A 144,179-nucleotide genomic window follows, 5' to 3' on the forward strand; every position below is an offset into this window, starting at 1 on the left:
GTGTGGCATTGCTAATCATGCCCTAAGAGCTGTCATAGATTCCAAGATTTCACATTGTTAACACTCCTTGTTATAGAGAAATGTCTTTAATGCTTTTCATGCCTTAGCACATGCACTTTTCTATAATAAAAGTTAGAATGGATTGTTACAGATGCCATCACAGTACTAACTGTTAAGATAGCAAACATATTTATATACTTGTACATACTTTTATTGAGAAAATAATATGTTAAACTATAAATTTTATAATTAAAAATCATATTGAAGAGCAGGAGCATTGCAATTCAGCATATACAACATTTTGTTCACTTGCAACAAACAGCTGAGGATAACCTTCATTGAACTTCATCCTAAAAGGATCTTTGAGCTTGTTTTTGGAGTGATAGGATTTTCGGGATGAGTAAGGTCGGTGATAGGGGCCGCTTCTGCCAATGTAATTAAGAGTAATAAGAGTTTTCAGTCATGTCAACTTTTTCTGTTCCTCTTAGAACAAGAAGCTAAGAAATTGTACTAGTCCTGAAAGGACCTATTCTCTGCTTCCAGAGCTACAGGTTATTCTGGATAGGTAAGGTTTCCTAGACGTACTAACACTATTACTTGACATATCGGTTTTTGTCATGAACTCATTGTGGCTTCTACTAGAGGGTTTAAGCCAGCAAAAATGCGCTTCTTAGGGAAGAATATAATATTAAAAGAAACAGGATTTTTCCGGACATTTGCCATCGTTCAGTGAAACAAGAAAACAGTAACACTACGTTGCGAGATCTGCAATCTGATCTCTTCTTCAGGTAAAGAAACTAACCTAATACATAATTACAAACTAGGTTAAAATAAAAAAATCTTACTAAAGCGTTGTGGCACGCCTAAGTCAGGAATCACAACCTACATGTTGTTTGTCAACTTCACTAACTCTATAGACATGCACTTAATACAAAACACTAATCATTAAAACTAAACTACGGAATACAGGTCACAATAAGTCTTCACTCGTCTACTAACCACCTACGACTGACCACAGGGACTAGCCAATGGTAGTCGTGACGGCTGGCTAAAACAAGATGGCGGAAATACAAGGGAAGGGGGACAGGAATGGGCCCTTTCGTTATTATTGGTTCATGCGAGATGAACTTCTTAAAACCATATTGTGACTCCGCATTGGTTTATTACAAATAGATATCTACATATTAGTGAAAATAAATAGTATAAATGATTTTTTTAAATAATAGAAAGAGAGATAAAGTAACTAAAATGACAAAATTATTGCATTAATAGGCACACACACATGCATACATATACATCCACATATATACTTACGCATACACACACACATATACTCACACATACATATTATTTTTATATTGTGAAAATGAACACTATATTTAAACTAATACATTGTTTAAAGTATTCTACATCCCGCTGAGAAGAAAGCCAAGTGATTGTTTGCTTACAAAAAAGATTGAGGTTTTTCGTACTCTTGACTTGTAATGGTAGTTTATTAAAGTATTTGGGTCCCAAATATTGAAAGGAATGTCGGAAAATAGCTTTATTAATTTTGGGCAGTTTGAAACAATTATTTACATAACTTTTTGTACTATGTGGGTGGTTAGGCATAATATTTTCTCTATTTCCGCTTCTAATAAAAAACAGGCTCAAGACTTTAAAAATGAATAGGTGCTGAATGGGTAGAATTTTAAATGTTGGTATAACGGAAAGGAATGTGTTATTTTAGATTGTTTTTAAGATTATACGTAAGAAATAATTTTGAGTCATTCTTAACTTGCCAATTAAAGTTTTGTATGTTCCACCCCAACATGGCAAGGCGTATTGTAATCTTGAATTAATAAGGGCAAAATATAGTGTTCTTAATAATTGTTCGTTACAAAAATTTCTCAAAAAGTAAAATTTTCTTATTTGTGATCGTAATTTGGAGTGTAAATCCAGAATGTGTGGTTCAAACGTAAGTTTTTCATCAAATAGAATTCCCAAGTATTTAATATAGTTTTTTACTTGCTCTAATGATTGACATGTACATAGTTGGAAGTTGCAGCTTGAGGAATGAAATATCAACGGGTAGGGTATTTCAAAACCGAAAAAATCAAAAGTAACAAATTTAGTCTTATTCACATTAAATTGCATTCTATTAGTGAGACACCATTTCCTGAGTAGTAAAAGATCCAAATTTATTAAATCACTCAATACAATAAGGTTTTTTTCTGCATAAAAAAGAGCTATATCATCTGCAAAAAGCGTTAATGTGTCCATGGAAGTTAAGGTTTAATAAATCATTAATAAAAATTAGAAATAGGGTGGCTGATATCACTGATCCTTGAGGTACTCCATTTTCGACAATTACTTGATTGCTAAAGGTGGTATTTATTTTTACTTGTTGTTTCCTTCCTATGATAAAGCTTTTAAACCAGTTTAGAGCCACTCCTCTGATCCCAGCTGACTCTAATTTGCTGAGAAGAATCTCATGATTTACCATGTCAAACGCTTTTTTAAAATCTATAAAAAGTCCTGTTGTTTTGAGTTTTGAATTTAATCCGGTAAAAATGTAATCTGTAACTGTAATCAATGCATCTTCAGTAGATCTTCCTTTAGTAAAACCGAATTGTTTACTGCTAAAAAAGTTGATTTTTTTTCAGAAATTCATTTAATCTTACTATCATTATCTTTTCAAATAATTTGGAAAAAAAAAAAAAACTGAAAGTAGGCTAATGAGTCTTAGATTATCTAATTTATATAAATTGGATTTTTTCAAAATAGGAACAACTGAAATTAATTTAAGATTTTCGGGGAAAACACCTTTGTTGAAACTGTTATTGATGATGTAGACTAACACAGGGGCAATTTCCTCAATTACATGTTTTATTAAATTAACATTAAAATTATCGAAGCCAGTAGATTTTTTATTTTTTTAAATTAAAAAACAACAGTTTTGACTTCTTCTACTGAGGTTGGAGCTATAAAGAAAGAGTTTTGGTGTGCACGGATAGGAGGCAGTGTTAAGGCTGGGACTGTACTCGGCTGACCAGACTGTACCGAGATAAGATGGTTGTTGATTTCTTGAGCAATGTCACAAGGCTCTGTTATCACCGTCCCATTATCAAGCTCAATCCGGTCAATACAATTATCTTTACTGCTGCCAGTTTAATTTATTAATAATTTTCCATTGCTTGAGAAATATCACCTTTGCAATTTTCCAACTGATTAGAATAAAAGGAATTTTTTGTAATATCAATTTCTAGTTTTAAGTTGTTCGAAAATCGTGTAAAATAATTAATAAAAGCGGTATCATACGGTCTTCTCTTGTAAAAGTTTATAAAGCTTGTTTCGTTTGTCTATTTTTTTCAGAATATTTTTATTAATCCAGGGACTCAAAAACTTAGCTTTCCTTAATTTACAATCGACCGAAAATATCTTATTGCTAGTGTTAACTATATCGCTTAAAATTCCTTGAAACTTATTATAACATATATTTACATCTTCCTCAGCATAAAACCTCATACCAGTCAATGTTTTTTAGCTTAGTTTTAACCAAATTCATATCAACTACAGATTTATCAGGCGAAGAGCCCGTTTTATTGTTTTGAAAATTAATTTGCTTATTTTGGAAGGCCTTTAAACTCAAAGTCCTACAATACAATGGCCAGTGATACCGACATCAAATACAACACTGGAAAAGAGATCTATAGATCTATTCTGATAAAAATATGATCAATAAGTGTTTTTGAGTTAATCGTTAATCTAGTAGGAGTATTTAGTAAAGCCATGAAACCATTATTATTCAATAGACTGTTATAGTTGTTAGTTTATTGCGTTCGTCTCCAATAAATTAATATTTATATCTCCAATGTAAATAACGTTTTTTTGTGAGTGCTGGAATAAGTTGTGCTAGTTCAGCTATAAATGAGTTTTCAGATATATTATGTAATCTATACAAGCATACAAGTTTAAAGTAAGTTTGGTTTAATTTAATATCCAGCAATAGACAGTCAGCTGATGTCATGTTAAAAGGTACGTTTATCTGTTTACAATCTACATTCTTATCTACAAAACACATAACACCACCTACTCTATAAGTGTTGTTGCAATTCGCAAATATTTTATAACTGGTATATTATAACAACTTATTTCACTGGTATCAATCCAAATTTCACTAAGAACAATAAAATGAATTTTGTGTTTTATTTTACTTAATTCTGCAATCAAGCTATTGAAGTTTTTTCTCATACTTTCTTATGCACAATTAAGTATGCCCTTTATTTAACACTCTAATTAAACTATAACTTGATAAATTACAAATTAATAAAGCTTTTTAGGAATAATTTAGAATTGATGACAAAGTATTAAATCATCAAATTATCCTTATAGATTTACAGATAAAACGTTAAATATGACGCTTTGGCAATTAAAAGATCTGTATTGATAGAGGAAATACTTTAATTGCGATAAAATTACCGTTACAGTCCAATTACTAGAAAAACAATTCATCAAATCTAATGAAGCTGCGGCTTGGAAAAACAATTGTGTATACTATGAAAAACTGGTTCACTAAAAGAGCGGAAATATAATAAACACATAAGTAATTAACTTGCGCCTGATTATTCATTGGTGTGATAATATTTATGAAAGTAAACTCAATATTAAATATCTATTGATGTTTCATGTAAATCAATGTTTAACTAAATAAACAATAGTTTTAAATATCAACATTATAACTGTCAATGTATTGATTTATCAGTTTATCTCATTACCAATCAAAGTTGAATATAACTTCAGGACTTTAAAGCTTCAGCAAAATTCAGACTACTACATGAAAAATGATTTAAAGGCAATTACAAATTTTATTCCAATCAAATTTGAGCTGTCACACTGGTAAAATGTATGTTATATACAATAATTGTTGATCTTGGGTTTACATATTTGACATCCTTCTTTTTTGTTATTTGATGTTTTATTCTAATCGTATTGTGGCTGCAGCATATTTAACAACTGGTAATGACGTCCACTAGTCAAAATAAAGAAAGTTATCAACGATTAATTATGAATATCTATATGTGAAATGTCGTATTCGATAGTATCGATATTTAAAATTGATAATCATAATCCGATTGTATTGGTGGCCGTTTATTATATTGATAATGATTAATTATGAGTATCTATATGTCAAATGTCGTATTCGATAGTGTCGATATTTTAAATCTATAATCCAATTGTGTTGGTGGCAGCTTATTATACTGTAGCACGCATTGTTAAAGTGTGAGTTACGACACTAAAAAAAACTAAACATCATTTTAGGAGTTTGTAATTCTAACCCCACTAATTTGTAACCTTTTAATTAATCACTGAGTCAGATTTCCGCTGCGGAAGTCCAATGTTCCATGTGTCGGCGTCATTATAAAACAAACCACAAGTTTTCCCTTTGAGACTCGTTATATGAAAACCATATCATTAAAAAACTGCAATGTAATATTAATTTTATAACATTGTTATAATGATTTGTTATACAATAATAATGAAATTTCACTTTCATATTATTACATAAAACCAACTGTATTGTTACAAACTTTAAACAGCCTATCTCTCAATAGTTTCGTTATTTTATATCGTTAATCTTATTTTGATACGTACTTTTCAAATATTTGATAACATTTCGGATATTATGATTCAGGTAATAAAATTCAATTCAATTCAATTCAATTCAACTTTATTCAAGACTCATACAATGTACACATACAGTATAAATACAGAATAGCGTCAACCATTACATTACAATATCCATTTATTGGTTAAATAAATCATTAAATAAAGCAGTTTGCCTCAAAATGTCATTGAAATGATTTTTACAATTCTGCTACTATTTACAATATGTCATATCAACTACTAAATTGTTGGATGAACTAAGTTACCTCAAAATATTCTTTAAATGAGTATACTGATTTTTCAATTAAAAATGATTTTAACTTTGTTTTAAATATGCTAATTTGTGAAATTTTTAGAAATGTTTTTTGGAAGAAATAACAAGAATTTGGATCCTATAGCAGTGGGTTTTTTATTAAAAAGTTCTAAGTTATGTTTTGGGATTGATGGATAATTTCTATGGCGAGTGTTATAATCATGATTTGCTCCTAATTTAGGTATACTATCTTCATTTGATTTCACAAGCATTATAGTTTGAAAAATATATAGACCATATACAGTAAGGATTCTTAATTTAGAAAAATGCTGTTTGACAGATTCATTTCGTTCCAAATTTAACATTATTCTAATAGCTTTTTTTTGTTGGTGAAGAATTCGGTCTAGATTTTTTGTTGTTGTAGCTCCATACATGCTTATACCATAAGACATGTGTGAATTGATTAGTGCAAAATAAATAGTTTTCAAGGTTTCAATATTACATACCCTTGACATTTGTCGTAGAGCGTATAGACCAGAGGACATTTTATTTACTACATGGTCAACATGTTTATCCCAACTTAAGTGTTGGTCCAATATTAGTCCAAGAAATTTTGAATTTTCTACTTGATTCAGTTTTGAATTTTCTAGATAAATATTTGGCTTTAATTTTGATCTAGTTTGTTTTGTACAGAATGAAATAAAATTCGATTTATTTATATTTATTAGGAGATTTTTAGTGTCTGAATATTCTTTTACAGTTGTAAGACTTAGAGATGATTTAAGCTCAATTTCTTCTTGACTTTTACCTGAAATTGTGATGTTGGTATCATCAGCGTAGAGACACACTGACCCATCCACCTGTATCACACCCGGCAACCCACTTAAATAGCAAAGAAATAGAAGAGGGCCAAGTATAGATCCCTGTGGGACACCATGTTTTATAGTTTGAAGATTTGAATAAAAATTTTGTGTATATTTATATTTGCTGTTTAAATAACTAAAACTATTTTGAATTTGAATACATTATTGTCGGTTTTTTAAATATGATTTGAACCATTCATGTTCCTTACTCTTAATATTTAAATTGTAAAGTACCTTAAGTAATTCATCGTGGGACACACTGTGAAATGCTTTGGAATAGTCAAGGAAGATTCCAATGACTTTTTCATTCCTGTCAACCAAATCTATTATTATTTCAATGAAATTAACACCTGCAGTTATCGTAGATTTTTGTGGTCGGAAACCATGTTGCTGATCATCCAATATGTGATTACTTTCCAGGTAATCCAAAAGTTGATTATATACTACTTTTTCAAAAATTTTAGAAAACACAGGTAATAAAGATATAGGTCTGTAACTTGTTGGACTATTTAAATCCCCCTTTTTATAGAGTGGAACAACTTTAGCAATTTTTAATTTGGATGGGAAAAAGCCAGATATTAATGATGAATTGATTATGTGGGTTAATGGTTTGGAGATTAGCGGAAAAGACTGTTTAATGATAGTGATTGGTATATCATCAATTCCTGTTGAGAATTTATTTTCAAAAGCCATTACAATCGCTTTTAAAATTCTTTCATCAACCTCTTTAAATTTGAAAAAAAATGAGGCTTGAGGTGGTTTTTCATGACCCGATTGATTAACAAAATCTTTCTGAATATTTGGAAGCACAAATCTATCAACAACATTTATAAAAAAATCATTAAATATATTACCAACAAAAATTGGGTCTGATATGGATGTGCCATCCCGGACTAATTGTATGTTATCAGTGATCTTGGCGCCATTGTTGATTTCAGATTTGATAATTTTCCAAGTTGATTTCGACTTATTTGTAGATTTCTTAATTTTACTGTCAAAAAAACCTTTTTTTGTCGTTGTTTATTTGAATTTTATTTTCAATTTTTAGTTGCTTAATTAATTGTTTTAAATCATTAGTTTTCCAAACCCTATATGTTTTCTCCAATTGCGCAATTTTTTCCTTTTTAATCTTTACATCATCTGAAATCCAACTATTTAGGTTTTTCTCTTTTTCAACAGATAATAATTTAGGAAAGCTAATTTCAAAAACATGAACAAATATTGAGTAAAAAACATCATACTTAGTTTCTACGCTAGCCTGGTAAACTTCTAACCAATTTTCACTAGCCAATAGCCTTAAAAATAAATCTGTGTTAGTTTTTGAAAACTTTCTACAATACCTTTTATTCACACAATGAAGAGTATTTTGTACACCAAAAATTTCAAACAATTGCCCATCATGGTCTGATATACATGTTATAAGGCCAGATGTTTTTAATTTCTTAGTTGTAATATTAGTGAGGAAGTTATCTATGCTGGTTTCTGACTCGGAGGTAACTCTAGTAGGAAAATTTACTTTATAAACTAAGTTATAAGAATTTAAAATACTAACAAAGTTCCTATATGTATTGTCTTTGTTCAACACATTGATGTTAAAATCTCCTGCTATGATAATATTCTTGAATTTATCATTTAATGTATTACATAACAAATCAAGTCTACCTAGAAAAGATTCAAGTAGCCCTTGCTGTGGGGATCTATAAATACATGCTAAAATAAATGAAAATGTATTTACAGTAATTTCTGATAAGCAACATTCAAATTCTTTTTCGGCTGTAAGATCTTGGACTTCAGGAATTAATAATTTTTTACTTTTAATGTTACTTCTAACTAAGATCAATACACCACCACCAAGTGAGATAGACCTTGTAAAAAATGAACATATTTTATAATTTGGAATATTTAGATACAGGATTTCTGCTTCAGTCATTTTATGTTCAGATATTGCTACTACATCTGGTTGGATTTCTTCTAAATTAATTTTTAATATATTAATACGTGATGATAAGTGTTGAACATTTTGATGTAATATTTTTAATGGTTGAAGTTGAATGTTGTCAAAATTTTGTTTATTTTTGGAATTTAGTTTGATATTGGTTTCAGTATATTTTAAATGATGGTAGTTTTTCATCCCTGATAGTGTAAAATGATTACTGTTATTTGAACTTAATAGTGCATTATTATGAGCCAGATCAATAACATTCAAACTATTATATCTATATGCAGAACAGTTTTCATTGTCATAAAAGTTTAGTTTAAACCTGAAAAAGATGAACAAAAATCACTGACACCATATTGCCCATGGTGTTTATCTAGGAGAAGCTAGTAGGTAAGTTATTAAGAAGCAGTTGCGGGCGGCTTAGAAAACAGGAAAATGGCCCGGGCCAGTCGCAAATAGCCGAGGATTATATCGTATAGTCCTGAAGATAATTATAATAAATAATTAAGCGTCACTTTTCAATTAGCACAAATATCTCATACAGCATACAATCCAAAAACTTGGCTTTTAATTAGTAATTTGGTGTTTCGAGTTAATTATAAAGAATTTGAGATTTGTTCCATAACATCAATGTTCAACCTTATACAGTAATTTATTTTAATCTAGAATTTCCAAAATGCATTATTTTATGTTTACAACTAGTAGACACATCTAAATTAATACCTTTTAATAGTTTGAAAATGCGTTTATTTTTATAGTTCAAACCTTTATTGAAATAAAATAAAATAATAGACAAGTCAGTTCTGTTTATTTCTCTTTTGGTCAAAGTTATCGAGTTCGTCTGTTGTATAGTTAAAATATTGTACGGTCGTTAGTAGAGTAGATGACGTATCTGCGTACAACCTTAATCGGCAACTGTTATTTCCGCCTCTGTATGCAATGTAACAACCATTAAATAAATATAATAGTTACCGATGATTTTATCGAAAACCTGGTACATTTCACTTAAATACCAAGATATTAGCGTAACTTTGTACATGAGAGGCAGGCTTGACAAGTTTGGTGGGATCAAGTTCGAACTCTATATAAATGTCATTAGGCTCAATTCCTCTTCCTTCCATCTGCGCTAAAAGCGTCGCAGTGACGTACTGTCATTCAGACTCTCTCTTACCGATATGTTTCTCTTACCGCAGTGCACGCATCGTATACTTTCTTATGTGAAGAGATTTGGGGGAGACTGAAATGACGTATTGGCTTAGCGTTAACGAAGAAACACAACTATTATCTCTTTTCCCACACAAGATCTCGAGAATGCAATGACCTATTTAGGCAACATCGAATTCGTTGATGGTGCACTCGATGGGATTTGGCTGAGCGTTAGTGGACACATTTATACAGGTCTTTTTGGAAACCGTGATGGCAACGGAAAAATCCATGAACAAATAAATTTATAAACACACTGAGCACATTCAGATGCCATTAACATATGTAGCTATAGACTTAAAATTTTGTTTTTAGCTACGCGTACTCCTTAACTGTGTTTATATAGGAACATTTGTACCTGCAAACCCGTCCACAGAGTAGTTTTTTAAAACAATAAAATTGGGTATGTAAGCTATCTAATAGGAATGTACTGCACAAGTTATGTAATAGTTTCAATTACAAGACGAGAGAAAACTGAACAGTACCTACATATATGATCCACATTAAACAAATAAATCAGCAAACAATCACGATAAGTGTCTTACTTTAGTGCCCAGCAGTAGCTATGTGTTGTAGTATACGGTTAGTTTCCTTACAGACATTAAAACTGGATTTTTATAAAAGTAGGAAAGGATTCTAAATGTAAAAAGTTAATAAGTTCTCCTAACGTACTTATGTACGTAAAATGCTACTCGTTTAATCCATACCTCCCGCAATTATTCCCGCACAGGTACATCAGCTGTTTATTTTAATATTTATTCAAAATGTTATAATAAAAGTCAGTGCCATTCTTGCTAGTACTAAAATGTCTTACAATAGTTTTTTTTCTGATATGGATATTTTTGTAAATAAAATTGTATCAATATGAAGTTAGAAAATAGACATTTGCGTGTAGTATTAACTGACATAAAATCCGACTGAATCTGGATTGTAAATTATTGTATTAAAAAAAATTAATTTTACTTTATTTTTGTGCCATGCTTAAATTATACACATAAGTTATTATAACAATAATTTAGTTCAAAAATTTGTAATTACTAGTTAGTATTTAAAGGTAATAAATGTTAGAGTTATTTGTGTAATTCTTACTTGTATTGTTTTTTAATAACTAAAATTCATGTTTGCGGTCAGTTGTAACGTTAGTAAAGTTCAGTTTGAATTTAAAGGTATTAAAGTTACGCAATGTAGTCAGATATAAAATTACTGTTGCGTTACAATTACTCAGTAAGAAACATTTAAACCGGCAACAGTAGCTATAAAAAGGCTTTAATATATCTTCTGTTTGTTCACCTGGTGGCTACTTCACGGTTATTGACAACTTAACTCTTTCAGTAGACACGCAATTAGGTTCTCGGTCAGTCACGTCGAATTCCAGCACACGCCAAGCTGCGTCACATGCTCCCACATCGATTGGTGGCGTATAAAACCACTTCATGACATATCCGTGAAGTGATATAAGAATTAAAAAGGCATCAAAGTGGCCCTTAACGATGTATTTAAAAGGCGGTTAAAAATACTTTTCATGCAGATACATATTTATATGATAGTCTTTTAGGAGAGCTGAGTTATAGAACTGGTGTCTTTGACCGTACAGGTCTATCAAGCGTCGTAACGCTTTTGTAGTATTACAACACTCTTTTCGTTCTTAAACAAATCCAGCTCTTCTATCTATATTGGCTCGTGTTCGTAAGTGATTTGTGCTCGTACTGTATTTAATGTATCAACATAGCTTATTTGTAAATGTGGTGGTGCACCAGGACTGTGCAACATAAATACAAGATTCTAGTATGCGATACGAAATACTAGAGATATTACATTGGGTGGTGTAAACTATTTTGAGTTTGGAAAAACAATTTTCTCCTTAACATCTGAGCTTTTTATGATAATACCCTTAAATACAGAAATATGTGTTGTTATTTTAATTCCACTTGAAGCTATAGTAATGTAAAGTGTGAATTTCAAGCATTTATGTAAAGGGCCGAAATAATAAATCAAACTAATAATGTATCGGGCCTTTTTATACATATATATATTAAGGAAATTATATAAAGTAATTGATACATTTTTAAGAACAATTTTCTTAATTATGTAGAAGCTGTTATATTTTTATCTTTAGTCTGATTACAAAAGTCTATATCTCCTACTTTAAATCCCTGTTATTTGACGTGGAGTAAAAATGAAATGAATTGATGAGAAATTCTTGCAGTGCACTCAATTGTGCACCTCATGAGACAATGAGAATATCTCTTAATCTGTGTTACACTGGACGTAACCAAACTGAACCCCTTTGTAGCATAGGCGTCTATAACGTTGAAATGGTGCAAGGAGTTCGTTTTTGAGCTACAGTGCTTTTGATGGATCTCTTTAGGCAGACGTCGATTCCACATTACAAGGATCAATCTGTACCAGTGTTCAATTCAGACGCTGCACTGAGCGGAAGGTGAAATGGAGCTAAACCAGATATTCGCTTTAAACAAAACCTATCCACCATAGCTATATTGTTTGTTATATGTTACGAGTAGTTCACGTACATTGGTTTGTATTATATGTACAATTTTTGAAATTTATACCCAATTTTAGAGTGATAACTCTGGACTTACTACTCAAATGTCAGAAAGCTACATAAATAGTATTTTCGAAATCCCTTATTCATTTCAATTGTATAATAAAAAAAAACGTTTAACCTTACAATTCTAAAGCAGGAATTAAATATACGATAGCACTGATTTATTCGTAAAACACCACCTGACCCATCTTTTTCATCGTCTGCAAATAAGTTTTTGTTGCTGTGTCCTCTCCGAATGTCCCTCACAGGGCTTTCCACGTAAAAAGTATCAGTGCCACTGGAATTATATTCTAATTAGTTCTATAATATGTTGAATAACATGTAAGGTGAGCATCTAGATAAGGGATTCTATATTAAGCAATGTAGTATAGCCCCTCCCCCCCACTTCCCCTAATGAAGTATGTGGATGTGTTTGTGTAACCCTTAATAAAATACAGAATTTATCAGGATGCAAATAGGGTAACTTTAAAAACCACGATTCCTTCTAATACCTTAAGATTCAAGAAGATTTTACTACACGTAATGCAAAGTTCCGTCACATAAACAGAAGAATACAATCAGCGCAAGGAAATCCTATTTGAACAACCAATGTTACATAAATACACGGAGACTTGGCATACTAACGTCTCTGCTCTTCTGATACCTGACTCTTACCTAGTTTTCTTTATGAACGGTATTTCAAATTAAGTACAATCTTCAGTTATATATTTTAGAAATGTGATACATTATTTTTAATAAAGTTATAATTTTATATACTTGGCACGTATAATTATACAGGGGTGCTGAAGAGCCCCGGGACGGTCTAATAACTTTTGAACTAATTACAATATAAGAACCAAAATTTACATCAAGCTTTTGCTCATATAAAACTATTATTTTATGTATTTCACCATGATATCCTGCTTATGGGGGACGTCCCGCTAGGGGTTGGTGAAAATTCTTAAACAGAAGCATAGGTCGAGTCGTACATCAAATTAAAGCTCTTTTAATTAGAAACATTTTGGCGAAAATCTGACGTAAAACAGTTGACGCATTACAAAATGGTGGACACTCAAAGATTATAAAATACAGAATTTTTCAAATGCAAACATTCTGGTTGTTAGAGAAAACTGAGACACTTAATCTTTTATTTTGCTTCTTTTACTTCAAATCACTTACCAACACAGTTTATAACAAATGTTCAAAGTGTTTGCCTTCAGTTTGCTGACAATATCCCAATCGATTGTAGAACGCTGATATCGCATTGTTTAAAGCTTGGACAGGAACACCCTGAGCTTCTCTTACAATACGGTTTCTCAACTCATCCAAATTTTGAGGTTTTGTTTTAATCACTTTTTCTTTGAGGTAGCCCCAAAAGAAGTAGTCTAAAGGGGACAAATCTGGAGAACGGGCAGGCCATTCTATTGTTCCTCTTCTACCAATCCACTTATGTGGAAAGACATTGTCTAAAAAATGTCTTACATGTACGCCATAATGTGAAGGGGCTCCATCTTGCTGAAACCAGATATTTTCATTAAACAGATGCCTTACCTCATCACATGATCTAATACGGTCACCAAACCCGCGCATCATTAATAAAGTTATTCTTTCTCTCTCGGAAAGCACCATAGCAAAATAAACTAGCACTACTGAAACTACTTGCAAAATTAGGGCTTGAAGACTTCTAAGTGACTGAGTTGATAAAACAACTGTATCTGTCAGCTGGCAATTTCATTGTTGTCTTTTTGGTCTTGTTTGCTCCAGCTGATTACCTTCCAGATAAGGAAGGTAATAACCTTACCTGCTGATAAGGAATTTCCAGATAAACAATGCGATATCAGCGTTCTACAATCGATTGAGATATTGTCAGCAAACTGAAGGCAAACACTTTGAACATTTGTTATAACTGTTTTGGTAAGTGATTTGAAGTAAAAGAAGCAAAATAAAAGATTAAGTGTCTCAGTTTTCTCTAACAACCAGAATGTTTGCATTTGAAAAATTCTGTATTTTATAATCTTTGAGTGTCCGCCATTTTGTAATGCGTCAACTGTTTTACGTCAGATTTTCGCCAAAATGTTTCTAATTAAAAGAGCTTTAATTTGATGTACGACTCGACCTATGCTTCTATTTAAGAATTTTCACCAACCCCTAGCGGGACGTCCCCCATAAGCAGGATATCATGGTGAAATACATAAAATAATAGTTTTATATGAGCAAAAGCTTGATGTAAATTTTGGTTCTTATATTGTAATTAGTTCAAAAGTTATTAGACCGTCCCGGGACTTTTCAGCACCCCTGTATACTACTTACAATAAACGCAAATTTAAATTACTAAGAAATATAAATGCTTAAGGCATAAAAGTTATACCTTATTAGGCAACCACCATAGTAAATGTGGCTAATTATTACCAAAAATAGTTAGATGTTTCTCTTACAGGAAATATATGCTGTTGTTTCACATATAATAATCACTGGGTATTAATTGTTGTGCCTTACAATTCTTTAAATTATTATCAGTATTATCGATCACAGTTTTGGATGATTCTGTTCCATGTTACAACAGAATTATGTAATTTTCATTAAACCAGCCAATAAAAGTCCCATGTCAACTGTATTAGCGGAGTGTCATTACTACTCAAAGCTATGAGTTGAGTCGCGTTCAACAGCCTATAGAGTTCACTGATGTGAGTGTAATCTAGTCAACAACCCAACTCTGGCCTACAGTTGCCGTTTCCCAGTATGATATGGTATCCATGATAAGTTGTATTTTGACCGCATGAACAGTAATAATGACATTCGGCTATTCTTTATACGTTTATAATGCTTTGAAATATAAAAGTATATCCGTTATGTACATAAAGCCTATTTATTTAACATCTAGCATCTTTTCTCAAAATTAAATTAATAATAAAGGCAATACTCCAATCGGTGACAATCTCACTGGCTACATACGGCCTATAATTATTATTTTCAAGTAACTCTCTAACCAATAGTTTTTATATTTCCAGCATTATGAAGAACTTACACTTAACAGAAAGGTATTAGAAAGTTAATTATTGTTACATAAAGTCCAATGATGGCCAAGATAAAGACCACTTATCTTTCTACTGTACATCTAATGTTTACTCAATCAGGAATCCTACGTTGTTTTATATGTTAAAATTGTCATATCCTGTTTTTTTGTGCATAATTTAAAGATCGTATGGCTTTTTAAGACAACTCACAATGTCTTGATTCCTATAAGCAGGAAGATTTCCTCACCTTACTAAGATCTCTGCCTTAAAACTTCACTGACTTGGTTCATATTTCATCGGACTTTGTCGTATGGCAGACAAGGTTGACATATGACAGTTGGGGCTTGATAGTGCGTCGTAATAGTGAAGATTTCGTACAATGTAGGAATGAAATCTAAATCCTGTTTCACTAAGATCACTAACATAGATAATCTTTGCCAGAGACTATCTTGCAGAGTACATACAAGTCATTCTAGTTCTCCATCTTTAGCTCTCGATAAAACAATCAATCATGCACACCATAATGGATGATAAAGAGTGGTATTGGAGAGATCATATAATTTGGTTTAAGACGATACTCTTCAACCACTCGTGGTTAGTATTTCAAACACTTAAATATAAAAATTTTTTTTCTCTGCGTTCACTCAATATTATTGGATTGCTTACTGAACATAAGTGGAATTTAATACAGAGCTAACAAACCACTCAGGGGACGATGTTCATTCCGCATATATCTCATATTAAAGTAATGGATCGTTTAGACTGTTCCCTAATAAAAAAGAAAATTTCAAAAAAGTCCAAATTTTTTCAAATATTAGAAATGTATTTTATCACAGTGTTAAAACCTAAATTAGTTTTTAAACGCAAATCAGGTTTACAGCGTGAGAAATGCAAGTGTAAAAACTACATAGTAGGCTGACATTAGGTGTTTAATAGATGGCTCGGTGTATGTATCACGTGACTTGCCCAGCGTCACGCGATCACGTGACATTACACAGGCAATTTTATGTAAAAGTAACTTGTTTTCCCGCCAACTGGTTGGAGCATGGATCAACCGTCTCAGACAGGTTGATTAGGGTGCAAAGACCTGCCGCTGGTACCGTGAAGGTATATCAATGTCTTAAGAGTGTAAACACAGGAAAACAAATACCAGGATTTCGGACATTTGCTATCGTTATGGTTACAAAAGGAATAACACTACGTTTAGAGGATTGGAATCTATCATCTTCGTCAGGTGGGGGAGGTATTAATACATACTAAAATAAATTAGAGAAATATGGAAAAGAAAAGGGTTCAATCGTACCCAAAAGCCTCTTGGAGCCCAGTCCAGGCGTTGTCACTTCAGAGAATGCAAGTCCCGAGCACAAGTCACAAGTACGAAAAACACAATCACACCGGCACGGACGAAAGTTTTGTATATCAGTATAAAAAATACAAATTATAATAAATATATCAATTTGTAATGGATATTCAACAAAACTAAAAAAAAAAAAAACTAAAAATACATCTATTTGGGTCGTAATAGTTTATTAACAAAGGAAAAGAAAGTTTTATCCCAATTAATAAAAAACTTATTTTGTTGAAGAGAATCTTATTGAAATAAGTTAACAAAAAGGAGTACTTAGAAAAATACTTGTACTTTACTTTTTTATCAGAAAATATAATCAAACATTTACTCAGGAATAAGATGTATTTATTTGGTGGTTCTATATCTACTTCAAAGTCACATAATCGCAAACCTAACACTAGCGTGACTTTTACAGGAAGGGAAATGGTGTTAACAATCACCAGTAACTTTCTTACTCCTGTACTTTTAAACTGACTTACTATAGATTGACTTTCAAGAAGACTTATATTACGAATACTCGTAAAATTAAATATACCAATTTGTTACCATACCATGACGTATGTATTGGTACATTTAAATGTGTTAATATAATTTCAAATTCCGTTAGGGAATTTCAAACCGTTACTTGCAGTTATTGCTGAGTCTTGGCGAAGCTTATAACTCGAAAGGATGGAAAAATTCCATTTTTGACAGTCTTTTCACACGATATCTTGAGAATTACTTGACCTACACTTGAAATTTTCCATGAAGTTTTGTTTCTATACAGGCAACGCCCATGTGGATAATAGTGAATGTCAGTTTGCGGGATTTAGCTGTGTTTATGAACAGTTTTACATTTATCTTACGGGTAACAATGATGAATATGGCAAAATTCCATATATACATTTGTGTCAAACTGGAAAAATCATACGAAATTTTAACATTTTTCATAGCAACACATGTAACCTAACTAAAATGTGGTAGTTTGGCATGCAAACGACACGACATGTAATGTAGCGTACTCCAACCTTGCATTAGTGTTGATTACAGGCATAATTTTAATTTTAAATTTTCAAATATAAATTATTTAATCAATAAAAATACTAATACTCTACAATATTATCTAAAACTTCAGTTTCATTTTAATGAAGTTTTTATTACAGCGTTAAAAAACTGGTGAAGGCTCGTAAACAATATTATTGACCCATTAAGTGAGTTTTGCGGAGTGAAAACATAAAACAGCCCATGCGCAAGACCATGCATAAACGAAGTATTCCATTTATGAGACAGTTTTATTAGTTCTTTAGACTTTAAATTATGGGAAGTAAACATTTGACTTTGTAAGAGTCTATGAGCTGTATTGATTTATCATTTCACTCTTAATTTATAGCTTGTGAAAACTAATAAAAAACATTGTACCTTAGTTACAGCTAATTTCTAATTATAGAATCTAATACTGTTGTAAAATCTTAAAACTTTGTAATAAAGATAGAAGTTGAGTAAAATCATGATATTGTACATAATTTGCTGTAGTATAAATGTAACTATACAAAATAGTGTATAATTTAAAAATCAAAATGTTGCATTCATTATCTCCCACCACCATTCAACGGGTTAGTCAGTCCTCTATAAGTTACTATCTTTTGTAGAACTCTTATTTTGTGCTAATTTATATTATTGTTCTATTATTCAGAACTTGTCAATAATAGAACAATTCGAGCTTATGTAAAGTTTTATATAGAACCATTAATATTAGCAACGTATTATACTACTTTAAATTAAATCAAAATTAGAATTTTTTGACTCTAAGTTAGAAGGTATAAAAATTAGGCGTAGTATTTAATAATGGAATGCTATGACCGTAGTTTTAATCGATAAGAACTACAACTTTAAATCCTTTGGCTTCCTTATTTTTGGAGTAAATGGACTAAATTCCAGAAGAAATGGACCCAGGCATTGTCACTGCAGTCACAAGCACGATAAGTCAAGATCACAAATATGTGTCACACCAGCGCAGCCAAAAGTGAAACACTAACAATAAAAGCACTTCCTGCGGCATCGCGGATTCTCATTGGAAACAATGTGACTGGAAGTTGCGGTTAGTGACCTAAGGTTGGGTCCTAGATGTTCATGTCGTGGTATGTGTACGAATTTAGTTGGTTGAGATTTAGTTTAGGTTTCTTAGATAGTTCTTTTTTATCATTGGTATCCAAAGTGACCTAATCTCAACCGAAAGTTGACTTAGCGATTGGTCTGCAAATTTTATGAATTAAGCCTCGAACAATTTGCGTTTAAAGAAATTCTCCTCGCCGCGAGATAATAACATCACCTTCGTACCATTTGTCGTGATGATTTTCAGACCCTCAGTGTTATACTAGCCTTTTTATGTTATGAAATTTACACATTCATTGGTTTTTTTTGTCCTACCTGTGCATTCCCCATTACAAAAAGATGTTTTACTGTAAACACAGTTTTTAAGTCCTAATTTTGTGGGCTATTCTTTGTGTACAGTATAACGTGTTCTTGTGATATGGAGTACATAGACATACAAGCTAGAGGCGTCTGTCTTTACCAAGCAACCTCCCGACTGTCGCTGTCTCTGTCCATTTGTTTCAGATGACACACCGCGATACCACAGAAAGTGCCAACAACGAATTTCTTGTTAGTCTCCTACTTTCACCAGCGTTGGAGTGACGTGTATTTGTAGTCTTAACAACACTTGGGTTATTTTTCTCTTGTCTAGACTATAGGCAGATTTCAGATATGCTTAACTTTTTTCTTTTTCTTTTTTATTTCTTTTTTAGGTGGAAATCCATTGTCGTACGTTATAACTTTTATGTACAAACTATCATTTCACCTGACGAAGAGAATAAATTTCCATCTTCGAAACGTTATTTTATACATTTTGTAACATATAATGATGGCAAATGTCTGAGATCTTAGTATCCATTCAAACCTTCCATCATCAGTAACAAACTTTAAACAATGAATCTTAAAAGTGCCTTAATTGTTTCATTCTTTCCCCTATAGGAATTGTTAACATGCAGGTTCTCATTTTGTACTGATTTGTGACAGAACAGGCAAAATATTACTATACAATGTTTTTTTTAAATTAAAAATGCTATTACCTCCATCTTGGAAATGCTATTTTCAACAGTCCTTTATCGGGGTTTTAAGATTTTATAGAGGCCATCCTATGGCAATTACTATCATTACGGAACTTCCGGGAGTACTTTTTGTATTTTCTCCTATCATGGCCCTTAGTACACAAAGCCACCATAATCCAACATTTGTCGTTAAGGATTGTGTAATATAACGTGGAATTGTGAACTAGGTAGTTACCTTAACTACAAATTGAAACGAAACTTTATACACAGATGGTATGTTTACTCACCTTGCAATTAATTGTTGTTCATATACCAACCTAACGTTCGAAGATGGCGCTGTTTGTGCATAACTTTATATCTTGACTATATAATACAATTTCAACATAAAATAGTTTTAAGCAGCTCTTTCATAACAGATGGATTCCGTTCAAATTTTTGAAAATAAATCATTATATTTCAGTTATTGCATTAACTGTTGTCAAGTTCATTCAATCAAAGAAGAAGACTCGCGCTCGAAGTTGATGAGAGAAAAATAAAGATATTTATAATAACTTTAACAAGAGATAAAACGAATGATATAGTTTGATATTAAGAGTACTATAAGAATTTTTAATTAATTTAATAACATTTTTTGAACAATATTCTGGTTAATATTCAGAATCAATCAATATCATAAACAATATTGATATACATTAATGAAGATGAAGAATCAAAGGAAACAATCATTAAATTATTTCTGAAATATTCATTTCTAGGGAACAACGAAGAATAAATTTAATATGACCGTTTCTTAACAGAGGGAATACGAGACTAAAACTACAAAACCATTATCTTTGGTTCTAAGTAAAATATTAGATAATCTTGATTTCCGATTCCCTAAAGTTCATACACTTTATTGTAGTTTAGCATGTTTTATACGCGTTATCAAAAAGAAAGATCTGAATGTGATTGGTTGATAATACTTGGATCAAAGAGTAAAATACCTTTTTAAAACATCATTGAAAATAACAGAAAATGCATTTTTATTTTGCAGGCGAACAAAAAAAGTGTAGTGTGAACTTAAATCGATTAATTATGTTAGTTGAACATTGCTCCAAAAAGATCTGACTTGCCATCGGAAAATATTGAAAGTAGGAAAGTAGAAGAGGTGGAAAAACAAGAATTTACCAAGTAATAGATAACTATTTGCATACAAAGTCATCCACTTGAGATATAATTTATAATTTTATAACTATTACAATCTAAGATTTCAGTAAGACAAAATCCCTTAGTTTTTAAAAGTACTAACACGCCAGTTTAAAAAAAGCCACATTATAAAATATCAAAGCATTTTAAATACTTTGAAAAGATATCAGCACATGATTTTAGGTTTATATGGCTGTTTATGAAGGGTTATTTTTTATTTCGGGTTGAATGGCAGCTAAATCCATTAGGATACAAACAACATCGTAACCTAGACATTCAAGAGTTCTCACGCAATCAGGAAATCGTGAACTAATGTGTAGACGGAAAATTTGTATGCAGTACTTTTCAATATTTGTATTTTTCCACATTATGGAAGGTATAATGTTAACTCGAAGTAGAATGTGTGGACAAGATGTAAAGAACTCGTTTAGGAAATCCCTTATTGTTTATGAATGCAGCAAATTTGTTTGGAATATCGAATTGTCAAAATAAGCCAATCACAACTCATCCGCCACCAGGCCAACTTGCAACACAATTTGCGGTGATCGGCTCTGATGTTTGGCCAGGCTTATACAGAGGCATTGCTATCACATGTCACTGATCTTTTCATTAGATTCTGTTTGGCGTTTGATCCTCAACGTCCAAGATACATTCTAAACAGTCTGGCCCATTCAAAGCGGTATTATTGTCAATACGCTTCTTTTAATACAACGAAAAAGTTAAATATGAAGCATTCGATTTTTTATTGTGAAAATATTATTTTGTTTTAAATTCATAGCCCTTTAAGATAAATTCGCTGAAGATATAAGACGTAGAATTTTTTTACTCCATGAGGATTTACAGGAATTCGAAAAGGAACAGTTAGGCAATTTTTTAATCAAACCAAATAAAACAGATTGATTACGACGATATTAAATTTTCACAATATGGATTTTAATTTCATAAATCGAAAAGTTTTCATTTAATATGCGGTAATAAACCGCTATGTTTTAATTTAATATAAAGTTTAAAAAATAAATATTTTAAAATTTTTCATAAGAAAATTAACTTTGGTATACATAAAAAGCAGTCCAGGAGAAATAGCAGTTAAAAATGGTCAAATAAATAAATGTTTTCTTACAGCAAAACTAATGGCACAATTTAGTCAAATACATCATAAATAAATAAAAAAAACCATTCCGAACCAAAATCGTCTATTAGGAGGGGTGGTTTTTAGGGGTGAAAAATGTTTTATGCAATTTGTGACTAAACAATGCATCCTATTAAAAACAGTCAAATGTAAAAGTTGTTGGAAATAAAAAAACTCTACAATTTATGTAGTAATCATTTTTGCTCTAACCTCAAAAATTTCCCAAAAAATCCAAAAAATCGTGTTTTTGGTTTTTAATTTTGTTCTTATACAAAAATGGTTCGATTCAGCTGAAAGTTTTGATCAAATGTACTTTGTGCTATTCTAAAATTACTGTATTTTTGTCATTAAGAAATATTCGGCCGTTATAATAAAATTCTACTTTAAAAACAATTTTTGATCATTTTCAATCACCATTTTGAAACATTTTTTTTAATCAAAAAACGTTCTCTGACGGCTCATTATTTTCGTTTTTTTGTCTATTTTGAAGAAATTAAATAAAAAATATGTAGTTTAATTGAAAAAACTGCAGAAAAATTGAAAATAAACAAAATATTGACATTTTTCATTATATATTGTATTATTTACGTGGAAAAATTGTTATTATTTATTTAAATTATAATTTTTTTTAATGTTGAAAAATTTTAGAATATTTTGAAAAGTTATAAATGAATATATATATATATATATATATATATATATATATATATATATATTTTGAAGTTAAATGTGAAAGTTGGATTACAGGTATATATAGTACAGGTATATAATAGTGTTCTTGAAGCAAAAGGGCGGGGTCAATCCTATTCTTCTATTATACGGGTATCAGTATGTTTCTAAGCATTCAATAAGCAGCTGCTTTGTCGTCAGTCAAGTTATATTGGAGTAGTGTCGTGAAATAAGCCTCGTGATTAGCAATTTACAAGATTTTTGTCCATATAAAATACAAATCGTAAGTAAAATTTTATACAAATTATTAGATAAAAATTATTAAAAATAATACAGATCATAAAACTTTGTCTCTGTACATACAATTTTACGCATGCTATTTATCTAGTATTTTTTACGTATTTTCAGTATACTAATTTTATCGTGCTTTCTGCATTTTATAGATTCATGTAAATGGTGGAAAAGGTACCTTCTTGTATCATTTGTAAAAGCCGCGATGGAGATTTAGTGAAAATAAAAAGTCGAGGGATAGATACTCTTATTTCGTCAAGTAAACAAAGCAATGATCAGCGGTACAAAACATTTCAGAAATTGACTGAAGCACACATTCATGGTGGTTGTCGATCGCCATACAATAGACCTGGATCAATTGTTACAGCTTCCAAAGAACAATCTAGAAAAAAAATCTCTTGGGAAGAAGATTATGAAAGAAGCATGTGATTTTGATTTTGAGCATCATTGTGTTTTTTGTGAAGAACCTTGTAACCGAAATAGAGCATTTCGCGGCATGCAGAAGGTTGAGACTAAAGAAAAATTTTTTCAACTTTAAAGGGAAGAGATGTTTCAGAATCATTTAATAAAAGTCTGTTAGTTAGACTGAATTTTCTCAAAGAATCAGTTGAAGTTCAAGCTTATTATCATAATAGGTGCATGTCATATTTTTATGATGGGACAAGCTTAACATCTTGTAGACATACATCGAGTGTAGATTCTAAAGATTTCATAAGTTACTGCGTGTATTACTTAAAAAAAAAATTATCCGAGTGCCAATTTTCCCTTAACGAAATTAAAGAAGATTTTGATGGTGATATCCCAACATTAAATACATTTAAAAAAAATTGAGTGATAGTTTTGATAACGATCTTGTGTTTCCTTCAATGAAAGGAGATACAATCATTACATTTAAAAAAAGCAGAGAAAAAATTGAGTAGAATATGGTATGAATCACGATCAGATGACGTAGAATATGAAAAAAAAAAGATATTTATATTTTTAAGTTCACTGAAAAAAACATAAATATTAAAAAAAACTTTTGGAAAGAAATAATGGTTTCTTGATTCAATTTCAATAAGAATTGTAAAAAATATTGTAAAGAAATAAAAAAATATATGATGAAAAATACAAATTAAAAAAAATTTCTAAGACTCGAATTCTGTTTTTTGATTTATTTAAACTTTCCACGTAAATGTTAAATATGCATGATTCATTATTATTTTGCTTAATGCTTACAAATAACACTGGTATAAAAAAATTATAATTTAAATAAATAATAACAATTTTTCCACGTAAATAATACAATGTATAATGAAAAATGTCAATATTTTGTTTATTTTCAATTTTTCTGCAGTTTTTTCAATTAAACTACATATTTTTTTATTTAATTTCTTCAAAATAGACAAAAAAACTAAAATAATGAGCCGTCAGAGAACCTTTTTTGATGTAAAAAATGTTTCAAAATGGTGATTGAAAATTATCAAAATATTTTTTTAAAGTGAAATTTTATTATAACGGCTGAATATTTCTTAATGAAAAAATACAGTATTTTTATAATAGCACAAAGTATATTTGATCAAACTTTCAGCTGAATCGAACCATTTTTGTAAAAGAAAACAAAAATTGTTAAAAAAACTGTTTTTGAATTTTTTTTTCGGGAAATTTTTGAGGTAAGGGCAAAAATGATTACTACATAAGTTGTAGATTTTTTATTTCCAACAACTTTTACATTTTACTGTTTTCAATAGGATGCATTGTTTACTCAAAAATTGCAAAAAACCATTTTCACCCCTAAAAACCACCCCTCCTATACCCCCTAATAGACGATTCGGAACGGTTTTTTTTTATTTATTTATGATGTATTTGACTAAATTGTGCCATTAGTTTGCTGTAAGAAAACATTTATTTTTTCAATCAGGTAATACGACTGGACTAATTCATATTGTTACGGATTTGATTAATTGACACACTCGGTCAATATTGAATCCACTAAATATGTATTTATTTTATAAATAAGTCTAATAATAATATCTATAAACGTTAAACTAGGCTGACTTTACATAAACTACTTCTTTACAAAACCAACAACCAACTAACCGTTACTATTTCATATTGTCACAATTCACTACAAACTAAAGTCACTATCTAATCACACGCGAGCCTATATAACAATGACACAGTCTATGATTATGGACACAAATCCATCTGTCACGATCACGAGTATTACCATTAATTCTATCATTTCACAAATTCATATCTATAACTCCAATAGCTCTCTGCGTCGCCACAGCTCCTTTTAAAATTGATGGAGCTTCCAGAACCTAAGAGGGAAGTGGAGAAGGGTCACCGTACCCACCCACCGCTCATGTATGGAGGGGTGGTGACAGTCGGATCAAAGAAACTGACCCAACCTACTGAGCTCTCTCTCTCCAACTGCGCTATTCACCTATTATCCTTTTTGATGCTGTATGGAATCTCGACTGATCGGTTAAATTACCTGTGTATCTTAGGTTGGCCCGTATATTTGAAACATTATCTCACATTCTTGTAACACTAACCCCCTTAAGATTGTTGTACCCTAGAACAGTACCCTCAGGGTTCAAGAGGGACAGCACGTTACCTTCCTCTGGATCATATGGAAAATGCAAAACGTGATGTCGATTCCCGAGTCCTCGAAGACCTCCTCCAACATTGATCCGACAATCTTCCAGTTTAGACATCGTAGCCACAACGAGCTTCTTTACACATAAGTACGGCAGGTGGGTACGCACTTCTCTATAAGGCCTGATAAGTAGATTCCTGACACGGTTCCTTCTTGGTCAAAGCAGGTGCCGATCCCGACGTCGAAGGATCTCTGGAGCTCGACCTCCATTCTCCCCAATTTTTACTTTCGGGGATCTCGCGTGTTCGGTCACATTTCCTTTGTATCGGAGGTTGTCTCTTCTATCTGGACTGGAACATTATCCCACATTCTCATAACAATATCATTATCTTCAACAATTTTTCTAGTTCAAAGAATTCTTAAACACCAGCTTCAAATTCCTAATATTTCTCGTGAAATAATTAAATATTGTTTTGTATTTTACATGATTTTAGAAATTGTATAGTTAAATTACTGTGACCGAAAGTTTCTTTAAAAACTAAAACAGAACATCCCTACTAAAAACTTTATTGTACCACATTAACTGTTAGTTTCTTGTACGTTAATACACTGTAGAAATCTACCTGATTGATAAACTGAGCATACCAACAAAATTGTACACTTTCAAACAAATTCGAAACAAAACCGTTTGGATGCATAATTCTCGTACAACTATATATATTTTTTTAAGTCTACGAGCACTCGTATAATTCTAATAAAAAATAACCTCGAAGGTGTTTGAGATTTAATATTGTCCTCATGGAGCAATATAATACGAATAACAAAAACTTCTCAATCACGGGGCAGTAACTTTCACGTACAGTAATTGATATATCGAAAGGTATTTTTCCTCTGAGGTATTTCCAAAGAAATGCTTGAAACATCTATCGTAACATTACAAGACCTGTTCCCTGACATTCTTGAGCTGATCGTCCATGAAACAAGAGGTAAAATATCGATGTCAGTGACAAAAGAGAAACATTGTACACCTGAACTGCCTTTATAGCCGAATCAACGACTCCTTTATTATTATATTTGAAATGATATTTTGCGAAAATAATAGTGTTCACTCCAACCACGAATTATTCGAGAAATATAATCCTATAACAAATTTTATAACATGTTAAAGTATAATGAATGTTCTGCATGTGACTTATATTTAATGTTCTCATAGTGGTGAAAGAACAAAGCTAAAACTAAGGTAAATGCTTTTACATGCTCTACAGTAAAAACGACCATCTCCTACTATCTCGGAGCTATACTTTCGATGAATTTGCTTAAAAAGGTTTTGTTCAAATATGATAGTGGTAAACAATGTTGTAAGTGAACATTAACAAAACTATACTCAACATATTTTATTCACTTAATTGATAAAAAAACGTGTTACGATAACAGTAAAAATAGATCTTGAGGATTAGAGAGATGAAGGAAACAGGATTTTCTGGACATTTGCCATCGTTTAGTGATACAAAACAACAGTAACAATACGCTTCGAGATCTGCAATCTAATCTGTTCCCCGGGTAGATAACTGACCTATCAAATAAACTACAATATAGGTTAAAATAAACCTAATCATACCATAGCGTGGTTCATGCATACGTCAGGGACCACAACAGCCATGTTGTGTGTATTATCAATGCACTTATAACATACACTTAATATTGGAACTAAAGAATACAGATCTGCACTGATCGACCAACCATGAAAACTTATCAGAGAGCAATAGGCAATGACAACCATCATGGCAGGAATAAGATAGCGGAAAGTCAGGAAACGGCCCATTTTATTATTTTTCTTATTGGTTTATTCTGGATGAACATCTCAATCATCTCAGAATCTGGGATTCAGCATTGTTTTTTTATAAATCTATAATCTGATTGTAAAATGGCTAGGAACTTTCGGTAGTTTAGCCTCTGTCAATATTCCTTGCATTTGATAAGGCAGACTAAATGCTTAAGATCTATTATTATTGCTTTGATTATTTTTTTATAAGCTTAAGCTCTTTGGAGCCAAAGGGTTCAGTAATCAGTATGGTAATTAATAGCAATCAACAAGTTTTTTGTTAACACTCTAATACTATGGTTCAAATTATTTTCAGGTCTATTGCAACACGTAATGAAAACATGTACCTTTTGATGTATAAGTAAAAAAAAACACGACAAATATTTAAATATTTGAAGGATTTTTGTTTTTTTTCGTCAGGAAGCCGATCTCCTACAGGCAGCTCGACATTTGGAATCAGCATCCCAAAAAAATAAAACTATAGACAAGTATATCAGTATATTTATCTTAAGGAAAACGCCTTTTCATTTGAGTAGATTATAATTATCCTCCCGTGAGCGTCATTAAATGTTATGACGTTCGACGTCTCCTTCACCTGTGGCAATAGAAACTCTTCCATCACCATATATAATTATGTTGAATAACATAACATAACAACATTGATTATGTTGTTGTTTTTGTTCTTGTTGTTGTTGTTATGTTGTTATTGTTGTTGTCAATAATGTGATACCTGCCACGTACGATCCTGAATCGACAACAATGCTATGTGTAGGACTGTTTTAGCATTTCTAACCTCAATTTATAACGTGTGTGAAATGTGTGCCTCTTTAACCATGAAACGTGATAAAAGGAATGAAACACAAATGAGTGCCAGTAGCATCACATTACAGAGCCTCAGACCGGTTTATTGCTAATTACTAAGCGTAAACATTCACATTCAACACGATGATGTGGTATTGCGATATTGTCCTCGCGCTGTCATTAACTCGAGTGTGATATTTACTGTTGTTCAGAGTGGCGTGTTACGGTTTCACGAGGGGGAAGAATAGTGATATGGGAGTAAAGTTGATTTCTCCTGTCTAAACATATAATTATTGGCTGAGCGTTAATGAAGCTTATAAAATAAAATATACGTCACTCCATGTAAATAAACTGAGCGTTAGCGAATGGTTTTATGGGTAATTATGATTGCAACGAGAAAATAGTAGACTAAATTAATCCGTAAGCAAGTTCAAGTTCAATCATATGAGACTTGAACATGTGGATGTTTTATTCATAGAGTAAAAGAAAAAATAGTTGAGTGTAACGTAAACATTGATGTTTACATTCGGTGACAAGATTTAATTTAACGCACTCTTTAGTTGTAGTACCTTCTATAGCTCACCGGACATTTTATTTTTTTAACACTGCTACTAACTAACGTAATGAATAATAATGTGAACGAATTATGTGGAAATATATCCTGAGAAAGATTGTATTAGTAGACTTTGAATTTTGCACAATACTTCACTTCTACATATATAATAATGTGTTCTATAATGGTGCATTTCAAACCATGGAATTTGGCTGAGCGTAATTTTTGTCAATTTTTTTTTTTTGTATAATTGTCTGTCTTTACCTGTCACGCCACATGACATTTCGAGAATGAAATAAGTAAATAAAATACATTTCATTCTTAGTCTCATATGACGGTCATTTTGTTTAGTAATCAAGACGGAAGTTTTTAACAACTGCTGCTACCTAAAAATTGGTTTGTTGGTAGGTTCTGGCAAACGAACTTATACATGTAAATATTTTCTTAATATTATGAAAATACAAATATTGTACGAATTCAAATTTTGTCTGTTGGCTGTTGTCTATTTAGTTGATATTGATTAACTTACTGAAAGCATTTGTAAATGCTATCTGTACCAAATGTAGTTTTATTCAGTTAAAAATTTACAGCAGTGATTGTGTTCACTCATATTGCAATTGTGTTACGGTATAGTTGAACACTTTTTAGGATTGCCACGCTATCAAAATCTTAAGCGATATCTAAAGAAAATGTTTTGACTTGGTTCAAAAACGTTTTTTAAATTTGTTCTGCGGTTTATCATAACTTTGAAAGCCATCCTCATCGAAAAATGTACTTTTACTAAAGTTAACAGGAATTGCTCAAAGTTTCTTAAAAGCATTTGGTGAAAATTTACTTTGAGTGCCTCAGTCTTAATATATTTCATACTACTGTATCTTTTTAATCAATAATAAGATTTTATGAGCAATACTACAGTCTGGAGAGCTGTAAGTACAAAGAAACCTCTGTTATTTTTGGCAGAGGTCAGTGTCCAAACTGGTAGCTCTTTGTTTAAAGTTTGTTTTGGACAATATAAGCATTTTTTTCGGATAATTCCCACTGTTCACTCAATCATTAACACTACGTTTCGAGATCTATAATCTGATCTCTTCCTCAGGTGAATAACTAACCTGACACAAAAGAACAATCTAGTAGCCTATTTATTCCTTGGGTTATGATTGTGTATTTCAGTAATTATGTACTTAGATGGATAAAATATACAGAAAGTAACACGAGAACACAAAGTGTTGCTTATAATGATCATTAAAGGATAAATTCTGTTTTAAGTGATACAGGAACAATAAAGCAAGGTGTACCTCAGGGATCTGTCTTGGGCGCAATATTATTTATCATATATACATATATATATATATATATATATATATATATATATATATATATATTAATGATATATGTAATGGCAGGTTTCAAGGAAATATAACTTCTTTTGCTGATGACATGGCACTATGTTACACTGATTCGAATTGGAACAATATTAAGTCAGATATGGAACATGACCTGGAGGCACTTCAGTGGTGGTTTAGTATGAACTACATGCTGCTAAGTGCAGAAAACACTAAATATATCAATTTTAGTCTAAGGAAAGATGTCTATTTTGATGCCCAAATATATTATAAATGTTCAGATTGTCTTGGTGTTCAAACAGTATGTAAGACAAATAAGTGTGCTGTAGTGGAAAGAACATTAAGTATTTAGGAATTCATGTTGATAGGGAAATAAATACGAAAGTTTATGTCAGTAATCTGAAAAATAAAATCAATAATGCCTTAAGATGTTCTTATTTCCTGAAAACTTTATGTATGTTATATTTTTCTTTAATACAGAGCCAAATTGAATATGGAATCACCTTTTGGGGCAGCACTGGGAACACTTACTTAAACATAATATATTATCAACAAAAACGTGTAATCAGATTAATTTGTAATAAAAAAATATATTACGTTCTCATCCACTTTTTGTTAAACTAATCGTTTTTCCAGTTAGGTATATTTTTGTTTATAGATTTTAAAAAATATTTTTTTGTAAAAGTGGTAACATGCCACAGAATTCATTAGAATATAATCAAAAATTAAGATCAGCGAATCACTTTTCAATAACAAAACCAAATAACACTTATTTTACCAAAACTTTGAGTTTTATAGCACCAAGAATATTTAATAAACTACGTAATGATATCAAGCATGCTAATTGTGGCAGGATTTTCTTGAAAAGACTTAGAGAATTGTTGTTGACTCTGGATAATCTTGATTCATTGATTAAAATAAAACATTTGTAATTTGATCATTAGTTAGTAGTATTTGCCAATTATATCTAATCTTTGATATAATATTAATTACAATATTATCATAAATTCACTGCTTGTGCGTAAGAGAATTATTTCTTGCAAATTACAACTGTTAATTTGAAAGCAATCATAAAAACAAATTTAAGCATTGGCCGATGAAAAAAATATAAAGAATCAAATTTTATTATCTGATCGCTGTTTAACTAAGTAAAATGTAAGTGAAAGGAACCTCCTATTAGGCAAAATGTCTAGGAGGCCCTAAATTTTTCTTATTTTGCTTTTTTATTTAAGAATGTAATTGAACAATTTCATTGACTTGTATGTGAGAATATGTGTATGTGTATATGCAAATGCATATATGCGTATGTATGTGTATATATATATGTACATACTTTGTTCAATAATAAAAGCATTAATTTTTTGTTATTCTGTGTATTTAAGATTAATTTTTAGTTTGTATGTATTTCAAGTTTTGTTTTTACTTTTTGGTCAGATTTGGCAAGAACATTTTATTTATCTAAGTTTTTTATGTAAAAGAGTCTTATTTATTTATACATTGATGATTGTATTTAAGAAATTCCTAAAGTATTTTGCAAATTGAGAAAATAAAGAGTTTATTTATTATATTACAAATGTACGGATTATTCTTATAGCCAGTTTTTTGTTTTTTAAGTCTTTTGGCGGATGAAGAGTTCCCCATACAGAAATCCTATAGTTTAAATGATAAAATATATGAGTTAATAATGCACTCAATTAAACTCATGGATTTAATTAAAAGCTTCATTAACAACTGAGAAACCCCTAAATATATTAACACATGATCTTCAAAAGTATTACTATTAAATATGGAATCAGATGAAAATAGTAAGTTTGTTGTTGATAGTAAATCAGTGTAAAAACAACAATAACCATATTTTCTAAATTAAACATGCTCAGAATCAAATTTTAGTCTAAAATAACTTGGTGAGCATTTAGTTTTTAAATAAATTTTGAAATTTATCCCCCTAAGTTAAAGAAATGGATCAGAAATCCTCAACTTTGCAAAAAGAAAAGAGATCACCTCACCAACAACGACCTGGGCAGTACGAGATATATGATGAAATTGTGAGCCAACAGAGAAATTTGGCAAAGAAGAAAGTGCATTACAAAAAAGTGTATCCAACGAACAAACAATTTCTTCCTGAAGCACATTTCCAAATACCAGAGAGTGACAGAAACAAATACTTAGCTCCTTATCCTAGTGATGATTATCATAGACTACCCAAAGAGCATGAGAAGCAGCCCGTTAGCCAATTTCAAGACACTGCAGATCCAAACTACTTCCCTAACAACCTTTCTCACTACAAGGATAAAGCACCATCAAGAAATAGAAGACCAGAAAGCCCAAAAACTGAACCAGTGAAAAGTTTTGAGAGAGAGACCAAAGATGTATGTTACGATCCTTCCCTCCCTGCAGTTCAATATCGGGACCCCAACCTTGCATCATCATCTGAAAACCCGGATGGAGACCTCGGTAAGCATTCCTCCCTGATCTGCAGAGCAATTAATTACGATGGAGAACCAGTGACAGTGAATGATCAGGTCATTAGAAACAAACTCATTTTAAGCTGCCGTCCAAGAAGATACTATGGGACTGAAAGCTTCTCAAAAAAACCAGTGCCAGTTCAAAATGACAGATCTGGTTATGGATATCCTCCAACAAATACCTCTGGATATGAAGATGTAACTTTCCATAGGTCAACCGATATTGAATATCAGCAGAAGATTTCAGGCCAGCCTTACCCCGACACACGGCCATACACAGAGAAGAGAACATACACGGGCTCAGGAAAACCCATACTGGCAAGGGCAGATGCTTACGATTTAGGCAGCTTGGGATTGGGTGAGCATGGAATTCAGGGAGAAAAGAGACCTGAGGATCAAATCAAGGACAATGACAAAGAGGGGGAGAAGTATGAAGAACAGTACAGAGTGATTCAGTGTAAAAGGTACACAAGGAACTTTAAAACGCTTCTGTGGGCACTATTCATCATAAATACCCTACTGGTGGTGAGTTAAAGTTGATAACATATAATATTCTATTGATTATTAGTCATGAGTTTCTTCTTGGCCCTATAAGGGACCAGGCATGGAAGTTATTATTCTTTTTTATAATTCTTATTGTGTACTTTGCAGCAATTCAAAGCAATGGAAATGAAAGAGTGAAGGTTATTTCATTGCAACTGTAAAAAAAGTATGTCGGTAATTAATCTTACTTATTAATGATTGCTGTTAAACTCACCTGTTACTCACATTATATAAATTTGAATTGGGATCCATGCAACAGGTGAATTTATAGAAAGCATTTTGATTTATGGTAATTTATGCTTGGGTCCCCCTTACCTGCCCTGTATTATTTTAATCTTGCCATGGTATTTTCTCGATAAAATTATAGCAGGGCATTTGTGGCACATTTTTAAATAACCTGACCCCAGAACCTCTTGGAGGTCATGAATTCTTTAGTTCTTTGTTTGGGATAATGTTGTCCTATGAGGTTGATTTGTTTCTTTCCCTCTAGAGCCACTCTCTTAGGAAGTAACATGATATGATGGTAGACCTCTTAAATTTATCAGAAATATGTGACTCCTCTAACTTCTCTTTTTCTGCAATTCCATCCACAGCCCTTGTCCAAATTCGCTTTTTATGTGGTACAAGAGCAGATAAGAGAGTTGTGTATAGTTCAGATCGGTAATGACAGATATATAATGTTATTTAATACTGCCTAATACTGACAGTTCCAAAGTGATGTAAAACACTATCCAACTGGGAAAAAATTCTGTACAAGATTATATCACTTGAAATTCTTAATCAAATATTTTCTTGGCTTCTTGATTTCATGATTACACAATTTTACAATTTCTGATTACACTATTTAGATTTTAGTCCAGCGGCTTTAAAATTTAGTTAACATAAATTATTCAAGTTGCTTCTATGATTGTTTTTATGCTTGATTACAGCTGGTTGGTCTAGCTCTTTTGCTACTAACCATGATACATTTCCTGTTCCGTAACCACATCAACATTGTGATCGGCCAAACAGGTTTTGTCAACTGGGTTTGGGGAGCGATGGCGCTTTCTCTATGCATCATCATTGTGGGGGTGTATGGCATCATCACCTCCATCACCAGAGCTAAACCTATGCTTGTGGCGGTAAGTGAATTTAGTTATCAAATAAGAAGATGATTTGAAGTATTAACTTGTACATGTCTTAATTAATATTTAGTAGGATTCATTGATTTACTTCTCATCAAGTAGACAATTAATTGTGCCTGAATTTAAATTCTTAATTTAATTATTAAATGTCTTGTTATTTCTATTTTATTTAGTTATTCTTAATACCATAAATGATTTATTTTATTTGGTTTATTGTTAAGTTTTAGGGTTATATAAAATATTCCCTCATATATATTATACTATATAAAATATATCCCTTATTATTTATTCAAGGAACAATCCATAGTGAATTTGCTTTCAATCGTATCTGTTTTTGACATTATTATTTTTATTACTATTACTATTATCTTGTATATTAATCCCATTGTTATTGTTGCTATATAATTATATTTCTGATTGCAATATTTCTTGTTTCTTTTCTCGTTTTTTTTTCTACTACTTACTGTATTTTTGTACTTTTTTACTCCACTATTTACAATCTTGTAATTATTTATGCTTATAAGCAATTGCTTTCTTAAATATTGTATTTTTTATAAAAAAAATGTGTGAATGTTGTTGGAATAAACAAATAAATAAAATAAAAAACCTTAAGAAGGTAACAGTAAGATAACATTCATAATATTAATACATACTGCAATGACAAGTTTACACAATAATGCAAGATGAAAATCAAATGTCAGTAACAAAATTACTAAAAAAATGCAAACAGTTTTAAGGTTTTTACTTGTAGAGTTAAAAATCTGTCAACTAATTAATGTACCTGGCTCAGAAAATGTTGTTTAGGGTAAATCATAAAATAGGCCTACTTTAACGATTTATTTTTTAAGTAATAGGATTTACTTTTTTACTCCTAGGATTTTAAAATTTCACTTAAAATCAGGTAGGTTGAAAAATGAATGTGAACGATTATACAAATTAAAATGAAGAAACTTGTGCTCCAATTTGGATTTTTACTATTCATGAACATTGATGGACGGAAATAATTCCTGATATTCCACATATGACCATCTCTAGTGATCATCATTCTACATACACATTTTTATGACATATGAACGTCAGAAAGCTTTCTCTTTAACAATCACTTAGAACAAGTGATATGAAAGACCCAAGCTAATTAAAATTAAGGTGAAATTAAAATCCCCATGCATAATGATTATGGAATAAGAAAACATTATTAACTCAACAATATATTTGGAGGAACCTAACCTTAAAGCTTGACATAATCAGCAATGGAATACTAATTTACCACTTTTTCATAGTTCATGGACTTGTGTGACAAACTAATACATCTAGTTCCACAAAATGAGTGCTAGATGGTGACACTGAACAGTGAACCTGATAACTGCATTACCTACATGAATGAAATTTAAAGGCTGTTAATTTTTTTCTCGTGTTTTTATGTACTGCTATATAAAAGCAAGATATTAATTATCTGCGTATGTGGCTATTGACCAAGGCTAATGGTGTGGGATTGAGTTTTCTGTACAAATTCTACAATGCTATGGATCCTTGTGCCAAGGGTAAAGGTACTGAAATTTGAATTTCAACCTCAATTTTAGCCAGGATAGCCTAAACTGGAAACCCTGTGATTAGGACTCCAGGAAAAACTGAAGAACTCTGTCAATTCCCATTAGTTATTGGACTAATAATTGGTTAATGACACTTGCTATGGACCTGTCAATCTTTACTGGTTACACCTCCTTCACCCATGAATCTAATTCCCCAATTATATTCTCCTTAAAACATGTAGACCAATCCACACATCACATGTACCAATTGTTGTTTCTCTTAGCATTTGACAAAAGTAAATTCATAAAAATTGGCTAATACTTTCTGACATTGAAAGTTGCAAATAATATTTAAAATAACTGCAACTATAACTATAATAATAAGTACAGGCTGCAATTTTCAGTTTTGAATTTACATGAATTTATTTATAACTGGATTTTATATCAGCTAATAGATTTATAAATTTAAGATCTAAGTACAAGGCTTCTTTATTATTTTCAGATGCTATTTCTGTTAGTTCACCATTTTATTTAATGGATATTTTACTGTGTTTGAAAGAAACAATAATTGATCAATTGACCAAATTATTTCAGTACTGCATCGCAGCAGCCATTCTGGCTCTGGTCATCTTGATCTATCTGCTGATATTCTGGCTGATGTTCTCGAACCTCAAGGACACAGAGAGATACTCCATGGTATCCACTTTCAACAAGTACAGGTGCCAACGCTGGATACGACAGGGTTGGGATACTGTGCAGGAGAAGGTGAGTTGATTTGTTTTTATTGCTTACCTTAATTGGACCTTAATTGCTGCTGACATCTAAAGAAGATGAAGGTGTTAGATACTGAGCTCAGAGATGTAAGACAAATATTGATGTTAGCTACTTAGTGATTACTGTGAGGGAGAAAGTAAAATTCTTAAAGCAAACAAAAAAGAGGACCCTTTACTACGTATATGACGTCCTTTTTAAAATCATCAATAAAACTCTTAATAGAAAGGTCCCACAGACTTGAAACTTGGTACATAAGTTCCTCTTAGTCGAAGGAAAATTACTGATTTTGGATCAAAAGGCCAAACAGCCGAAAAGTTAGACATAAAGGCAAAACTTTACAGATAGTTTAACAGACTTTCGCGATATCCTGACTAGTCTTTTGATACTCCATTGTATCAGTATAATCTTACTGTAGAATAACAATTTTTTTAATACATATTCCTAAAAATAGTACTGATTCTGACTTAACTTCTGAATCTGAGTCTATGCAACTTGAACTAAAAAAGCAATCTATTCAATATGGAAGCAATAGACCTACAAATCTCATATCTGTGACTCTAGAGTAGTTTACAAAAAAATTTAAAATATTTTTCACACAATAATGGCAAAAAAAGCATGGATATTAATTTTTCATTATAAAACTTGTTTTTTAAAATGAGAGCAATTTGGATTTTTGCACTTTTTACACAATTTGAAATTAGATATCACACAATACTTTTATTAAATTCCAGTATCTTTTACCCATAATGTACATGCCTTTTTTAACATTTAAAGGTTCAAAAAATACATTTAATTAATACATTTAATAAATACAAATAAACTCAGTAATGCTGCTGATGACTTGCTTTGGGTCTAACTGGAACAATTTTTTTATATTCAAAATGTAATTGTGGGAAATTAATTTTTCAGTAGAGAATCCTTAAGCAAGAGCTCTGAATCAATCTGAATTGTATGACAGTGATGAATAAATATTATGTGGTATTGTTATGGTCTTAATAATACTAATAGTGATTTGTAAAATTAAATAGGGTTTAAATAGGGTCTTATACTTGCATTTACTTAAGTTTAATTTATTTACTTTTCACATCAAAACAAATGCTACTTTCTCATTTTATCAATTGTGGACAATAAAGTCAAAACAAAATGCTGATGTGGCTAACTCATACCATCACTATTGCAAATTAAAATTTATTGTGTTAACTTATACCATTACAAAATGTTATAAATTCTATTTATACTGCAGAGATATCTCTGTGGCTTACTGTTATCTGATTATTGGTCAGCTCATTAAGAATTTTTCTGCAACCAGCCAGAGTTAAATTAATCAATATATGTTTAGTAAAGCAAAATTGTTTGGACTAATAATATACAAAATATAACAGACTATAATGTTTTATTAAATAAGTCATATTTAGCATTTTTCAGCATCATTAAATCTGTTTGGCACATTTTACTCTCCCATTTTCTCTTTCATCTTTACAGTCTCCCATCTCCTGTTTTATGTTTTTATCTTCTCTCTTCTACTCCTCTACCCTTCCTTACTACTGAAATGTTCCGGTGATCTCTTGATCTTATTCCCTCAATTTCTTTCTGATGCACCTTTTTTGGAAAATTCTTAAATGATGCAAATATAAATAATAATAGAGAATTTTCTTAGCAAATCTATCAGAAACCCATGGATTAATTAACAATAACAAATAAAACACCAGATAGGTTTGTAAATTAACATTATATTATATTCTAAAAATAAAACAATAGAAAATATCACACATATATTATTATCTCCGTTACTTAAGCTGCCAAGGATGCAGCGACAGTCTCCATGAAAGTGGCCATCTTGATGTCCCGTTGACTCAGCCCCTGAACATCGTGACTCCACAGTGTGACCTTGACTTTGTTGTAGACATTGAACCATTCTGGATGATGATCCATCTTCTCAGCCAGCAGTGCTACACGGGTCATGAAGCTGAATGCCTGCATGACAACATTTACATGAACAATTTCAGCCATTCTGTGCAGAATTCATTCAATTTTACTAACATTATTAATGACTTATGATGGTGAAATATTGTAAACTATACATTGAAAGAAAAGCAAATGGTTAACTAAACGAAAAATCTCCTGTAGGTTGACCTGAGAAGATGTGAGAACAACTACAAGACCAATTTCAGGCATTCTGTAAAGTTTCTTCAATTTTCCTAACATGATTACAGACTTATGATGCTGAAATACTGTATACTATACATTTAAATAAATGCTAATGGTTAACTGAACCAAAAATCTCCTGCAGGTTGGTCAGAGAAGAGAATGTCTGTCTTGATTAACCCTTTTATGTGGTTTGCCATATATGTTACACAAGATGAAATTTCAAGGGAAAAATCACAAGGGAGAGAATCAGGATATAGCAAATCTTAAGTGACCTTTCTACACATCCAAGACAGCTAAGTCACTACTCTTGTACACGGTTGGCATTGGAGGAAGGTTCAATTACCACACCTGACACTATGGGGTTTTGCGGTCTGGTGTACAGTTATATGAGGGTCACTGGTTTGTAACAAAGCTGGCTGGAGGGTCCACCTTAAATTAACGGTGGTTGGCTTGGGTAAAAGTTGACGGGATCATTGTATTTTTGTATAAATGTACCAAACCCAAAACACAGGCTTTGCATTTTTGTCTTTATTATTATAATAAGAAAAATCCGCTTTATTTGTGTTATTTTATGTTTTGCAAAGCATTTATTATTAAATCACGGCCATATAATAACTTTTACAACTTAAAGTCCATTTAAACCATAATAACACCAAAACCATGAGTACCCTTCTGCTAAAACTACCACACCAAACGGTTAAATCACTTCTCTGCAGTAAAAACTTTAACAGATGGATAAAAAATCTGCCACTTTCAAATTTTATACTAAATCATTGCTAACACAAAATAATTAATTACACAATAAAGAACACAACACAAGAACACAAGTTTAATTTGGTAACTTAAGCACCAAAGGAAGTCCCTTTAGGTGCTTCATACTTAGGTGATTTGGTTATGCTTGTACCCTGTAAAGCAACCATCAACTCTACGGTTTTGGATATACAGGTACTAGTGGTGACCTGTGGAGGGTTGTGTTAACATTTTATGGATGATTTCAAAGCATGTGTTTTAGAGTTAGTAAATATCATATTTATACAACTTTCAAGGAGTACGTACATCCATATTCCCTTATCAGAAAGGGATAAAATGTGTTGATTTCTACTTGTGAAAAGGATGCAGGATGAAAGGATGTTGCAGTGGAATATACATGACAGAAAATTAAGAAATAGGCCAAAGGACAGATAACATAAGAGTGATTGTAGAAATGTATTGTGAAGAGTAAAAAAGTACTACAAAATTAAAGAAAAAGATCAAACATGGTGAAGAGATTTGTGTGGCAATTATGCATGCTGGAATACTATAAATTTTACAGACTTTGACTGAAAGAAATAAAAAGTGCATGTGCAGTTTGAAACACTTTAACACAACTAGTGGTATTCTTAAGTACTTTTTCTGAAAGGATATTTTTTAATATTTCCAAGAGGATAAATGTAGAGACTAGATAGATTACTGTAACTAAATTAAACATAACTATATACCATTGTAGTTAAATAGTACCAAAATATGGCATAAACGTTCTTACTCTACATTTCACGCACTGTTCTATTATGTATTTTCACACTTCCAGAGACCTCTAGGTCCGAGTTGTGACATGATTTGGTTTACCCTGACTTACAAAACAAGAAGAAACAAATTTAAACTAAATTGTTTTAGTCATTTTTAGTAATAATAATAAAAAATCTTGTCTTTTGAACTTTTATAAATTATTGACAATGTTAGAAATTACAGGTCACAGCCCGGTAAAACATATCTTAACCTTTTACTGCCGGACACCTTTTTTTTAGTTTGTTGAAAAATGCCGGGCTGAAATTGACTAAAATGTAATGATTTTTTTTAAAAATCATGGATTCATTATTTTTTTATCATAAATTGATAAACTTTATCTTGTTTTTTTTCCTTATAAGTTGTAATTTGCTACAAAAAATAATTTAAAACATTTTCTGTCCTTAAAAAATATATATATTATGTCATGAAACAAAAATTTTAAATAAATAAAAATTATTTTTGAGTTTGCACTTTAACAACTATATTTAAATATTAAACCACCGCCATAATTATAATTTTTTATTGTATAGTAATTATATATAAACATTCCCAAAAAGTTTTAGGAAACATACCTTGAAAAATACTGAAGCTGTGATGAATTTTTGAAATTGGTGCAATATCCTCGAATTTCAAGATAACACGTTTATTGATACATAACTTTACACTATATCGCTTTATAATACATAAATCACTTTATAATACATAAATCACTGTCCATTGATATGAAAATATTAATACATAATAGAAAATTAAAGTTAAAAGACACTTTGATCAATATTTACAAAAATAATATATATATACATTTTTAGGTTCATAGGCCTGCTGATTAGCACTTGTGTTCCCCAAAACTTGTGGGATGAACACCTTTTTTACAGTTTTTGCAGACAGTCCTGGTTCTCTTCCTCTTCCCTCCAGTACTCATTTTATTAATCGTAAAAAATATGTAGATTTACAAATATAAATGTCAAATAAAGTGTAAAACACGAAACAACACAAGTGGAACTCACAACTAATGAGATCGACCATAACCTCATCAAACCAAACTCGAGTTATAACCAAAGAAGTTCAGTAACAAAAATGGCTTCCATAGATTATAAAACCTGTTTTCTGTGTGTTGTCCATATAGTAATGAATAACACAGCTGAATTTCGATGCATTTGGACAACATTGAAAACCAGTATAAAACAAATACGAGACATCTTTTATAGCGCACGTTGGCGATTTTCGCACAAACGGCAGCGTGCGTGCGCAATCGCGCACGTCGGCAGTAAAAGGGTTAATCATTACTCACACTTACAAGCAACAACTGAAAGAAAAACCTGTATGCCACAATGTGAGACAAAAAATGAATATTGATTAAAATTTATATTCCAAAATTTATGTTATCTGTATGAAAAAATTCGTTCATGTTTTTTCTGGCATCAAATTTAAGAAAATCGAGGTTGAATCTTAAACTATCTTAGTGTTTAATGATGTACCGTACATACTAAGATCAAATACATATAGATTAATGGGCTATAAGCTGTGAAAACAATCTTATAATATCACTATATCCCAGAATGAAATATATGTGGATATTTGTTAGTCATGGAAGTCTTTTAAATACACTTGCAAGCCAAATTTGATTAAAATTGTTGTTTATTTGGTCAAGTTCAGTGCTTACATACACAAAATACAAAATTTACAAACAAAAGCTTGATTTTTTTGGCCATCTATGTAAGTATGGAAGAGAAAGTAAAAGGATTAATCATCTTTAAAGTTTAAACCAACTCATGAAGTTAATGAATGTTCATGATTTCTACTGATGAAAACAAATTGTTTCAATTTTAAATTGATAGTTCAGTTTTGTCTTCACATTTTTATATGTAGTTATTTATTCAACATAGTCATTAAGCTTGAATGAGAAATGGGTTATTTTTATTTAAAAAATAGCTTGTTTGTATAAATTTAAAACATGTATGGATGAGTTTACAAAAACGTTTGATATATTGTTTCAATAACAGTGCTTATTTAGGTATTAGGAAAAGTTAGTCACACAATTAATTAACTGATTCAAAATCAAACATCCACAATCAGGCTACATGATTCATGTATGCTCGCTCAGCAACTTTACCTGGTTGAAGTCTTTAAACTGAAAATCTTTGTGAATTGCGTCCTTCCCATCCTCCAGGACCCACTGCTTTTGTAAAAGAGGTTTTAAGTGTGACTCCCTGTCCTCACCTGTAAGTTTGGGTGACAGAGCCTGTAAAATCAGAAAATAACATCCACTAACATTTTTTATTAGGACTAGCCAAAACATTGAAACTATGATAATAAAAATAATAATTTTTAACCATAAGTATTATTTCCGTTTTTAAACTAAGTTCAATTACAATGTTAACATCGTTCCTACAGTGCAGTAACTGCCTGAGTTATTCCGCATCATATCAATACAACAATTACAATTTTTATATGGCAGGGAGGTCGCCTTTATGTAGACCATGAAATACCTACAGTTACCTAAATTTCCTAACTATATAAACCTTTTTTTAATAGAAGGGTTGTTACTTTTCAACCTCTGACAATAATGTGATACAGCCAATATGGTACAACAATGCATAGTAATCGACTTTGTGCCTCTTCCGCTACACATCACGCATTGCTGATCGTCCAAGGCCATTACGATTTTATTTATCGACATGTAATGTGGCCACTATGATTGCCACAAGATTCATCCACCTTGCCTGATTCTAGCCAAATTGGTACAGCTGTTCTCGAGCTTAGTGCTTAGCAACACTTTTAGTGATTCATTTTTATTTATAAGATAAAAGATATTTCTATTTAAAGTTTACTTTGAAAATATTCTCTGAACTTAGAAAAATAGGATGTTGGGATATCATCGGTTGAAAGACCTTTCATAAAAAAACACAAAACAAAATAAGTTATTATTACAAATTAATTTTTACAAAGTCTTTTAAATGTCTCAAAGATGCAAAGGTAAATTAAATTTGAGATATAATTATACTGATAAAACAATAAAAATATATTAAATCTTTAGTTATTTAGAAGTAGGCTATCAATGTAAATTATTATTCTGAGCCAGAAATTGTAGAGTGACAGTCTTTTAGTGGTTTTACAACTTGGTGACTAGCTCATTCATGTAGCTTATCAAAAAGTCCATTATTAAACATCTAGATGTGTTTTATTAAGATAAACAGCCATTAAGATAAAATAGACACTGCTTCTTTCAACTGATGTTTTAATGGCTTAAATTCGACAAACATCAAGCAAGACCTGAAAACACAAGAAGGAAAGAACATGTTTATAATTATAAAAATAAACATTGAAAATCAAAATTAGTGGAACAGTCATAAAGAAAAATCATATATATATTTTGAATCATCGACTGTGGTTTATAAAGAATCCTCATGGACCAAATAAAGAAAAGAAAGTATGTATAACGGTTTTAAAATATGAACATGTTTCTCAAACTTCCTTAAATTTCAGTGACATTTTCTTAACTTTGGTAATAGAAGAAATTCAGTCAAAAATTATGAATTGTAAACCCTATTTTTCCACATAACACTTTTATCATTTATAGTTTGTGGTCTTTACTATTAGTTTAATTTTTTTCTATTTTATATCTGTTTTTTGTTTACATGTCATAACTAATAATGCCCTTGCTAGCAAAAGCGCTTTGGTAATAAAATTTTGTGGAAGTACAAAACATGTCTTCAGTACTAAAACCATAACTACTTTCATCAAGGATACAATGCAGATGATTTGAAGAGATTCAGTAGACGTGAGGCTAACTGGCAGAACTGGAAATCATTACTTCAACATTATAAATGTATTCTACTTGTCCTCCTGTACGCAAATCCCTTTTCCCTTTTAAAGGGTGCTAAACCCAAATTATAATAACTTTTTTATTACGTAAGTGGAACTAATTTTTTTTTTTGTAGAAAGCAATTTATAATTTTATATGGCATCTTGTCTAAAAGCTAGTGTTTAAAAGCCACTTAGAAAAAAATCTGTGGGTAAAGTTAGAACAAAGGCTAACATTGTATCTAGTTGTGCCAACATTGGGAGTTAATGGCCATTTCTGTGTTCTTTAGCTCTGTCTTTGACCTATTCCACAGCTGAATACTGTGCTTCTACATAGCTTAGAAAAGATTATATGCAATTTAACATAATGATATGGCAGTAAGTGCGTCTCCTTTTTCCTTGGCTACTGGTGCTTTAGCTTAGTAACATTACAGTCCTTAATGTAAGTCCCAAATGAAGCCTCACTAAGGAAGAAAATTTCTTCAAACCCTGAATTGCCTATCTTACAGAACCCTCCACACAACAGAGATAGACTGAATTCAAAACATCCACCCATACAAACTGCCAGTTTTTTCTCTCTTAGGACAAGAAGCTTATATAAATTTGGATGGGTAAGGTTGGGGGTAGGGACCGCCTCCTATCGAGATCCATGAGGAAGAATTTAGAGCAATAATCTCATGTCCCTTTGAAAGAAGGGGATGTCAGCTCTGAACCAGCCTCTCCGGTCAAAGCGGGCAGGGGGTGGCACACCCCTATGTAGAGGCTAGCAAGAACCTCTGTGGTAGGGAAAAAACCCCACCGACTCCAAAAGTCATCTCCCATAGTAGACTAGACCTTTTGAATTGCCCTTGCACCACACAATCTCGACATTTACGGTTAGTGATGTGCCGCTCCTGGACATCCATAAAGTTGTCCAGATTTAAGTGACAGATCGGTTTTTGTTGAGCTCAGTGATTTCAACTGGAAGGTATAAACCAGCCAGAAGTGATCCCTGCTGGGTAAAACTGTCAGTTACCTAAAATGAATGAATTTTCATAAAAAAACATATAGATTGCGTATTAGGATGCGTATTAGGATGCATATTGGGATGCAATTTGGGAAAACATAAGTTTTTTATTCCCGATCCAACAAAATAAGTGGTTGATGTGTAACTCTATCCTAAGGAATGGATTATCCTGAATAGAATTCATACTGATGTGGGTAGGAGTGGGTCATAGAAGTTTAGGTTCGGTCAGGCTCCCACTGAATACTATAACTGTGGGGCCAAAACTTAAGCAATGTGTCATATACTTGAATATTGTCCTTTGTGTGTAACTCTATCCTAAGGAATGGATTATCCTGAATAGAATTCATACTGATGTGGGTAGGAGTGGGTCATAGAAGTTTAGGTTCGGTCAGGCTCCCACTGAATACTATAACTGTGGGGCCAAAACTTAAGCAATGTGTCATATACTTGAATATTGTCCTTTGTGTGCATTTCCAGGGGGCTAGCCCATTTACATATCTGAATTTGAATTTATAAAGATAGAAACAGTGTTCCTTAGTTTCTTTTTTATTTATTCTCTGACTCGAACCATTTTAGCTCACGAACCTTCTTACTATTTTGGATTTTAACTGCTACTGGTAACTGAAACAATACAATGCATAATAGCAATATAGTATGTACTACTAATTATACTGATAAGAAATCTGACCAGTCTATGGCCTTCAGTGCTACTTTCATGTAGGCCTATACACGTTCTCAGGCATAGTGCTCTCAGCGCTTATTTCGTGTTAACACATTTTAAACGTAATGCTGGTAATAGATTGGTTTCACCATTTAAAAGGATATTAACTGTTTTATAGTTATCATTGTAATTGTTTGCTATCCCATATAGTCTAGGCTACTAGAGTTTCTTAATCTATATATATATAAAAATGAATGTTTGTGTGTTTGTCCTTTATGGAATTGGAAACTATTTTACCGATCATTATTAAAATTTGTATGTATATGTATTTTACCACGCAGAAGGTTTATATGCTACGCCCATCAATGCAACTCAGCACCAGGCGACACTGCAAAATTTAAAAGTTATCAAAGCGACTGCGCATTATAAACTGCAATCACGTGACAGTTACGTATTTTAATTAACCAAATATTATTTGAAGGCACTAGGTTTTGACATATATTTGACTTTAATCAAACAGATTTTCTTAATCGTGGCAACAGGGTAAACTCTACATTGGTATTTAAAATATAATTCACTTGAACCAGAAGTGCTGATACACAGGCAAAGCTTACGATAAGCGTGTGAAGCCGCGGGAAACAGCTAGTTAATTAATAAGGCGATAGTAGACCGTATCTTGCTGAAAAATACCAAAGGATCTGCTTTTCATACCTTTACATTCTTTTCAATTAACTATTGTTAATCATTAGTAAATTGTACCCATACAGCCTATTATTCACTTCCAAAGCATGTTATTGGTAGTCTACCACTTAATCCCACTGAACGGAATCAATGAAAGACTACTCACTTTTGTAGCAATCAAAAACTTTAATCCATTATCTGACTAAAATTTTAAGAAACCTTTTTTATCAATTACTTTGCAAATATTTTAAATAATAAAGTAGCGCAGGCCCGATACGGAGCGTATAAAGTCATCACATAAGTGGGCATGCTTGATATTAGGTGTGTATGCATATGTTCTTGTTTACATGGATTGTGAAAGTGTAATATATGATTCAGTCACTTTCAAAATTATATAGTTACAAGGAAGAGCTAATTTATTTATCAATACAAATTTTCTTGGGTCAAATTTAATCTGCCTCCTCTGTGTTGGTTGCAAATTACTATTGGTCAGGTCTGTAGGTGGACAGCCATATCGTAAACACAGGTTGGTTATATGGATTTATTTATAATATACTTTTAGTTTTTAATTAATTCCTGATTAGAATAAAAACTTTAAAGTGATATTGGGTTAGTTTGAAAGTACTTCTATTTATTTGTTATTGCATTCTACCTACAAAACATTAAAAAGTTTGTGCTTTTTTGCATAAATCACTGCAATACAATAAGCGGTCACCACAACAAATGATATCCATGATTATCAAATCAATGATATTCATGATTATCAAATCATCGATACTCATGTTATCAAATCATCATATGCAAGAGTATTGAATCATCAATATAAATGAGTAACAAATCCTTGATATAACTACTGATATCAAATTATATTATGGTATTCAAATTACAGTATAGTTAAGCTGTTTTTATACCTTAAAAAAACATAATTTAATGATGAATAAAAAACTATTTAGGCGACGTATATTTATAAAATGTAAGAAACAAAACAGTGTAACATTTAGTTACTCTTTACTATTTTGGCATATATAAATGTGCCAAATGGCACAAATAACACATGTACATAGCCATTATACTTGCAGCCAGCCATTACTCAATTACATTACACATGATTTTACTTTGTTTCAATTAACTTAGAACAATAATGTCAAACCTAATCACATTATAGTCTTTTAAGATTGTATTAAGCAATTTATAGTTATTCTGTAAAATAAAAATAGCTGGCAACTATTAATTATGAAAATCAATAGGTAAAATCCTTTTATATTCGTAGTAAGTGCAGATATTTTTAATTGATAGTTAATTAGATTGTTGTGGTGATCGCTTATTATACTGCACACTCATAAATTTACATAAACGCACTCACTTTTTTATGATTAGATACTGTATCAACTACATTTTTATACAAGATAGTTCTTAAAAATTAAATCTTTTCACAAAGTAAAGTAAAAGTATAGTCAAAAATATAGAATGAAACTAACAAAGTGGTCTTTGTTCCTATATATGATTAGAATTGTGTGATATTGAATGCTTGTGATATTGTACATTATAGACAGATGAACATCTTATCGTTGCATCTATCTGAATTTATCCTCCCGTTTTCTATAAACTACATTTGATTTCTTTACTTTTACATTAGAATCAACACATTTAAATTATTATAAACTTAACATGAGAACAGTATAAAGTCACATAGTTGGAATAATAGTGTAAGCTTGATTAACACAGAATATCATAGGTACTACTTCATTATTTTTTTCGTCTATGCAGTAATTAAAATCATGGTACCAGTAAGATTAAACGCCGGGGCGGCAAATCACGAATTTGACGTTACCAACGTATTCTGCTCACCCTCCTGAACAAAAAATATATATAGTACTATGGGGTGCAAATGACAAATAACATGATTTTAGGGGTATATTGATAAGTGGTAAAGTTTCTAATGTTTTAATGTTCAGTTTGTGTGCTGTGTCTGGATAATCTGTTTACTTGAATATTATCTGCGGCCGGGGACTGATAGCAGCCTGATAGCATACCTGTTATCTGAGTTGTCCGGGGCATAGGTCAGTTCTACACAAGATATCGTGTTCAGTAGGTCGGATTGAGTCAGTGCGTTTAGAATGATGAATCAACCATCCACTAGTTCAAACCAACCCTAGTGAATTGTGTGTGTCGGAGTGAGTGTTTGGTAGGGCACGTAAAGAGCTTACGTTTTAACCGAAACGAAATTATCTCTTTTTTAATTGAACATGGTATTTTTAAAAATGAGTGTATTTGTTCGTCGTGCGGTCGAGTGGTGTTTTTAAACCGGGAGACTTTGTTGTTTCGTTGTGATAGACACAAATTAGGAAAAGTAGTAAAAAAAAAAGTTTTAAATGTTGCAATTTTAAAAAATCTGCTCGGGCAGGTTCATTTTTCGAAAAGAACGCGACTAGATTTAGAGACCTATTTTGGTTTGGTGACCACGTTGCTTCACCTCAAGCCTCCGAGACAACGATACATTTCCTTGGAGTTTGGCGTTTCTTCAAAATTGTGTGGTGGACTGGTATTCTTTCTGCCCGCGAAGTGTACTTTCATCACATTTCAACGACGTCGAAGAAAATTGGCGGACCTTTGACAGTCGTTGAAATTGACGAGGCAAAAATTTGGAAAGAGAAGTACAATCGCGGCAGAAATATTCAGGGACAGTGGGTTTTTTTGGGGGAATAGAAAGGCAGAGCAGAGAGTCCTTCCTTGTTCCTGTAGATCAACGCGATAGGGACACTCTGCTCGACATAATTCAACAATGGGTTCTGCCAGGTACCACAATTGTTAGCGACTGTTGGCGGGCCTACAATTGTCTCGGTGACGAGGGATTTAGGCACTTAACTGTCAATCACTCAATAAACTTTGTCGACCCTAACACCGGCGCCCACACAAACACAATTGAGAGACACTGGAGGGAAGTCAGGGCCAACATCCCTCGGTATGGTGTCCGGACTGACCATTTTGTTGGGTACCTGGCAGAATTCCTTTTTAAGGCAAAGTACCCCCACCCACATACCAGGCTCCACCACTTTTTTTGTTGCTGCTGCTCAGCTATATCCGCCAACACACTAATGGTAAGTGTTCTCTGTTAATATCCATCTATATATTTGAGTTTTTTTCATGATTTTATTTAGTTTTTTAACTTTACATAATTGCCTTTGCATTACATTTTCAATTATATATTTTTGATCAGCCCCTCTAGAATTTTATATTTTACTGATAGGTACTATCTCGAGGGATGTTTTTCTTTTATTGACATCAGCGCGGGGCAGCACCGAAGGTGCTGCCGAAGCCCGCGCTGATGGCCGGAGGCACCGTAATTAATTTTTTTCTCGAAATTAAGAAAAACATTATTATTAATTTTTATCAAAATTCTGCTCATTTCTGTATTATTTTCTCATTTACGTTTGCAAAGATGGCGGCGAAACCGATGACGTCATCACGAGGTTCAATCATTGGCCACAAAAGGTCACGTGACGCTAGACGTGGATGTAGAACATGGAGATATTACTGGAAAGTTATTTAATTTTTTTATTTTCTAGAACTTCGTTATTTCTCATTTCCACCCCATCAAACCTTATACTTTTTTTATATAGGACGATTCCAATAAGTTAAGAACGCAAAAGTCGTATTTTTTCCGCCCCGGCCGATAATATGATAATTACCAAAATCATCTCAACTATAACTTGTAAGATATTTTACTAGCAAAAAGTAAAAGTTAATACAGTATTAAGTAAAGAATTATTTTAAATTTAAATAAATATTCAAAAGATAATTCTAGTAGATCTGCAATACTGTGATAAGCAATTTAGCTTTACCTTGAAAGTTTAATGTAATTCTTCATCAAATTAAGCTATGGATGGTTTAAACTGCACTAGCTGCATTCACAAGTAGTACGGATTAATTAAAATCTCCCTCTTTTGATATTACGTAATTTATATTAGTTATATTGCAACTATACAAGTTCCAGGAATATTAAATATATGAACCATAATTAGAAAGTTAATTCACAAAACTTACCATAACTTGATAAATAGGCTATATTGATAAGTATTACTGTATATCAGGCTTCTACTCATTAAAATATTTCTTCAATTTATCTCTGTACTCTGTCTTATTAGATAAAATTGTTATTCTGCACAATGGTTTAATATATTTGAATATTTGCAACTTTAAAAAATCTAGTGCTCATAGTACATTATTTTTATTTGTACAGTTCCTTTAAATCTATTTGATCAAGCTAAAATAAATTAAATATAATAGAATAATGTATAACCTAACTTTACATTATTAACTTACCATTTTCCTAAGTAAAACTGAAGAGGTAGAGAAACTTTCTATCCTAATCCTTGAGAAGGAATGAAGAGAAAGTATTCCAACAGGTTTCAGTAGTGAATGGGAAAGACCAAGGCCAATTACAGCTGCCTGATACATTTCAGATTGGTAACACTGTGCTGGGAGTGAATCAATAATAATGTGATCAGTCTTCCGTGATGAAGTTCTAGCCTGGAAAATAATCAGAAAATGTATTACAACAGTAAATTCTTCTGTAATGTGATGCAGTTATTTGTTATTCCACTAGTTGAAATTCACATTATTAATTATTATAGTAATGTTGTATTTTTACATGTACTAAAGTATTAATATTATTATTTTAGTAAACAAACAAACAGAATACATACATAGGCCACATCAACTTAAATCGATTAAATTATGTTCACTCCCAACAACTAACCATGTACATTTCAGAATCAGATTGAGGTTAGTAATACGATAAACAAATCGGCTGTATTTTTTGTTTTGTATGTTCGTCTTTTACACAGCTATCCCGGTACATCAGCTGAGCTGATCTCTTCGCATCACATCCCCATCCCAAACAAAACACTCTTTGTCGGCGCGGAAATTTAAAATATTGAGCTTCAGCGTTGCTAATATAGACTATATTTGAATCGGTATTTGTTTAAAAGGGCATCAGTCATGAAAAGTAAACTTTCGGAAAACTTGATAAAAACCGATTAAATATTATATAGCAAATATAAAATTCCTAAATAAATATGCATTGCATTTTCTGCCTTATTTTTAACATCCCAATATAAAGATTTCAAACTTTTATCAAAATTTCAAATTTTTATGAATTTTTAAAAATGTGTGACTTATGCCCTTTTTAACAAATTTTCAATATTTTCACATGAAAAAAATAGTGTTAACACTCATAATTTATAAAAAAACATTTATTTTTTTTAAAGATACAATGAGTACAGAATTATTGGTATAGGCCCTAAGCTTAAATTATGTTACTTAAACAATTTTTTTAAACTCCTTATCATTGAAAAGAAACTAAATTTTGTGCCCTATTGTAGGTTTTTGTTGATACTTATCACTCATCTTCTTTCTTGCATATTAATATTTTTCCATTACAGGCCATTCTAAAATATCATTATAAAATTGTCTGTTCTCATGAGGTACATACTGAATGACTTTTCTTAAATCTTGGAGTTTTAATTTTTTTATAGGCATTTTACCTTCTGGGTAAGCAAGTTCGCTGGGACCAGTAATCCCTGTTTGTTAAAGACATGAAAAAGGTATGGCAATGGGAGACCATTAATGGTGGTGTATGCCTTTATGTAGCCTTTTAAAGTAGATTCAAATACAAAATGAAACAGCTTACTGATCCCAAATTTGAACTTTTTCTTTGCTTGGTTTCTTTTTTGTTTCCTCTGAAACTGGAGTATTTTTGTAATAACTTTATCCACCAAGATTTGAAGTTAGAAAATCTCTGAAGCTCTCACCTCCTTCACAAGAGAAACTTTCCAGGTTTTGGCACTTTTTATTATTACCTCAATGATTTCATACATACTGAATATTCTGTCATGCTTATTAAGCATCCCTTTGATTAAGCCGAACTCTCTGTCACAAGGAAGGAAACTGTGACCTCTGACAGGATAAAAGTGCTGAATTTTTAAGAACCTTTTACTGTCAGTTAAAAATAAGAAAAACCTAGTCAATGTCTGGTTCTTATTTTGACCAGCGCAATTGTCCCGAAAAAATACGGAGCTCTGTCACACTTTCCGGAACATGTTTAAGGTAGTCATCCAAAAAGGAGCAAACTTCGTTAGGCCCCTTGTGACCTTCTCTTTCATGATAGAGGTAGATGTTGCTGTTTCTACTTTTTAAGTCTGTTATACAAAACACATTCACTGTTGGCGCAAATAAAACAGTTTCCTGCACAGGCACCTTCGGGAGGGAAATGTTTTGCATGTAATCAAATGCAATTGAAAGAATATTGTTTTCTTCCTTAGCATCTTCTGAGGCCTCATACTTTAGCGCAGAATAAAACTTTTGGCTTCGTCGCTTATATACAAGAAGCTCGGCCACAGCACTCCGTTTTTGCAGCTTCATTCAAGTGCGGAGATTTTAATTTTTTTAGCTTTAAGCTCTTCACATGTGCAACATGTGTCGACTTGAGACCGACAAATCTGAGATTAAAATTATCTTTAAAAAACGTGTAGTAAAAACTATAACTCACCTTCTTTTCAGGGTACTTCTCACAAAACAAGTTATACATTATTTTTAAATTTTAATTCCGCATTCAGGTAAAATTTGGTTCCTCCCAAATAGTGGGATTCCCTTTCATAGGAAATAAACTAATATGTTCTCTAACTAAGCTTTTTATTTCATCGGACATGGAAAAAGACACTACCTTTCCTCTTTTATCTTCGGGAGTTTTGCAGGCCCTTCTTGAGTTCTCTGATTCGCCGGACTCTTTTTAGTTGTAACACCAAAAGCATTGACAAAAGCATTCAAACATACTATATGTCTTGAAGTTCCAATCAAAAGGTGATATTTGAAACTAGCACTGTTTATTCTTGGATTTTCATTTCTTGGTCTACGTATTGCCACTTCCTCCTCCACATCAATAAGTCCATATAGTAACATGTCTTGTTCATTTTTTCGTACCGAGGTCGTGAAACCTAGCAAAAATCTCAGTCACGTTGTCCTCTGGAAACTCTCCCAAGCAATTTCTCTTGCATCTGTAACAAAAAGAGAGTTTTAAGGCTAATGTAAACCAATTATTTTCAGTAAAAGCCTACTTAGGGCTCAGACTTGTAACTTGATGTAGCTCTGAGGATTTTATTATATAAGTTATTTAAAAAGACACACACCAATTATATTGGGTAAACAAAGTTTATAAGTTTATGTTGATAACCTCATTTAAATTATTACTTACCCACAAGTAAATGAAGGCTTCTTAGCTGGAGTTTCATTGCCTTTATGGTTCACATAATTCTCTCCCCTTTGATAATGGCTTTCCTTATTTGATTCCTTTTGTACTCACTAGGATCTGTAAAACTTCCTTTTAAGAGATTAACACTTTCCATATTTTCTATCATATTTTTCTACTCGTTTACTCTGTTGAATTAACCGAAGAATCTGAAAACTATAACCTTAAAACCTGCTCACAATATTCAAGCTGCTAGACAGCTGTTTCCATGTTAACAGCTGTAGCTAAACAAAAGTACAGCCAACATTTTTAGTTAGTTAAAAGGGCATGAGTCATAGACTGATGCCTTTTTAACAAATTACACAATATTCAACCTTGTGCTGTGGGCTTATTACTTGACTGACTGATGCCCTATTAACACAGAATGTAGATCTAGAAATAAAGAATCCAAATCCACCAAAAAGTGGAATTGTGAAAAAAAAGTGACTGATGCCCTTTTAACAAATACCGATTCATTTAGACTTTGTCAATGTAAGAATTGTGCATAAAATGTGAAATAAATATTTTAGTTTGGAACAACTTGATTATAAAAGGGATGCATATATTAGAATTAAGTACTTTTTAATATATTCACTACAGGATCCCCAATACCTTTAATTTATTTAATTACCCTTAATTCATTTTGTGTTCAGTACCAATGTTGTGGGGTAGAAGCTCGAGGTGACTGGAAGTATGTTCCACCGTCTTGTTGTCATGCTGACAATAAGTTCCAGAAGGTAAAGTAGTACATCAAGAATACTTTTAAAGAAATGCTATATTAGATTAGATATAGATGTTGATTGAATGTTAATTATTTGATATAGATTGTATGTTTCTGTTATAATTAATTATATGTAATTTGCTTAGTATCAATGGTTATTAGTTGGGTGTATGTATACAAAATGAGGCAAAAGACTGGATAAACCATTGTAAAGGTCAAACCATACTAACTCAATATGTGCTTACATTACTTTGTTACTGACTCCACGTTCAAAATTGAAAAGTTCATGAAAATGTTACTACTGGCAAGGTAGGAAGTTGACCCAATCTAAGTATCATAATTTATTAGCTATATCAAAGTGTCTGCTTTTTTAACACTGTATTGGTCACTGTTTGATTCAGCTAGGCTATAGCCAACAACGTTACACCTCCATATAAGCAGATATGTGTTATTGACTGTTTCAAGAATTTAATTGTGTATATAACTCAGTTTTGGCATAGTGTGAATCGGAAAACAAACAGTGAAGTTTTTTTTATTCCAAATGAGGGGGAAATCAGCACTATATGACGAAAGACATTGTTAATAAAAATGACAAATGTACGAAAAGAATAAATGGAAATGGCTAATAATTGTTTCATTGATGTCTATGATATAACCTTAAAACGTATTAATAACATGGTAAATTATATAAATGGCCTTGGTTCACGGCCATTGACGAAATTTGGGGTTGTCGCTGAAAATAAATCAACAGTTGATCTAACTACACTGTGATAGAATGAATCATATGAATCATACAAGTTAACAGTTCTTTACCAGAAATTTAGTTCCCTATGTTCTCTTTTACCGCTGAAGAATAAGCTGCTTAAATTTCGGTCCTCATCGTATCTATGCTATCTATTCTCGAACTAAAGTCGATAAATTTCATCCTTTAAAATTAATATTGTCAACCTCTCGTAAGCCTAGTACAACTTTGTTTAAAGGCCTCACAAGACTTAATTCTAATAAAAACGATAAGACACCAAGACTTTTCAAAATGCTTGCATGCTTCTGTGCATAATCGTACAGCATTCAACTACACAAAAATGTGCCCATCCTTAAGGCCATGTCACACTGCCGTGGCGTCGCGTCCGTCCATCTGCAGATGGATTTTTAAAATAATCGCTAACCATGTTGTCAAATAGAACAAGTCACACTGACATAACCGACGTGGCGCAACGTTCGTCGCGTCGGCCGCCGCGCCGTCTGCTGCGCTATGCGGCTGGAGCGATCCTTGGCCGATGTCGGCGAAGCTACGCTGGCTCGCGCATGCGCATAAAGCACCTCCCCAAACCCCTCCCTGGAGCACCGCTCTTGCCACTGCGTACTCCTAGTAGACACCACCACGTGCTTGTTATTTATAAAAAAAAAAAAATATAAAAGAAAGCTAAACTTAATGACATAATAACGCTTCGACCGTACATCCTCATAGAATTGGAAGAGTGGTACAGCGAAATTTATATTTGGCCCACTACAGAAGAAGAACATGAGGACTTTGATGACTAAAAATAACTCATCTAGTTAACCTATGTATTATTTTACTGTATGACACAGATTTAACAATTTTATTTGAATAAATTTGAGTGTAAAAACAAAATATTTTGATAATTTATTCCCATTTCATGCTAAAAAGGGATAAGTCAAGCACTTTATATAATTATTTTTAGTATGTAAAAATTGTTTTTCTGCCTTTTACATGGTTTGATTTAATTATGAATGGTCTGTTGTACACTAAAAAAATAAATGCTCTTGAATTATTTTTGTACTCAGAACACAGTTTTTTTTAGTTTTCCGAAAAATGTTCCTTGAAGACTGATCGCTTTTAGCATGACCCGATTCATATGTCCTAAAAGAGGATTTGTTGGAAAAAAATTGTTGAAATTAGCTGTTGAATTACGTCAGTATGAATGAAATACGCCCAATTAAAATTGAGCGCTAGTTCTGAACATTGCTACATTAATTCAATGTTATCACCAATAAGAAGGCATGGTTTGGAGTAATATTGGCCCTTGTATAAGCTTCTCCAGTCTATTATCTCTTTGGTCAATGACATGACCTATGCCACTGTAAGCTTTACTAGGTATATTATTGACAAAAAGATCTCCTACTCAGAATCTTAGTGGTAATCAGCAGACTAGTCTTTGTTATCAGCGAGATAACCAACTAGCCACTGGCATATTAAACCCATGCTTGTAGGCCTTTCTAGGTTGTAAGCTCATCTCTGCTCTGCCCAGAGTCTTTTATGAAGAATATTTTTAGACAGTCTATACTACAACCATTTTCTAAAAGCACGTACTATGAAAGTAAAAAATATGAATTACAACCTGCTATGTTATTTGACTGAAATACAAGACTTAATACCAACTTTCTGTTTATATTACAGGTTTGCACGTTGAAAGGGTGTTATCTGACAAATTTCTCTTTATGGTTCTTTTGGACTTGATATGTAATAGTAATACTGTAATTCTTTTCCGTGTAAATTTATGGAGTTTACAAAAGAATTAAGTTAATTTGTAAGAATTATGGCCTTCAGAGCTATTGGAATATATGGGAAAGTTTAAGCCTTAACCTGCTACATAAATTTGTAACTTAACAGGTTCAAATATATATATAATATATATATATATATATATATATATATATATATATATAAAATACATTAAATTAAATATCTTTGGTTTAAAGAAATCCAATTTATAGTGAATGTATTACATTTTAATTGAAAACTTTAAAATTTATATATTTCATAATACATATATATATATATATATATATATATATATATATATATATATATATATATGTATTATGAAATATATAAATTTATATATTTCATAATACATATATATATATATATATGTATTATGAAATATATAAATTTTAAAGTTTTCAATTAAAATGTTATACATTCACTATAAATTGGATTTCTTTAAACCAAAGATATTTAATTTAATGTATTTTTACACTCTATATTACTTTTGAAAGAGTTAAATCTGCTAATATGAGAGCATAGTCATTGCCTGCTGTGGTTAGCCTGGTATTAGAAGCCAAATTACCTGGAGTGTTGTGTGCCTCAACCCTTAGGTAAGAGCAATATCCATCTTTGTGGTAAGCTATTTCATTTAGTACACCTCAGGGAACAATGCTGAGACCGATTCTTTTTCTCATGTGCGTAAATGATCTCTTGTGAGCCCTGACAAAGGCCAACATAGGTCTTTTGCAGTTAAAATAGAATAAGTGGGAACCTCTTCTCTTAAGTGATAGAAAAACACAGCAGCAAAAGCATAGTTGGTCTTTTGGGAAGATATTTGCACTGATAAATTTTCTACTCAACAGTTGGCGTGTATCAACCATTTTATCCAGGAGGATCAGGCCTACAGTGGTGGATGTCGCACTAAACTGGAGGATTACTTTACGTCGATGTTCTTGCTGATCAGTTGCCTGCTCGTACTGGCAATCATCCTGCTGGTAATAAAATAATGTATTTTTTATCAGTGGCGTAGCTAAATGAGAGGAATAGAACTCTCACAAAAGATGTAACATTTTTTTAAATATATTTATTACAGCCTTCCAACTTGTTAGAAATACAGTGCTCAGTTTAATGTTTTACTTTAAATTAGTCGTATCTATTTTCTTAAATTTAGATTTATTCCATAACCTTCATTATTGTGAGCTTTTTAATCAGATTTATTTCTATTTTCTTAAATTTAGATTTATTCCATACCCTTTATTGTAGTGAGCTTTTCAATCAGATTCTCCCCCCTCCCTACCCAAAGCCAAATCCTAGTTATGCTACTGAAAGAGCCATGTTGAACATTTACAAAGGACTCACAGGATGAGTTTTCCATGCTAATCAACGTGTACCTGTTTAAAGTAACTATAGTAACTCAAGAGTATAATCAAATACTGTACTGCCTTTAAATATACATTTCAAACATGCCAAAAGCTAGGTGATATTGTCAGTCTTATAAATACATAAAAACCAAGAAGAATGACAAAATAATTACAGACATGTTTTTTTCCCAAACAAGGATAAAGCTAATGCATAGTTCACAGTTTATCATCTTAAAATTAATTCACTGATTAAAATTATTTAAAGGTTATCATAAAAAGTTATCGACATAATCACAAACTTTGTCTATTGTGGTTATCAACATATTTTTGAAATGTTAATTAATATTTTTAGTTGTTACATTGTCAGGAAGCTTATTATGCAATTTTTTCAAAGTAAAATTGTACATTTGGTGCTTTTTTTAAATAGTAAGTAGAAAGTATGCTGTTAAACCAGCTGTTCATATTTAATTCAACTGATAACAAATGACAAAAACCAGAAACAATTTCAATATCAATCCTCTCTTGGCTTTTTCTAAATAATGATTTTTACAGAAATAATCTAATTATTGTTTTTAGAGCTTGGCTGTGAGTTAATATGTGTCAGGCTCAAATTTTGATTTTAAATATGTAGAAAATTACCAGGAATAAAAATAGTTTTGGTTTTAGATCTGTCAAACTCTGTTTTTAAGTCCTTTATTAATTTCCTTTTCAATTACATAATGCTAAGGGGATGGGTTATAATTTTAATTTTTTGGTAGAGATGTATATAATTTTTACAGAAACCATCTTATTTTATCATACGTTTTAATTGTTTTCATTAACAATTTCAATTTATTATGTATTGATTTTTACCTTATTGTACGGTTTAACTTGTTTAACTGCTGTTTTACTTTTCCTCAGATATTGGGAATAATGGCTGCACTTCGGCTGTTGAAGATGTACAAAATCATTCTGATGTGCAGAGAAATGTACCTCATTACACCTTGACAACTTATAAATTGTTAAGTTAATAAAAATATTTATTATACAAATAAAAGTACAGAATGATTGATTGAGGACTAAGCCGTCACTACAATATTATGATAGGGAGGATGAGAAGGACAAGTAGTAGAAAATTTTGCCACTGAAGAAAATTACTCAGGGTGATTCATAAATATTCTATTTCGAACATTCTATAAGTAACAAGTAACAGATCAAAATGTTTAAAACTTATATAAAATTGTATTCTGAACAAAACAACAGCATAAAGTACACCGAAAGCGAATAGATGGTTTTCTCAAAAACTACTTAACTTACAGTTCTGGGATCTGTTTTATTCAACTTATCAGATCAAAAACCACAAGAAAAGAGTTTGCCCCTTAGTCTACCTAACCAGAATTTCAAGAAGACCTCATTTTACTAGGTGAGCTGAAATCCGAGTGAAATCTTTCGCAAGCCGTAACTTACTAACAAACCATTTCCGGACTCATGTTAAAATAAACGATTTTCTTATTTTTACATGTACAATGAGCTCCTGCAGTGTCTCCATATCTTTATGAATCACCCTGTATTGTAATAATATTTTAGTTTTGGTTGTAGTGTTAAGTTGTGTAGTGTAACCGTTGAATTCTTTGTGGACAATTCAACGGTTTATGTACCACAATTCAGGTGAATGTAAGCTATTAGATTTCCCGATTTTCAGGATTATTTGAAGAAAAAATTATACTTTTTAATTAAATAAAAATTAAGGAAATGGTATTTTTTTAAATATTTTTTCTTTACCCTGAAGCTATTACTCATGTACATGCTGTAAACAATTCACATATTTTATCTTCAGCCATTTTTTTTGAATTGATTACAAAATGCCTAAATTTCCTGATGGAATAAAGACTACAGACTAATGGATAACATATTTTGTACTTTTTTCTGTATTCAGGGAAGTGATCTTAAGATGGATAAACTTAATTTTAGAAAATGTTTTCCAAACCCAAAACATTGCACCACTTATAGCTCACTAATCTCCTCTTTGGGGAGAGCTGCCTGTCCCCAGTCGGTTACAAAACACTGGATGTAACCTGGTGGACTGATAACCTTGCTTCATTGAGGAGAAGGGTAAAGGCCCTTTTTAGAAGAGCTTACTTATTAACATTCTTCTAGCTAGAGACAGATCTATCTCAATTGGGGTGGTTGAGATGCCTTCAGATGAGATTCTGTAGAAGTCTATCTCTATGTATGATAGAACGTTTGGTACTTCCCTAATTACATTGAGGTTGACTGCTCAGCACTTAAAAAAAGGAGCAGATGAGAAGTGTAACACAGACAAGGTGTGTGAAAGCCAGCTCCATTAATACTTTCAGTAGGATAAGATGGACAATTAACAGATTCGGTCCTCTCAAGTTACCAGGAGCATATTATACTTCTATAATCTGTAATGATTTCTGTGAATTCCAAATCACTTACTTTTAAACTCAAATTTAAATAACTTTAAAACAAATTCAGATAAAAATACTGTTTTTTTACATTTTAATTTTGCATTATTTACAATTGATGTACAAGTAATTCATATTTGAAATTTTGGATACCATTTTGAATTTATATTACTATGTTTATTTTCACACAGTTACATAAAAAACGTAAATTCCAAAAAAGTTTCTTACAATTCTCAATTCTATTTTTTGCAGAATTTATAAATTTAAAACTATTAAAAGTTATAATATACTGAGGACTTTTGAAACAAACTGTATACTTTTAATATAAAACAGCAATTATTTGAATGAAACTTTTGGTGTTCGTACATAATATGAGGGGTGTCCCTAAGTAAGTTTCCCTAAGTTATAAAACTTAACAATTGTAAATGACACAGTTTGTCATTTCCTGTAATGCCCTTATTTTTCTGCATTGTTACCATCTCGATTTGTGTATAGGAACAATTTGTTATTCCAATATGAAATGGCTCAACCACCAAATGCTTTAACAGTTATCCACTACATCGTCATTCATGAAGTGTTGGCTGCCTGGGAGGGGTTTGAGGTCTGGGAAAAAGGCGAAAATCACTTGGAGCCAGGTCATTTGAGTATAAAAAAATGGATGACAAAAAATGTCCCATATTATCCAGATGTTCACGTGTTGGGTCATGCAGCATGAATTGACAAAAAACCTTCATCAATTTCAAACATTTCCATGTTTGCTGGCATCTCACAAGGTATGTGATCCCACGTTAGCCGTTTATCTGCATTGACAATATCATGAACCTGATTGATGACTTCATCATGATTAGCTATAATATAATAGAATAATAGCTATCATTGTGAATAATAGTTTTAAAAACAAGCATGAAACAAAGCTCAAAAAAATGAATCTCAGCAGTCAGTCAGTCTTTCGTTGTTTTTATTGAAGAATGCAACATTTAAGGTGCAGGTGTGCGCACTGATTGCGTTGTGTACATTCAACTAATTTTGCAGTCAGTGGTTCTCTTTCGTTAAGTTTTGGTCCTTCCCACAGCCCTTGAAATACTTTCCCACCAGCACTCCTTATGAAATGTCACATTGTAATTTCATATTTGGAGAAGGGACAGTTTTAAATTAAAAAATTTATTCATAGCTTAAAACTTAGTACATACAATCTAAATAATAAATAAATAATAAAACACATATTTTAGAAAGTGTAGTGTATTAAAAAACGTTACACATTATAAAAAGTAAAATATGTAAACATATATTTAATAATATATAATAATTACTAAGAGTATAAAGTTTAATGGTTTAGTTTATATTACAATTAACCCTTTTAGTGCTAAACTACATGTTTCACACATCCATACCAACAGTAAAATGTTTATGCATTTTCTAAAATAATTGTAACTACATTTTTTTAACAAATCTATAATTCTATTTTATATTTACCTTAGGGCATTTGAATTCTGATTTATTTTAATAACAATATTAATGTTTATATGGAAAGGTAGTTTTGTATTTTATTTCTTGAATCTGATTTTGTATACACACGAGAAAAAAACTTTGGTCATTGATTACATCATAGAATCCTCATTATATTCTGTACAAGTCACAAAATTTTAAATTGATAGCTTAATTATCACGAAGGAAAATACAAATCCAATATTGTATTAACCTGGAGAGTATTCAATTTTTCTTCTTTGTTTGAAAAGTAAATGTGATATCATTGTAATTTATGAAAAGTGATCGGACAAAATAGTAGAATAAACTGTCAACCAATATTCGTTATTTTGCGTCTATTATTGCCAATTTTGGGGTTTATAAGCAAACATTGCTTATCCAAACTTTGTGGGTAATGAAGAGTCTGTGGCTATTTAAGTTGTTTTATTAACTAATTATGTACAGTAATTATTGGAAAGATCATTGTAATACGATAAAAAAACCTACTATGTTTATCTTAGTACTTGAAATATTTTTATTTATTTTGTACAAAACGTCCAAATGATTGAATATTGGTACACTTTGGCCATCCATATTCTGATTTGTCAGATGTTGGCATTAAAAGGGTTACATACAAATTAAATTACAAGAAATCATTTATGTTATTCAACTGTATTATGAATTGACATCTTTACTATCATCATCTAATGATTCTTTATAAGTAAAACTTGTAGGTTCACTTTTACTGTCTTTACTTTCCTTGTCTCCTAACGAGTGTTTCTTTGCAGAACTGTTATTACTTTTAGAAATAATGACACTGTCCACTTCTACTTCTGTTCTATTTTCTTGAAGTCGTAACTTCTCATTTGTGTTGGAATTGTCCTCCTCTTCATCAGATCTTTCATTTTCACTTTCAGAATTACTTTGTTCCTCCGCTACACTATTTTGATTTTTACTATTGTCTCCAGTCTTAATCTTTTTTTTATTTGCTTTCTTTTTTAACCTTTTTGCTCTCTTTTTTGCAGTTTTCTCTTCCGCAGCTTGCTTGTTGTCCAGTAATTTCTGATGGTATGCCTCTTCTAGAAGTTGCTGCAAAAGAGAAAACATTTAAGAGAGCGCTTTAAGTAAAGGGCAGATTAACTACAAGAAATAAACAAATTTACATTAATAATTATAACTTACAATCTAGTTATTTAATATATGAGTTTACCTCCCAAAAATAGTTAAAACTAACCTCAATTCAACCCTTTAAAGACCAACATGTTTAAGTTATTTTTAACAGCATCATAAATATTCTTTGTCTTATATTGTTTGCAACCAATGAGGAAAAAAATCATCACTTTTCTCATAATCATAATATGTCTTCTACCCATTTAAATCCTTAGAAATACTGACTATTTAGCCCTATACGGAACTTCATTAGTAGTAGGCTTAATATAACATGTTCATGTCTATTTGGTATGCAATAAAAAAATAGTAGATATAACAAATATTAATTTGAATAGTTTTAGAATAAAAAACATTAAATAATTTAACCAATGGTAAATCAATTATTTACTATTTCATACTAAAAAAGATACAGTGTTTTACAAGCTACAAAACATGTTATCAAAACAATAATGCTATGGCACATGTGCTATAAAAATATAAGCAATCTACAGGTAATATATTCATCTTTGGACTAAGCTCCCTCTAGTTTGATACACACTGCTTAGCATAGTATATTTCTTACATTACAAAACCGTTTGTAACATACTTTATTAATGTACTAAAATATGTTTATAATAATATAGTCTAGTAAAAATATTTAAAGAGTTCATCCTAAGTACGTATATTCTCATTTGTATGAATCACTCACTATATGCTACCAAGTAAAGTTAATATAAATTTTGGTTTAATTTCAACACATGACCTGAGAAGCGAAATGGGTTACTATCCTCTTTACTTTACCTACACATAAGTTCAGATCTTCCCTTATCACATGCCCTAGTAACAAGAAATCATAAATCCACACCACAACACAGCAATAACATTTTTAAAAAAACCATGCACTAGTTTTCCTGCTGTCAGCTGATGCCAAGCAGAGAAATTGAGAAACAAGATTTTTTACTTGGACACAATAATTATAGTTATTAAATTATTATGTATAATCAAATTTATTACATAATTCTTTAAATACTTTTTTAATTGTATAAAATATGAATAATTTGTATAAAATATGAATAATTTGTAGAAATAAACAATCTGATTATGAATGCTAAACAGGAAATATTGTGATCTGTATTGAATAAATTATAAAGCTACCAGATCCACCCAATGGTTCTGAAAAGAAACCCCTTAGGGACTGATCAGCCCTTAGTCCTTAAAGGACTAAAATGAATCACAGTGGTAACCTCATAGGCAAACATAATAAGTCTGTTCAAAATGCAGTCAGCTCTAATGCAAATGTACAATTAGATGTCACGCCAGTTGGCTGCTATGGTAATGTATTACAAGGAGGCGTATCGATGCAGTCAGCTCTGATGAAAATGTACAATGAGATGTCACATCAGTTGGCTGCTGTGGTAGGGCATTACAAGCTGGCATATCAATACAGTCAGCTCAAAAGCGCATGTAGAATGGGATGTCATGTCAGTTGGATACTGTGCTAAGCAGTTATATATTAAAACTGAATACTTGTTTTGTCCCACATGGTCCCATAAAAAGTTCAAAAATTCAGCATACCTTTGGAAAGGATGATATGCACGGATAAAGTGAAACAACAGATTTAAAAAGACCACACTTAAATCACAGTAAATCTCATTCTAACTGATGAAGTTTTTGGCAAAGTTTGGACTTTAGTGATAAGAGAACTGATATATTTACTCTCCGTGCATTGATCAGTTGCAGAGGCTAAAACCAGTGTTGGTCTATTCAATATTCATAATTGTTTATGGAAATTATAGTTGCTGTCAAATATTGTCCATCTTATTTAGACTCTTTGACAAACACAAAGCTCCCCCAGCTCCTTACCCACCTGTTGGCATCAACTGATTGTGGATTATTCTCTTGCACAATTTTAGTTCGGAAATTAAATTATGAAGATCCAATTTTAAAAACTTCCAAGACAGGCAGAAATGCTGAACTAAGTACTTATAAGTACAATGAAAGTATTTTGAAGTATACAACTTGTTAACCATGTTATTGCATTTTCCAAGTGAAGGATGGATGATAACCTTTGAACAAAGCTCTTATTCTTATTCTGAGTACTAAAAAATCCATGGAATTTACAACTAAATTACGGTATGTTGTTCACAACAAATCAAAGTTGAACATTACATGACATTCTGGATTGATGACATTAAATATATTTCCAAAAGTCATCAACACTTCAGCTGAATTAATACTTTTACTAATTCCTTCAGGGAGTATAAATAATTTAATTAAAATATTATGAAATATCAAATGTCGATTTTTATAGCAAGCAGGAAATCAGATTACAGCTAAGTCTTCTTTAATATTTTCATTCTAATATCATCATTACATTAAACTCACAATACAAATTTTACAAATTTACCCAAAAGTTTGTAAGTATACATGAAACAACAAAACAAGGATTGTACTACCTTTTCACTTTTTTCTTGGATAAACTTTTGCCTGGCGTACTCCTTGCGCCGCAGATGCCTGTACACATGGAACTCTCCACTCCCTGCTCCTGCACTGGACCCCATCACGTTGCGAACAAACTCCGGTACATGAGGCATCTTCTTATCCTTAACTCTGTCAGGGATCACCACAGGTTTATCCTATAACAGAGTAATAATTTCTTTAATTCCTTGTATTTATGAAAACACAATAATGAATCCAGATGCACGTATTTTATTATTATTAAATATCTGGAAATGAAAGTGACTTAGGCTATAAACATTGTCTCATCAGATGCTTAATTATGTGCATATAATGTTTTAGATATTCCAAACAACGTTGGAGAAACCGAGTTTTCTACACATAACATAGGTATGGTGGGAAGGGTTGATTTCAGCTCCCATTTCACCTTCTGATTAGTGCAGCATCTGAATTTGACACTGTCATAGATTTATACTGGATAGATGAAGGGTAAACCAAAATAACTCCTTTGTAGCCTTAAGCGTCGAAAAGATGCAAGAATTTGTTTTAAACATCTCCATCGTGACTTTTTTTAATCTCTTTAGAAGGACATGGACTTCAGATTCTAGGAATCAGTCTACAACAGCGTCAGTTTTCAGACGCTGCAATGAGCGGAAGGTGACATGGAGTTAAACTCAACCTTCACATTAAATCAACCTTTCCCACCATAGCTAAAGGGTAATTCAAAAAGAGCGCGCCGGTTTTGATATATCAAATTAAGAGATTTATTTTAATGAAAATCTGAAATCAAATACATAATTAATATGTTCATCTAACCTTCCGATTTCATGTATGAAAAATAATGTCATACATGGGTCCTCCTCTGCTACGCTGGCACGCAACAACTCTGTCCATGAAATTAACTATGACTACACGACAAGTTTCCACTTCAATTTGGCCAACAACCCGTCGAATTTCTTCCTTCAACTCATTGATGGTTCAGGGTTTATTGGCATAAACTAATGACTTTAGATAACCCCAAAGAAGAAAGTCACAAGGTGTTAAGTCACACGACCTTGGTGGCCATTGATGGTCGGAATTACGAGAAATGACGCGATCGGTGGCACCATCCTGCTGAAACCACAACTGGTCAATGTCTATGTTATCCAAATGAGGCCACAAAAACTCCCTAATCATCGTACGGTATCGGTCTCCATTCACTGTCACAGCTTGCCCTTCCTGATCTTCAAAAAAATAAGGGCCGACGACACCGCCGCACCAAACTGTCACTCGTTGTGGATACATTTCCCTTTCGTTAATCATGCGAGGGTTTTCTGAACCCCAGATAAGGCAGTTCTGTTTATTAACAAATCCATTCAATTGGAAGTGCGCTTCATCACTGAAGATGATATTCATTGCAAAGTTTTCTTCCTCTTGCGAATTTCCCAATACCCAATCAACAAACTGTCGTCTCTTCTGGTGATCTGCCACTTTCAATTGTTGAGTCAGCTGAATTTAATAGGGGTGATATTTGAGATCGTACTGAAGAATTCTCCGTACAGAAGAACATCTTAAACCCAATTGTTCAGAACGGTGACGTACTGATTTCGCTGGGCTAACAGCCACACTGTCACGAACCACCTCAATGTTCTGTTCAGTTCAGGCACAACGACAACGTCCAGAACTTTTGAGGTCGACTGTTGAACCTGTTTCTTGAAACTTTTTCATGAGTCTGCGATCTGTCATTCGGTGCTTCATTACATCCTAGAGTACCGCGAAGTCGCCTAACAGTAGCCGCATAACTCTCTCCACTCTGATAAAACGTTTTCACTATTAACATTCATTGCGCACAAGTAAACTTCTCCATGGTTAAACACAGAATGCACTAATGAGAGAAATATCAGCTGCGTCAACAATCGGAATGTAGTCAGAAATAGAATCAAGGTCAAACATTGTTGCCAACCGATAAAATAAAATTTACTGGTCTTTTCAAAACCAGCGCTCTTTTTGAATCACCCATTACAATATGTGTATGAAACCAATAACTAAGTTCAATAACTACATAGTGGCTGCCTTGCCCTTTGAATAAGGATACATGGGACAATACTTTTAACTTCCTGTTTCAACATTTAAAGTGTTTTAAAACACATACTTAAATACACCAATACTTAAAACTATAAATACTTCATAACTGGCTTCTTTTAACTATACTTCAAAACATTTAAGTCAGCAAAATCAGTAATTTCCAATTAGGTAACTCCTAAACTTAATTTATTTATTAACATCTTTTATTCTTCCATAAAATTATCTTTCCTTACTTTTATTTTTAGACTTTTTGAAATATGACTTTTACTGAGTACTCTTCATCTATTTTGTATTATGCATAACAACACTTCCGCCTCAAATACTAAATGAAATCTTTAAAAATTACCAAATTAAATATTTTAGCTGTAGTTAAATGCTGTGGACTGCTTGTTAAAACACAGCATAATAAGAAAATAACCTCATTACCAAACAAATGCAAGTGTAGTTAAGTTTCCTCCACCAGTTTAACATCTTCAGCATATTGTGCAATGAGTCCCTTTTCCCCCAAGTAATATTTGAAATGACCTCATTCTTCCCGTAATAAACATTTTTTATGCATTTCTCCATACCTATTCTATTATTCACAATGCTAATCAGACACACTTATACTATTACTCAGACATCTAACAGTACCTCAATAATTCTAAATTATGAAAATATTCAATGAGCCCATTTCCCCATAGCCCCTTCATATAAAAATATAAAAAACTCAAGTGGTGGTATTGTTTTCCAACAGTAAGAAATTACCATTGTTTTACAAATAATATTTGTCAAATATACAATTATTTTGTTCTTTATTTACTTATTTTCTATATTTTTTAATATTTGATCTTAAAAATGTTGCTGAATTCTCATTAGATAATTATGCTTACAAAAGAAAAGATTTTAACGCTTAGTAAAAAAATATTATCTAATTGCTTGTAGCATTTTCTGGTCTAAATCCCTGAGTCAAGTACATTCGAATAAAATCAAACAGCCGAATATATTGGCCCGCGACGGTATATTCATTGTATAAATAACGTATTTGTTGGTTACTATGAAAAAAAGACCAAACAATCTCTAAAAAATTATTTGTATCTAACAGAAATATTTTTAATTGAAAAACTGGTTACATCTTATTTGGGAAGTGAAATATCTAGGTATTTATAAATTTGAGTAAGTAGTAAATTTTCATAAATACTCAGGTACATCAAATTTTAATTCAAATTCCTGTCTTGGAGTAAGCAGAACATTGAGAAATGTAAGGAAACTATGTTGTTACAACATTAGAAAGTTGTTAAAATTAAGAGGAACTACAATAAAATTGGGACTTAGCACTTAAGTTAAAAGATTAGGAAATACAATTAAATAAATCTATAACATCCTGTTATCTGAAAAGTTCGGAAAAAATTCTTTCGAAATGAAGCGTTCGGATTATTTAGAGGGCCCATAAACTCCATAAACTTTGTCTACTGTGTAATAAAAATAAGAAAACAGCCACATGTATACAAATTATATTTATTAGTCCTATACTTACTTTGTTCAACCTCTGTTCCCACATCTTAGTTACTAATATCTAATATTGAAACTAAAGCTTTCATTAAAATACTTGAAGTATTTATTATAAATATAAGCCAACTTTAGTTACCTAGTTGAATGAGCATTAACAAAGCTTATCACTGGAAGGGTTCGAAAACTTTCATTTCTGTCTGTCTGGTCACACAATAGCCTATCTTGAGAACGACTTGACCTATAGACTTATTGTGCATGAAGCTACATCTCTATATATACAACATAGAGTTCAATGCTAGTGCATATCACCCTAAGGGGTTTTACTGAAAGCAAAAGTGAAAATATTTACATTTGTCTTATACCCTAGTAACTGTGATAGCGATGTTAAAATCGTACAAAAAACAAATTTGTAAATAAACCGAATACAGTTATTTTAAACTGTAATATATTATTATTAATACATGTGATGAAGTTACTTGGTAAATCTTAAGCTCAGCGACTACCGCTCCGATCGCCGTAATTTTTTGCATTCTAACACAGGTTAACGTAATTTCACCGAAAAAATAGTCCCGATTATCGCCGTAGCCGTTTACTCCCCCCCCCCAAAAAAAATTTTTGGAAAAAATAAAATTAAAAAAACCTGACTGACAGTGCATTTATTCGTTTTTTTGGTGTTATTAGTTCGTAGGGCACGTAATTTCACCGAAAAAAGTAGTCCCGATTATCGCCGTAGCCGTTTACTCCCCCCCAAAAAAAATTTTGGATAAAATAAAATTTGAAAAACCTGACAGACAATGCATTTATTCGTTTTTTTTGGTGTTATTAGTTCGTAGGATAGTAGTCCATGTACTAATTCTAGTATAAACTCGTCTTATCTTATCAGTAATAAACGCGCGTCGCTTATCTTTTGCCTGTAATGAAACCTGCGTTAGTTCTGTCTGAGTGTTGTGTGTGTAAGCAGTTATGCGTGATCTGGGCTTGGACTTTGCAAGCTAGAGTTATTTTTTTTTCTAAAAGAGCAAGCAGCGCGAAGCGCTGCGCAGCGGGCAAGCATCGCGTGATCTGAATTTTGAATAGGCAAGCTAGGGTCTTTTTAGCGTGTGACAAGAACCATCGCAAGCCATGTCAATAACTTCACTAATTATTCCTTGTCCATGTGGGTTCGTTTGTGTACGTCTGGCGGTCAATCGAAGCCGTCCTATAGGTCACGTGACCCGTCCGGCCAATCGGAAACCTTCCTGTTTGTCACGTGGCTACTGTCAATTCATCAAAACGTCCATGGTCGGCCATTGTTTTTAGTTTGATAGTCGAAAATCTTGTTATTTTTGTGTTTTGTATTGCCAACATTGTACTGCCGTAAAACTGGTTTTTATATGTTAGCGATAATCGGGACTATTTTTTTCGGTGAAATTACGTTAACCTGTGTTAGTACGAAAAACCTTACGGCGATCGGAGCGGTAGTCGCTGATCTTAATATTTACCGTTACTTTAATGGATTGATCAGTAAGACTTTCGTTACATTCCATTCGGTCCTTTTGGTACTTAAATGTGTCGGTTTATTTTCCATTATTTCATGACTTTTTTCGTTAACGGCTGATCAATTAGGTCTTCAAGTCCTAAGGGTTAATATTGTAAAACTATGTTACTTTTCATTCCCATCACTTGAAACCTTATAGCCTGTTCAGTTCATGAGGATCAGAGGCCTAGATACAGATTTATAGGCTAGGGTTATGAAAGACGTATTTTGCTACTCTGACCTTAATTTCATATTTATCCCCAATAAATTGCTATTCTATCATCATAAAATAACCAATATAATTCACCACAAAGGTATAAAATAAACAATACTTACAGGATTTTTCATTAATTTCTCCAGTTTAAACCTTTGAAGTTCCACTGCGTTCTTTGCTACTGTGGGTTTTGGTTCCTCATCACTACTCTTCGTTTCGTTTCCCATCATTAGTTGCAACTATATTCAAATATTCACAAGTAATTATAGATTCACAAATAAACAAAAATAACTTTGTCTTACCTAACCTATCAATAACAACATAATTACTAATTAGCTTAGCCGGCTGATGGCTGACACAAATACCAGTGTTGCCAACAGTAAGCTTTATATAACCCCTAATGAAGCTTGTTACGACACGTTGTATATTTTGTGAACCAAATAAATACAGAATAGTTACGTTCGCAACAAAAAACCAGTGAACGCTTAAGTATTGATGCGGTGAGTCTAAAGATAACGATAGTTATTAGGACTCATAGAGAGATCAGAGTTATCGGGTTATATTTTCGTATTACACCCACGTAACTCCAAATTACTTTGTTGAAGACAAGATCTTTGCCAAAATCACGATTATTACAAAAATCTTTATAAAATATCGATTATAATTTGCTTATGTGTAGAATATTAAAACAAAACTATTCAGGTTCTCTTTTATAAATGGTTTGTTTTGGGCACAATTACGATATTATATTTTAGGACGCACCGTAAATTATGAAAAAGAGTACATCGGCTGAATCTTAATCAAGATTATAATATGCAACACTTGTTACGTACTCTAAACTTTAAGTACAACAAGATGTGTGCATGCGGTTAATTTAAAGGATAAAGACACATGTCTTATTATTTCTAATAACATCCATAGTTGTGTGAATGGGATTCCCACTCCTAGTTCACGACAAAGCTGCTCCAACAATCGATCAGCCGTAGGATTCGAAAACCAGCCAGTTAACGTAAATTTTTACAAATCACGATATTCCTGGATCTCGTTTATAATTCATCCTCTCGTTAAAGTCTTTATATTAACATTGTAATTAATCTGAATTGTCACATTGAATAAAAATACTAATTACGTATTTAAATACCATGAACGTGCAATCATTAAAGTTATGAGAAACTTTATTAACTCCAATTAAAGTGTTTATAAGTTATAAAATTCACTTAAGTGTTAAATATTCTGGTTTATTATTGAGTCAGGTTAGGAATATGTTTGGTATCAAATATATTAATCATTTTAGAATACTGGTAGCTTTAGTTCATATTTAGGAATTATGCTTCTGGTTTTGTGTTATACTGTTGGAAAATTAAATGAAATAGATTCTTATTATTGTAATCACAAGTGGAAATAGGTGTGAGACAAATAGAGGGGTTAAATTCAAGATTCCCTCTCATCGAATACATTCTTTACAAGTTCTCCTCGCCTGAGGGCGCATTCTAAGCTACTATGCAGAAGCATAAATACTCTTGCCAAAAAGGTCTTAGAGGGCCACACTGTATGTGACTAGTTTAGCAAGTATAAAGAGTTGTCGTTTTATCAAATATTGTATTAATATCAACAAATCGATTAATGTAACGAAATCAGCTTACGCCGATTTCCTTAATCACACAACATACTCAGTTTTTTTTATAATTTTGATACGACTAGGGCGGCATTCCCTACTAAACCCGTCTCTGAGTTGTACTTTTCTTTTTTGCTGTCGTAGTCCAAAACCCGGTCGGTTTACTCAACATATCGACATCCAATTCAACACCGCAATTTGTGTACGCAACAGTTTAACTCTGCCATATTTTGTCGTTGTTGCATATCTCTACTTTCCCATCAACTGTTTCGGACGTGAAAGTTGACATTTTACTTAGGTTTAGTATGCTATTTTTATAAGATATCTAAGTGCCCCCTGATAAATCTGTAAATACCAACGCATGTAGTGATACCCGCGCGTGACAGCTAGTTGTAATGAGGTATGAAGCTGAGAACTTCTTTTGGTCTTCGTCCTTTATTCACATTAATTCATGTTTTATCATTGAGCTTAATGTTAAGACCAAAATCATGGCACTGATATTTTCACCGATACTTGAAAATCACTGTTGGAACTGTGATTGCAAAGCGGTGATTTGGTGAAATGGTTTCTCCTCCTCTGCTAGGAGTAGTTTGCACAGTCACTGACGTTAACTGAACAGTGAGGAGTGATCCTCAATGATTCGGTTAAATGGTTCCCACTCCTCTACTACGAGTATTAGAGTAGTAGAAATTTCCAACCTTTTAGTATTGTAGAAGTTGAAGGCTTTCTAGTGTCTACAAAAGCAACGTTTTGCCAGGTAGACAAAAGTTTTTCCAAAAGTTGGATTCCGACAAAGTTTGCTGAATGTCTTGCTGATTCTCATTGAAAAGTTTAAAGTTGGTAAAAAAAACAATGGCCCAGAAATAACTCGAAAAGATGGCACGAGATGTTTTAACAAGATGGGACTCAACCGTTTTTATGATCAAAAGGTTTGTATTTCTTCAAGAACGATCAAAGCAACATTAGCTTTATTTGACAACAATTTGCCGCAGCTCAGCCAATTTCAGTGCAAGGTTCTTTATTAGGTAGTGCTAATGTTAAAACCATTCTACAGTACAATGGTGTAGTTAAGAAGGGAAAGGTTAATTCAGTGTGAATATTGAGTTTAGCTCCAGTTCATCTTCCTCTAAGTGCACCGTCTCAAATCTGACGCTGTCATAGACTTGAATACCAGAGTCTGGAATTGTTCAATATTTTTGTGGATCATGTATGATTAATAAAAAGCTAGACATAAATAAAACATGTTAATTTATTCTAAACAGTCCACCCAAAGAAGACAAAAACCTCATACAACGATCGAGAGTAATTAGCTAAGAGAACATGGAATGATAACATAATTAATATTACATTTAGTTTTATGAGTAATATCATACAGGAGTCATGTTCGTCTGAAGAGGTCCGAAAAAGGTCGGAGAGAGAAGAACCTCAAAAAGAACTCTTTACATTGTTTCGACATCAGAGACATTTAGACTAGAATACAAAGTATAATGTTATTTAGGTGAAGATGTATTCTCATTGTCTCATCAAGTGCACTGCGATATCTTAGACATGACCTTTAAGCACGGTGGAGCAACCAAAGTTTTCTACACATAACTACTGTGTGAAACTGCAAGGTGTAACCACTTTAAGGTAGATAATAATTATAATATTCCTTGGCGTTTACATCAATTTAAGAGTAATTATCACTAAATGAATCGGGTCATGCTAAAAGGGGATCAGTCAAAAAATATGAAAATTGAGATAACAATGAAATTGTATTCCTAGGACCAAATTACATCTTTTCACGCTTAAAAGGTGATCAGTCTGATGCATGGTTACTACAGAAACACAGTGCATAGACGTAATCAATTCATGCTAAAAGGAGCTCAGTCACTGACTGATCCCCTTGTAGCACAATTTGGGTGTGGAGTCAACAAGCCAGCCAGCTGTCACACGGATCACTACTCGCTAGTTCGCTACCTAGAACCTAACCTACAAAACGAATGTTGATTTTGATCATTTCGCATACAATCACAGCTTTTAAAAGGAAATATTTTTTAATTGATTTGCTTAAGCACGGTGAAAAATGATTGAAGATGAAAGTGAAGAAAATATCGAATGTAATCAAGGAAGAAAGGGAAGGCAAACAAAGATTTGTGGAAGAGAAATAAACAAAAGCTGCTAGACTACAAGGTGAAGAATTTTTCGATAGTAAGGAAACTTAGTACAAAGAAAACTACCGGGATTACCATGCAGGCAAGTCAATTTTATTTTAAAACCTGTAGTTTTATATGAAACATTTACAAAATTGTGTTGAAGTTCACTTAGGCTACCTATGTTGTTTACAATCTAGTTTACATGGACTAGGTTATCTTTGTTCATTCCTAGCCCTATTCCTACATTAGTCTAAAGTAACTTAAACGTATGTTCTAATACTCTTTACTAATAAAACTATTGGGGTTGCTGTACAGATAAAGTAGGCCTACTTCACCCAGTTTTCCTATATTTTTTACAGGTTTTTAGGCTATAACCTTTTTTGTATTGTTTCAGCTGCAAGAGGAAGAACTGCATGGAGGCTGTCACTGAAGAAGATCAAGTAGATGTTTTGAACCATTTTTTAAACCCTGAACACTAAAGGACCAGCAAGACTTGTTTCTACAGTCCCTTATAGATGTGAACGATATAAAGCATAGGCGACCAAGAACAGAAGATGCTCGAACTAAACTGTGCAGCATTTACATATCATGTAATGGTTGGTACAGACGGAAGTGCAGGTATGTTTTCAAGGCTTTTTTATCATTACATAGTGTGACAAAGAAAAGGGTTGAAAGGATTAGAGCATTAAAATGTTCGGTAAAAGTCCAGTGGACAAAAGGGGATTACATGTAAAAAAAATCTATGTCAGAAGAAACCAAACTTAAAATACGGGAACATATAGAGAGTTTTCCAACTAAAGAAAGCCACTACCTGGGCAAAAGGCCAATAAAGTACTTGGACGCAACTCTTAATATTAAGACGATGTACAGCCTTTTTAAGGAAAAATATCCACTGGAAAACTGTCGGACTTACTTTCTTCTTTAATTTCTTTAAATGAACACTACAATCTAAAATTTGGGGAGACCTCAAGTAGATATTTGTCTGTGTTTGCGAAGAGTTGAGAATAAAACTAAAAAGCCCACATCTGAATGATGCAGCCAAAAGGTGTGCGCAAGCAGAACTTCATGTTCACAAGCGCAAAACAAAAAAATTCTTTTGTAAAAATAAAAACCGATACTGAGGACAAACAAAATGACAACATTTTGTGTTTTGTCTTTTGATTTCATGCAAATGTGCAAATTCCAAAGATACCGGTCCAAAAGAAAGAAACTTTTTATTTACGGCAGCTTTCATGTAAATCTGTTTTGTATCCATAACTTAAAAACTAATAAAGCAGATATATATCTCTACCACCAGGGGACTGCGAATAAAGGACCGAATGAAGTATGTTCATTTTTATTACATTATTTAAATCACCTTGACAAGCAGTATAATGAGCTTCACCTTTATTCTGACAACTTGCTGGGCCAGAATAAAATCACCCACTATCAGATTTCTTTCCGCCATAACGGAACTCAAACTGTTCGACAAGGCAGGTAGAGCAGTATTACCCAATTTAGAGGCCATTCCTTTCTGCCCTGTGACAGGGACTTCAGGCATCATAAAACGTGAGTTGAGAAAAAATGATAGGACTATACATGTGGATCAGATATCAGACTTTAATTCTAAAATCGAGCAAGAACTGAAAAGTTTGTTGTCCCACAAAGTAACAACCCAACAAATTCTGGACTTTAAAAGTTGGTGGCCTGTTTTTTATAAAAAAAAGTTGTATCTGAAGAAACTAAAGGTAGAAACACCCACAAACAACAGAAAATACTCTTCTCAATCAGTTCTTTTATGCACTACACTTACAGAAGTGAGTTTCCTGGGAAAGTTGTTGCACGCCCGTTCATTGACTCGGAATTAAGCCATACTTTCAACCTTACAGGGCAAGGAAGGCCTGTTTTACAGCTCCCTGATAAAACTGCCTATTTGGAAGGAAAAGTACCATTGAAGAAAGCTAAAACTTTAATGACATAATAAAGCTTCGACAATACATCCCCATAGAATTTGAAGAGTGGTACAGTGAAATTTATATGTGGCCCACTACAGAAGAAGAACATGAGGACTTTGATGACTAAAAAATAACTCATTTGGAGTTAACCTATGTACTATTTTACAGTATGACACACATTTAACAATGATATTTCAATAATTTGAGTGTAAAAACAAACATTTTGATCATTTATTCCCAATTTCATGCTAAAAAGGGGATAAGTCAAGCACTTTATATAATTTTTTTTTAGTATGTAAAAATTGTTTTTCTGTCTTTTACCATAGTTTCATTTAATTATGTATGGTCTAATGTTGTATATTTAAAAAAATAATTGCTCTTGAACTATTTTTGTACTCTAGAAAACAGTTTTTTTTAGTTTTCCGAAAACTGTTCCTTGAAGACTGATCCCCTTTTTAGCATGACCCGATTCAAATAGAGTTTGCATTTACTTACAAACCTTTACCTTTATTTTATCCACTTCATAATGATAAACTATTTTGAAGTTTTTGTAAAATATTATGTAGTTTGGATTCGTTGGAAGGGTCTCTCCGTAATTTTGTATGTGACAACAAGACACTATAACAGATCAATAATCGATTTGTTTCTTTAACATAGTACACTTACATAGATTGGATCTCACCTTTGTTTTCTACTGTGGAATAAGAAAACAAAGTCTTTCTTGTCTTTAGTAGTGTGCAAGAAGAAGATGTCTTTGAAAGAATAACAAGCTCATTGTTAGTTGTTTAAATTGACTGGTTTGGTGGAAATGTTCCAGACAAATGGACCTGCAGTACATTATTTCCGTTGTCTTGTATCATATGAGACTGTTTAACAATGGAAGCTCTACCTAGGCCTATTCTCGTATTCAGCCAATTGTTCGGTTATTTGTCGTTGAAATATAATGTGACAAAAAAACGTAACATAAGAATGGATTTCTCTTTTGGATTTTTCTTGTGGGGTTTAATTCTCGTCACATTCCAAAATGTTGTGTCATACGTTGGAATAACTTTGGACTATTTGGGTAAACAAGAAGGCAATCCTATTCGCATGTACAATAATACATCAGTTCTTACAGTCACCTTGGACATCATAGGTCTGAGTGCCACTTCGATAGTAATCTTTGTCAGTTCGGTCAGAAACCGTGAGAACATTATAGAAGTATCCAATATCTTGCAGAGGGTTGATAAAGGACTCCAAGGAAGTCTCTATAAATCCCATGTCAAATTAAGAGTTATCTCTATTGGTATATTACTCACTGTAATTGAAGCTCTGACAGCTGTTTACTTCAACAGTAGTGTTCAAACGATCTTGTATGTTCCGGCAATGACAACCTATCATGCACAGGCTGCTCTATTCCTGCAGTTCACCCATGTGTGCCACTGCTTCACTCAACGTTTCCAGATCATTACAGACAAAATTGCCAAGGAAGTGAAAAACCAAAGTCTGGCTCAAATGGTACTGGATGGATTCGAAAAATCTTTACCCAGGGTTGAAACCACTACGGGTAATTTTTTTTAGAATAGTTTTAGATAAAGGCTAAGAGAATAGATTATTTGTAAGACTAATAGGAGCTTGCACACTTGCCATCGTTGGCAACGACAATCTTTTGTAAAAGTGTCATTTCTGTGATAAAAATTAAGTACGAGCTCAGTATTTGTGTTTTTAATTTTCCGACAAGTAGCGAATATGAATTACATGATATTTAGCAATGGGCAATATATTTTGTATTAAGATGCATTTGGGGTTCTAACTTCGGGAGTCAAATGTTCATAGTGGTCCTCTTTCAGGAGATCCACTTTCTATATCAAAGCTGGAGACTTTGACCGATCTCTACTGGTTACTGTGTGGGGCTGTGAACCACGCCAACATCTTCTTCTGCAGTCAGCTGTTTATGATCACTCTGTCCCTGATGATCCACGTCACTGTTCACTTCTACTACTTCATTAGTGTCGTGGCGTCAACTACAGGGCCACCCCCTCTTAATCAGGTGGTCACCCTTGGAACGTGGGTCATCCTTCAGATATCTTGCTTGGTTTTCATGGCGCGGTCTAGTGCGTCTGTAGCTAATTCAGTAAGTTACCTTGTTTTACGTATGCTCGAATGTAATAACTAATTCATTTTCCCTTAACACTTATTTTTTAAGTTATGAATAGGCCGAAAAAAGTGGTTATGTTAGAACCAATACTAGATTGGGTTGTAAATTACTCTCCAAACCAAATAACAGACATGAGTAAGACTCTCTGGATTTCAACGCCAAAATAATGATTGATACCTACCTTGCACGCCTTTCACCACCACGTATTTATGAGCATAACATAATCTAAATATTTAGTAAAATAAATTCAAATTCGCTTTCATAATTTGTTTTACAAAGTACCGGCCCATACTAGTATAGAAACGTACTTTTTAATACTAAATAATGGGGTTTAAATTGAAACTAACATTTCCGTGCTTTCAGGCCAATGCTACTGCTCCAACGGTGTGTAAATTAATCAATCAAAAACTAAACTTACAAGTTATTGATCACGTAAGTATCATTATCATGTATTACAAAAGTATCAACCAAAGTATTTTATGTAAACAGTTTGTATGAGTAGAATATTACTATGTATGTGCATAAACATATAATTACAAAATAATTTAAATTCTAAATCTTTCTTAACGTATCTATGAAATCATCTAAGTTTTAATTATTATATTATAGATTTAAACTTGATCTTTTATGGTAGCTTTGGTTCTTCAATTAAAATGCTGAAAATCTGTTTTTACATCTATGGCAGTTAAAAACTCACGTCTTCTTTATTCCAGCTGGAAACTTTCTTGCTCAAGTTGCTTCATCAGAACACAAACTTTTCTGCTCTGGGTCTTTTCCAGTTCGGCAACGACATTTTGATTTCGGTAAGTTTTCTTCCTTAATCAATAGGCTGTCTATTGGTAAAAACTTGATCCTCACGAGCCAATTGTACTCTCCGTAAGTATTAAATGAAGCCGCATCAGTTTACAATCTCAATAACCCTACATAAACCTCAAAACAATCTACCAGATCTTTCTAATATTAAATTAACATACTTATCCAACGTACCAATAATACCAGATACCCATTACACTGAATACACTAAGCTTTCGTACAATGCCTGGTAACCAGTAAAGTGTTAGTTGACCAGAAGTCTGTTTGGTAATGACCTATCTAGTATTTCTAGTACAGCCCAGGAAAAAAAATTAGACGATCGTTTATTTCCATAGAAGAGTTTAGTTTCAACATATTTCGTTGTATTGTTTCATGAGATGTTCGGATGGCGAGTTTATTGATGACACATCAAAGTGATTCAGAAATAGTACCATGAGGTAACATCAGAAGATTATTTCTTTTCAGGTAGCGAGTTTATAGTCAGCATATTTATTGATTCAGGTGTAGTTCCATGAGACAACTGATATTACGATTGTTTATTTTCAGATGGCGAGTTCAATGGCGACATATCTAGTGATTCTGGTACAGTTCCAAACACGTAAATAGGTAATCGTTTGTAAAGATCGGGTTTCAAGGACGACTCACCTAAACCCGTTCAAATCTAATGGGTGAAAACTAGCTTTGAAATGTAAAACTGATAACGGAAAGTTTCTGTATTGCCGAATTATATTCTAGATAAAGTGAATTAATGAATATTTGTAGTAGGTTTTCTGTGTAAGAAAACGTTTAAAGAGAAACTTTACTTACGCTCTGCCAATAACTGAATTTGTTGTGCATATGTACTATATACTGGTCCAGGAAATAGTTGGAATAGGATTGTAAGGTGTAATACCAAAATCTATTAGTTTTTGAAAATGTTCAGAAATATTCGATTTGGTTTATGCCGTTGACATGAGTTAATTAAGTTTAAGAAAGGTTTATAGCAAAATGACAAAAAATTGTGTGAACCTTATATTAAAAATACATGTTATTACGAACATATAATTTTATTTTGAATCTGAGTTCTATGGTTACTGATAAGGTTTTCGTTTCTATAATTTTAATAATATACTTTACAAGGGAAGTATTTATTTACGTTTTACGATTTAAATTCAATTATTTGTAATGTAAATGAAGATGTTTTTTTTTAACTTATATTATATTTGTTTGAAAAATAAAACTTGAACTTTTAATTGAAAATGTAGTTTGTGATTATTGTAATCCCTATATTTCGCTAGATAGATAAATTAAAATTTATTACTAATTAAACGCTCAACCATATATAATATCCTGGTAACTCATATAGCGAACACAAAAACAAACTTGTTTTCGTATTTGAGATTACTGCATATAGATTTGCTATGCATGGCAGATAACTGTGTACACAAGTACAGTAACATTATCTCTAGTACTCATAAACGTTGACTAGGCTCACGTGTAGGAAAATATGCATTATTGAAAAAGTCACCCCGGGTATTGAATGTATTGAACTAACAAATAAATGCTGCCATAAACGTTGTTTCCTTTCCAAGTCCGTTTGCTCTGAGACAACTTGTTGGAGACGAAATGAAGTTTTTGCCGAAGGAAATTCTTATATTCAGTGTTGTATTTGGGTCATTGCCTCTGAAGTATGTGGGTTATTCTAAAATACACAAAAAACCTCGAATTTTCTCTAACTGCATTTACTTGGGGCTTTATCTTGTTGGTATTTCAAATGTCAATGTCATGCATTGCTCTGTATATAGATCATACAGGTAAACAAGCGGGAGAGTTTATTCGAATGAGAAGTGACACTTCCACATGCGTGGTTTTCCTTGATGTAATCACACTCAATGTAATGGCAATCGTTTCATTAGTAAACTCTGCCAGAAACTATCCGAGATTTCTGAAATGCCTAAGCACCTTGCAAAAGTACGACCATGCTCTTCGGATGAAGACAAAGGACCAAAAGATTAGACGCAGGGTGATCTTTACGGTTCTGTTAATGACAATATTTATAGTTCTCTGCACAATATTCTTCATGAGTGAATACAACAATTTTGCAATATACATTCCATCACTGACTTTGCACTGTTCTCAAGCTGCGATGCTCCTACACTTCAGTCATCTCTGCACGGTCATCACGCTGAGGTTCAAGGTTATCAATAATAAGATCGAGAAAGAGATTACTAATAGCAGGGGTGAAATTGGTCGAAAAATTATCAGCAAGACCAAACCGGATGCAGGTAATTTGTTTAATATTCTTACAAATATTTAAAATTAAATTATTTATATCACCAAAAGTGACTAAATTTGTATAAAAATTGTGTCAATTAACTTGTGGTGCTGAACACAATGCAATCAATCATTAATTAATTCCATTGTAATGCAAATAACATCAAAAGCCCGGTGACCAATGGTAACAATTAGAGATGAAAGGTTTTTTTCGTTGAGGCAATCCAAATTGTTTTAGGACAATTTTGTTCGCAGTGGCATATTTTTTCGTAGAATCCAACTATGGCAATCTCGAACTTACAAATCTCATACTTCTGTTGAAATCCAGTATTCACTTTCAAATTTCATCCTTTCAAAATCAACAAATGAGCTTGCTCATCATTATCCATACAAGAATTAAATCAGAAGTCTGGTAATTCTGGAAACCAAACTATTACGCCATCTAAATATAAAGCTGGAATAGCTAGATTACAGGAAGTCTAAAATAATTAATAAGATTTAGACTTTTTATTGTATAAGATACTAGCTGTTCCCGCGGCTTTGCGTGCTTTTCATAAGCTTTGCCCGTGTATAAGCGCTTTTGGTTCAAGTGAACTATATTTGCAACGCCAATGTAGAGTTTGCCTTGTTGCCACGTTCAAGAAAATCTGTCAAAAGTGTATGTTTACAGCCATTGTACATGTACATGTACTTTATTATAAAGTGGTATAACACTCAAGCTTTAAGTTAAAACTGACGATACTATAAATAAGCATTGCTTAGTGTATTATGAACACCAACTAATACATGTTTGGTTTATTGCAGGATGTTCTTCATCCGTCCAACATTTCAAGTTTTTGACAGACCTCTACTGGCAACTGTGCCTTGCTGTCTATCAGGCTAATACCTTCTACAGTAGCCAGCTCCTAGCCGCCATGTTGTCTGCGTTCTCTCACGCCACGATATTTTTGTACTATTTCATTAGAAATTTCAGGCCTGAGCCTGTTTCCAATGAAACTATGAAAGCAATTATTCTTTTATTGATGGTAGTCATTTATAATGCTCACTTGGCCGTGATTTTAAAATCAAGTACAGAGCTCACGAAAGCTGTGAGTATCTATGAAATAAACTGTCAAACTTTACATTTATTTAGTAAAGCGGTTTTTATTAGATGATATCAACATTATGTTTTGCCAGAGATGTAGTTAGGTAGCTATGGACTATACTGGGTGAATTTTCAAAGTTTCGACTCAAAAGAGAAAATGGTAAGGACAAACTGGAGCTTAATGATGGCCGAAAAAATAAAACAACACGAAGTAGAAACTTCAGGCGTACAGTGACCTTTGATTGGTGGAAGGGCGTATCAATTTGAAGCTATCTTGGAGGACTCCAGAGCTATGAGACAGGATTAAAGTATGACATTATCTAGAGCAGCTAAGATATATGGAAATGATTGAAACAGAATATCTATATTAGTCTGGATTGTAGATAGAGTCGCTGGCGTAAACATTGTTCACAGTCAAGTGGTCAGAAGGTGGATGGACCTTCTGCACACAAAATAGAAAGTGCATATTAACTCAGGGAGTACATATGATGTCTTTCAAAACCATAAGGTTATTTTAAAAATATTGAACATCCCTTGCAAAAATAAAACAGAAAAGTACCTATGTTTCGCAATACATTAATAATTATATTATTGCAGTACACAGTTTAACAATGATCATTTTAAGCGTGGCGTAATTATCATTATAATGATATACACATTCACTCAGGTAAAGAAAATACATTTAACCCAGTACTCTTTCTATTCCAACTACCTTTCCCAGGGACTATCAAAGACTCTTTCACACTTTCATTCCAACAAATATTTCAGACATGTTCTACAACTATTAGGATTCGTTTCTATTGTTTAACTGATTTGGGTAAACTGTAAATAAACTTCACTCTAACATGTAAAAGTAGGATTTTAAAACCAGAAATTCTATTTTGTCGATAACTATATTCTATATGATAATTATTCCTGTATCTTATCTCGTACAGATGTATTGCTGCCTTTAAAGGCTTCTTTTAAATATGTGCGATTCCATTTTACATATACTGTATACCCATAAATGCAATTACTAATCAATATTTTGGAAGTTGTATTTGCCTGTTTGCTCTGGAAAGCTTACCCTATGATTCAGATATACCTGCAAAGGAATAATATAATATAATATTATTAGTTTACAAAGAAACTCATACATATAGTATATAAAGTTTATTAGATTTGGACTTGTAATTTTTATATTGTTTCCTTTTTTTCAGGTGAATGAAACGGCGCAAATCTTGTGTAGACTGAATAAAAGAAACATGGATCAACATTTAAAAGAGCATGTAATTTATACATTTGATTTTTTTAGTGAAATTCTTATATATAACAATAACTCCACTAAATGACAATGAAACCCATTATATGATACCTTTCGATTCGAGAAGTTTAGGCCTAATATTGAATTAACTATTCCAAATATATAATTTATTTTCTCTTACCTATATTAAACAAACCACATATCAAAGTTTTATTTCATGAGTTACACATTTCATGTACCATAAAATCTGGGTAGTTTAGAATTAAAATATAAGAGCAATGAAGGATATGTTTTAAAGTCTGAAAAGAAATTATTCATTCCAACTATCAATTTTAATCAACCCCCCATTTATAGCATTGTAATTTATAACAAATCTGTTAATATAAGGTCTCTGCATGATAATTCGCATTAATATAACTAAATAATTCTATATAGTTAATTTCTGTTCAGTACAACATAAGTAACACTTCTGGATGCATCAAATTGGTTTTTTCTAAAACTTGTGGTCTAATTATAAAAAGAATTTTGATCAGTTATGATATTCTCAAGGTCAAGCTAACACTAATTATCGACAATGAGATAAAATAAGAATCATCAGATAGATGCCTTTAGAATATATGTTTGAAATTGTAGAATATAAGCTCACTGACTTTTATATTTTTAGTTTTCATTTTTTTTAGTTTTTTATTTTACTCGTTTGATTTCAGTTGGATTTGTTTTTGCTGCAGCTAATGCACCACAATGCAAAGTTCTCTGCATTCGGCTTGTTCCAAATTGACAACAGGATTTTGGTGTCTGTAAGTTGCTCGTTCTTTAGTTCGTAAGTTCTTAGTTCTTGGCTAACGCGCCCGGTCCATGGCTATAATCTAATTATTTAGGCTTAACCTCAGTTAACTTAAAACGCTTTCTACAGTGAGGCTGAAAATATTTCAGGAATAGTAAGATTTTGATGTGAAGTGTACCACTGAAATTAAAGATTAAACTTGATTTGTGTTAAGGCTCTATTTAATTACCAGATTGAAACATTATGATCATTGCTCTAAACTGGTTGGTGCACCTTTATTCCCACGAATTATTTACTTATAACTATGATTTATTGCCAAAAAATTCAGACAATGATGTACATTTTTAAGAATCTACATTACAACAGACTGCATTATTAATATTTGGAGAGTACGTGTATGGTTCTTAACTAATGAATTAAATTCTACGGTTTTGCACAAAATTTTACTTTTGTCACTTTGAGGAAAAGTTAGTGTTGCCACCATTTTCAAAAGATATTCAGATTCAGATTAGGAAAACGACCAAATTTTATTAATTTTAAACACTGTAAAATAAAAAATAGTTGAGATTTTTATTACAATGTATAATAACGTAACATACATTAAGAAATTTACTTATATCAGTCTCAACATAGTAGTTTCTGGCTTAAACAACTGGTTTTAACAGCAAATGCTTGTAACCCTGTGGTCATTGTTATTTTAACTTTCCTGGATATATGGGAATTAATAGTAATATTTAAAACTCTAAAACTGATACCGTTTTACTGCTGTTGACTAATATAAAATATTTTTTGTGTATTGTGTAGGAAGAAACTCAGTTCAAAGATGTACTACGATAAGCTCATTAAAACATGACAAGTATATTTCAAAAACTCTCTTTGGTCAAATCAAATCATCTATATTTACTGCATTTTCATAAAACAGCTAATGCAATCTTGGTTTTTGTTAAAAAAAATTAAACTCTACTACACTCGTATTTTAAGAATACTTCAAATCTTATAAAACGTTGAATAAAAAAATTATTTTATTTTGTGGAAAACATAATCGCAACCACACAGTAAATCACAGTTTAACAGTAAATCGCAGTTAAAATACTCTACGTATAAGAAGATTTACCTCATATTTTAGCACATACATTTTATACATCTCTCATATTCTCATCTCATATCTCATACATCTCATATTCTTGTCCTTAATAATTAGGGCAGGATACTAAAGTTCGTTAATGGTATGGTTATTACATTGTTTGTCCTCAGGTTGCTGGTTCAGCCACAACATATCTGGTAATTCTGATCCAGACGCGAGATCCGGGTCGGGCTCCATCATGAGTTACTGTGAACATCTCAACTCTATCTAATGACTGAAATCTCTCCATGCAGAATTATAAGTAATGTGTTTGGTCGATTGAAAATAGACTCAAGATTATTTTTACCTTCTTTATATTCATATCTTCTGCAAAACGACTAAGTTTAAACATTTTAGATTAATTAAACAATGTTTTTTACAGTCCTTCAATTAAGATATTGATATTAGGAATAAAAAGCACTTCTTTAAAGAGTAACATTATTGTATTCACTTAAGAGTAACAACGAATGCACAATAGAAGTTATATAAATCATTTTGATGAGGATCTAAAACCAATCTCTTGGTTGAAAACGTTAAGCTGGAGGATAGTAATTAAACTATACCCTGCGTACCGGTGATCAAAGCCTGTTTTAAATAGTTACTGCGTTTTCTGTAGATTAATATACTCTCGTACACTCTACGATTAGATCATATTGACTTTGATCATTCATCACCCATTTTTTTGTTAGTTAATGTATTTACGATTTGTTTTTAAATCGAATGGATTAAATGAGCTAAAATCAACACTCAAGGTTCTCTAAAGACCTTACATCTGAAATTGTCTAATGATGCACACTCTGTAAATTACCTTATTACTTAGCTTGAATCAGTGGAATGGATGGGAAATAGTTTTAAAGAATCTGGAATAATCAAAACATTACACTAAATAAATATGGTGTTAACAATTATTATTCTTAATGTTATAAGCCTAAAAATATGAGCCAAAAACATAGATCGAACTTTGACAATGCAAATAAAGATTGATGGTTTGGTTTGACTAAAACTCTATAAAAGGTATACTTCTTTATTCCTCCTTGTTATCCTTCCTTGTTGATTATCCACCTCACTCAACTGGAGAATTCCATTAAGTGATGATAAAAAGTACTTGCCTGCAATTACCTTTCCAAGCGTAGGCTATTTGGACCTTGCTTGCACTGCAATTACTTAAAATATAAGCCTCCTTCCTTCCGACTAGTCTCATACGATTTTGCAAGCTTGTTCCCCACAATGGGATCGAGCCGGGAACCCTGAAATGATAAGCTTAGACGCTATCCTCAGCTGTCATAGACGTCTATTAATACAGTACATGATTTGTAGCCTAATTATAGCCTCTGGTAAATACGCTTGTCTTGAAGCAATACGTTCATCTTATTGATTATCGGTAGTAAATGTTTCAAAAAAAATAACAAGTAAATGCCATTTTCTTGTTTATTAGACCATTTTCCTTTTCTTCTTTTTTTTAAAAAAAAAAACCAACACCATTGGATTGAAATATGAGGAGAAGGTTAGTATGGTATTGTTTATTCATCAGTGTACAGGGCTTCTACTAATGGTGACTTTCATGAATCTTTAGTTTTGAGGTTAGAATGGCTTTCTAGAAGAATAGCCCTTGGTTCCATTTGAGGATTGTGTGGCAGAAATGTTGTGTGGCAGAACTGTTGTGCGGCAGAGCCACTGCTGTGCGCCGATTTTGAGGACGGAGTGTACACAATATATAACAAGTTTTATATGCCTCTTTAATATATTTATAATTACTTCTTTCCTGCTACAAGATTGCGAGCAACGACTACGTTTCAAGTAGCAAACAATGTTAGTAGTGTTGGATGGCACATCATATTATACTTGCATAATTAACGACTTCATACTTACTCCTCACGGATAAGTATTTATTACAGTACAGTATTAGTTAAAATTATTTTTCTCCATGTATGTATAGTGGATGCCTATCTGTGAATCTTATATCGTTATAGTTTCTACCATGCAACGAAAAATGCATAGGGATGTATCTATCTTATTATCAGAGTATAGTTTATCTTTTTATTGAATGTTGTTACTATTTTCGATGTATATTTTATTATCAACTTGTTAACATTTTCCTTTCCTGCCTCTCCCCTCTCCCTCCAAAAAAAAAAGACAAGAAAGAAAAAAAGAGAAAAGAAAACGTTTTTAATCTTGTTATCAGCTCTTTAGTAATTTTGTTTCTAGGTCTGAATATCTGTCACTATATAGTATTGCTGTTGTAACTTTGAATGTATTAAAGACTTGTAACTCTCGTATTTTGGAATTTATAATTGTTGTTATTATATGTTTATTATCTTTAATAATACTTTATGTGTGGCCATCTTGTTATTGAAGATATTCAAATTTTGTATTGCCGTTGAAAGGAAATGAATAAGTAAATATGATTATTTTTCATCACCTAAGTATTTTGCGTTCTACATCGATATTAAAAACTAATCTGCCGTTTAAAATGAAAATTTATTGTACTTTTTTATTCATTACTGTATAATATTAAGCGTCATTATGTTCATTAAGGCTATATTCATAACGTGTTTAAAGAAACAATACGGGTTTTTACGACTGTCTTCTTTTGTATTTGATGCGTACCTAAAATCAGTAACAAATCCCTAAGTTTGTAATTTAAAATATTCTTAAAGAAGTCTATGGTGATGGATGAAATAAACCAAACGACACATTTCTCCATTTTTATTAACCCCTTATCGATACTACTTTGTGTTAATGTTGAAACCAAATGTATATTTGGTACTCTTGGATAAACGTTCAACATAGTGAATATACTCCCTCCAGCTACGGATAAACATAAGTGTGATGTGAGTTGTACAGTAGAATTATTATTCCCGCTTAAACATTACACAACACACTTCTTATGTTAAGCAAATATCATAAATAAGGTTCTTGTTACCAGAATGGTAAAGGATAGTTTGTTTGCTCTGCCAATTTTCACACTCATTCATTACATTAAGTTGAACATCAATGAAATCAACAGTGAACCACGTAATGCCTTATAGAAGTACTTCTTCTCGTATGTAAAGTGAAACTTAATCATTGTTAAAAACCTTCAATGCCCTATCTACCTGAGGAGGTTCTTTTTCTCGGACAAGTGTTTGGAGCTCTACCGCTTGAATACGCCACCAAACCGAGATCACCCATTGTTCTATTTCTCCCCAAAATTATTCAAGTGGGGATTGTTTGTAGTGATGATCCAATCCGTATGTTCTCTTTTGGTTTTATACTTGGATTTCGAAAGCAGATACTCCAGCCGGCCGATTCGTATCCAGAGCAACACGTCACTGATGGCGGTGTTGCTGGACGAGGCAACACTGATCATACTGGCAGTGGCCGTGCTTTCCGGATCCTCGAGAAACGTCCCCAACTTGGTGGAACTGCACAAAATTTTGGCCAGATTTGATGGGTCTCTCCAGTTGAGCGTAGCACAGTCTAATGTTCTCTTGAAGGTGGCTGTAGTCGTAGCTTTTATCACAGCCTTACTATTGGTCACAACAGTTTTATTCTTAGATGAGCGATGTATTTTCCTCCTATACGTGCCAGGATTCACAGTGTTTTATACGCAAGCGACATTGTTCCTTCATTTCACTGAGGTGTGCTCCTGCATCACCAAACGGTTCAGGATTATCAATAGTAGAATCGAAAGTGAACTGACAAAATGGAACTCGACAGGATATAACAAGTGGCAGCTTGGTGTGAATTTTGTTAATGGTACGGCTTTTAACGATAATTTCTTGTAGCTTGATATTAACAGATTGTTACAACTAGTATATGTTTTTTAGCATGAGCTAGACTTTTTAAACCAAAGAAAATAGTATATTCGTTGTTGTCCAATTGAACTCAACCGTACTTTCTTTATTTTGTATGTTGCTAGTTCAAAAATTATTGATCAATTAATTGGTTTCCGGTGTTAAATAAAGACGAGTACGATTGTCATTACTAATACTATAAATGAACACTGAACATTTTCTTCAGCGATATCCTAGTAAACTTATCTGTCTTTGGTGTTTAGTAGTACGGTTCTAAGGCTTTAAATTATTGCCAAGTGCAAAGAAACTCTAAAAATGTGAATACATAGAGATATATGGGGTTTAAACCTGCAGAAATTACCCATCCCTCCTGTTACTTGATTTTCACAGGTGGCATTCATGGGGTACAGTCTCAAAGTTCGGTTGGTTTCTCAATCAACGTAAAGGTTCACATACGAGTAGCTTATTTAAAACCCTCCAGTAGAGATTACCTAAGCAACTAGAGATTCCACAAACAATTCGAACGGTTAGAAAAGATCCTATCTTTTCCCCCATACCGACAATTAAATTGTACTTTATTAATAATAGTTTTACTCGATTTAATTTTGCAGAAAGTACACCTTGTGACGCTAAAATACGGATTTTGATGGATCTTTATTGGCTTTTATGTGAAGGGGTACATCAGTCCAATCTGTTCTTCTCTTCGCAGTTGCTGGCATCAATACTCTTGTCTTTTATCCATATCGTTATCCATCTCTTCATATTCCTCACAACTATGTTGAATGCTGGCCCAGATAATATTCTACAATGTGCTATCCTTGTCGTCTGGGTTGCTTCACAGGCGTTTCACGTTGTTCTCCTAGTGCGAGCCTCCACTCTCGTCACGAAATCGGTAAGATCGTTGTCTGGATATAGCCATTCGCATTATCCTAACTGTTTTTGGAGTTAGAGTTGATTTAAAAACGTTGTTGTTTTCAATATATCTGGTTTACAAATAAATCTTTCTGTATATATGTTGTAGGCCGATTCCACAGTGTTTATAATCTGTGACCTAATCAATGTGAAGATGAACCAGACGCTTAAGAAGAGTGTAAGTAACATTTGTAATAAAACCCATCTCTGTTCCCGGCAATTCCTAACTTTGGTGGAACTTAAGTACCGTATTCCAAAATCTACTATGGATAAACTTTAATTTATTCATTGAGATCAGTTAGATATTTGTTAAATACAATTTGTTATTGTTATTGTAATCACATAACGTATATTTTCAGATGAAAGAAATCCTACTCCAGTTACTTCACCGTGATGCAAGATTCTCAGCTATGGGTCTGTTTCAGATCACTTGTCCTATCCTCGTTGCAGTAAGTAGAAAGAGAAAGAAAGAGAGTATTTAAGCTTGTAGACAAAATAATTACAATTTCAAAGTTCTAGTAAATTAACTTTCCGTAACTAAATTCGAAATTTTAGGAAAGGTATACTTCTTGGCAAGTTCACCTCTCGTGATTATTATCCTTTAAATGTCGATGGTGATTTTCGTTACCACATTAACGCATTTACTTTTACACTGTTTTAACCATTCTGTGATATTAATTAGAATATTTTAAATTGCTAATTTTGATAAAAACAATAAATAATTAACTTATAATATATTTTAAATGTTTAATGCGTGGAGAACTTACATAACAATAATACACTACAATAATTTCTAAACTTAAGTTTATGTTAGGATCGTAGGACATTAGTCTTGTTAAAAAACCTTTTGATATTTACTTGTGGTCAAGCCAAAGACAACTAAACACTATTATAATAGTTTTTATGGCCATCACAGGTTTGTGAGATTTTTGTATCTCAACTGTATCTGTATAAACAACATTTTATTTATTTACAATCTGTTCTAATCGGTCGATCGTGATGGTGCCATCTCTCCCGCCCAAATGTTTACCATCGTACCTCTTCCATAGGTACCACTTTTGACTATACAATAGGCTACAGGAAGATATGTAAACGAAACGCTAAAATTTGATCCTGTCTGCAAATTTCATGTTGCACAGTTTTTGGTGTCAAACGATAGAAACGGGAATTATGAATATATCATAGAAATAAATTAAATTAGTGAAGTAGATTTAACTCTGACAATGACAAAAAGGCCCAATAATCGAACGTAATTCATCAAAATTAGATTATTACTAGAAGTCCATGATTAGATTATTACTGAGTCCATGAGCGTCATTACTTAATAAGATTTAATTAAATTATAAAATAAGAACTGTAAAGAACGTGAGTAATTAATTCATATCCATATGAATTTCTTGTAAAGGCTAATATATAACCAAACATATAAAATATATATATATATATATATATATATATATCTTTTCGTCTGATAGCTTTAAGGCTGATCTTTTTATAAAATTTTTCCTCAAAATGCCCTATACATATTATCACCCCAACGCCTCTTGTATTTAGTACCTTGTGTACAATGCAAAGGGAGAAGTTGATAAATTAGGATTTTCTATGGGAGTGAGGGTGTTGATGGATGGGGAGAGACAGACGTTTAAGGAAACGTTTTACAAATAAAATACAGGGAATTTCGCTGGAATTGTGAAGGATTGTTGCCACGACCCTTCTAGTCGTTAACTTTCTTATTTGATCAGCTCTTTTTGTTCATAAACTATGTTAAACTATAAATGCTACATTGTTGTACATTATTCACATTTCTAACTACATAATAACCTATTGTGTTGCAGATGACAGGCTCGGTCACAACTTACCTGGTAATTATGATGCAATTCCAGACGCAGATGAACTAATGCAGCCTTGTCTTACTAGACTTCAATAAACTTTAAGCATATCATTATTTGTCAAAACATATAACTGTAAAATATCTGTATTGTGACCACATGTGTCTATCTAGTGTATACACATATAAATTGGATCACAGGATTCTGAGTTATGAATGTTCAAAGTTACAGTTTGGCTGAAAAGCGCAAAAAACCGGCATTTTTCGTTGATATCGATATAAAAACTGGAATGTATTGTTAGTAAACAGGGTTATATGTATAAACACAGAAATAAACACACTAAAATTTAATACAACTCTCGTTATTGTAGCTCTAATACTCAGTTTGTCGTCAACTTTCAAATTTGGATATCTATACTTTTGGATCCGAGAGTAGACATCAATATTTAGCTTTAGTCTTGACTTATAATTTAAACTTAACCTTAATTTGTTACTGTTATGATTACATTTTCTTTTAGTTTAATACACTACATATAAAGTCTGTTTATTGCAGAATATATATTATTTATCCCTGTATACACTGTACTGAACTTTATACATTCTGACCTGATCTTTGCCCTCCTTTTGTTAGATCAGAAGTACTATAAAATAATTATTTTAGGACCTTTTTCTCGGTGGAAGGCCCACGGACCTCCCTACTGATCTGGGGCTTTTTCATACCCCATACTCCACGGTATTCCGGGCACCCCTCAGAGATTTCGGGGCCAAACATACTTAACTTTCAATGCGCTGTTCAATTAATAATTTAATGAACTGCAATATAAGTTAATGTTTAACAACACCAGTCGTGTACTTGAAGGAAAAACCAGTCTAGCACTTATCCATAAAGTGACAGCTAAAAATATAATTTGTTCTTACTTTCCCAAATCTACGGATATGAACCATAGTTACAATTATTTGATTGAACATTAATTTGTGAACATGTTTATAAAACTAACATCATTGACACATTAAAGTTCATTGTGTCTTAATTCATTAATATACTTGCCCATGAATTAATGAAAGACGCCCATTAATATACTTGATATCACACTCCAAATATTATTATTTTGACACCGATTTTGAACTCCTCTAACCCTCCGGAAACTGGAGGTCTTGGTTTATGGTACCTTAAGTGTGGCACTAATTTTAAATTTATTAAACTATATTGAAACAGCAAAAAAATAGTAATCATTCTGTCAACATTGGTTTGCAAACATTTCGTTCAAACTGCCCAATTTTTTTAGACTGCAATACACCATAAACATATAGATCATTGAAATATACAACATAAAAGTGTTTATAAATGAGAAGAAATAAAATACTGAGTCCATGAGCGTCATTACTTAATAAGATTTAATTAAATTATAAAATAAGAACTGTAAAGAACGTGAGTAATTAATTCATATCCATATGAATGTCTTGTAAAGGCTAATATTTGAATATTAGTACTGCAGTATAGGATCTCATTCGATAAGAAACGAGGTATTTAAACTAGTGCATCTCATCGTGCACTACTCAACTAGCGCCCATAGTCAAAGAAGGAAAACAAAACCTTGGCAGGATCACCGAATGTAAGTTAACCGTGCCTGCTACACACCAACGTCTAGGTAAGAGGGACTGACGTGCAACTTTCCAAACATTTGAAGAGTTGGTCAAAAACAGCACACGAAGCCTTGCTGCACGACGTCAATGTAGACTTTGTTTAACAGAATATGGCTTACTGTCTATGAAGCTAATGTGCTTTTATTCTAAAGTGGATTCGGACAACCCTGTGCTCGAGCGAATGTAATAGCTTGAGTTTTTCTTTGTAATCTAAGCTAGACTTTTGATACAGTTGGTGTTTGTAATGCCAGTTCCTCCATTGTCTTCCGTCTAAAGAAAGAGCCCTCAATTGTTTTCTATCTACAGAAAGAACTCTGATAATAGTTTGGGTTTTAGACAAACGGGTGAGCTGTCCTTCTCCCGATCAAGTAGTGCTCTAACATTGGTAAGCATTTTGCTTGATATACCAATACTTGATATGTATTTTTCAAAGCACGAGTAATTTTAATATTTAGATCACGCTTACAACACAAGACACAGCAAAACCTCGTAATTAATCTATTCAGAATATCTTTATTTAAAAATAATTGTCTTACTTTAATCTAAAATTATCTAATTTTTCTGGTCTCAGTATAGTTTTAAAACGTAAAGCCCATTTAATAAATCACTTAATCGAAAGAATTCCCTATATCCTTGAATAGTCCCTCATAGAGATCCAGATGTGATGCTGCAGCGAGTCACACAATCAGTTAGTTGTATTGAATTACAAGTGAACGATTAAATTACTTTTTGATTCACAACATTTATTAAATACTAAATATTTGTTTTGTGTGAATGTTGTAGTCATTTTATATAATTATAATAGTTAAAATTGTTATTTATAATTAATTTAAAATTGTTATTAATTGTTTGTGTGGTTAATTTATAGAACACTCCGCATTATACACACACACACACACATATATATATATATATATATATATATATATATTATTTAAATAATTTTACCTTAACAGTTTTGTGTCAAATGTATATCATCGGTCCAGAAATAAATACTTGTACATAATCATGTTCGAATTTATATGTTCAAAAAGTGTTTAATGCTACATAAATTCTGAAAATGTAAACCCATTTAAACATTTGTTTACAAAATTATGTAGGACTTCTTGGGTTATCGTTTCTGTGTATAACTATGACATAGTAGATTATTACGTTATTATAACGTTATTTTCGATTCTATGATAAGGTCAAAAAAGAAATAGTATTGACATAATGCTATTGGTAGTTAATAAATAACGTCTAATTTATCTCAGGTTTTTAAATGGAACGTTTATTAGGCTACAGTCTATATTATAACGCTGTAAAGAATAATATAAAGTTATGTAAATAAATTGTGATATGCCAAATTTATAAAACTTTAGTATCCTATTTCTAAAATTAGTAAGTAATTTTTATTGAAGTATTACATGACTAAGTGGTGTAAAAGAAAAAAATATACAGTTGAAAGATGAAAATAATGTCATTGTAGAAGTTATTGCAAAGATTTTATTTTAAATCACTCTCACGTTGTAGTGCCCAGCCTAGTTCGTTGGAAGTTCGAGGCCCTACTTTCAGTCACCTTACCCGGGGCGCAAATTTCAAATTGATTGGTACCATAAAAATTGTGATTAGTTGTAGAGTAAATAATGATAAATGTTAAGTGGTTAGAAATCAATGATTAGGTGTCGGCGATCATTATATCGGTGACTTTGCTTCAAAGTTTTGAAATAGTTAGATCGGTTATTCTTTGAATGTTTTAAATGTTCAAATGCATACCTACAATCAAGGTGAGGAGTGAGGGTGGTTATATAGAAACTTACAAGAAAAAACTCGGGTGATATCATTATCCATAAGGGACATATAAATAAATATTCATCTGCTTAAAATGTTTGGTTAGTAATATGTAAATATTTGCGATACCTTTGAAATTTAGGGTTACTATTGAATCCGCTTACTACCACTCCAATTACAGCATGGTATCTGAGTACTACTCTAAGAAAACTTATTTTTGACGGTTACGGTTAATATGGTATTTTATCTATTTCTTGTCGAAGTGTGAGAAAAATTGTTGTAAAAATACGTGAGGAAAGGCCCTTCTAATGTATAGCTTTCAAATTACTATTTTAAATCAATGCCGAGTAGTTGTTAGTAAGGTCTAGCGAAATTTAATATACTACCTGATACTATCTCGAGAGAGTTATTTGTTACATTGCTAGCACCGAGGAATGCTGCCACAGCCCATATTGTTACTTAGACCAGACTTTCGTGATTAAACTTATTATCTATAAATTTAGTACATTTCTTGATAAGTGCTATTCCGAGGGATGTTTTTATGTTCTTCTGAACTTAAGGACATATTTAGTAAGGCCACATATAATATAATGTTTAAGAATTAATAAAATTATAATTTAAACATTCAACGGCATTTTCTTCTCTTGTATCGAGCGATCATTCTCTCCATATTTAGTCAACAACAAAAATATGTTTCCAACAAAAATCAGATGTTTCTCATCATAGGATCCATAAATTTATTTTTTTTTTCATTTTATTTTTAGTGGTAGTTGGTAAATTTTATGTTTACCAGTTGAAATAAGTAATGAACGCAAATGGTACAAATACTTACAACTTCATTACCAGTATTAAATGTGCATACTTTAGGCAAGTTAATCAAACCACTGAAAGAAAGAGTACAATTAAACTTTTTATTTTATGGAGAAATGATTTTAGGATATTTACTTTACCGAAATGAGTATTCCTTACAGGTAAACCAAGAATTTCGACAAGGTACACATTTTAATAAACACTCCCATTTCATTGAATATGTCCAATATTCACACTGTACAAGTTGTTATTCCATATATTTATGTTGCAAACACTCAACCTGTTGATTGATTTACTCAAACATGATTCCAAAAGATTTAGTGCCAAAAGAACAGTACCTAAGTCGGATACAACGAAGAATATTTATATGGATAATGTTATTTTTCATGTCCTTGAGCGACTCCTAAGACTCTTTGTATTTCTTATCTACTACTATTTTGTTTTCCTCTTTGAGCAAACCAAAGCATCATGGGACTATTTTTTCTAGTTTTTCGTCTGTCTCTTCTCCTGTGTGTGTGAATGTAAAAATGGCAGCCCTTGTTCAAGGTGTCCGATCTTCCTTAGCAATTAGTTCTTGTGTGTTAAGATCGACCTTTACGAAATCTGTCTTATTAGGGCTGCAACAAAAATGTTCAATTTCAAATTTAACATACAGCAAGCGAATAGCATTACACAAGCTAGTAAGTTGTTTGACTTCTATTTTGTGTTACAACCCTATCTTTGATGCTTATTTTTCAGTGATTAAATTAATTTACTTGTAGTCTTGAATTATTACAGTTCTTAAATATCTGTTCAAATCAACCTTAAGCTTTTTGAACTTTCTTATTGAAAATATTAATATATTTACTTTACCTCTTGGTAAATTTTCTAGGTAATGTGTATGCCCTTGCAATAATAACCTTAATCCAAACACCATTTTCAGAATGAAAAACAGATCAAGTCTAAGCCTGAAACTTTAAATATTACTGTATTCTTTATCTTGGAAACAGATGTATGATTCGACTAAAATGAATATAAAAAAAGCAAATGTTTACAAGTTGTTCATGTTTGGTTACTTTTCCTAATTGTAGTGCTTAACTCTTGTACTGCAAGGCTCTAGCAGTGTGAAACAGATTCCTATAGATTACATCCACAGAAAAGAATTAATCCCAAGACACTAATACTAACCTAGTAGGTGAACAACTCCTAACCTAATCACTTATAAACACTAGGCTATCGTAATTTTAAGATAAATACAAAACAAACTATAGAGTCTACTTACTAAATAATGTAACTAAAATTGCATTAGAATAGTGCTGATCCGAAATGTCTGACTATCAGTGCTTCAGTGGCGTCACTCTGTATTTCTGGGAAAAGAAGAAAAACATCCTCGAGATAGTAGACCTACCTAAATTCAAGCTCAGAACACGTGAGTGCTCAGTTAGTCCAACATGATCTGACATCAGAAAAGTGAAATACTCAGGGGCCAACTGGCCTACACAAGAAACATTGATGTAGTTAAAATAAAATAAGACTAAAAATAACAAATATAACCGGAAAAAAGAAACTTTTATAAATAATAAAACTAATTATCAACTTACAGAATATCTAATGAGGAGGAAGATATAGACGAAAATGGACACCACTTTTGATACACAAAGAAAAGAAATATGGGTAGGGTAAGATAAGCGGACCCGGTTTTTTATATCGAAGAATGTAATCATCGATACCTAATATTCGCATCTCAAATCCTATACTATCAATCGATATAGTCCTCAATAACAATCATGTTTTAAATTAAAATATGAATTTAATATTTACAGTGATCACACAAATTATTATAACCAAAATTAGGAAAACTGAAGACGACCATATTTGCTCCTCTCACAGTCACAGTTGTTTCTTTCCCACAAATTTCACATAATGGGTTTTTTTTTGGTATGAGTCCAACATGTTGAAGTTACGAAAATCATGTCTTATTTTTCAAAGCAATGTCGTGTAGTTTTCTAAAGTTGACTGCCATTTTTAATATCAAATGTTACTTATATAAAATTGAAATATTACATTACAAGTATTATTTGAAAGTGTTTAGAGCTGTTGATATAGATTATTTAAGTTAATTGTTCAAAATAATTAATCAGTATCAATTGTTTTTTTCGATGGTTATGATTAAATAAAATCGTTTGCCAATTTCAATATAAAAAACCGGGTCCGCTTATCGTACCCTACCTAAAAATCGTACAGAAATATAAAATTTTGTGTCCAACTAAAAATTATACAATATATGAACTTTCAGTGTGACATCAGATCACGTTGGACAATCTAGTACGTGATCTGAGATCAGGGATGTTCCGATCATAAATGCCCATGGCCATCAGTGTGGGCTTCGGTGGCGGCTTCCGCACTTTTGGTGAAAAAAGAAAAGCATCCCTCAATAGTACCCAGATTAAAGTTCAGTTAATGTGAATGTTCGTAAATGTTGACTTTAATGTATAGGCTAATAACAAATAGTAGATATGTACAGAGTGGTCTACATCTCGCTGACACTTCCTTTTGGGAGGCAGAAAACAAGAACTGATCGTCGTAATGACATGTAATTTTTACACCAAGTCAAATAAAGTCTGTTCTTCCTACTAATATATTTTTTAGACTCCTGGTAAGGTAAACTGTCAGGAAAAAAATAGTGGCCCCCAGATAATACCACAGTAACAAAATATTTCTATTTCCTAAGTCTATTACTGTTGCATGTATTCCAGAATAGGTCTGTCAGTATTTTTTATCTTTTTAAATTTTCAATGCATTGATCATCGTCTATTCTGGTTAAATACAACACATGTTTCTAGGCTACTTAGATAATTTTTTGACATGATCAACAGGTTTTCTTCCCAAAATAATACTGACAATTTTTCTTCCTAAAATAATACTGAATTTTTTCTTTCCAAAATAATACTCACAATTTTTTTACTGTATGTATTTCCTGATGTTGGCCTGTCAATGCAGGGGTCACAGTATCAGTGTCACTACAGCAATTTTTGAACCATCCAAACACACTACATCAAATCAAATCAGATTTTTATTGCCGGAACATTCTATAATGCATGGCAAAAGTCAACTTTTTACTTGCTAGAATTTTGTCATACACCCCACAATTTAGATCTCATTCAGACATACAATTTACATACATCCATTCATTCGCCAATGATTCCCACTTCCATCGACGGATTCAGTCAGTCTTTTTAATTGGTGGTCTCCCAATCATATGCTAAAAACTCGTCTACATTATAAAATGCTTGTGACACTAAAAAGCGTTTCAAACGAGTTTTAACACCTTAGGCGTTGGAGTGTTTTTTATTGAATTTGGTAATTTGTTGACGAAATGAACACCTGCCTGTGAAGGCAAGCGTTCATAAACCACCGTTCTGTGTCTAACAGTTCGGTAGTTATCTCTGCCTCTAGTCTCATACACATGTATGTCTCGGCCATTCATAATGGTACATTTAGACATACAAAACAGAGTTGTTTCCAAGATGTAGAGACTGGGCAGCGTCAACAGTTGTAAATTTTTGAAGGCTTCCTTGCACGACTCTCTAAATTTCAACAGAGCGATAATGCGGATCGCTTGTTTTTGCAGCTTGAACACTCTCATAAATTGATTGTTTGCACAGGCTCCCCACAACACCAACCCGTAAGTGAGATGGGGGTAAATCAAGCCATAATACGCCATCATTAGAACCTGAATAGGGCAGTATTTGGCTAGAGACCTCAAAACATAAATGCCTGAGGCCAATTTGGAGCAAACGTGATCGATGTGATTATTCCAAGTCAACCCTCGATCTAGGTATATTCCCAGGAATTTCGAGCAGTAGACTTCTTCCAGCATTGTGTCAGCCAACATAACAGCTGGCTCGTCATGCCTGTCTACTGATCGCAAAGCAAAATTTAGATAATTAGATTTTGCAGAATTTGTCTTAAGATTGAGGCTGTTGAAATGTTGGACGCAGTTGTTGATCTCAACAAAACTCTGCTGTTCCAGAAATACATACGAGGTGTGTCCAAAAAGTATCCGACCTTGACGTCTGGCATGAACTGACGTTACTCGGCGGCAACGGTAATCTCCTCCCACTTCCGGAAACACTCCTTAAATTCATTTGGCGGAATGGCTACCAGGCCCTTCGTTGCAGTTTTTTTTATTTGTTCAACATCGTCCAATCTTTTTCCTTTCAAAGGAATTTTTAATTTCGGAAATAGCCAGAAGTCACAAGGAGCTATGTCAGGACTGTAGGGAGGCTGTCGTAGTTGGTTGATGTCGTGTTTGACCAAAAAACGCTGAATAAGATTTGAGGAATGAGCTGGCGCGTTGTCGTGGTTCAGGATTCAGTCACGGCTTGTCCACAGTTCAGGTCGTTTCCTTCGCAGTGCATCTCGTAGCTGCCTTAGGACCTCAAGATAATACTCCTTATTCAATGTCTGGCCTCTTGGAGCATATTCGTGATGAACAACGCCGTCCTGGTAAAAAAAAACTGTCAGCATTGTCTTGACATTGCTTTGACTTTGTCTTGCTTTTTTCGGCCGTTGCTCTTCGTGAGTTTTCCACTGTGAAGATTGAGCCTTTGTTTCAGTGTCGTAGCTATAAACACATGACTCATCACCAGTAATAACTTTTTTAAATAGCCCTTTTTTTTCTTTTTTTTTTTGTTCTCTTAGGACAAGAAGCTTATAAATTGCACTTAGTTCTGTAAGAACCTTTGCGCTGCTTCCTGAGTAATAGGATATTCAGGATGGGTAAGGTTAGGGAGTAGGGGCCGCCTCCTATCGAGATCCATGAGGAAGAATTAGGGCACTACATCTCAAAGTCATTCCGGAAGAAGGGGAGGCCAGCTCTGAACCAGCCTCTCCAGTCAAAGTAGGCAGGGGGTGGCACACCCTTGTTGAGGTTAACAAGAGCCTCTGAGGTAAGGGAACAAACCCCACCAACTCCAACAGTCATCTTCCACAGTGGACTAGACCTATCGAATTGCCCATGAACCCCAGAATCTCAACATTTGCGGTTAGTGATGTGCCGCTACTGGACATCCATTAGGTTGCCCAGATTGAAGTGGCACATCGGTTTTTGCTGTGCCCAGTGGTGGATTCAACTGGTAGGTATAAACCAGCCAGAAGTGATCCCTGCTGGGTATAAATAGCCCTTGGTCACTTTTTATCAAATCCAGATTGTCCTGTGCGATTTCAAGCCGACAGTATCGCCCATAGACACGTCACCATTAACTTTCCGTATCATAGTAATTGTCTCTGATGCTGAATGGCCAAGTTTTTGGCAAAAGTTAATGCAAATGCGCTGCTCAACACGTTCAGTCATATTGAAATGTGACGCACACACACAGCAGTACTGCATGGAACAGAGCGCCGTGACTCACTGAGTGACCGGATCGTATTCAATGCCTAATATGGGAAGGAGTAGGCTCCCACCTCCCCTCCAATAACCGGTTCGAGCCAGTCGGTTATGCTGCGGCCACCTACTGGTCAGCGGTCGGATACTTTTTGGACAGACCTCGTATAGATAAGAAATAACCAAATCTTTTGTTGAATCATTAAAACCGTTTTTCTTTCAATAACAATATTACTCATGAAAGAAAACGACTGTCAGTACACTTGTTTACAACCACATTGTCTTAGTTGGTATGCTGTTGTATAGTCCTGTATATTTTAGCCAACCATTATATTCCTTCCATCCAACCAAATATAATTTAGTAATTTAATAACCAAGTGTAATTTAGCATTCTACTCCACCATTTTCAGTTAGTGGATACAAAAATAAAACATTCTTACTTTAAAAGAAAGTCAAGTTGTAAAATTTGACTATTTTACTATTTTAAGTGTAAGACTACTAAGAAGTGTAAATAAAATAGAAAGAAATGTACTGGAAGAGAGGTGTGGAAGAATGGTGCTGGTGAAAAATGAGGAAAGCATTGAAAGAATGGAAATAAAAAAAGACAGGGTCTTATTGAAGTAATAAATTAAATTGTAGAGCGTATAAGAGAATCAACAGAGTAATATTTATCATAATCTTTTAAGGTAACTTAAAAACTGGACAAGTATTAAATTTTTAAATACCAATACCTACATGTTTAAATGTAAAACACCTTTTTTATAGTGAGCTGTGTCCTATTTTATGTTTTTCTTCCACAGCAAGTGACGAGGGTGTGTGAAGATGCTAGAAGGTTCTGCTCCCAACAGTCTAAAGCTTCGATAGGAGAAAGAGTTCTGAAAGTGTGCAAGGCTTATGACAAAATTCACGGAGAAGAGGTACTTATTTTTGTTAGTTACATTTGCTTTACTTTTCAGGTGCCACAAACGGCCATGCGGCACTACAGTATGGACCCCCCTCTAACTCTAGAGCTTATACGTGATAGAGTTCTGTTGGTCCTCAAACTATACGATAAAGTTGATCCAGCAAAGGTATTTGTCGATTTAGGCTACTTCTGTATTTATATATAATTTCTCGAGCTTTACCAGGTAATTTTAACTACTTTTCAGGGTTTGAAAAGAACACATTATTAATGCATTAGGCCTTCATAAAAACCACATTGAGAAGGAAACCATTTCACTTTTTAAATAGATTTAAGATGTTTTTTGTTTTTTTTATATATGTAATTTTTATGCGTGTTTAATAAAACTTTAAAATTAATGATCTCTGATTTTATGCTTCCTAATGATCTACCGTTTAACTCATTTAAATTTGTTGATTTTTCCATTGGTCATTCCATTTTACCTGAGATTTTGGATAATCCATTTAATATAATAAATATTACAAATTTCATTTCGAACATGTTGCCTTTTTATTGTTTAAAATTTAGACATACTAGAACCAAAACTCTATTGTTAATCTATAATATGGTAGAGTCCAAAAGTTCCTCAAATTGTTACTTTTTTTATACAAGTATGGATATGTTGAAGAAAGATTCCTATTTCCGCTATTGGCAGCACTGCTGGTGAAAGTGCCAAGCCGGTATCCTTTCTTATACTACTATTCAGAAAACTGTTGAAAAAAATCTATTTATCTGCTGTTTATTCTGTTTTGATTCAAATTACTGATGTGTTGGTGGTTATCAAGAACTTTCTTTTCATGATTGTAATTTATATTGTGTCATCGCTTACCACAATTCCTTCTTAAAGCTTTCGTAAATCTGGACATATTTAATTTTACTTTCTCAGGGAATAACACTTTCAGAAACATATACCAATAGTTTTAAAATTGTAAACTAAATTACCCTATACATGTTTAGATCTTCATAATACACATTCAAATCATCAAGAGAATAACGTTGCCAACGTTACTGTGTGAAATCCCAATTGAAATCAATAAAATATGTATTCAACAGTCTGTGTTCAATTATCTAGAACATGATGAATGTTTTTATCTTATCAACACTGCCTTCATCAGTAGAAATGAAGGGGGGTCATCTACCTTCGAAGATCATATTCGCAGTTTGAGTGGCGTCTATTAAAGCACTCTTACACTGCAATATTTTGAAAAAAATGAAACATTTGAAAAATAAAGCACAGATGTTGGAAACAACTTATTGCTTTCAACAGAAGTAATAGAAAGAATAGAAAATACTTCAGTGCTCTGTTCGGCAATTGTGCCACGGAATAGAAATTTTCTGTACATCAATTGCAGGAATTTTTGACTACGTTCCATGGATAAATATTTTTCTTACTGTCACAGCCCATTTATACCTTCTTCGTTTTTGTGTATATATATATTTTTATATGCAGTAAATACTTTTGTATCAGAGGCAGTCTCTTAGACATGGTTAAAGTTAGTTATAAGTATTTTTGAACCTTTTGCAGACTTGAAATGGTTGCTCTACGTATGCGTTCTTAAAGTAAGCTTTTAGAGTTTTTCCAACCAGCAGACTTCAGATGTAATAGAAAATATACATTTCTATAGACATTTTTAAATGTATTGCTTGATATTTATAAATTATGACAATGAAATTTTGATATGACTGGCTGTAATTGGCCAAAACTCACTATAATTATGTTAAATAAAACAAAATGTTGTCAATAGTAATTACTTTGCATCATATAAAGTTACAACTTATTTACTTGAGTTTTAAGTTCAAAAGTGCATACTATACATTTTAAGTTGTAAAATTTAAAAAAAATTGGATTGAAGTAATTCTTAAGTTTGTTAATTTTAATTTATTGTCAAATAATCTGATCTGTAATCCCCCATGAGTTATACAGGAGTACACTGTGTTCACAAGTTATATTGCGTTTCATGGTAATACTAATTTCTGTATGGGAATCGTATAGTGCCATACAGAATTCTGTTGACTGTATCATGATACATCTGCTTAAACATTTGTACAATGTAGCAGTCATGTTTAGCAATACTTTTACATTGTAAGATTAAAATCATAAAAATATCAAATAAAGTGTCATTGTTTTCCCTTTATTGCAGTATAAAATACACTTTTCCAAGGGTTTATTGGTAATTATTACTACCGAAAGGTGTATGTAAAAAAGCTATATTGCTCTAATTATGAATGTTTTTATGGCACCAAACATTTTAACACGTTCACGATGACGTGTCAGGTAGAATCTAGGCTTGCGTGAAGCGCGTCATGCGCCCAAATGGGTACACATTGCTATGCATTTCCTTATCGTATTTTTATGTTTGGCAATTCACAAATCTTGGTGGTTTGTTAAATATGATACCACGCTTAAAGAAATATATCCTCAACCTATCGTGTACACCGTCAGATAAAAGATTGCTTAATTGTTTAGGTACCCCATGGTGTTTTGGGACAGTTGAGATTCAAAGAATGCAATTGTGTGTTCAATGTTTGCTTTATACAGTTAACTATCTCTAAATTGGTTTTGTGTGTTTCACATTGATTACATACGTATATTCCCAGATATATGAAAAATATTGTATTTTGATGTACAGGGTACTCAACCATACCTCATTAGATGATTTGTTAAAGTAAAAATAATGCTCAAGAAATTTATGCACAGTGATGTCTTGCTTAAGACACCACTAACCACCATTAAGTTTTCATTTGACTCTGTTTTTTTTTTTATAAATAAAACTAGCTGTTCCCCGCGGCTTCACATACTTTTTGTAAGCGTTGCTCGTGTATGAGCACTTCTGGTTCAAATGAATTATATTGTCAACGCCGATGTAGAGTTTACCTTGTTGACACTATCAAGAAAATCTGCCAAAAGTGTATGTTTATAGCCATTGTACACGTACATGTACTTAATAATAAAGTGGTCTAACATTCAAGCTATAAGGCCAAACAGAAATTCATTTGAAAGACAAATATCCATAAAAACTTAGCGCCTTCACATAGTGTGTGGTTATTATACACAACTATCTCGTAATTGTAGTTTACAATGTGCAGGCGCTTTGATAACTTATATATTTTGCAGCGCCTCCTGGTGGTGAGTTACATCAATGGGCATAGCATATAAACCTTCTACATGGAAAAATACATATACATACAAATTTTCATAATGATCGGTCAAATAGTTTCTGAGTCTATAAAGGACAAACACACAAACATTCATTTTTATATGTATAGACTAGCGGGCCCGGCGCGCTTTGCTGCGCATTTCAATAATTTTTTGCAAAAGTTGCCCGCGGCTTCGCACGCAATTTCCCGTTGAAAACAGTACACTATATTCACTTATTCTTTTTCTATCACATTCTAAACATTGCTGAGATAATTGATAGTCGTTCCATCGTGAGCCTCTTGGGCGTATTATGAAGGTATGTACCATATTCCTGCCTCTATCTAGCTGTTACCCACGGCTTCGCACGCAAATCTTAAGAACCGAAGTCCTTATATTACTTAGTAAATTTTTTTTTTTTTACTATAATAAATTTTAGATTAAATTAGTTATATCTCCGATGCCACGATTGAGCTTGCTTTGTTGTCTCGATCGAGAGAATATGTACACACGGAGTTTTGAGAACCATACTTCTGTCAAAAAAAACAACTAAGGTTGATTTTATAACATTCTTTATATTTGTAGCCAACGTAAGATAGTAATTATGATATCTGCATTACTCTTCTGATCAAGCATGAGCATGGTTTATATTAAATAAATATTGCAGTTAAAGGTGAATTTTTACGTCAAATTTGAATTGTATTATCTGGATAGTAAAGTCTATGTTTAACAGTGATTGCAAAAACAGTTTAAAAACAAAATTTGTCGTTTCTCTTAAGCTTACTCTATGCTTTAAAACTATAAGTGTAATATATGTTTACAAAGAACAGCTGATTAAAAATTTGAAAAGACGTTAACATATGTTTGCTGCAATGCATTTCTTATGGGTATTTCTGTAACCAGTGGGGCGGAATCCTGAATCGGGAAAGGGATGGGCATAGCTTATAAACCTTCTCCGTGGAAAAATACATATACGTACAAATTTTCATCATGATCGGTCCAATAGTTCACGATTCCATAAAGGACAAACATACAAACATTCATTTTTATATATATAGATTATGTAGCTGCTCAAGGTATGAATTTCAAACTTGATGTTAGTCTCAGCATGGTGTAGACCTAAAAAAGTTTGGAGAAGGTTCAATGGCTTCCTTTTTGAACAAGAAGTAAAATAATATTTTCCTGCAACTGTTTTATACAAGGAAGTTAGTAAGACTTCAAATGTACTGAATATGAGTATGTTATAGATTTGGATTGATCTTTCTCTTTATCTGAGGCTTTCTAATACAAAAAGTCATATGATTATTTTATTAATTGTTAAAATTAAATCTTATGATCTCTTTTTCAGTTGAAACTGGAGTCACATTTCATGAATGACCTAGGACTCGACTCTCTGGACCATGTTGAGGTCATAATGGCTATGGAAGATGAGTTTGGTAAGTAAAGATTTTTAGCGTTTAATCGCACAAAATAGGTTTTAGGGTTAAATACGGAAAAGTAACTAATTTGTCTTAACCCTTCCTACGCCGAGTGCGGATATATCAGAATGGTACACTTTGACTGACCAAAACGCCAAACACGAGTATATCCAATATTACACATTGTGTCTCTTGAAGAGATTTTAGTCCACAAAAGACCTTCAAAATGGCAGGTGCATGCTCTGTGAGTGGTTGATAAGGAAGTATTTATATACGACCTTCACTGTGCGGCAGGGGGAAGGTGTGCCCTTTGTCTAGTGCTGTCCATCTGCACTTCTGTTGTGTGTGTCCTACAGAGCCATAACCAAATATATCCCTTGTCTTCCCAGATGATAGACCTTATCTGTGAAACCTTAGATAAGGAAAGCTCTAATTTATATAAATTATCAATTTTATTAGTTTGTACCAAGGATTTGAATTTAGATTAAATTCACTATATGGTAAATAGTTATTTTTATCAATAAATATGCTAATTTTAACTAAAGTTCCCTGTTTAATATTTTTGGGGTTTACCTCTTATAGCATATATTTTATAATAAAAAATTGGCTTTGAACTTGGCATTGGAGAAATCAATGGATTTATTAGTGGTGTGGGAAGGGTTAAATTCTGTTCAGAGTGACCAATTTCAAAATTAACCAAATAAATTTGAAATTCTCAGTTGAAAAAATTAAATCAATTAGTTAAAGTTATATGTATATAAATATCAGGTGTGGCTAGCAAGAAACCGGATTAATATTGTAGCTACATAATAAATTCAGTAAGGCTGAACATCGTATGGCCGCTCACATGATTCCCCCCTCCACCTGTTGTCAGGTTTCATCTAGCTTCCGCATTCATCCTGTCCGTAGCGCCAATTATATACAGTTTATGTTTTACGCTGCATCGGAAAAATGTTAAGTGTACAGATAGAACAATAATTAAACATAAAATTTCTGTTTACACTTGGAAAATCAGCACTTTCAATTGCCACAAGTGGTGATGATTGTTAATCACAAATACAAGTGTTTGAGTGGTTTAAACTATTTAAAGATGGCCGAAGATACAAGTGATGACACACTTCCTGGCAAACCATTGTCAGTAAAACATGATGCAAATATTTAAAAAATCTACCTTGTTTGACAGCTATCAGAGCAATGTCTTAATTAACAGGAAGTGACAAGGAAAGAGTTTGGCAGATTCTTCTTTGCACAACAATATTACTTGTGATGAATCATGGTTGTTTTTATTTATGATCCCGTTAAAAAAAACATCACTCAATGTATTGGGAATGACTCAAATTTCACAGGGTATCAGAGGGGCAAACAGTGAATCAGTATTAATATATTAGTGTCCTGAGTACCTTACATGAGCATATACAGGTTATGGCTCCTCCTCCAGGACAATGCCCCCACTAACAACGCTTTATCAGTCAAGACGGTTTTAGCCAAGCACAACATCCGGTTAGACCGTCCATCCTACTCATCTGACTTGGCCCTTAGCCCTATAATTTTTTTTTATTCCCTAAAGTCAAATCAGCTTTAAAAAGAAAAAGATTTGAGCCTGTTGAAGCAGTAAAAAAAAAAAACAAGTGGTAGAAGTCATGGACAGGATTACTGAAAATTATTTGCAGCATTGCTAAACACAGTGGAAATTGCCCTGTCTGAATTTTTTCTAGACACACCTCAGTGAGAGGTCCAGATTCAAGTCCCGGCCGAGCAAATACTTTTTGTGATTGAATTTAAATTAGGCTATTTTTGTTTATACAAATTTAACTCGTGCAGTCCATACATATAAGCACGAGGGCTGACAATGCTCTAAATGCTATAACTGTGTATATGCACAAAACGATTGTTCCCTTGTTTTGTGATAGTAGTTCTGATTTAATCTTGTTGAGTTTGCGGGAAGTATGTATCACTAGTCTATAGATGTGCTGTATACCACGTGACTATGTTATTGATCAATGATAGAATGGTTTTTGTCTCACAGCTCGTTAGTAGCTCAACGTCTTAAGCACGTATATGCATATGCAACTGGCGTGCCAAGCAGCTGTTGTATTTTGTTCTATAACTCTGTAATTAGTGCCAATAGTTGAATATAATATGTTACATCCTTTCATTTACTGTATTAAAAGTTCCAATACTACTTTTCAAACATACAAAATAACATCCTATAATGGGCTAAGAACTTGAAAAAACTTATATCTTTTTCATATACAGGGTCTGTATAATAAGTAACCGGACTGAGCCTGCCTCGCTCCGTCAAAGCGTCTGCTAACCGGTATCTGGTGCTGTAGTGGTGGTGGGTCTAGTGAAAGGGAACCGGGCTGCAGCAGTTGCCTCCAAGCGCTTGGAGAGTTAGTATCGAGCGAGAGCGGAGTGCATGTTCAGTTACCCCGTCGGAGTGAAAATAGAGAGTACGATCGAGCAACGTTTTAGCATTAAATTTTGTGTCAAACTCAAGAAAACGGCCACGGAAACTCTTCAAATGATTCAAGAGGCTTACGGTGAGGATGCTCTGTCCAGAACTCAGGTGTGTCAGTGGCACAAAAATTTCCGGGAGGGCCGCGATGCCGTCCATGACAAACAGCGCGTCGGCCCTCCATCAACGAGTCACACGGACACAAATGTGCAAAACGTGCGTGATGTGTTGAACAGTGATCGTCGTCTGAACATTCGGGCTATCGCAGATGAGGTCGGAATTGATAAGATGACCGTTCAAAACATTATTAAAAACGATCTGGGCATGAGGAAGATCTGCGCGAAGCTGGTACCCAAACACCTGACTGATGAGCAAAAGAAGCGTCATGTTGCTGTCGCTTCGGAAATCCTTGATCGACTGCAAACCGAACCAGAGTTTTTTTAACCACGTTATTACAGGAGACGAGATTTGGGTTTTTGAATACGATCCTGAGACGAAGCGGCAGAGTTCGGAGTGGCACACACCGGCGTCACCACGACCGAAAAAAGTGCGCATGAGCAAATCGAAGGTGAAGTCAATGCTCATTGCTTTCTTTGACGTGAAAGGCATTGTTCACAAAGAGTTTGTGCCACCCGGTCAAACTGTAAACGGCCAGTACTACAGAGAGGTGCTCCGTCGACTAACCGCCCGGGTTCACCGAGTCCGTCCGGAGATTTGCCGATTCGTGGATTCTCCATCACGACAATGCACCGTCGCACACCTGCCTGCTCGTCACCGAACAGTTGGCAAAGCAGTCGAGGGCAACGTTGCCACAGCCTCCTTACAGCCCAGATATGGCACCACCGGACTTCTTTCTGTTCCCCAAGATCAAGAGACACCTTAAGGGGACGCGGTTCGGGACTCTGGAAAACGTTCAACGTGCTACGACGAGGGCTCTAGACAACATCGAGGTTGCCGACTTCCAGGGAGCGTTCAGGGATTGGATAATACGGTATCAGCGTGTTATCGACTCCAATGGGGACTACTTTGAAGATTTCCAAAGAAAAATTGTACATATTTTGCCAATAAAAAATTTCCTGAAGTCAGTCTGGTTACTTATTATACAGATCCTGTATGCCATGCAGTTGTACATGTTTTTATAATTATTTTATGCAAATGATATAGTATTTGTTCATTTCCTTGTTTACCTAGTACATACAGATATATTCTACATAATTATTGATATATGTCATTAAACCTAACAGTAACGTTAATAGAATTGCTTAATCAATAAGTACTATAATTATCGTGTATTACTATTATATTACAATACGTCTAATATTAACTACATAAATCAGTGAATATAGAAGTTTACCTCAAAATATTATCTAAATGAGTATACTAAAGTTTCAATGAAAAATGATTTACCTTTTTTCTTACTTATGCAAATTTGTGAAATTGTAAGAAACTTTTTGGAGGAAATAACAAGAATTTGGATCCTGCAGTTGTGGGTTTTTTTTATTAAAAAGTTCTACGCTATGTTATGATAGATAATTTATATGGCGAGCATTATAAAGTTATGATTTGCTCCTAATTTAGGTATACTATTTTCATTTGATTTCACAAGCATGATAGTTTGATAAATATATAGACCATGTATGGTTCATTAGAAAAATATTGTTTGATTTGACAGATGCATTGCAAATCTAACATTATTTTAATCGCTTTTTGGTTGGTGGAGAATTGGGTCAAAATTTCTTATTGTTACATAAGTATATGAGTGTAAATATAAAATTTGAATTACGTATACTGAAAAAATAACAAAGTTTGTGGTTAGCGCAATGAAAAAACTTGAATTGTGCGTCATCTGATGTTTCAAATTTCTGTTATAATGTAACAAAAAATTGAAATCATTTGTGCATGAAGTATGTTAAAATCTTAATTTTTTGTACCATCAGAAAATTTTTCTTCGCTTTTTCAGGGGAACATTCTAGTTTTTAAGTTAAATCAACCCTGTATCTATCTAAGAATGATGCCACATTCTGTTTTTTTTTTCCTTAGGTTTTGAGATCCCAGATGATGATGCAGAGAGGCTGTTGAAGCCCATCGACATTGTCAACTACGTCTGTGACAAGACAGACGTTTACGAGTAACTTTACTTCACCACCTCAGTGTAGAATTATATTTGCCTTTAGATTGTAAAAAGTCATCCAGCGATTAGACTTTACTTGCAAGAGTCATTCCCTTGCACAACATCTACATTTATTTTGTTTTCAATAAATTGTTGAAGGTTTTGTACTTTTTTTTGTTCATTGCCCAGGCTATCTGTTATTGGTTTATAAGTTGTATGTATTGTAAGTGTTAATTTTGAGTATAATAAACACTTTTGGTGAATTTACTTAATATTTACCAGCCACTTGTATAAAGATCATGATTTTTTGTTTGTAATTTCCATCCAGTTTTTAATAATTATGACTTTTACTCTTTGAAGTACAGTATTAAATTAAATGTCCATCAATGTCATGGGGACTCGGTTGGACTAGTTGATAGGTACTCAAATGGAACCGTTAATGCAACACTACAGGAAGGTGGCTCAAAACAATTTTGCAAATATATTGTCCCGGAATAGTGATTGGTATGGAGGTGACATTCATTCTAATAGATCTACTTAAATGATCTAGAGAAAGCCAGCAATATAATACAAATTTTTAGTTTAGCTCCATTTCACCTTTCCCTTAGCAATATATTGTTATGAGGGCTTGCAAAACCCTTTATCACTATTGTTAAGGTGGGTTTTATTGACGAGGTTATTTTAGTTCTTGGGTTTTATCGACAAGGTTATTTTAGTTCTTGGGTTTTATCGATGTGATTATTTTAGTTCTTGGGCTTATGTGGCCGGTGTCATAACTAGCATTAAAGACTTCCAGTTCACACCGTGTGGAAACATTGTTTAAACAATTAACTTCTTGAAATTTTTCGTACTTGCTTGAAGAACAATATTCGGTCAACGGATGTTAAACTGAAACTGGTTTAGAAGTATCTGTGTATCACCTGTTTGATAAAAATAGATATGGTACAGTACACAAAAAATTATTTTCACAAAGCAAATCAGACTATGGCGTTTGATAAACTGAACTTTTTTTGTTATCAAACATGATCAGAACAGTATACTAAAAAAGAATAGTTTAATTAAAAATTATTAACATATTTACAAGATTCAAGGAGGTAGCTCAGTGTGCTAAAATAACTCACTTATACATAGAATGTTACAATAAAAGAATTATCCATAGAAAAAGCGTTCAGTTAAACAAAAAACACAATACTCACTTTTAATAACTGTTAATGTGACTCTTAACGCTGTATCTTATAATTTTTTTGTGAACATCCAAAAAGCATTGGCAGTTTAAATGTTAAATGCTGGCATCCGATTTTATGAACACTGGCAGATGATGTAGAGTTTTTAACATCAGTGAAATCGGACATCGGGGAGTGAAAGAATTAAGCTTTTGCACTTTAAACTGAAGGCAACCGAGAGATATAAGTGATTGTATTAGAAATAAACAAAGAAAATTAGCTATTGAAGATTGTATTTTATTATATTCACTTAAAAAATATAACTTTTCCATACTCTTGTTGGTAGTCTCTAAACAAATTCAAATACATGCAATTTTTTATAAGGAGAGGCCAATCCCCTTTTAAGCCTTATTCTGAGCGTCCTTATGGGCCACTGGCCTGTGCGAGGATTTTATCAATCAGAATGAAGGTATAGTCGATATATTGCAAGGTCGAGGGTATTGATAAAAAGTACAATGGACATAGACTGCACTATCTCTAACTTAGACCCAAATTCCAACACCTTAGGCCGTTCACCCATCGGCACTACCATTTTGAAGACTTCGAAATACCCTGACTCCTAGTGACTTTGTCCTGTTCCGGAACATGCAGAGAAGGCTTGCATCACAGCTGTAAGGTTTTTAAGTTTTGTTTAGTTTAAGATTAAGGTTGTGACATATTATGAGCAAAGGTTGCTGTGAGAGGATTTAATAATAGGTTAGATTGGCAGTACAATACCCTCAAATGAACCAACACATATTTTATTTGTGACAACATCTCATTAAATTGATTAAAAATTTTAATTAACAATTGATTGCGTCAACCGACATATTAAGCACAAATTTTAATTCCTTAATACTCTGAAGACATATTTAATATTAAATTATTCATTACAATTTATTTTTAATTTAATTCATTATAACATTTACTAGTAATTTTGTAGTGTTGCAATAATTATGAATTCATGGACTAACGTGAGAAACTTTCTTTTAAAATAGCTAAACATTTACATGAATTTACATTTTCAAAATTGTGAACATTTAAATAGATATGGAATTTTAAATGATTAATGAACTCTGATATATACTAAGTTCCTAAAATTACTTACATTTTATTCCACTTCACACTTATTACGCCTAGAGATATTTTTCCACACGAACACAAGCACTAGCACTCCCGAACGTCGCTTTTCGAATTCCCATCCTCGACTTCTCCTCTCCTCCTTGTTCTTCAGTTTTTATGTTATTCTCCCGCCAGCTCATGACCACCACGCCTCTGCCAAATCTCTCCATCATAATTGGTGAGTATCAATTTTTCATATCAGCATGGCTGCCCCTTACATCGTTGCACGGTTTTTTTTTATATATAAGCATTTCCGCTGCTTAAGCAAGCATTTCCTGTTTGTTCACCATCGGTGTCTGGGCGGATGTGCGTATCCACTTACATCCGGAGGATGTTTGTCTCGAATTGTAATACAAGACTTCCTTTCCAGCAACTATCTGTACATTGATTCTATGAATTTTATTTTACTAATAATTACATACGTCTTACACAGCAAATCATTGATGAAGAGCTTCAAAACGTCATGACAGGTTGGTTACATTCTCTCCATCTGGACTTCATGATGTTCGTTATGTCACTTAATAATTATTATAACTTGAGTGGCAGTTCATTGCTGCACTTTTTAGTCCTTAGTAATTAAACTCATTCAAAAGAATTCTCTAGTGACGCACACAGTGTTCCAGTGAGAATAATTTACCAATTTTGTTTAACTCGATTTCACAGTTTGCTTAGTGCCATGTCTGAAAAAAGTCATCGATGAAGATATTCAAAATGAACTCTTTGCATCGTTTTAACATGTGAGCCACCTAGACTACAAAAGAAGTCTGTCTGAATAGCCATTCGGTGTAATCTAAAGGAAGAGGTGTTTTCATGAGGTGCACAATTGATGGGAGTCAAGCCTTTGACAGTGTCAGATTTAAGACGATGCACTAAGTGGAAGATGAAATGGAGCTAAATTCAATATTCACATTAAATAAACCCTTCCCATTATAGCTAGGTTATGTAGAAAACACTGTGTCTTGTGTTCTATCTTATCTGTGTGGTAGACTGATAGGCTATCGGCTTTTTTCACTTCCCACTAAATAAAAGACAGGTTTTAAGTACACTCCAGTTTGTTCAAAGACCTTTACGAACACTGTAACTTACTAAAACTATCCATGAGGTATCTCATGAACCTTAACCAGTGTTCCAAAGAATTACACCCTCTCCATCTCCAAGCTCAATAGTTGAAGATCATATGATAGTAGTTTCCTCATTACCACACAAACCATCACTCTTGAAGATTTCCATCGTGTGAAAGTGCTTTATAAGATGAGTGTTTTGTAACTTGCCCTATTATGTGAAGCAGAACATCTCTCTCCAGCTTTAGTCACAGAAACTTCTTTAGAATCTCAGTATAAAACTGTAGCCTATTTTCTTTGGTGCTTTCAAAATCAAAATAGTTTTCCATAAACTTTGTTAACGATGTGGTATTTGAAAATTTATCATCAGTTTCATTACCTCTAATTCTAATATGGTCTGGGATCCAATACAGAATGAGATCCTTGAGCCTACCCAACTCGAAGACTGCAATGTGACAATCCCAAATAATCCTTGATCTAAACTCAAAGAATGGAAGGTCTTAAGGACAACATGGTTCCCTGTGTAAATACTGATCTTGTCTCAATTACTGACTCTTTGTATCTTCAACTTAGATTCTCACAAGCTCTCATTATAACTTCCAGGACACCACAATATATCCTATGACCAGGATAGTCCTGGACATTTTACATACTACCAGGAGAAGGACCTCAATCTCTTTCTGTATACAGATACCTTTGTTTGCACCCTGTAACTTCAAAGGGCCAAGTGATTGCCCACCTTATGCTACTGAAAGTAACAATGAGGCTGGCTTTCATCTGCCTTTTTGATGCCGCCCTTCTTATCTGCTCTGTCTTTCCTGATGAGTCAATTGCAGAGCAATCAGCCAAATGTAATATGGAGGGAAAAGGTAGTAGAATATACATAAGAATGGGATTAGAAATGAGCAGTAACCTGAAGTAATATTACAATAGTTGACAATAAAAACTCATGCGTCACCGTTTGGTGCCATCTGATTGGTAAGGCACTTTTATTTATATTCTAATCTCACTAATATTATAAATGCGAAAATTTGAATGTTTGGAGGTTTGTCCTCGAATCACGCTGAAACTGCTAAACGGAATTTGCTGGAATTTGGAACAGGTATAGCTTTTGGTCTGAATTAACATTTAGAGTGCTTTTTACCACCCATAACACATTCATGTTACCAAATAAAGTCGAATTCAAATTGAAAAATTAGTTTGTTTACATTAGAATGTTATGATAAGAACGAAACGTAATGTTTCATAATTCAAATTAAACTGGCACTAAACAGCTGTTGACAGCTATAATTCGACAAACTTTCTGAAACATCTGTTTACATTGCTAATGAAAATAAAAAGATAATGGCGGGCGACTTATTATGCCAAAACACCGGGGGTGAATTTAAATGACCAGAACAGACCCATATTGACCGCAGCAACTTTTTAGTTGTACGATACACTTTCGTCATTGGGATAAAAAGACTAACTCTTATTGTTACTGAAGCCATTGAAGAACTTCAATAAATTATCATGGAGTGTGGGAGGGAAATAATAATCTTATAAAAACTGTTTCACTTTACGACTTCAGGATCCCAAACCGTTCTTTAAACTTAAATCTAAATTGGATCAGGAGATTGGAATAGCTTTGAGTGACTATCGATTATCTCTAGACTGTTTATTATGTCATAGAAAAAGAATGCATAGTTATACTGTATTGTCCAGTTTTTCAACAGAAAATTGTGTGCGAAGCCACGGGTAACTGCTAGTAATATATAAATGTGAAAATGTATTTGTTTTGCTGTCACATTTAAACTATTAAACCCTCCCTGGTATGTACATAGGTATACTCTTGTTACGAAAATCCCTCTGAGCTACACTCCAATGGTCTCTATAGTAGGAAACAATTCCACATTGGTCTCAAAGTTGTGGAATATTAATTGAAAGATCTTTTTAAATGTTATCAACTGAAATTTTTAAGCATTGTTTTGACAGCATAACCACATATTTAATTAATTTAACCACCATTTGTAATTTGTTTACATTTATTGTTTGAAAGCATAGACCAAGCTAGGTACTAACAACATTTATTTCAACTTTTTCTGCAGCCACTGTTGAGCACAGAAAGAAAATATCCAGAGAATAAAATGAAAAGTTTTATTTACAATATACTTTTAACTGTACATTTTAGCAAGTAATAAATATTCAGTGCTTGGTCAGTATTGTAATCATGCAAATATAAAAGACACAGTTATTAACTGATACTATAAATTTAAAGACTTTTATAAAATTCATCTTAGTTGTTCCTTAGCAGAAGTAAGCTTCTAAAACCTATGTATGGATATATGACTATATTACTTTGATCAGGAAACAAGACATTGTTAAGACCGTTGTAAATTTAAATGGCCTTTAATACAAGGTCTGACGAAATTTATCCGATCTGTGTTTATATCTTCGCGTCCAAGCGACCTCAGCAGGTTATGAGTGTAACTAGTAGTCGCTCATGAACTACCTGAACGCCATAGTTTTTGACACCTACAGACTAAACACTGTAGGTCGCGCACAGTGTGTGTTTATGTCTCATGTGTTCTTTCTGTTCGTCTCATTTGTGTACGAAATGAACAGAAAATGACAGAAAGAACTAATCAGTGAATTTGCATCAAGTTTTGCTTCAATCTCGGCAAAAGTTTACAGATACGATTGAAATGATACAGAAGGCCTTTGGGGATGAAAGTATGGGCACATCACACATAAAAGAATGGTACAGGCGGTTTAAAAATGGAATGTGACAAAAACAGATGATAGACAAGACTTTATTGCAATTTGCTCATCTTGATAATAGTATGCTCTCTAGTTATACATTAATTGTTACCATTATCATTTGCTGAGAATGTGATCATTTTTTAATAAAGATTTAACGATCTTAGCCATCAAATGAGAATGACCAGAGGTTTCTGATCACTAGATGTTCCAACCCACACCACCATTTATGATCTCCAGATAGTAGTTGCAACCGTGCAGCAGCCATGATATAGCCTGGCAGACTGTACTGTTTCCAAAGCCTAAAAGAAGCTTGATATATCACCATTTTGAATATGTTCCAGCCATCCAACAGGCCTTTAGCCTCTGAAAGAAGTTACAGCAACTGACTTCCAGGGAGCTCTTGTAAGATGGCAGTAATGTTGGCAGCAGTCAATCATTTTCCAAGACTACTCGTATTTTGAAGACAACTATCAGATTAATCAATGTTTTTAACAGCTCAAGGTTTTCTTCCAAGTTCAACAGGTCAATTCCATGGACTTCATTAAAGTTTCTATTCTGATACTCTGTAATCACAGGTTTAAGGTCGGAAATGCTTCGTAGCACTCATCAACTCAGTGTATGCAACCATTTATTCACATTTACCTGACAGCCATGTCATTTGTTATCACACTATGTGTACATGTATCACATTTAATGAATGCCCATTCACCACTACACCCTTTTTTTACCACAGGCTTGATTTAATTAATTAATACTGAAATGTTTGAAAATGCATATCAATTTGCTGTGTTGATATTTTTATATTAAACAGTTACACTTGATAGAAGAATAGTTTGCAAGATCAGTTTCTCACCCAAAGACATCAAGCTCAAATTCTGGATTGATTGGTAAGGGAACACCGCCTTAAGTGGCATCAGACTATTTTGGAACAAGCTGCTCTTGTAAATATGCAAGAAGAAAAATCCCTTACGTACAGAAAAGTGGACAGTTAAATAAAAAACAGATTTCCCAAGAAATAAAATATTTATTTACTTCTAAGTACATAATAAATTTATAAATATATAATATTAGTAATTGATTTGCACAGTCATATTATCCATATATAATAACAAATGAATTGTTGACTTAATGTAACGCAAACGGTCTGATTCAGGTACACGATTCTAACAAAAAACTGCACAGCAGAATTTCATAAATCCAACTAAATATAAAATGATGGAGGGAAGGGATTGGAGCTAATATTAAATTATTACATCCGATTTCTTCCTCAAGTGTTAAAAGCAAATAAACTAGTGGCACTAATAATATTACGCATTCCGGATCAGATGTATGGAGTGAATTGAACAGGCAGGATTCCACTCGTGTTAAAAGCAAATAAACTAGTGGCACTAATAATATTAAGCATTCCGGATCAGATGTATGGAGCGAATTGAACACGCAGGATTCCACTCGTGTTAAAAGCAAACAGACTAGTTGCACCACTAATGTTAAGCATTGCGGATCAGATGTGTGGAGCGAATTTAACAGGCTGGATTCACTCAAACACAAGTGTTAAAAAGCAAATGGACTAGTTGCACCACTAATGTTAAGCATTGCGGATCAGATGTGTGGAGCGAATTTAACAGGCTGGATTCCACAAGTGTTAAAAGCAAATGGACTAGTTGCACCACTAATGTTAAGCATTGCGGATCAGATGTGTGGAGCGAATTTAACAGGCTGGATTCCACAAGTGTTAAAAGCAAATGGACTAGTTGCACCACTAATGTTAAGCATTGCGGATCAGATGTGTGGAGCGAATTTAACAGGCTGGATTCCACAAGTGTTAAAAGCAAATGGACTAGTTGCACCACTAATGTTAAGCATTGCGGATCAGATGTGTGGAGCAAATTTAACAGGCTGGATTCCACAAGTGTTAAAAGCAAATGGACTAGTTGCACCACTAATGTTAAGCATTGCGGATCAGATGTGTGGAGCGAATTTAACAGGCTGGATTCCACAAGTGTTAAAAGCAAACGGACTAGTTGCACCACTAATGTTAAGCATTGCGGATCAGATGTGTGGAGCGAATTTAACAGGCTGGATTCCACAAGTGTTAAAAGCAAATGGACTAGTTGCACCACTAATGTTAAGCATTGCGGATCAGATGTGTGGAGCGAATTTAACAGGCTGGATTCCACAAGTGTTAAAAGCAAATGGACTAGTTGCACCACTAATGTTAAGCATTGCGGATCAGATGATGTGTGGAGCGAATTTAACAGGCTGGATTCCACAAGTGTTAAAAAGCAAATGGACTAGTTGCACCACTAATGTTAAGCATTGCGGATCAGATGTGTGGAGCGAATTTAACAGGCTGGATTCCACAAGTGTTAAAAAGCAAATGGACTAGTTGCACCACTAATGTTAAGCATTGCGGATCAGATGTGTGGAGCGAATTTAACAGGCTGGATTCCACAAGTGTTAAAAGCAAATGGACTAGTTGCACCACTAATGTTAAGCATTGCGGATCAGATGTGTGGAGCAAATTTAACAGGCTGGATTCCACAAGTGTTAAAAGCAAATGGACTAGTTGCACCACTAATGTTAAGCATTGCGGATCAGATGTGTGGAGCAAATTTAACAGGCTGGATTCCACAAGTGTTAAAAGCAAATGGACTAGTTGCACCACTAATGTTAAGCATTGCGGATCAGATGTGTGGAGCAAATTTAACAGGCTGGATTCCACAAGTGTTAAAAGCAAACAGACTAGTTGCACCACTAATGTTAAGCATTGCGGATCAGATGTGTGGAGCGAATTTAACAGGCTGGATTCCACAAGTGTTAAAAAGCAAATGGACTAGTTGCACCACTAATGTTAAGCATTGCGGATCAGATGTGTGGAGCGAATTTAACAGGCTGGATTCCACAAGTGTTAAAAGCAAACGGACTAGTTGCACCACTAATGTTAAGCATTGCGGATCAGATGTGTGGAGCAAATTTAACAGGCTGGATTCCACAAGTGTTAAAAGCAAATGGACTAGTTGCACCACTAATGTTAAGCATTTGAAACAGCAAGTGTTAAAATGGACTAGTTGCACACCGCTAATGTTAAGCATTCCGAAACAGATGTGTGGAGCAAATTGAACAGGCAGTATTCCACAAGTGTTAAAAGCAAACGGATAAGTTGCACCACTAATGTTAAGCATTCGGATCAGATGTACAGAAAAAAAATCCACAGGGAAGATCGTTCTCTTTGTTCTTTCATCATATCTCAACAATCCAGTAATTATTGTATATCGATAGTCATCAAGGACTAAGATACATGTGCACGTATCTTTATGTAGTTCATAAACTACTTACCAACAGAACAGGATTAACTATTACAAAGCAAGATGTAGTGGACTAATGCAACTTCGGAGAAATCCTGAAACTGATTTTCCTTCTTTTCAATTTTGCTGTAAAATACTGAAATTACTTGTAAAAAGAAGACTTTTTTGTTCACTCAAATGGCCTTGTATTTATACTTTTTATTGTCTACTGAAAGTTAAAGAAGATTTAAATGAATATCAAATTACAGGGAATAAAGTCAACTATATTACAGGAAACTTGTATAAACTTGACTTATCACCAATTAGACTAGAAACAAAATTAAGAAAAGTCACATTTTCGTGGATATGAAAACTGTTTAAAAAATTATTTATTAATTTATTATTCTGGTTAAATCTTCTACTTTATTGACATTTTAAACTTTAGAGTGGTTTTGTGAAATAACTGTAATTATTACTAATAAGTATTTTGACGAAGTCAATTGTATACATGTGCTATGATTAAAGACGAATAAAGATTTGAATATTATTATTAAACATAATGTAATTTTTAAACACTTGTTTTTTATATTTTGAACAATTTTTGGCAAGCAACAAAGTATTATGACAAACAATTTTGGGTACCAAGAGCACAGTTCCAAACCAATTGAGAAAAAAGCTGTTAACATTGACACAGCACACTGCCAGGGAATTATTGTTTTAGTACATTATAATACTCTTTAATTTGCATAGAGGTTAAAACCAATATTAAGGCCTGCAAAGTCAAAAATGTGTAATTCACATCAACAATTACTTCTATGATATAATATCAGCTGGTCTTTATCGATCGATATTGATCACCAACAGCATATCATCATTTAATTTTATTAGGCAATGAAATCATTGATTATATAATTATAAATATACGTCAACAACAACTAAAACGGTGATAAACTTACAAAATAATAATCGTTTCCCAAGAAATTCTGTTACTGGCCGAAGTACTTTTTATATTGCCCCAATCTTCTAGTTTGGGTAAAAAATAAAGGAGAAAGATAAATCAAGCTAGATTTGTATATTGTGCAAGGCATATTATACTTGTAATGTGACATATGAGATTTTACAGCATTATTTGACAACCAATATAAAAATATACACCATAAACATTGTTTCTAATACATGAACAAAATTTGGTTTTTATAAGTAGTTTTATTTCTTAGCAAACTGTAATACAATCAACAAGTAATGTAAGATAACACAATAGTATTTTCTTAATTTAATAACTGTGATACATTTCTATGTTAACTCCTTATTGATTTGTGGAAAAAATAACCTAACATACATTGAGATACATACTCATATCAGTCTCAACGTAGTATTTTCTGGCTTAAACAACTCATTTTAAAAAAAAATACTTGGAACCCTGTGGTCATTGTTCTTTTGACTTTCCTAGATAAATGGGAATTTATAGTATAATTTAAAAATTAAACTGATACCTTATTACTACTGTTAACTAACAGAAAATATTATTGTTCTTTTGTGTAGGAGGAAACTCAGTTCCAAGATGTACTACGATAAGCTCATTAAAACATAACAACTATATTCCTAAAATCTCTTTGGTCAAATCAAACGACAAGTCCTTTGAAAAGTACAACTTTTCATTGTCATTGTTTCTGTTCTGTTGTATACACTAACTTAATTTAAGCTTTAAAGTCTGGTGAAAACAAATCATACAATATTGAAACAATTATAATCTAAAGTATTTCTTGTTATGCAAGCAGATAAAAAAAAACTTATACAGAATTGAATACATCTTTAACATAAATATACAATGTCAACTTAAGCATTAAAAATATTATTAACACTTTCTTAAATATTTTCAAACCTTAATAAATTACAAAAACGAATATGCTGCAATCGATATATTTTGATTATCAAAAATAAACGGTACACAAGGAAGTATGCGTTGTCAGGTAGAAGTCTCCAACGTAAGTTTCTAATCACAGTCTGTTACTCTCTAAAATTCTCAAGTGAGTGAGATCTGTAAGTAAAGAAAACAAGTTTTAGTAAATGAGATGCACAAAGTGTTAAGCTAAGTTAAAATGCAATTTTATGTACATAAACTTTTTATGTACTTTTTATGTACATATACTTTCTTTTAACCCTTTTCCACTGACCTTTGGGGAAGGCCCCAGAGCAAAATAAGTTGCGCTAATTCAAACTGCGGGTCAGTCCCAAGTGCGCAATTACAATGCACTGCAATTGAATTTGATTGAATTTATTTCAGTCTTTGAATTTTGACATGTGCTAATAAACCTCAATGTTTTTCAGAACCTTTCGGACAGGCTTTTGCTGCTAAATAAATAATCTAAAATCAACCATCAGCACACACACCTCTGGTTGCCTGCAAGTTGCATCTACTTTTACCATACACCTATTAATTGTTATAAGAATTGTTTTTTGGTACGCTATTGTTTGTTAACCTCTATTTCAGCTGTTTTACTAATTTTTATGTGTTTAAAATGGAACTAGATTCGTAGTTTGAATCAAAATCACAAAAACAACTATGAAACTTTGCTTCCAAAATTTTAGTGTACATTTTTTTCTTTTTTGTTATAAATATTATGAAATATTGCAAAAATAAATTTTTATTTTAGTTTCTATGTAAATAATGTTTTTATCAAGCACTAGACAACAGAATTTTGTAGTTTATTTTTATTTCACAATTTTGAGAATTAAAATCATAAAAATTGAAAAGCCTTGTTATAGAATTTATTTTTTCATAACAGGTTTAGTCTACCAGAATGAAAGACAAAATATGTTTGTCTTTATTTGAGTTTAAAATATCCTAGAATTGTTTTTCTTTTTACAAAAAATTAGTTTCATTTAATAAATTAATAATGTAAATAAAGAAATGTAAAACAAAAATGGTAGTTTTGTTTAGTATTAATATAAAAAAATTGTGCCAAAATTGCCATCATTTGGTACAAATTTTCTTCTTTTAACCACCAGACTTTTTTTTCATTGTTTGCACTACCAAAGAATACTGGACTAGATCAAACTGACATGTGATTGACATATTTTGCCTTGAACATAAATTTAATATTTTTCAAAGGATTTGTTTGTGCATACTACTATAGCCATTTAATATGCTACATATATCCATTGATTTATATGTGTAATACAGAGCTCAATTTATAGAAATATATTCTGTACAGCGTAACAAACCTTAAAAATAAATGCAAACCTATTTCCGCCCATGCAATGGAGCATGACAATAAATTCAATGAATGCCTTTCTTTGAAAGGAATTAACTAAATTAAAAATCAATACACATACAATAAGCTTGAAACTAATAATTTAGAAATACCTTATCAGAGGGTTCTACAAATTAAACATTGTGATGGTTTAAATTTAAGATATGGATAATTATAGATATAAAATTAACAAATTAAATTTTATTAACATATATAATTATTTACAGTTTTTCATTCAAATTAGTACTTTTATTGACATATGATTTTTGTTTTGATTATTATATTTTTGTCAGTATTTATAAAGCTTTTCCTCGTATAAATATTATGTAATTTATTTTTATTATGGATAAATATATTTTTATTTATAGACTAATACCAGAAGCCCATCAACATTTTTGTCAAATGACCAGAAATTATGTAGTGCTGTTTATTTGCGAGCATTACTACAAAGGTAAACTTTGCTTTGATTTGAGACAAAAATTCTGTTGCTGTTACAGTTATTAAAAACTCTTCTGCAAGGTTTAGTTCAAACACAAGTACTACTTACTCAGGTAGCGGAAACAGCGGACCTCTCGTAGAAGAGCATGTACGCGGCCGCCTGACACACCTCCAGCAGCGTAGTTTCCTTCACCACCTCGTCTGATGTAAAGTACCACCTGTGTCACAACATTACCGTGATTACAAATATTCATCAGTTAAAACGATATGAATACTGAGTTACTGTGCTAGAAGATCACTGAACTATACATTCCTGTTCTAATTGTGATTTACCAAAAACTAGTATATATACACTCAGTTTTATACTACAACAATTCTGGTATAAAACTACTAAACTAAAATTTCAAGTGTTATACTATAGTTAACTCTCCAGATCACTGTTAGCTCCAGATTGACATACCAACTGATCAACTGTGGTATTTCAATACATGCAGAAAACATACAAATTGTGAGAATTGTAAATCATGAAAAGTAAAATAAATATAAAATTTTTTTAAAGACATCAAACTGCTGTGGTGGCAAAATCAGGTATTCCAGTATGAGCCTTTCCTGCAGTAAAGTTTATTGTTAGCACTAAATTTTTATTCAGGCTAAACTTTTTTAATGGAATTTGCCAATACACCTGTCTTTATTACTGATCAATAAAAGGTCTGTTACCAATAGTTTTATTGAGATGACAAGCTGCATGGTTAATTTAAATGCCTCATATTTAGATGTTGCGATATTCAATAGCCTCACTTATGATTTATGTATCGTTTGTAGGTTTACGTTTTGTATTTTGGTAGTCCATGGATTTGAATAACAAGCTCAGATGATTCGGTCTAGTATCAGCAGCCGGAAATCGTTACCTGTTTCTAGGTTACAATTAATTACATTATTTGTTTGTCATTACGTTTTATTATATTCAAGTAGTGTGTTATGGAGTTTTATTCAATTTTAAGAATGTGGGTGTGGAAGCGATATGTCGTCGTACAGGACTAGGCTTGTACCCATGCCCATCCATTGTATTAGGCAATGGAGCAACCATTCTCCTGCCAGCTTTGATAATTAAATATTATTATAGTTAAGGAAAGAACTAAAACATTGTAAACCCTAAAATAAATTAACTTGGACAAAATATGATAACACACCAACACCACAACGATCTCCAAACATGCTAAAACGCGTCCCTACATATTTTAATTTAAAAATAAACTGTCCCATCATAGTTTTCCGGCACCTACTCCCCCAACCTTCCGTTCAATAATAATATAAAATTAACTTTTGAAAATGAAGGTTAGACTTGCGATTATCCCTCTCCACAGGAACGGTACACCCCACAAGTCTGTCACTCACTCCCGACTCCCCATTCCACTCTGTCCGAACCTGTTATTATCAGTCCGCTGAACCAGTCAGTGATCGACAGGTCAAATGCCTTAGCATATGATACCTCTGGTCCCAACTGTTGATCCGATTTTCCATAATGGTTCACCAATGTATCTTCCAGAAAAGTTTTCTTTCATATCTTCTATAAGCTCTTTTAGTACTTGACACAGTGCTTTTATACTATTAATCCTAAATACTAATAACATGGCTATTTTCAGTAAAACAGGGCTTGTCAGATGTATCAAAATTTAATTTTGGGAGAATTCTGTTTTCTACAATGTTGCTGAAATAGTTATTAAAATTTTCGCAAACTGTCAAAGGATTGTCGATGGTTTCACCATTTACTTTTATCTTAATATTGTTAATTTTTGGTTCTTTATTACTGACTTCATTGTTAATAATTTCCCAAATAGTCTTACTTACATTAGTAGAGACTTTAAGCCTTTCATTAAAATGATTCTTTTTATGTTCGTAAACCTTTTTTCTATAAGACTTATTTATCTTCCTTAATTCTGAAGACATACATTTATTTTTTGAATTTCTGATTAACTGGCTAAAATCATAGAACAATTCTTCTACTGTGTCCGCCTGCAGGATTCGGAATAAATAATCTTGTTGTGTCATCAGAACTATTGGTAGGTGCGCTCTCTTTCGGGCTAAGGTTAGGAAATATTCACTTTGGGCCTCTCGGGATCGATCACTCGTGGATCGATCACTCGTGTGGTGCTTTGTGTGGTGATGTGCTGTTGTGCTTATTGGGATGGTTGGATGTTAAATTGATTGAATTCTAATAAAGCATTTTTTTTATATTCTCATATTATTCATCTGTTAGGTTTTTGAATAGAGTAATACTCTACTATCCGGATAATAAAAAATCCAGATAATTAGATTTTTGTCAAAAAAAAAGCCATTTTTAGGTAAAAAACATACACAAAACATAGTAGAAAAGAAAATTTACGGTATTTATTATGAGAAAACACTATCAAAGATAATGTTCATTTCTTTATTCTCTGCTCTTTTCATAGACTTCCTCGATCAACTTCCATCTTCATTCTCGAGGACGGATACCAAGTTACAATGGAAGATTTTTTTTAATGTTTCTACTTTGTATACCTTGGCTAAATGTTTACTCTTATACCTTTAAAAAAGCAATTTTGAAATTGTTCTCAATCTGACTCGGATAATTGGCGATCTGGATAAAATTAGTCCGGATAATTGGGGTTCTACTGAAGTATGTAATTTTATTGTCAACTGTCTGTGGTTAGTTAGTTATGGTTAGGTGTAAGAGAGGTCCTAATCCCACCTACTGTACAATTTTATTTGGAAATCTTTCATTTCAATTCAAAACTATAATCCAACTTGCAATAAATATCTTTATGGCATTGAAATGGATGATTATGAGAGCACCCTCTGTTACTAAAACGGATGAAATAAAACAAAGGATTTACTTAGTACGATAAAAAAGAAAAGGTCAACAAATGAAACATGAAACAGAACTTAAGGCCACAAACAAAGGAAGGGCAATGTCAAGCAGAACAGTTGTACCTGTCAGACCTGTGTCGAGAGCTTGAGTTGAGAGGGCCACGCCTGTAGGTGACAAAATGGCCGCTCTTCACGGTCCCGCTGTGTACTACCACCGCCTTCAGTCGATACAGGTGGCTCCAGGACCTGCACAAACATGCGGCCGGTGATACACATGGGAGAAATGCTGTATAACCAAAGTGCATAAATACAATGCAATAGATGCCAATGGCTGTTTTTTGAAATATATACAAAGGAGGAAGAGGAATATAACAAAATAAATAAATCTGATTATTAAAATGTTGTAATATTTTATAATTTTTAATAAAATACTTTATTTTGTAATATTTAAATATTGTATTTTATCGTGAAATTTTATAATTCTTCAATTCTTATGTAATCATGAATCCTTTATTTGAGATCAATTAAATAATAAACTATACTAAATGCAATGAACCTTAATGGTATTTAATTTCTGAACACCAATATATAGAATTGTTATTGCACAGTCGGAAAACTGGAAAGCATGAAACTGCTTACTGTAAAATCTTTATGAAATTAAAACAAGTTTCAAAGATGTGTTTCTACAGAAAAAATTTTAACTAGACAATTATAAATAAACAAGCTGATATTAACTTTGTGTTAGTGTGTTGAGAATAACTCCCTGAGTAACATGTGTGTTTTAGTATTCAACAACAAAATAACATAAACATTGCAAATTGGGCAGAGCCTTATTGTCTGTCGGATGTTTTTGAAATCCAAAAATATTACATCTAGAGTTTAAGAGACAGCTTCGAATTAATACTATACATTTATATATATATATATATATATATATATATATATATATAATGTATACATAATAGTAATGATAGTTTTAGATAGCTAAAATCACCATATGAAATCAAGAAATTATTTTAATAATATAGTACTTGTAGATATATGATAGTAAAATAAACAATAAGAGTGTTACTTACCCATCCTCACGAGGGGTAAAGCTTGGCATGGAAATCTCTTTGTCTTCATCTGCTGATTGAATTTCATCTTTGATCTGGAAAGATACCATAATTTGCATTAGATACAATAAGTGTATACTTTCCAATAACCTTTCCTTACATGTATATGAAAAACAATAAAAAATATTTAAAGACTTACCTTCTGTTCTTTTATGATTGAGTTTTGGGTGTACCGGTCCATGACTAGGAACTCTGGGAAGAGTACGTATTCTCTCCTCTTGTACGGATCACCGTTTTTACCCATGGACATTCGATGGACGTGAAAACACAGTGACTTCGGCAACTGAAATTGTAATTAAGTATTTATTATTGGGTTATGAGAGAAAATTTAAATGAATATCTAAAATATGAAAAAAGTGGATATATATATATATATATATATATATATATATATATGTGTGTGTGTGTGTGTGTGTGTGTGTTCATTTTAAATTATTTAAGAGGCCTCATTATCTCTCTTCTTCCCATAGACTGTGATTGGGTTGACAGTGCATGCATTTCTAATCAGTGACTACATGTTAAGAAAGTAATATTTTCAATAAAATTTACATAATTTCTTAAATAAATTATGAGAATTAAACTTTGTGCTTTATGCTTTGCATAAGTAATAGTAAGTAGTGTTTCTGTAACCTTCACTTGCTTTCCATTAGGAACTGATTACATTCTAAGGCTAAAAGCAAATGCCAATCCTCTCTGTATGCACTTTATCACAGTATCCTGTTTCCTTTAGATAAAGAGAGTAAAACTATGACTTGTTTAGGCTCTGCTTTTTGGTCAGTACATTATTGTTTGTCTGGGTGATTAAGAAATAGGAGCAAGTAAAATTAAAATTATACTTTTAAAGAAGGGGAAAAACAGATGAAGTATCTTTTTTCAAGGTATCGTCAAACAACAAGTTTGTTTTTTAAGATGGAAGAATTGATTGTGAAGGAAACAACATTTTTCCAAATATTATTTGCCATCATTCAATGATACAATACAATCAGTATTCACTACGTTTCTGTAGTTCTGTTTTAAATAATTAGTGTTTAGTTTTATATTCAAAAGCATTGTTTTAGAGTTAGTGAGCATGGAATAGACAGGCAACATGGCTGTTGTGATTCCTGAGTTATGCGTGTCAAAACGCTCTGGTATGTTTTGATTACTTTAACCTAGATTCTAGTTATGTATTAGGTAAGTCATTCAGCTGAGGAAGAGATCAGATTGCAGATCTTGTTACTGATTGTATGGTATCACTGAACAATGGCAAATGTCCAGAAAAATCCTGTTTCCTTTAGATAAAGAGACTAAAATTCTGCCAAAATGGTCAGTTTTTATATGGCTAGCTATCGCGGATTAACTGTCACTTACCCCCCTATCAAACTAAGAAAAACATAATGTGCGAAAAAATTATCATTTAATATTTTAACCCTTTTGATACCCTCCCACATCAACCTCTACCAAATCTTGCTAGCTAAATAATGTTTGGGAGAGGGAAAATCAGCTGACAGCAAACAATGACAATCAGAGATCTCAGGTGCGCCATACAGAGTGATGGCTATAATGATTTATTTCTATTAATCAGCTGATCGAAGTGGAAAGTAAAGGTATTTTGTGGTGTATGTGACACCTTCCACATACCTTCCCGATGCTGACAGACTTGAGTGAGGTAGCTGTGACAGCAGGGAGGTCTGGGTCTCGGCCCTTGTTGCAGCCGTCACACGCAACACCAGTTACCGCCTCCGTACGTGTGAAGTTTTCTAGTAGCTCAGTCAGCGTGTATCGCAGACGCTCCTCCTCCGGCATGTGCAGAGACAGACTGTCGAACTTGTCGTATTTCAGTACTGACTGTAACAATGCCGCAACAATATTTTTGTTATCTCTTGAAACTTGCCATTTTTAATCAATATATATTTAAAGAGGTTTTTTTGTGAAAAGGAAAACAGAGAAGGTGGAAATGAGGCTACAATTAATAACACTCTGACTGCAAAAGTGTGTAAAATTCATCAAAATTATTTCTGTTTGCACATGTAATTTATGAGTCTCTGATATATAATATAGGGTAGTAAACATTTGTAAGATCATTGTTTGTACAGCTCAGTTGTACAAAGTCTGTAATATTTAAGGCCTGTCAAGGCGGAAGAATGGATTTTTAGTCTAAACCATGGCAGAATAAATAAATGAATTATCAATCCTCTCTCTAAATATATATATTAGACATCCATTTGACAGGTATTTGATCTTCTGATCATGTTTTAGTTTGGTTATTTAAACACATATATAACAGAAATGGTCAAATACAAATGTGAGGGCTTTGTGGTATAGTGATAGCATGCTCGCCCGGCAAGTGAGAGATCCAGGTTCGAATCCCAGCGGGGCAAGTACTTTTTGTGATTTAATCTTCATTGCAATTATATTTATATATATATATATATATATATATACTAATTACTAATTACTAATTAATTAGTAAAAAAATTACTAAAAATAAAAAAAATATATATATAAAACTGGAACATCTCCAGGTGTTTGGTAGGTTAGGAATAATTGTTATTAGCTGTTTATGTATGGATATTTTGTTACTGAAAACAGGTTTATCAGAAATAACGGAATAAAAAATTAAAAGTACAGGATTTGTTATTTTACCAGGTGAAGTTAGGTAGGGCTAAGAAGCCCTCTGTAACACTTAACAGAAATACTTCAGATATTTGATATAATATAAATATGCATTATAAAAAAAATTTTGATGTTGATATTGCTCAAGTCTTATTTTACATCAAAACAACTTGTTAGACAATTATGAATGGAGTATAGTGTTTTGTTTTTAGTTTACCATTATCTTTACTGTAACTGATGATTTTTCATTTGTATAAAACAAATAATAATACAAGAGTGATTCAGTTTTCCGTTAGAATGTCTTGTTTCAAAATTACGGAGGGGGTAATAGCTCCCACGGCCCTCCTCCTAGATTCACCTCTGTCCAAATCAGATAGTCCTCTTAATACAGGAAGTATCTACAACAAATTTAATTTAATATTAACGTTGCTGTACCTTAAAGCCACACGTAACACACTGCAGCTGGCTAGTAAGAAGACCACAGAATGGAGAAGCCTGGTAGTTACGGTTGCAGTCATATTTGGGCATAGCCTTCCTCGTGAATACGTCTTCCTGCTTGATGACCATCCTAGAAAAGCCACACAAAATCAATGAAAAGTCAGTTCTCATTTTTTGAAAAATAAGAAAAAATTCTGGTGTAAGAGTCGGAAAATTGCTCAATACTGATGGTCTAAAATTCATCACATTAAGTGGGATGAAGCCGACATAATATACTGGAAAGAAAATGTTTGTAAATAAACTAATTGAGGCTTCATAAATGAAATTAGCAGATCAACTGTTATCCCAACATTCTGTTGAGATTAGACAACTTTAACTACCAGTATTAAATAAAAAGATAACAAGGAAACCTTAACTAATTTTAACAAAACATAAGGCTGAACTACTCCATTCCCAACAAACTCCATTCTGTTATTTCAGTTGGAGGACTTAAGGAAATGCCAGGATTGATTTTTCCCCAGTGGTATAGCATGTGTGTGTGTACAGTGTGCCTTTTTTATGCAGTGATTATGCCCCATGGATATACGGACAAGTAAATGCTTGATGTATTTTAGACGTACAACCTGTCCTGTCGACAGTTAGGTTTTGGCAGGATCGTCACCTTACTTTGATTAGTTGCTGTAGACTCTGTCTATCTCAGTCCTGGTCTAAATTTGAGCTCTCAATCAAGCTAGGTTTATTTCTTAAACCTAGTATTTTAAACCACAGGTTTATCCCTGTCTCACTTCAGCCTTCAGCTTATCTTTAGGCCACACTCTCAGTTTAACCCGAGCTCATCAATCCGAGCTGCAGCTTAAAAACCAGTTTATAGACTAAGTCGAACAATATACCCAAGTTTGTCAACCAACCCTGAATGTATTAAGCACTTGTAAAAAAATATTCAAGGCAGCCTAAAACTAATTAGATCGTGTTGATAATTATGGGAATCAATTTCACTCTAACCTAAGAGTATACAAAATAACTATGCAAATGTGTAGAATATAACACTTTTAAATATGACGGTACGTAAGTAAACACAATATTTGTATGAATACTACATTAAATGTGTAACAAATATTTCTTTTTACAATAGTTGGTGCAACTCAATCAACTAATACAACGTAAATAGAGAGTTTGGTGATATTAAGAAACACAATTCAAGAGAAGCCTACCTGAATTCAGAGAGGCATGGTGTTTCAGAGGAGTGCGATGGGGTCTGTTCCATTGAGTCACCAGACGGTTGGTTCAGCACATGGTTGGACTGGACGTGACTGTTCTCGGACATGTCTCCAGGTGACTCAGGCAGCATCTTCTCCTCTGGCTGAGGCTCCAGCGAGTCCAACAGGCCTCCGTCAACCTGATGTTACATTAACCACAGAAAAAATATATTAGATTATTCCATTTGTTCATAAGCCAATAAAATTGGTGTATTTACATAGTGGAATAAACCTTCCAGGCAACCAATTGTAAAGCACAAATCTCAAGAGTTGCTTGGTTATTTTTGCATTCCACACTGATTCCAAAATTCCCAAGAAGTTGGTGGTCATCCATGAAAATTCTTAATTTGGCAAAATTAATTACGTTAATATTTAAAAGCAGTGAAAATGTCAAAAATACAAGTTTTCTAATTATTTTATCAACAAACGTGTATGTAAGTATGAGTTATTGTTTAAACTGGTGGCTATTAACTAAGAAGAAAAATTATTACTTTATGCTTTTGGGCTGAATACAAGGCGCTGTAGATAAGATATTTGATTTTTAATTATGTCCACATTATCTCATGAAAAGATATAGGTTGAATATCTGAAATTGCAAACATAGATTTAGATACTCTATTGATTTCTATTTATAGTAAAATGAAGAATAACAGATGTAAAGGATGAAGATATAACGGAGAGCATATTGACATCAACAACTGGTCGGCCGGCTTCTCATTTCTAATTATGAACTTGAGAATGTTCCTGTGACTTCTGTAATTGTGCTCTTAACTAATTATATATCTAAACAGAGGCAATGAAATGTATCCAAGGGGCTGTCCCTAAATTACATAATGCCCCAGGGGGAGAGTGGGTGTTTTGACACAGCATTACTTATAACTCAAATCTCAACCAATATTGCTTGAATTCATTCACAAAATTTGCCTCTTCCCCCCTAAAGATTTTAAACTTAACATTATATTCCCCTCCCAACTAGAGAGCAAACGGAACGAAGACTGAATCCTCCATATATATACTTCCAAAGCAGCCCGTAACGCTCACCAAATTAGCTAACCTTATAATTTTTTACATCATTCATCTCAAACTATCTTAAGAATCATAAAAGATACAATGCTCTACTGGTACTTACAGGTATGGCCTTGTGAGCCTCCTCTTCCAGAGTCGTCATTAATAGATGGTAAAGCTCGTGGGCATCCTGCTCCCCACTGGCGAAGGACCACCCATGTTCTAGGAGTGCCACAATCAGTTCTGTCGGGTCTAGCGGATCCTCTACGCTCTCAGGCAGCTTTGATCTCTCACTGCTCAACACTGAAAGAGTAATCAGATTATAATGATATTCCTTGGAAGGTTCACTTCTGGCCGGTTTTTATCTGCCAGTAGAACCTACATTGGGTACAGTAAAGAATAACTTTAAAACATATTTATAGAGCAACTGTAAAAAAGAGCACTTGGTGTACTTAAAATGTATTTAACATTTCCAGTAACGTGAACGGAATCGAGGATGAGTCTAGATGCAAACAGGAAAAGAAGGGAGTCATAGGATGGATCCTTGTACAACCTTTTGCAGTTCATATTGCTGATTTGGGAACCTTATTCAGATCCATTTAGAAGTTTATTAGAAGTGCATCCACTTCCTAATTTGAATTGACAACTCCGGATATTTTGAAATTTGGAAACCAGTTAACCTCTACACAGTGTCCCATAACTCTCTGGATAAAGGTATGCCATGTTATTGCTCAGATCGGGACATACACATTTCAATATATGAATATGGGTCTCCAAGGCTTAGTATTGCCTCTATCTGACTGTATATGTTTTTTTTTTATAAAACAATTAATATCTTAAAAAACTAATAAATTAAATCATACCAAAATTTGGTTCATATGTTTACGGTAACAAGGTCAGCAACTGCAAAAAACATTATGATATTATCTTTAATTTTTTTAAATGGTGGCCATTCATTTTTTTTTTTTTTTTTGCTTTGAAAACCTTAAAAACCAGTAATTTTACTCAAGAATTACAAGAAGAAGATTCTTTAGACGATTTTATCACAAATGTAACAATATCAAAATTATGTTAATCAAATGACAAATAACTGATTTAAAGCAGATTTACTGTGACAAGACAGTCCACATTGAGGTTCTCAGGGAATAGCCAACAATACAAAAATGAATAAACGTCAGTATACCATTCAAGATATTCTTAAAGACTCTTGAAGAATATCTCTTCTGGCCTTCTTATTATAAACATTTGAGCCATATTTTGTATGATTTAATTTATTAGTGTTTGATAATAATTACAAAAAAATCACATACAGACAGACAGATGAGAAACTACACATCGGAGACCCATGTTCATACAGTGAAATGTGTGTCTTGATCTGAGCAATAACGTGGTATACCTTTGTCCAGAGAGTTACAGGGCACCCTATATAGTCGAAAAAATGCAATGGAATTTAAATTTTTATTCAAATAATCATACAATGGATGTTCTTTAACGAGTTCGGGAAAACATCATGTTTCTTATAAGCAGGAGCAAGATTTTTGTTTTTCAATTCAAATCCATCCTTAACCTTTTACTGTTAAAAAATGTATGTTTTACTTAAATATTGAAAATGTTATAGTAATGCCAAGTTGAAGACCACATAAAATATTTCAAGCAGACAGGCATGTTCCAATGTCTAATAGAAAACTTATATTCCTTTCTTTAAATTTTATTTTGAGTTTTTTCCTTACTGAATAATACTTTAATGATTTAACTGGCAATGTTTTCTAGTTCACTGCTTTTTGTCTACTATACCTGAATTTTTAATTAGACTACAATTATTCATATAATTTAGTTAACAGTTTTTATTACCTAAAGCGTTTATAATAAAAATCACAGAAATATTACTATATTATTTTTAGTCACAAACAACTTTTTTTACATTGTATGCAATGAAGTTCACTTGAAAGTATACATATTTTCTTTAAAATTGCTATAAGTACTATAACTAACATAATAGTAGCCTAAATTTAAACACGTGAAAATATGACAACCAGGTGTCTTATGTGGTAGTTATATAGAGGAATGAGATAAAAATGATCTCTCATCGGTTAACAAGTGAACTAATATAAGAAGAATCATTTTAACTCTACAACGAGAGTAAGATAGTAACAGGTGTAATTAGAAAATATATAAATGGTTTAACAAAGTGAAAAGAGGATGAATTACAAAATTGTACTGTGATCAACAAAAGAATACTTCAACTCATGTCATAATCACAATCTGAGAGGGTTATACATAGACCACTACACCTTATCTACAGCACAGCCCTGGTAGAACAGTCTATTTGTGAACTCCAGGCCTTGCATAATCCCTATGAATACTTCATGCCCCATATACCATTGAAGCTCTATACATTTCAATTAGGTGTAAATTGCAACTAATGGTAATTAAAAATTCAATTGTGTTTCACTTGAAAAAAAAACAAATATTACAAATTTAGTGCTGAGTACCATTGGTTACAAATTATGAATACATTAATTAGCCCTTTTCCCAAACAAGTGAATGATAACATCAAAACGGATTTGAGCTATTAAAAAGCAATACTTGAAGACTGGAAAAATTTAAAGACTGAATTTTTACACAAATTTGTTTTGTAAACAAATAAAAAATTTTACTTTTTAATAAAGAATTTAAACACTTTTCACACATCCACATCTGAACTTATTTATGAAGCATACAATGATGTAGTTGTAGAAAACACACTTGTGTTCTTTCTTACCCTTGATCCATTTTGAAAAAAGTACTGAAGCGCTTTTGTTTACACAAAGTACTAAATATTTTGTATTTTTTATGAACTAGTTTTTTGTCTTAGGGCAATCTTTGTTCTTATACAGAATTGGTAAATTTGGAATGAATTATTTTTTAATAGCTATAATCTTGAAACAAGTAAGCTTTTTTAAATAATTTTTAGCAGCAAGTTATATTATAGAAAGGTAAACACGAATATCATGTTACATCTTTTTTTATTGTACATTTATGAATTTTCAAATTAAACACAAAGAAACTAACCAAAGACAAATAGGATATATTCTCCAATTCTAAAATTGTTATTTTTTTAAGCATTACTGCCCAATAGTTTGACGAAGTCTATTGTAACTTATTATGTTGTATAATGACTAATAAAGGCATCTTGAATCTATCGTTAAAGGATTTAAAAAGAACCGTTAACTCATTGAATCATTTACTGAGAATTCTCCTTTAACATGTTCATTACGGATATTAAATTTGAACCAACATTACAGACTAGCTCAATTATAGTTAACATACCAAACTTCCCTACAGACCGATATCGACTATAGTTGACACATAGGCTGAACCCAGTAGACCGATGATGTGGAAATAATGCTTTATTATGTCCTTTCACAACCTTGTGTTATATTTTTATGACAGATTTTATTAGTTAGTATCCAGGGGTGTTTAAAAACTATGGCCACGTGGTCCCTAACTGAGCTAATTTTTAACTTGATGTTGGCAGCATTGTATATCCATCTATAATTTCAGGACAAGAGATGCAATACATTCATGCAAACAGTGTTTTAATACCTGTTTGCAGTGTTTTTAAACTTTTCAATAAACTTACAATTGGCAATTTACTCTCGTGTTTTTAATTTCATTTTTCTAAAAGTATTGTAGATAATTATAATTTATTTATTACGCTCCTTTGGATTCAATTTATATGACTCTTAACAGGTACGTCACAACTGATCCCACTTTTGGCCTTTCTTTGGCTTATATGCCTAGACATGAGGCATTCCACTAAAGAGCAAGAAGTGCACCTTCTAGCTGACAGAACAAAATAGCTTAAATGTAAATGTAGCTTAAAGATTAAATGTAAGGTGTAAGAAAGTGTTGTGTAGCCCTCATTTCACTTAATGAAGAATTAATGGTTCTATTCTAATCACTACAGTCCTGATCATCTCGTTCTAGCTTAGAGGACTGTTGATGTCTACAGCTGCCTATAACACACTTGTTCCTTCAATAAACACAGTCTGGTGTAACACAATTGGGTTTTTAATAAGACACGTGTCGTCGAAGTTCCCGTCTTACAAGAAAATGCAATTACCTTTTAGAAGATAGTGGAGTGTGGATGCAACTCTCCCTTGATCCCTGCATGATTCCAGCCAATCCATAAACAGTACACAGGACGCCAATGATTGCAACAGCGTGTTGAGGAAACAGGTGAAACCTAGGTTCTGCAGACCCACTATGGCACCTGTCAGATTAACAAAATTCTTCATTAACATTAACATTTGTAGGCTATTTATTCTTACATATTGGAAATGAAATGAAAAATGTCTTTATTAGAGGTGAAGTTAGGACTATAAAGTCCTCTCTACCACTTAACTTGCAGCTGCTGTAAAATAAGTGGATAACAAGACAATCGAATCAGTGAACAAAGTTATTGATTATATCTAAACTATCAGATACAAAACGTTATAGTTAATTATATATAACAATTGTTAGCCATTTTCAATTTCTAAAATTAAGCCTATTGCTTAAAATTAATTGAAACAAAGTGAAATCACTTGCTTGGTATTTGAGAAATGGCCGCAATTACAATGGAGATCAACATGTGTGTTTTTTTATATCAAGCTCACAGGCACATTTATCTCCCAAAGTAAGAATTGAGACAATAAGTAACTTAAACATATATCGTTTTTAACTTATTATTCAATTATTAGGGTAGGTACTCTTTTGGATATAAACAAATAGCTGAATTTTTTTTAAACAAAAAAGAGGCTGGTCCCCTTTTAAGCCTTATTCTGTTCGTCCTCATGGGCCACTGGCTTGTGCGAGGTTTTTATTAAACAGAATAAGGGGGAGAGTTGATGAGAGTACAAGGTCGATGGTACTGATAAAAAGTGCTTTAGTCAGACAGGATTTGAACCTGCGCTATCTCTAACTCAGACCCAAAGTCCAACGTCTTAGACCTTTCGACCATCGGCACTCCCTCAACTATACCTGTACTTATTTAAAATAGGGCTACCCACAACATAATTCGGTTCATCATTTTTATTTTTTATTGTTCGGTAGTATATATAACCAGAAATATGGATAATTCGACTGATGTGGTGACCACTTATTATACTGAAATCTAAATATTTTACATATATCTGATATCTTTTGACTCAAGGTGCTATCGCAGACTGCACTGATGGCCAGATCATGTTGGACAATCTAGCACAGAAAAGTACCAATCAGAAATCCCCAGACCATCAGTGGGGTTTGGCACCACCCTGCACTTCTGCAAGAAAAAGTAAACCACCCCTCGAAATAGTATCTACATGATTCAAGCTCAGATCACTTAAGCTCTCATAAAAGTTAAATTAAGCTTTTTCCAATCTATAATATGTATGTACCTACCTAAATTACAAAAGAACAAATACTAGATAGGAACAGAGGATTACTTTACTTCATTTGACACTTTTTAAAAGGTTATTTTACGATACTTAATCCACAACACTTGTTATGATCTGAAATGTTATTAACCCTAGAACTTAGAATGACAGCTGAGCTGCCTTTAGACTAATTAACTTATTTGATTCCATTGTTAGTCTACACAATATCATGATGACAATCGGTTCAGAAGATTCTAATCCAGATATTTCGTTATAATTTGTGTCTGTAGAAGTAATGTAATGACCGTATTAAATATTTTTCGAACTTATTTTGAAATCCGCACGTCCATCAAGTTGGCGGAACCCACAAAACCCTGTGATGCTTGTAGAAAAATAAAATATTATTCTGAGCAGGAAAATTACTTTTAATACTCTATAACTTCGATATTTGTCATTTGCACCCCTTGAAACCTTATATTGTTTTGTTCAGGAGGACGATAGCAATAGGTTAATAACGCAAAACTCGTCTTTTGCTACTCTGCCGTTAAGTTTACAATTACCAAAAACTTTGGGCCACTATTCATTCCTTACATGAAAAAATAATCTAGAAGAAAAAAATCTCAATGAGTTAAGACTTGTAATAAAGAAATTATATAAACAACACAACAATACAGGCTAGTTCATTCAGTTTTAGTATTTTTTAAGACTTTTAAAGTGAAGACCTGGAAATTGTCTGAAATTGGTACACCGATTTAGGAGGTTTGCATGGTCACAGCACTAGGGTTCAAATATTTATTTTGTAATTTATTTCATTGTAAAAATTTTGAAGTGTATATTACATATTAAAAATAGTACATAAAGACAGAGGATGGATGATATTATTTGATAATTAGGCCTATTAGTTTATTTTGTCTTTCCAACACCTGTTTTCATGTCAAATATAATTCACTTTGTAATATATTTTAAGAGTAGGGTACGATAGGCGGTTTTTTATATATCGAAATTGGCAAACGATATTACTTAATCATAATCATTGATATAATCAATCGATATTGATTAATTATTTTGAACAATTAACTTAAATAGGTATTTATTTACAATACCGTGACCATGAAAAATGGAGTTTTTTTTCATGGGTTGGGCATTTATAGCCAAGATTTATTATCACAGGTGCATATAAACTGGGGGGAAAGTATATCATTGTATTATATTGATGCCTTTCGGCCATTATTGCATTAAGAATGGAAAATAACCGACAAAATTTTGTCGAACAACACTTGGAGGGTTAAGGATCAGGGGCATCACGTGATCTGGGATTCGACTTTTGCAAGCTCGAGTTAATTTTTTTTTCTAAAAGAGCAAGCAGTGCGCAGCACTGCGCAGCGGGCAGGCATCGTTGATAGGATTAACGTCATCATTTCAGTAAAATTGCCAGAGGTACTGTCAAAAACAGAGTTTTCAGAGGATTTCAAAAAATCGTAACTCCCTTGATTTTCGTTGCCGACGAATTTTTTTCTTCACTATTGTTTTCAGGAAAAATTGTAGTTTTCAGGAAAAAAAAATTAACATACCTTTCCATGGTCACGATTTTGTAAATTGATACCCTTAAATAATCTATATGAAAAGCTGTAAACACTTTCAAATAATAAACATAAGGTAATATTACAAATTTCCATAAGGAACATTTTATTATTAAAAATGACAGTCAATTTTAGAAAACTACACGACATTGCTTTAAAAGATGATAAAACATGTTTTTCGTGGCTTCAACATGTTGGACCGAAAAAGCCCGTTATGCGAAATTTGTGGGAAAGAAAAACTGTAACTGTGAGAGGAGCAAATATGGTCGTCTTCAGTTTTCCTAATTTTGGTTATAATAATTTGTTTGATCACTGTAAATATTAAATTCTATTAAATTTTAATTTAAAACGTGATTGTTATTGAGGACTATAGATGCTTTTATATCGACTGATAGTGTAGGATTTGAGACGTGAATATTAGGTATCGATGATTACATTCTTCAATATAAAAAACCAGGTCCGCTTATCGTACCCTACCCTATTTCAATGCTATAAAAGTGAAGTTAATACAATAAGTGAAGAGAATAGACATCAATAAAATTGTCTGTCATACCTAACCTCCAAATAAAAAGCCTCCAAAATAATGCCCCACTTCTGTCTACATTAAAATTAAATTAATAGCCATTTTAATCACTTAGTCCATATTGGTGTTAATGCTCATAATCCTTATTTAATAATCAAATTATTCTTTGGCAAAACAATGTTTCCACAAATGTACTTACCTCGCCTCCTAGGCCTAGGATTAGGGCCCCAAAAAATAAATGCACCAATGCTGAGAGCACATAATGTGACTCCGGCCAAAATCACAATTTGTTCTTTGTCCATATTAAAAAATTTATCTTGAACGTTTCCAAATGACAACATAAAATATCTTGTTAAACACTATTTCTACCAAAGTAAATAACCAGATCATCCCATGATGATAATTTTGAAATGTTTTCCATAGATAAATCCAACATCGTCCTTGAACATGATTGCCAACGTAAAAGAGACATAGTCACTATAATTCTTCTCATTGTCACATATTATAACGAAATAGAAAAAAAGTAGTAATTAAAACTGATTCCTAAGCCAGATATCTAGTTTACACTTGAATATTAATTTTTATAAATATTAAACGGTTTAAAGAGAACCAAATAGTTTTAATAATATTTCGTTTAGAATTTCAGTGGATGCTCATCACAAGTTACGTTCCGATGATACCTCGGCCACGGTTCCATTCTAAACCCATAATAATTAATTGTTTGAACAAATTTAAAAAACTTTCTTGCTGACAAAACTCATCTAGCGACAAATTAAAAATTTAATTTCTCAAGACAGATTAGAAATGCGCCCAAATAATCTGGCCATTAATCTTATACAACAAAATCAGCGAAGTCTAAAACCAAACTTCCTTGACCTCTCGATTAGAATCCACAAATTATGTGTACTTATGTTTTTTCGAGAGATGGTGAACTAGTGCTATTATTGCAAAGACTCTTTTTGAATAGTGTCCCGCTCACGCCAAACATATATTAAATTTTACTCAATATTTTGTTTATTTCTGGAACACGCTAAAAATTAAACCCAAATTTATATTACATGATTACCATTTTATACTGCCTACAAATACAAATTGTTAGTTCCAAAGACGCCCGCCTGGTTCTAGAGTAACATCGAAGTACGGCAATCAGATACCTGAATTAGTTCTTTATTTTACTGTAAGGTAACGCCACTATAGATTCATTTTGTGTAAACTTTGGTATTAATTTGCAATTAAATTTAAAAAGTGTTACGTTTTGTAAACATTGATAACTGATTTGTAGTTATATTTATATAAAATATGTTTATATTTTGTGTAATAGTTGTATAATGACGAAATATTCATAGTAACCCATTTATATGAGAAAACACCACGCCTCTTAAAGAGGTAGAAAATAAATATACCCACAAAGTAGATGTTTCATTTAATTTAGATTTACCATATGGGCTACATAATTTTAGATTATTATTTGGAGGCCAAATCTCTTAATGTAGAGAGGAGGCTCGTTTAGAGGAAAATTATTGTTAAGCCACAAGTGTTGGAAGTTGTCGTTGTTTAGGCGCAACTCATTGCGAGTGCAACGCTGTTCTGCCAGCCGACAACAGGTTGCGGCAACGTGTTATTTCAGCAACTGTTGCTGACTGACTGCGCAAAGTTTTCCAGCGGTTGTTGCTGGGACAGGAGGGGCAAGCCTTAAATTTTCCGCCCTTTTCCACCAACTCCAGAAATTAAAAAAATATTATGCTCCATCTAAATCAGTTTATAAATAATCCTTAAGTGATTAATAGTTATGGTTATATATGTTATATGACTAAGATGAGGACAAGCCAAAATAAACATTTTTATCTGCTGTTAG

The 144,179-nt window shown here is 32.7% G+C and overlaps 6 protein-coding genes across 8 annotated transcripts; 3 read left to right on the top strand and 3 right to left on the bottom strand.

Annotated features, from left to right (window-relative positions):
* Positions 1-32,077: 32,077 nt before the first annotated feature.
* LOC124367545 lies at positions 32,078-59,466 on the top strand. The gene is made up of 6 exons (XM_046824472.1): positions 32,078-33,264; positions 34,212-34,403; positions 36,530-36,700; positions 54,493-54,576; positions 57,933-58,064; positions 59,331-59,466. Exons 1-6 carry the CDS (start codon positions 32,233-32,235, stop codon positions 59,415-59,417), a joined length of 1,698 nt encoding a protein of 565 aa, XP_046680428.1. The 5' UTR covers positions 32,078-32,232; the 3' UTR covers positions 59,418-59,466.
* On the bottom strand, positions 38,420-51,435 carry LOC124367546 (probable pterin-4-alpha-carbinolamine dehydratase). 2 transcript variants are annotated; one of them, XM_046824473.1, is made up of 4 exons: positions 51,321-51,435; positions 50,878-51,084; positions 42,516-42,644; positions 38,420-38,683 (listed from the first exon to the last, which is right to left on the bottom strand). In XM_046824473.1, exons 2-4 carry the CDS (start codon positions 51,010-51,012, stop codon positions 38,501-38,503), a joined length of 447 nt encoding a protein of 148 aa, XP_046680429.1. In that variant the 5' UTR covers positions 51,013-51,084; positions 51,321-51,435; the 3' UTR covers positions 38,420-38,500. The 2 variants fall into 2 exon arrangements, with proteins under 2 accessions (XP_046680429.1, XP_046680430.1); XM_046824474.1 differs by lacking the exon at positions 51,321-51,435 and adding an exon at positions 51,261-51,296.
* Positions 59,467-62,731: 3,265 nt separating the features above from the next.
* On the bottom strand, positions 62,732-71,519 carry LOC124367129 (PRKR-interacting protein 1 homolog). Its single transcript, XM_046823782.1, has 3 exons — positions 71,316-71,519; positions 65,908-66,087; positions 62,732-63,391 (listed from the first exon to the last, which is right to left on the bottom strand). Exons 1-3 carry the CDS (start codon positions 71,421-71,423, stop codon positions 62,978-62,980), a joined length of 702 nt encoding a protein of 233 aa, XP_046679738.1. The 5' UTR covers positions 71,424-71,519; the 3' UTR covers positions 62,732-62,977.
* A 6,723-nt stretch (positions 71,520-78,242) lies between these two features.
* Positions 78,243-92,900, top strand: LOC124368105 (putative gustatory receptor 28b). The gene is made up of 10 exons (XM_046825380.1): positions 78,243-78,423; positions 78,707-78,990; positions 79,728-79,817; positions 80,374-80,425; positions 81,948-82,091; positions 82,885-83,029; positions 89,586-89,802; positions 91,112-91,180; positions 91,362-91,451; positions 92,838-92,900. Exons 1-10 carry the CDS (start codon positions 78,243-78,245, stop codon positions 92,898-92,900), a joined length of 1,335 nt encoding a protein of 444 aa, XP_046681336.1.
* A 4,642-nt stretch (positions 92,901-97,542) lies between these two features.
* Positions 97,543-112,644, top strand: LOC124367547 (acyl carrier protein, mitochondrial-like). 2 transcript variants are annotated; one of them, XM_046824477.1, is made up of 4 exons: positions 97,543-97,734; positions 103,220-103,336; positions 107,844-107,931; positions 112,412-112,644. In XM_046824477.1, exons 1-4 carry the CDS (start codon positions 97,582-97,584, stop codon positions 112,501-112,503), a joined length of 450 nt encoding a protein of 149 aa, XP_046680433.1. In that variant the 5' UTR covers positions 97,543-97,581; the 3' UTR covers positions 112,504-112,644. The 2 variants fall into 2 exon arrangements, with proteins under 2 accessions (XP_046680433.1, XP_046680434.1); XM_046824478.1 differs by lacking the exon at positions 103,220-103,336 and adding an exon at positions 103,376-103,489.
* Positions 112,645-121,815: 9,171 nt separating this feature from the next.
* Positions 121,816-142,770, bottom strand: LOC124367548 (ubiquitin carboxyl-terminal hydrolase 30 homolog). Its single transcript, XM_046824479.1, has 11 exons — positions 142,524-142,770; positions 138,946-139,095; positions 134,965-135,143; positions 133,791-133,975; positions 132,577-132,709; positions 131,167-131,373; positions 129,686-129,829; positions 129,508-129,581; positions 128,555-128,677; positions 125,694-125,802; positions 121,816-123,930 (listed from the first exon to the last, which is right to left on the bottom strand). The coding sequence occupies exons 1-10, from the start codon at positions 142,663-142,665 to the stop codon at positions 125,694-125,696; spliced, it is 1,446 nt and encodes a 481-aa protein (XP_046680435.1). The 5' UTR covers positions 142,666-142,770; the 3' UTR covers positions 121,816-123,930.
* Positions 142,771-144,179: the final 1,409 nt, after the last annotated feature.

The sequence above is a fragment of the Homalodisca vitripennis genome, chromosome 8 (assembly GCF_021130785.1).
Source record: "Homalodisca vitripennis isolate AUS2020 chromosome 8, UT_GWSS_2.1, whole genome shotgun sequence".
NCBI classification, from domain to species: Eukaryota; Metazoa; Arthropoda; class Insecta; order Hemiptera; family Cicadellidae; genus Homalodisca; species Homalodisca vitripennis.

Excerpts from the sequence above, each read along its gene's own strand:
- LOC124367545 (XM_046824472.1), top strand. The coding sequence starts at position 32,233 with ATGGATCAGAAATCCTCAACTTTGCAAAAAGAAAAGAGATCACCTCAC. Across the intron at positions 33,265-34,211 it reads TCATAAATACCCTACTGGTG|CTGGTTGGTCTAGCTCTTTT; the intron begins GTGAGTTAAAGT and ends GCTTGATTACAG. Across the intron at positions 54,577-57,932 it reads CTGACAATAAGTTCCAGAAG|TTGGCGTGTATCAACCATTT; the intron begins GTAAAGTAGTAC and ends TCTACTCAACAG.
- LOC124367129 (XM_046823782.1), bottom strand. The coding sequence starts at position 71,423 with ATGATGGGAAACGAAACGAAGAGTAGTGATGAGGAACCAAAACCCACA. Across the intron at positions 66,088-71,315 it reads AGAAATTAATGAAAAATCCT|GATAAACCTGTGGTGATCCC; the intron begins GTAAGTATTGTT and ends ACTCTGTTATAG. Across the intron at positions 63,392-65,907 it reads TCCAAGAAAAAAGTGAAAAG|CAACTTCTAGAAGAGGCATA; the intron begins GTAGTACAATCC and ends TCTCTTTTGCAG.
- LOC124368105 (XM_046825380.1), top strand. The coding sequence starts at position 78,243 with ATGACAACCTATCATGCACAGGCTGCTCTATTCCTGCAGTTCACCCAT. Across the intron at positions 82,092-82,884 it reads CAAGACCAAACCGGATGCAG|GATGTTCTTCATCCGTCCAA; the intron begins GTAATTTGTTTA and ends GGTTTATTGCAG. Across the intron at positions 89,803-91,111 it reads TCTTGAAGGTGGCTGTAGTC|GCCGATTCCACAGTGTTTAT; the intron begins GTAGCTTTTATC and ends TATATGTTGTAG.
- LOC124367547 (XM_046824477.1), top strand. The coding sequence starts at position 97,582 with ATGGCAGCCCTTGTTCAAGGTGTCCGATCTTCCTTAGCAATTAGTTCT. Across the intron at positions 97,735-103,219 it reads GAATAGCATTACACAAGCTA|CAAGTGACGAGGGTGTGTGA; the intron begins GTAAGTTGTTTG and ends TTTCTTCCACAG. Across the intron at positions 103,337-107,843 it reads ACAAAATTCACGGAGAAGAG|TTGAAACTGGAGTCACATTT; the intron begins GTACTTATTTTT and ends TCTCTTTTTCAG.
- LOC124367546 (XM_046824473.1), bottom strand. The coding sequence starts at position 51,012 with ATGTATCAGGCAGCTGTAATTGGCCTTGGTCTTTCCCATTCACTACTG. Across the intron at positions 42,645-50,877 it reads CAGTTTTACTTAGGAAAATG|GCTCTGTCACCCAAACTTAC; the intron begins GTAAGTTAATAA and ends CTGATTTTACAG. Across the intron at positions 38,684-42,515 it reads AGTTTAAAGACTTCAACCAG|GCATTCAGCTTCATGACCCG; the intron begins GTAAAGTTGCTG and ends GTTGTCATGCAG.
- LOC124367548 (XM_046824479.1), bottom strand. The coding sequence starts at position 142,665 with ATGTTGTCATTTGGAAACGTTCAAGATAAATTTTTTAATATGGACAAA. Across the intron at positions 139,096-142,523 it reads TCCTAGGCCTAGGAGGCGAG|GTGCCATAGTGGGTCTGCAG; the intron begins GTAAGTACATTT and ends TTAATCTGACAG. Across the intron at positions 135,144-138,945 it reads ACTCCACTATCTTCTAAAAG|TGTTGAGCAGTGAGAGATCA; the intron begins GTAATTGCATTT and ends TTACTCTTTCAG.